The 144,179-nt window shown below is 40.3% G+C and overlaps 2 protein-coding genes across 3 annotated transcripts in view; one reads left to right on the plus strand and one right to left on the minus strand.

Moving 5' to 3' along the window:
- The window catches only part of snx33 (sorting nexin 33), a 23,538-nt gene extending 3,125 nt beyond the window's left edge, over positions 1-20,413 (plus strand). For both annotated transcript variants that reach the window (XM_017714969.2, XM_017714970.2), the window contains one exon: positions 16,941-20,413. In XM_017714969.2, coding sequence (XP_017570458.1) covers positions 16,941-17,194 — 254 coding nt within the window. In that variant the 3' untranslated portion in view covers positions 17,195-20,413. The remainder of the gene's footprint in view (positions 1-16,940) is intronic.
- A 22,359-nt stretch (positions 20,414-42,772) lies between these two features.
- On the minus strand, positions 42,773-109,688 carry cspg4 (chondroitin sulfate proteoglycan 4). Its single transcript, XM_017714971.2, has 10 exons — positions 109,534-109,688; positions 66,387-66,550; positions 61,275-64,811; positions 59,175-59,645; positions 54,750-54,926; positions 51,921-52,119; positions 50,089-50,220; positions 49,510-49,670; positions 48,306-48,489; positions 42,773-48,025 (listed from the first exon to the last, which is right to left on the minus strand). The coding sequence occupies exons 1-10, from the start codon at positions 109,610-109,612 to the stop codon at positions 46,203-46,205; spliced, it is 6,927 nt and encodes a 2,308-aa protein (XP_017570460.2). The 5' UTR covers positions 109,613-109,688; the 3' UTR covers positions 42,773-46,202.
- Positions 109,689-144,179: the final 34,491 nt, after the last annotated feature.

Consider the following 144,179-nt stretch of genomic DNA (forward strand, 5'->3'; position numbering starts at 1 on the left):
TTTAAATTTTGGGAACTTCTTGAAAGTAAAAACCTCAGGAAAGTGAGATGTCAGTGGAAATGGCATTTTGTGGTGAAGAAGCAGTCCCAGAATGATGAAGAATCTCACGGCTTAGGCCTCTAAGCGACGTGTCATGATGGCATCATAGATAGGCTAAAAGATCTTCCCACATTTATGAGGCATGTGAGGATTAGGGTGTTGATTTGGTGTCGTCAAGTCTGATCTTTTGCTGAATGACTACAGTGCACTAATCTTTCATCTTTCTCTCGCTCTCTACAGCTGTTTTCCAAACTCTGTAATATATAGTAAAAAAAAGAACGCTGCGTTTGCCAACTTGGCGAGTTTGTGCTTGCACAGCAAATTTTTTACAAGTAACTGTTCTGTCTTATGAGCAGTTCAACCCAGTAATCACTGAGGGACTGCAGAGCCATGTTCACAGAGAGAGTGCATTGTTATATTATTTTGCCCCTCAGTTGCCCCGATTGTGAAAGCGCTGCCCTCATTCCCATCCGCGGTATTTGAATATTTGTAGCATTGCCAGATTTCAACAGTCAGCATGTGATGTTTTGTACTGAACTGTTTTTTTTTTGTGAGAGTATTACAGCTACTTCAGTTGATTGGTTTAAGAAAGATTTCTCTGAATTAAGATAGATGAGTGACAAGTCTGAACTTTGGATTTTGTATATTTGGCAAGTTTTGCGTTGGAGTTCAGGCTTATTGAGGGAGTAGTTTCCAGGCCTTTCCTCTGATAAGATGTGACACAGAAGCATCACAAGTATAATGTGGTTCCTATAAAGCATTTTTCCATTGTTCCTCAACCTTCCATTAGGTGCATTGGAATCATATCAGTGTCATAGAGCTGAACAATTTGGAGGAAATATCTAATTGTGATTTTAAATTGTGTAAATGTGATATGAATTGTGATTATTTTCTATTAATATAGATCCAGGCATTTTGTTTTTTTTAGCCAAGAAGACCAGAGTATGCACTTTTCTGGCTTAAGGCTTGAATGCTATGCACGAATTTGCAAGTTAATTGTGGGTGTGTTGTCACGTACACAGCACATGGACGTTTGGTTGTTTTCTGATTGGTCTAACACATTTTCAGGTGGACCACAATATTTGTCTGATTAGGTTAAGCTCCCTATTTAAAACGTAGCAGTGTTGTTCATGATATAGAGTAGAATTCAACTTGTGACTCTTGTGATTTCGCACTTTTTCAAAATGCACATTCAATGTAAAACTGCTTTATCATTCTGCAGTAGAGAATCCACAGGTAATTGCACTGTGGAGATGTATGTTGGCATTAGATTGATGTTTATATTTGCCTCATATTTTAAATCTATGCTGTGCTAAAGTCTGCATTCATAACCCTCTACCAATAAATGTTAGATTATTCTGTCATCCTACACAAGGTAGTTCCAAGCCTACTTGTTAAAGGCTGAATATCATGAAAAAACAGTTTGCCTACTCCTGAAGTATAAAGGCTTGATATAGAATTAAAAACATTGCCAAAGTTTCAGAATGCGCTGTTCATGCTTTAGTAGATGCAGCCCACGTGTGAAAGCTGTAAAAACAGACAATTTTGAATTCATTGTTTCTATGATGCCAAAAAACCTACATCAGTTTAGCCCCACCCATTAACATTAAGGGTATAAGCAGTGTTTCAGCCCAGACTTCTTTTTAATGAGGCACAATACAGGGCAGCCAATTGGAACAGGGCTTATTTACATATATCTGTCTTAAAAGTAAGAAAAATTGGAAAACTGTAATAGAAAGATTAATTTTGACTGTTTTTGGTACAGAATGGATGGAGAAAAGAACAGTATGGAAACTTAAATACAATGGACTTCAGTGGGGGGAATATATATATGGTCCCTTTAATGTATCAGCATTGTAGGATTTATGCATATGTTATGAGTTGCTATGAGTTCTTCTTTTGTGTAGAGTTCTAGCCTTGATATAATCTATGTATTGTTACTCCTCTTAAACATTTACAATGCAACAGTTAAAGACTGGAAAAGTGATCAAGGGAATTCTTATCCAAACTCTGCAAAGCCTGGATTCAGATCCATGCCAGCCTAAGAAGAATAGAATACCATGAATCAAGCGAGGCCTGTACCAGCCTATAATAACCCCATTGTAACAGGTATAATACAAAAGCTCATATTTTAGGGCACAAATGCCAAAGAGGTCACAACAGTAATCATACCTTATGTTCATGCCTATGATTAGTTTCCTGGAAGTCCTGCTCCATGCCACGCTGAAAAAGGACAGAACGAATGAATCACGTTTCACTTATCCTTATGAAACGTGTCTTTTTGCATTTACAGTTGTGGAACTGTATGGTATTTGCTGAAATGGCCTCTCTAGATGGTCTGCTGTTAGTAGGTGAACTACTGGAATCCCAGAGTAAAGCCCTGAGGGTGTGGTGTGGGCCACATATGGGATTGATGAAAGAAGGGCAGGGGAAGAATGGGAGGACCACAAAATATAAAACAGAGACATCTGTGACACTGTTTACCAGCCAGACAGCTTTTCTGACAGTGTGTCAGAGTAACTTGCTGTGTGGATATAGGCTTGATTGTGGCTTATTGGTGGGTGTAATGTTTTTTTTTGAGTGGAAGGAATATCCACGCTGCTGAAGCTGTTGATCATCAGTCTTATGGGTTTTTTCAGTGATTTATGAATTTCTCAGGAATTGTGGGGGTTTTCTGGTCGTGATGGGCTTTGATAACAATGTTGCCTCCATAAAGCAAGCTTTCGGCCCCTGCTTCTTAGAAGCGGACACTCTGTCCATGAGATGCATCTATATTTGTGAGTAGCACAATTGCACCTGCTGGTGTTTCGTTTCCATGAAAGCCAGTCTGGGAGACAATAGAGCAGGCCTGCGCAGCATCTCTGGTGTCAATCTCCCGCTGCTGCAGAAATAGATTGAGCAATGGGAAATCTGAGCCGATATTTCCCTTATCCGCATACACCGTGACCATGCAGCGAACGATCAAAGAGAGCTAATCAACAGAGTTAAAATAACAAATGTTCAAAGGGGAAACAAAAACTGCACTTTGAGCACGCTCACTGGAGTTCTACTACTCAAGCAAGTCCATAGTTGTGAAATCTGTTCTGGAGCTCGGGGAGCCTTGACCTGAAGCTGCAGGTCAGTCTGCAGCCACTGTGAACAAAATGTTTCTAGAGCTGTGAGGCGTGTGTGTGTGGAATGTAAATAGCCGAAGAATGACTGACTTACTTTATTAATCATTTTGTTGTGTTGGGGGTCTTTCATGTTTTGGGGTGTAGTTTAAGTTGTTGCATCATCTTAAATAGACTTGCTTATGTGGTTTCTGACATCTTTTGTCCATGTTTATGAATGTATGTCATACAGTATGTCCTACAGTGTCAGAAACCACAAGTTAGAGATCATTGAGGTATGAGAGTGTATGGTGATTTTAATTGGTGCACAATAGGCTTCCATTACTAGTTAGCTACATTAGACTGTGTTATACTTTCATTGATCCTCCCGGGTTGGCTTAAGTAAGGTAAAGACCACTCTGTGAAAGTGAAAACCTCTGAATTCTAGTGGGGATTCACAATGATACTGGAATTGTAATGTTATCGAAAGATATTTACTTTAAAAAATACTAAAATTGTGCTCTGCTTCTTATTAATTTACTGCTGGAGCCTATCTCGGTGCTCATCAGGGAGAAGGCAGGATATACCCTGGACAAGTTACAGTCTATCGCAGGGCAGTCAGACCTATATATTCTCTCACACACACACACACACACACACACACACACCACCTAGGGCCAATTTAACATCTCCAGTTGGCCTCACTGCATGTCTTTGGACTGTGGGAATAAACTAGAGTACCTGGTAGAAACCCAGACCAACACAGGGACAACATGCAAACTGTTTTGCCTGGCTGAGGAATTGAACCCAATGCTTTATTTCTCTGTAATGCAAATCTTGATGAATTTAGTCCCATTTTTTTACATTTTATCAATGTTTAATTATAGGCATTGGCAATTATATGCACAAAAAATATAGGATATCATCGGCCCAAAATTCCTCATTGGTTTACTTGTAAAATCTAGTCAGTGTATCTACTATTTCTAATTGTGATGTATAGTATAATGTTATGTAGCTCATTTTTACCTCTTTTACATTTTAAATAATTTTATCTAGAGAAATTGGCAGACAGTTTTGCTTGTTTCAGGAAAAGAATGTTTTGATGTAATGCTTGAAACAAGCAGATGTATTTGCCAGTAGAATAAAATGGCAAAACAAGTAAAAATCTTACAGTATGACCATCTCAAAATGAGAAATATTAGATATGTCTGACTTAAGATGACTTCACTTGTTAAATTATCTTTTATGCAGTGTAGCCTTGTAGCTCCAGTGCAAAACTAAGGAAGCAAACTTATATTGGCTGTTGGACTACAGGTTGGTTACTCTTAGTTGCTTTACCCCTGCTAAGGCTGATGAATGTATCAAATGCAGTATCTGTCTCTATAAAGCACAGGCTCTGTGATTGTAGTTGATAAAGCTGTAGTTATTCATAAATAGCCCCTGATTAGCCTGGCAGAGGTGGACATCATTTTGACTCTTGCTCCCACGCGTTCACTGCGCTAATGTGATTTATTCGGGCTTCCTGGCACTGAGGAAGAGAATGCCGAGGCTTTGATGTGGACCAGACACACACACACACAGGCAGACAGACTAGCCTCACTGCCAGAGTTTAGGACGGCCCTGTGCAGCTTTCATTTAGGGAAAGGGGAAATGGAGCTTTGTGTCAAGGGAGGGGACTGGACTGAGAGACTGCCAAATGACCTTTCCATCTGCACAACTCTGGTGGGAAAGGCAGCAAGACAGCAGTGAAAAGCGAGACAGTGCTTTGTTTTTATTTTACGCTCACAGAATAAATAGCCTAGCTATGTTCTGATGCATGCTGAGAGCCCTGATAAGTGCGTGTGTCTGTGTCATAGCTCAGGTTAGCGTGTGTGAAACCTGCACACGTTGTTGAGTAAGTTAGGATGGGATCAGTGTACACCCAGCCCAGAGGCATTCTGTCACAACATGCAGTCCTAGCCTCCTAAGGAATTACAGAGCGAGTGTATACAGCACGTAGTGCGTGTGTAATCTCTACACCACACCTACAGTTTGTTTCTGTTCCAGAATTTTGACCCTGTGTTATTGCAGAGGTTCACTGCTGCATAGCAGATGATCAGGATTCAAAAGCATCTCTTTCTTTAATTGAGCCTAGCTAGTTATTTCATTATAGCGAAGCGGTCGAGACTGACCAGTAATGGTACCTCTTTCCCTTTTGTATTCTTTTGTCTTCAGCTTGAAATCAGTAAAAATCAAGTGCAGGCTGTTTCCACTTCTTTCACTCTTGCATTGCAAGGCTAATGGACGCCTCTGCCACAGCAATAAGCACTGTACAAACTGAATGCCTAAATCGTCACACACTTGCCCCAAACTATGTCAAGCCGTTAATTGCATACTCGGGCCATAATAGAGTATAACCATATCTGCTGAAAAGATGCTCACTCATATAATACGATGGTGTTGTTGCACAGTGAGATTTTCCACTTTAAAGACTTTGAAACCCCCCTTGATAATATATCTTGAAGGTAGGAGGGACTTTTAAAAAGAACAATAGCTTCTGGGTGGATTTTGGGGGGTGGGAATTTATTTGTTTGTCTTATTTCATTAGTTGTTAAATTCAGAAGGAACATTTCTTCTAATGCCGCATCTTTCAGCCGTATAAGTGCAGTAACATCCTTCATATCATCAAAGCGGTAGAGATAATAGACAGCAGTGACTCAAGTGACAACTGTGATTAGCGAAAAGCTAAAGTTAGCAAGATAGGTGGCTATCTAGATATCTTACCTCAGTATTTGTTCTTTTATTGGCTGAATTTTCCACCGAATAGAGATAGAATTGCTGTTTTCTTTGTGATTTTGAGGTGAAAGGTACACTAATGCTTTAATGCTAGCTTGGTAGTATTTATTCATTTATAGATGACTGGCTAGGCTAACAGTGTGGTTGTATGATGTAGTTGTTGATGATGTAGTAAAAGAACACTGATGACCAAAGACAAGAAACAATACAAAGATTTTGTCAAACTGATAAGGCTAAGGACTACAAAGATACACTATAGAAAAAGACAAATGCTAGTTTGGGACCAGAAAGCAAGTAATCTCAAATAGACTTGCTTGTGGGTTTTATGACCATGTATGACACACTGTTATCTGTAGACATGGACAGACCTGCATTGCATAGGTAAAATGTCTGTTTGATTCATCACCTAGTTGCCTCTTTAATCTGAAAACCTCTGTGAGGAATCTTGCATAATGCCCACAGGTAACTCCCCCAGTCTGAACTGGCTGTGGAATATACAGATGAAGCATAATTTGTCTAGTCATGCATTAAATAACAGATGTAGGTCTGAGTCTGACCCAAGCCAGGAAGAATTTGTGTTAAGCTTCAGTGTGTGAGTGGTCGACAGGTAGAGAACAGCTGTGCTCTGTAATCATACCTGTTCCTCTGCATGACTGAGAGGTCACCTGGCTGTAATTGTATAGTTGCAGGGCTGTGTTTTATACCTGGGTGCTTGCTGTACTGTTAAAACTTCAGTATTCATTACAGCACAACCTTTATATCAGCCTTGCCAAGGGTATTTTGATGAAGATAAACAAACATGTTCCACCGGCCTCTAAATCTGTTTGCATTCTCGGACTGTGTGCTGCCCTTGTTGAATTTTTCATTTGCACGCCGCTATTTGCTCACAGATAAATCTTAGTGAAAGATTTGACCGTTTTTCCAGCTCACAGCGAAGAGCCTGACATTCCTCGCAGTGTTTCTACAGCGCACTGCAGGCCTGTTAGACACATTAAAAACACTGCTGACAATTTAATGTCTCTGGCTGCTGCTTCACTCTTCTGCACTAATGCACAGCGTGCAGGAAGAGCGGATAGAGCTGCTGCATGTGATTGGATATTATACACACATGCATAAATGAATGAATGAAATAAATCTCTCTTAGTGTGATTTCAGCTTAAGGCCCTTTTTGTCTGTCATGAGACCAGGCCAAACCAAAAGGAATGCACATTTATCTTTTGTCCTCTCACTTTCTCTCTGCTTCTCTTTCTGTCTTTCCCTCTTTCTTTCTCTCTTTCTTTCTGTTTCTCTCTCTGTGTTCCTCTTTTTCTTTTCTTTCTTTTGCTCTCTCCTTATCTTTCTCTTTTACTGTCTCTCTTTTTCTTTATCTCTCGCTCTTTTTTTCTCCATCTCTTTCGCACTCTCCCCCCTTTTTTTCTCTTTCTTTCACATTTCTCTTTCTCATATATATATATATATGTATATTCTCTCTCTTTAACAGCCCCCCCCACCCCTAATAAAGTTAATTTATACTTTTTTAATCCCACAAACGGGGAAATTCCACCTCCGCATTTAACCCATCCATGAAGTGAAACACCACATACGCACTAGTGAATTAAAAAAAAAAAAAAAACGGGGCAGTGAGCACACTTGACCGGAGTGGTTGGCAGCCCTATCCACAGCACTCGGGGAGCAATTGAGGGTTAGGTGTCTTGCTCAAGGACACCTCAGTCATGGACTGTCGGCACTGGGGATCAAACCGGCCACCTTCCAGTCACAGGGCCCTAACCTCCAGCCCACGACTGCCCAAAGCTGCAGTGCTTGCCTGTATTTTAAATGGCTAGCTCTGTTCTGTCTGCACTCTCTGACCTCAGTGCTAATCACAAGTGATGGGTCACTTACTGTGGCAGGCATGTTAATCAATCAAAGCCTAGTGAAGCAGAGAAGGCCCGTCAGGCTACATTTAGGTCAGATCTCTGATCTGTGCTCTTTATGCAGCTTGTCGGGTCTAATTTTTTACCCCACAGTGTCCCTGTCCTAATATTTCACTGAACCATCATGTAGAACCACTTAGGAAAGCCTGACTTTCTTTTATCAGATATCATAAAGTATAACTGCTTAAGGGTGCTGTCGCTATAGCTTATTTACAGCTTTAACAATGTCTGTGGTTTAATGGTCTGTTTGGAGCAGTTGTGCAACCTCTAAAATCTTAACTGATTGTGGGCACTCCCTCAGACTGGTTTCTGACTGAGGCTGCATGCCGCTCTTAGCCAGTTGGTTTTCCTCTGAGGGAGGAAAAAAAGCGTACAGAGCCGAATGCGCTGTCAGAGATCTAATAGCCTTTCCACCAGAACAAATGGGAAACATACATCTCTGTAGGAAACAAACTCAGACACACATTGATGACAGACTCTATGCACTGAACAGTGTTCGCTCTGCCCAACGGCACAAGTCACCACACTTCCATTATGATTTTCTGCCTGTGTTATGATTTACACTCCGAATGAATTTTATATCCGAATGAATTTTATATGCAAGTGTCCTTTCTTTCTTTCTTTCTTTCTTTCTTTCTTTCTTTCTTTCTTTCTTTCTTTCTTTCTTTCTCGCTCTCTCTCTCGCTCTCTCTCTTCTTTCTTTTTAATTTATTTCCTGTACTTTCTCTCTCTTTTTCTTTCTTTCTTTCTTGTAATTTTTCTTTCTTGTTCACTCTCTCTCTCTCTCTCTCTCTCTCTCTCTCTCTCTCTCTCTCTCTCTCTGTATCTCTCTCTCTGTATCTCTCTCTCTCTCTCTCTCTCTCTGTATCTCTCTCTCTCTCTGTATCTCTCTCTATATTTCTTTTTTCTCTCTGTATCTCTCTCTTTCTCTCTCTGTATCTCTCTCTCTTTCTTTCTTTTTGATTTACTTCCTGTACTTTCTCTTTCTTTCTTTCTTTCTTTCTTGTACTTTTTCTTTCTTGTTCGTTCTCTCTCTCTCTCTCTCTCTCTCTCTCTCTCTCTCTCTCTCTCTCTCTCTCTCTCTCTCTCTCTCTCTTTTTTTTTTTCCTCTCTCTCTTCTTTCTTTCCTGTACTTCTCTCTCTTTCTTTCTTTTTGATTTATTTCCTGTACTTTCACTTTCTTTCTTTCTTTCTTGTACTTTTTCTTTCTTGTTCTCTCTCTCTCTCTCTCTCTCTCTCTCTCTCTCTCTCTCTCTCTCCCTCTCCCTCTCCCTCTCCCCCCTTTCTTTCCTGTAGTTCTCTTTTTCTTTCCTATTTCTTTCTTTTATTTCCTGTACCCCTCTCTCTCTCTTCATTCTTTCTTGTACCTTTCTTTCTTTTATTTCCTGTACTTCTCTCTCTTTCTTTCTCTCTTTTTTAAAATAAGAAGAGTATAATTTTCTCTCCCTTTAAGGCCCTGACTTGGGTTTGTTTTTTTTCTGAGCAGCTCAAGAACCAGCATGCTGAGTGATGACTATCAGATGAGCTGTCTAACCGATGTGCTCTCAGATTATTTTAATCTGCGTTATCTTCTGCTGTTGTATTTGTGTCTCTTATTCTGCATCTTCTCTTGAACCATGCAAAACATTTAATGTCAGTTTCCCAGATGGAGATTAAGCCTAGTTCTGGACTACACAGGGTTCTGAATGGACTTTCTCCATTGAAAGGAAAGTGTAGTCCAGGATTAGACTTGATCCCTGTCTGGGAAACTGGCCCTTAGACTTTGGAAACTTGGAATTGTCCATGTCATCTATTTTAAATACAGTTGGATGAGAATTTCAGAAATTTACTTGAGCTCAACTTAGGTCAGCTTTACACAGTGAGACTTTCATAGAGCCCAACATAATTTTATGCAGTTCAAAAATTGCAACTACTCCAGTAGTTATCAGGAGTTGTAGTTAGCATATTTTATCTATCATAGACCTCGTTAATATTAGAGGAATTTCACAATTTCTTCAGTATTTCTGCATAGTTATATAAACAGAGTCTTTTAGAGTGGTTTGAGTTTCTGTTCTGCAGAAACTTACCATTTCAGAATTGCTCACAAGCTTTGTCCGAGAAAGTTCTCACACGAAATGGTTACAGATATGTTGCAAGGTGCCCAAGACATTGTTCTGTGATAGTTTAGCGATAAGCTTTTGGTCTAAAACCATGTATTTTAAATGCGTTCATGGTGGAGAGGTACATGCAGGCTGTTGTAAGACAAAATAGTCCCATAAAAAGCCCTTTTTTCCTAAGTGAACTATCATTTTACCATGATCAGTATTACATGTAAAAAAGAAAAATCAGAACACACGTGTAGAATCACTGGTGATTTTGATGGTAGATAAAATGGCTACATTTGTACTGTAGGCAACCCCTGTTTCCCATCACCACCATCGTAAAGAAATCAGAGTTGATAAGGTGTTCTACAATGCAGCATTTCTCACCAAACCATTCGTAATGGCCTGTTATCTGCTCACAAGGTGAGAGCCATTTACATCTGAAGGTCTCAAATGTGTGTCTTGTGACCACTTATGATGTGATTGCACATATTTACTGCGTCAGTCCCTTGCTGCATTTGTTGTCAGATGAAAAATGATTGCTAGTTCTTGTTCGTGTACATGTACAGGCTGTTACAAATGTTTGGAGTGCATGGATTGCTAACACAACTTGTAAACAAACAGGAGGGGAGACAAAGAAAAGCTGTACAGCTGTTTTTGTTTCTGCTTTGATGACGCAGTTGATTGGGCAATCATTCCTTACGGTCAGGGACACGTAAGGACGCTAACTGTTTATCTGGGACATATTTGTCCCTGGCCTCCTCCGAGGGTGGTTTGAGCGATCGGCTAGCAGTGTATTGGCCCTCATTCTCACCTGTCCAATTATGATAGGATCACCTAAGATGCATGTTAATGGAAGGTATAACTGGGGTCTTACTGTGCATAATATAGATCACGATATAGCAGGCTATATAGGAAGAACAGGCCCAAACAGCAATTTGAATGGCTGTCATGTTAAGATTTGCAGTCTAGCTAATATGTCTGGTTACCAGCAAATAAGCAGTGTTTTTTTTCTGTTTTACTTTATTTCAACATAAAAGAAAGATATGGCTGTGTTCTTTTACACACACTTATAAGGGTTACAGCTAGAGTACCAAGTCAGGGATAGTCGCTGCCCCACTAGCTGTATAAAACTTGATTATAGACTTCTGAACTTTGTTTTGGTTTGTTCATGGAATCAGTTGCAGAAAATAAATGTATGGGTTATTTATGACCTCATGCAAAAGGCTGTTTCACAAGGTTTATATGTTTATCTGCAGTGACAGAGTTCCAAACAAACTTTGAGTTGCATGAGGCTTTACATCGTGCAACTCAAGTAACATTGAATGTGCTAGTAAGCAAGTAAGGTTGCATGAAAGTTTCACGTTGTTATGTCAGGCGTACAGGGGTTAAATTTGGGATTGTAGGCCAGGTGTTAGTCCACAGCCACACTGTTCTTCAAAGAAAAATGAAAGGGGATTCGTAAGCTGTTTGAGATGGCAGAAAGATCTGTGGAATGTTAAACTCAGCCAGCCATAATGAATCCAGCGTGCCCTGAACTGTACAAATTCTCAGAAATCAGAGGAACTGTTCTCTTTGTGTGTAGTAGCTGGTGTGAGCTGGTTGTTTGGTTATCTGCACCACCTTACAAATATGCAGTTTAATTGATCAAACCCAAAGTCTCGCTGGTGATGCAGTTACAGAATTTGTCCCATTTAACTCATTCAAATTTGCCCCCAGAGTAGGACACATGGATGTCCATGTGGCTGTAGTAAAAAGGATCAGTATGTGCTGAATGGGCTTCCTTTGTGCTACAATGTTTTCTATTAGTGTATAAAAGGAACACAATGCTGCCTTTTTTGCTTAAGGCCCTACAATAGTTTGCATTCAGAATATAGTTTGAATTGATAAGCACTTTTTTATTGGTTCAATTGGAGTTTAATGGAGAAGAGTACATTTGAAGGAAAACTCTGGCAAGCAGAATGAAAAATCGAACCATTGCTGCATCTGAAAACAGTCGACTTGAATCCTTCTGTGGTGCCTCAGTAGTGTGTAGAGCAGGTATGTCAAATTGGGGACCTTCCAGGCCAAAATGCTGTGGGGATGAGCATTCGCCACCGTTTACCGTTCTGAATTCAGCTCATAAAGGCCTTGCTAATTAGCTGATGAGTGGAGTCAGGTGTGTTTAATGAGACAGCGTGCTGAAGTCTGCAGTGTTTTGGCCCACAAGGACTGGAGCTTGACACACGCTCTGGAGCAGTTTTCTGGTGTAAAGATTAGGAAAACCACCTTCGATGTATCTTGAATGTATGAGGGACTTTTGAAAGACTACAAGTTTGGGGTGGACTGTTTTGAATGTTCTGGTGAATGCAGAAGCTACCCATGTAGCTAACAACAATGCAAGATAGTTAAATAACTCATTGTGGTCATTTAACCTCATGTATTCATAGGATTTTTACATAGGCTTAATATTCAGTAACTTGGACTACAACACAAATTGGCCAAGTTATTGTTGAATTGAGAATGGAAAAAAAAATTTAAATTGTAAGATTTAAAGGGATAATTGTGTTAACTGTCTTCGGTAGCTGCCACAGATGCATGTAGCAAGGTACCTGACTAATTGGATGCTTAGCCCTAGTTTGGCTGCCATGTCCATTTTGTGCTGAATACAGAAGGAACTGCGTTTTCTTTATGATTTAGTTTGATAACCAGTGTCAGAGTTAAACTAATGTTAGCTTGATTGTATGTATTAGCTTACAAATCAATAGCTAGGCTAGCAGTCTGAATTGCTTGACACCACATGGCTTGCTAATGGATGCAGGATGTATTTGTGTAATCCATGCTGGGTATTGCAGTAGGAAATCACTGATGAATGTAAACGATAAAATATTAGGAAACTGATGAGGCAGAGAAACATAGTGCTGTGCTACAGGACATTGCCTAGCATGATAAATTACATATTAATCTCTATTATGCCAGCATGCACCTTTAAAAGACAGAAATATGTGCTTTTTTGCATTGAGCTGTAAGGGTTAAAGCTGGAGTATTGAATCAGGGATGAACCCTGCCCTGCTAGCAATAGAGAACTCGATTATAGACTTCTGATGTTTGGTTTGTGGGATTGGCTCTCAGCTGTGTTGTGGCTTTTGCCAATTACATTATGGAACAATAGGGTGAAACTGGGAAGTAACATTGTGACCTCTCTGTGTGTGTGTGAGAGAGAGAGATGGAGAGCAGTACACTGCTGTGCTTGGCACGAACAGTTGTTTCACTTGTTCTGCCTTTCTTTAGCACTGCTGTAGTGTCGGTTGAGAACTCAGCTCCGAGGCTTATTCTGCACACAATTATACCACACTGTTCTAGATCAGCCTCAGAAGTACTGGTGCTGTACTAGTCCAAAACCTGTCTGCAGAAGAATGGCAGTTATCAACACCTACCCATGCAGAGAGATCTGATATCTCTCCTGCTTCAGCCAGTCAGTGCACGTCTTTTATCCAGAGAGCTGAATAGAATTTACTCTCTATTATTTCTCTATAGAGGGGTTAAATGTGGATTGCATTAAATGATGATAGAGAATTGACTGACTGACTGAAAAAAGTCTCTTGACTGTGGGACACACACACACGCACGCACGCACAGCATGTATTCTCACACACACACAAACACAGATTTCAGAGTCTAACTTCCTGTTTCAGATTACAGACCAAACACTACACTGGAATTAATCTCTCTCTCTCTCTCTCTCTCTCTCTCTCTCTCTCTCTCTCTCTCTCTCTCTCTCTCTCTCTCTCTCTCTGTCTGTCTGTCTGTCTGTCTGTCTGTCTGTCTGTCTGTCTGTCTGTCTGTCTGTCTGTCTGTCTGTCTGTCTGTCTCTCTCTGTCTCTCTGTCTCTCCCCCCTACTCACACATGGTGAATTAAATAATAATTAGTTCTTGCTCCATGTCCAAGAAGTTAAACTAGTTTGATTCAGACTAAATCAAAGCACAATAGAAAGTCAGGGGGAAAAACAGCAGTCCAAATTTCACAGACACTTCAAATCAGTCTCTGCCATGCTCTGTTTTTACAGAGTACACACTCCAGGCCAGTGGACGTTTCAGTGGCCGTCTACCCTGAGGGTAGTTTTCTTTATCTGCATGGTCTTGCATTTTCTACCAAGAGCTACATATTGCCTAATGCTTATTGAAGTCCTGCAAGTCCAGTTAAACAAGCCTCTGTGTGATCACTCTGTTTCCCTCCAGCTCTCCTGACCTCATAAGACTTACACAGAGCAGGACATTGTGTGACATGCTGCCCCTGCCCTGCATGATTGTGTTTTGTCTTTCATTCTCTGGTGATACGAAGCAACACCTCATGTGGAAAACAGAATGAATTGACTTTGGCCACAGATATACACAGAGAGAACACACAGCGGTGTTGCCCTCTTAAACCCTGTTTGCTTACTTGTCTGATGTCCAGCTGAGCCGTGTGTTAATGATGGCACTAGTGATAGGAACCTGATAATGAATGCTGTGTATTGCCAACCAGCTCATGATATGAAACTCATTGTGATACATGTTACAGTTCACTATATCACCATGAATCACCCTGTCAGTTACTAGCACCCTGCTACATAACATTGCCATTATCATGCCATAAACATATTGTAGCAGATGTCACATACTGTCATGAGTTGTCATGACCAGTGACAAAAGTGTTGTTGCAGATAATTGGCATGATGTATGTCATGGTGTTTGATGTCATGATGACTTACTAGAGTGCACTTGGAATACAAAATGATCATGTAACACAAGCTGTAATGACAATTACTGGTAATGATAACATGACACTGTTATATTACTCAATATAATCTGTTATGACATGTTCATGGCAGTGTTAGGAAGCAGGGTTCATGTCAAGTCAGAGACAACCCTACAAACAACCACCAAGTCAAATGAAAATTGGTGAAAAAGCAGGAGTTTCCAAAACTGGAAAAATTATTAAATGATGCAGTGAAAATGGGACTCAGGTCTCAGACCAGACCTCAGCATCAATGAATGTGTTTGGGATTATTTGGATTGTGTAAAGTAAAAAATGCAAGCAACTTCTAAGACTGAACTTAGACTTAGTGGAAACACATCCCCACACGTTTATGAAAACTGGATGAACGTCTTCCTAAAAGAATGGAAGCTGTAATAAAGACAAATTTTGGACACATTAAACACTGAAGTTATATAGTTTATATATTTACATTGAGTTTATATATTTATTTGAGATATTTAGTTGTCGAGGCGTCTGTGTAATTTTCTGAAATGCAGTTTTAAAAAATGAACTGTGCAGCATGTGCAAAGCATGCTGAGAGGAACAGCTTTTCTTTTCTGTTCAGTATTAGTTCTGCATTAGAGGGGAGGAAGTGGGTGGGTTTCTTGTTGCTACCTGTTGTTCAGTCTAGCTGTTTCACCTTCTTTTTCACTGCAGCCAGGACATGTAGGATCCTGTTAAAATAAAATAAATAAATAAATTTAAAAAATGCCACGCATCCTTTCTCAACAGAAAACCATCCAAATTATGTTCCCCTTAAGTGACCGAATATTTTCACTGAGCTGCAGGACATTGTGTTAGCTCTCCAGCATAACCCCCTATAGCATAGATGCTTTGAAATGCCTCATATTTTACTTTAATTATTATTCACTTATTCATTGAAACAAGCATAGAATTTCTGTTGAAAGTGTGGATTCTAAGCTTTCAATCAATATCACTTTTTTAGTGAGTTTTTAGTAGAGGAGATGTTTTGTTATGACTTACAGTCTTGGTTTGTGGAAAGAAGCTCCATCCTTTATGTTATGCAGATGTTTTCTTTTGTCATTTTCACATTGGCAAACAAAGCTGTTGGAAGTGCAGAATTGGTTCTGCTGATCTAGAATGTAACGTGAATATAAATGTAATTCATTATGTAAATATATTATTTGCAGTTTGCAGGCAGTTGTTTTTGCCATTTAATAGGCATCCAGTGCACTTCAAGTTTCTAAACAATGTCTTTTGACTTTGTACTCAAATATGAATAAAAAATGTTTTCAGCTTTTATTTGAAGCATGTGATTGTTGTGGTTGGAAAACTCTTCAACTCTCCAAGATTACAGTACTCCCTCATTTTTTTAAATGGCATTCAAGTCAGGAGACCTTTCCTTTTTTATTTATTTTTTTTATTTTTAAGAGAAACCAGTCATGAGTTATTTTGGCTGTATGTTTGGGATTCTTGTGTTGGTAAAGCATCCATCTGCTCCCCAGATTTTGTTTCTTGCCCAATGATATTAAGTTCTCCTCTAATATGTCCCAGTACATCAAAATATTCATGTTTCGTTTAATGACGTATATTGACGTATAGTACCATTTGCAGAGGAGCATCCAAAATCATGATGCTTGCACCACCATACTTCATTTCTCTTCACAACCCTTCTTTCTCTATACATGCTAGCTTTATCATTACTGAAAACTCCTATTTTTGTCTTGTCTGACTAGAGTACATTGTTCCAAAAGAGTTTTGAAAGCTTGGCTGCAAATTTTAGGTGTGTAAATCTGTACAGAGGAGTTTTGTTTGGGATGTAGGAACAGAGATGATAGCAGTGTAATTTATTGCTTATTGTGCAACTCTGGCTAACTGTTGTTAAAGCTGTTTTCAAGTTGCTCTGCAACTCTGAGAGAAGTTTTGCATGGTGCATCTGTCCTGTCCTTGAATTCCCATGAACTTTCCAAATGTATATTAGTGAATTGTTTAAGCTCTTTGCCAGGTTTCTGTAGCTTTTTCCATGCAAGTGTTGTTTAATAATGTTGTCATTGAGAAATTTATTAAGCTCCTTCACCTACGCCATGATTATTTATATACATTTTCCATTCGGTTTAATTTTTTAAATATATCCATATTCATGCTCATGAATACCTTCTGTCAGTATATTTGTTTTTACTCACTTTATGTAAATAGAATTAAATATTTATGCGGTTTACGTTGAATATATAACAAAATGGCAATAATAGTGCTAGGCATCGAAGGGTTAACAGATGCATGTCTGACCATACTCTGTCCACCGCAGGTGCGTTTGCGAAGGTAAAGGAATCACAACGTATGAGTGACGAGGGGAAGATGGATCAGGAAGAGGCGGACGGCATTCGGAAGCGCTGCAGGACAGTGGGCTTCGCGTTGCAGGCAGAGATGAACCACTTCCACCACCGCAGGGAGGTGGACTTTAAAGAGATGATGCAGGCCTACCTCCGCCAGCAGATCGCCTTCTACCAGCGTGTGGGCCAGCAGCTGGAGAGGACCCTCCACATGTACGACAACCTCTAGAGTATGAGCCAGCCATTGGAAACAATATTAGCCTGCAGGAACATCATTAACCCGCGTGGAGAGCTTGTCCTGCTTGTACGCAGAGCCGCTTAATCTCTCTATATCTTGAAGGTTTACAAAGATGCCCCACACCTTAGAGACAACACATGAATTCAGTCATTTCAAGTCATTAGGTCGATGGCTTTTACAGAGATGGTTGGACTGAATATGTTGTGGACATGAATATGGTCAGATTTTTAGAGAAAATCAGAGCACTAGCTCATGCACTTAAAAATGTCACTTTCTTGGCTGCCTTTCATAGCCAACACACAGAATTCCAGGGACTCGCACAGCTCACATTGCCTTGATGGAAAAATATCCTTGTAATTGTATCTATCATCTTATATTGTTAGATATTCCATTTAATTTAAGCATATTTGCTAAGTAAAGTAAGTCCTTATGTCATGTCATAATTTGTTCTTTTGACCAGTTGTGACCTCTCTGACTCAGGTTGAGTAGCTTTTCTTGAGCAAGGTCTCGATGCAAGCCATTATCGTCCATTAGTGACGTCTTTATTGATCAAGCTCTGCAGGTGCCAGAGCCACATGAATGAAAACTGTGCTCTCTTTCAGACTAAACAGATCTAGAATTAGCTTAGCCAATGTCTGATGATTGGGACATTTGCAAGTGCTTAAAAACTTTAAATAATACTAGAAGTTTACTTTTATTATCTTTTTTTTCCCCCCAGACAGCAGACTAACATTTGGTTGCCTTGCCTATTTCTGGCTACCATGTCTACCAGTTAAATATGTCTTGGAACATTCCAGTAGCACTAGCATTTCAGTTAACCCAGTATGGGAAATATTCTGAGAGCACAGCACCTCCAAATTTCCGAATAAATATTTAACAGCAATACATTTACAAATGCTGACACTCCAAGAGAGATTTTATGAATGCAGCCTGTATTTGTTGGAAAGTTGAGATTTTTGTTTTTGGAGCATGACAAACACAAAAGGGACTCCCACCCAATTACTTCTTTTTAAGAAGTACCTGAGGGGAATGCCACTTTCAGTGGTATGTTTTTTGGTCAACAGATAAGAATAGATTAGGTTTTTTTTTTTTTTTCCCCCCACTTAGAATTTATTGGAGAGTGGATAGGGTTAGTGTTCTTCTTAGTGCTAGATGGTGTAGTTCTTCTGTTTTTCAGAAATGTGAGTTCATGAATTCATGTTTGACACATTGCAAAAAACGTCAGATTCATGAAAATGGTCAGTGATTCAGGCTAGAGATGAGGGTAGCTTTTGTAGTATTTTTCTATGTACAACTTTTAACATCCATGTCATTTTTATGAGTTTTGACACAATTTACAATTTACTGTCATTTGCACATTTCTGTACTGTTCTGACGATGGTTGAGGATCTCTGAACTTTTTGGTTTGAACAGATCCCCTCACTCAAACACAAGAGCTAACAAGTTAACTTGTGCTCCTGTAAAAAGGAACACTTTTAACAGTGCATCAAGAATGCTACTGCTAAAAGATTGAGGCTATACATTTAGAGTGCTTTCATACCTACCTTGTTTGGTAAAGACCTGTCAAACCTTTTCTTTAGTGCAGTTCTTTTTGACACGTGTGAACATCTGTACTCGGGTTTGCACCAGACAACTGAGCTGTGGTCCACCAAAAATAACGCTTCCAGGCGAAGTCTGGTTTAGTTCCCCTGCGTTTGGGAATGCGTTTTTATGTTTGACAACACCAAAGTAGAGAAGTCCACATCAGAACATGCTTTCCTCTTTTTCTAGCAGCATATTAGCTCTGTACATGTCTATAGAAACCGTTTTATCATCTGACTTTTGAAAGACACTCATATCATTCTTTCAGCACAAGCTGCTGATGACAGAAAACAAGCAATAAAATAATAGTCAAGTAATGCATTTGATTTTGGCTCATGGATTGCAGAACATATGTTTGGCATCAGCAACCTCATTGGTTAACTGGCAAACCAGTCATGAACCAGGTTTAAATGAAGGCACATGTAAAAGTAACAGAGCAACTATTTGCAACTTTAGCTGTTGTTAAACCAACCGAGCCAAATGGGAAAAAAAATACAGTGAGGCAAAAACCCGAATTTTGCTGCAAAATTTAGGAAGATGGGTGTGAAAACAGCTTTTTTAAAATAACCAGTTTCACCAGTACCTATTGTGGTGGCCATGGTGCTGTGTCTACAGTTACTATAAACAGAGCTGGTTTCCGCTTTCATTTCAGGGTCTGAGTCCCTATACATGCTTTTTGTTATGGAGACAGCATGCTGGATGACTGGTAATGACCAAACTCTTAGCTATGAATGTTAACCAATGATTTTCCATTCCAGTGTGTCAGTGATCATAGTCTCTTGTGTGAGAGGTAGCAATCTTCATAGATATGACGGTAATGCAGTTTAAGCATCAAAATGCTCATAGTAGTTAATACATTCTTTCATGCAAAGAATCATCCATTCATGTAATGTTCAGATTTGCATGGAGTTCTAGTTCCAATAAGAAGTTCCAGCATTTTGATCCCAGCTGTTTATTTGATTTGCAGAGGAATGACACGTACAGTAGTTAATGGAAAGCAGTGCGATCTGTTGGGGGATTTCTTTACTGGCAATCCAGGCAGATAAACAAATCCCTCTGGAAACCGAAGGCCATGGAGTGGAGACAGGTCATGAGTCAGCGCTGACTCTGTCCACTTGGCCATTGCATGCACATTTTTTTAATACAGCTGATTTCAGGGTAATGGAAAAGAGACCCCTCTCTTTTCAAGCTCTGCAATTGCTGACAGACCAAAGTGTTACTAGTTGTATCTTGACTCAAATAAACAAAGAACTCTTCTTCCTTTTTGTACAGTTTGAGACAGGGTGTAGTTTGGCTCTTATAATGCTGAAGATGGGACGGGTTGTGGAAAAGACTGATTTAGATGAGAGGCCAGAGAGAAGGATAAAAGCCCATAGGACTGACTGCAATGGACTCCACTGCTTGCTGTTGATTGACCTTGTAGAAAGAAAGACAGGAATGTATCAAAGCCACGTTAAGTAAGGGGGACCACAGGCTTCACACGGGTGAATCGGACTCTGAAAGGACGTGTGAGTTTGTTTAGTAAAATATGTGTGATTACTCTCTGTTAGGGGAAAGCTGGAAAAAAGAGCATTGTTTTCCACTGCAGTCATGCGCTGAATGTCTTAATAAAGAGATAATCCAAAAGTGCATTTGTTCACATTTTTTTTCCACATTTGACTATAAACCATGCTTCAACTACCAAAGCACGCTGTCACTGCACTCTGGAGCAGTGGAAACATATTCTGTGGAGTGACGAATCGTTCTTCTCTCTGATGTCGCGTGCCTGACTGCATTGTGCCAAGTGTAAAGTTTGGTCGAGGAGGGATAATGCTACGGGGCTGTTTTTTAGGGGTTGGCTTAGGCCCCTTGGTTCCAGTGAAGGGAAATCTTAATACCTCAGCAGACCAAGACAATTGTATGCTTTCAACTTTGTAGGAACAGTTTAGGGAGGGTTGTTTACTGTTCTAGTATGACTGAGCCCCAGTCCACAAGCAAGGTCTATAAAGGTATGGCTGGGTCAGTTTGGTGTGGAAGAACTTGACTGGCCCTCACTTAGCCCTGATCTCAACCTCATCCAACACCTTTGGGATGAACTAGAATGGAGACTGTGAGCCAGGCCCTCTCGTAAAACATCAGTGTCTGACCTCACAAATGCTCTTCTGGACGAATGGGCAAAAAATCATACAGACATTCTCCAAAATCTAGAAGCATCCCAGAAGAGTGGAAGCAGTTATAACTGCTAAGGGGGGACCAACTGTAATAAAGCCCGTCTAGGTGTAATGTGTAAGTGTCCCAATACTTTTGTCAATGTAGTGTATGTATGTGTAATACAGTATTTACTGCGTCCTATCTATCACAAATTCCATTATTTTCAAGAGACATGCTTTCAGTTTTTCAAGGAAATCTGTAGTGATCCAAACTTCCAAAGTTGACCAAGTTTAGTCTTAGAAGTTGGCTGCATTTTCTGCTTTTTATAATCCATGTAGTCCCAAACATGAAATTAATTAGATGTCTGGACTCTGAGGTTGTCAGTCCATTGTTCTCAGAATACAAGCAGCTTCTTTGACTTTGATTTCCTTTTTTCAGTAACAGTTTCTAGGCTGTTACACATCCTTTCAGACTCAGTGTTGAGTTCTCAAAGTGGAAGGATGGACAGAAACACGTGAATTTTTTTCAGATCTGAAGCAAGAGTGAAGCTCCTCTTTCTCAAATATGAAAGCTTTTAGTACTGTTAATCTGATGGTCACAGTTTTCTTGGTTGCTAAGAGTTTCTCTGTAACTTCAATATTTTTAACTTCATTTTGCTTTTCACTTTATTACATTCCTCTTTCTTAGGCAATTGGGTACATTATATCAAGTCTTCTCAGAAATGTCCCCTGAAAAATGAATAATGTCTGTTTTGACTTTTGCACAGTACTTTAAGTTCAAAATGCGATCAGATTAAGACCGACAGCACAGCACTTTTGCTTTTGAGTATTTTCTTTATTGACACCAGCCTCTTCTGGAGAACTTCACTTATGAAGACACTGCCCATAGAAAATGACTGGCTGATTCTCACATTTCCTCCTCATCCACATTTCCAGCTGAGGGTGGCTTGAGGTGACTGCTTGTTTAGTGTGCTGAAAGGAGCCCAGCAGCAGTGGAGTACCTGATAGTCGAATATCTGATACGTCTTGTGTGCTGATAGGTTCTGATTGTTCAGGTTGCGTTTTTCAGCATGTCTACTCGAGTGTACAGAAAACCTGTTATAACCAAAAGTGCCTTAAGAAAGGAGCACCGTGCTGAGAAAGAGCGAAAGTTAAAAGCACATTCCTGTTGTATGATCGAGCCTTTTGCTTTTCTATTCTTTCTATCCAATAAATGGCTGGAATAGAAACAAACTGTGGTGACCATTCCCTTTTGTGCTGAGTTATTTACAAGCTTTGGCAGTGATGCTCAGCAGATTTGATTTTATGAACCAACACAAATGCTTGCCAACTGTGACATCATAGAAACAACTTTCTATCCCAGTTCTGTCTTTGGCAAGTTAAGAAACTTACCTGTGAAAGAACCTTTATTCTTAAAGCATATAAAAGTAACAGATGTTTTCAGTGGTCAGTAATGTCTGGTAACTCTGTGCTAAACAGTAGGTTGATGAAGCACAGGCTTAATGACGGTTGGCCAGAGCAACACGTTCACACATGAGGCTGAATGGAAAGCAAAGCATGTGTATGGTACATGAAAGAAGTGGGCAACTATTCACATTTGGGCTCAAACAGGCTGCATATTACTCAAACTGTTTGCAGTGTGTGTGGTAGGAGGTCTTTTTCCCACTACAAGAAAAACAAAGAGACCAGATGGTCATATCCTCTCGCTGCACGACTTGCCTAATCCTACTGTCCCACAATCCTCCACTGCTCACATCACTTTGGCAAATCTGGCTCTATCAGAGATCTCATGTCATCTCATATAAAAATAGGGGTCTCCACTGTCAGCTACATATGACTGATATTGGTCTGCTTAACCAGCTGTCAGCTGTAGCAGATATCACTGGGAATAACAAAGCATAGGACCTCATTGAAGAAAATATGAAACATGCAGGCTATAAATGTTCAGTTGATAACGCATCTGTGCTTGCCAGTAGAAGTGGAAATATTTTAGTGTAATGTAACTTTCTGATAGAGAAACAAATATAAAAACAAGTCAGATGTGCAGATTCAGAATGTAAAATGTATTTCATTAGTAACTGTAATTATGTGATTAAATTATGTCCAAATACAGAAAAATGACAGTAATAACTGTAAACCTTTAACAAGTTATAATTAGGAAATTAAATCATGAATCAATTGCAATTATTGTTAACACTTTACAATATGGTTCCTTAAAAATTCCATCATTTTTTTCAACATTTCTGCATCTTCGAGTAAAATGTAAACAGTCATTCAGAGTATTTTGATATGGAATGCTGCATTCTAGAGAAACCTGTTGAGTCAGAATTGTTTACAGTGGTGGTGATAGGACTGATATGTCTGAAGAGACATTTTATGGCTCTGAGGGGTAAAAGAATCCTTTTTTTCCTTGCAGATTTACATCTGGTTTACCACCATCAGCATGACAAAAGCTCAGGAACTTTAGGTGCACTGGTTGTTTCGGTTAGTGAATAAAAATGGCTATAGTTGTCTGTGACGTCTGGTTCCTATCACCACCACTGAGGTGCTTCGGGAGTATAGGGTACATGGCTCTTTGCTATGAGCCATTCAGGCCCTGTACAAACAAAGCAGGAGTTTGGTTTGCATGGCCTGCAGTAAGTCAGACTCATTCCCAGTGAGAGTTGGACTCTGTCAGGGCTGCCCTTTGTCACCAATTCTATTCATAATTTTTATGGATAGAATTTCTAGGCGCAGTCAGTGGATGTAGGGTGTCCGGTTTGATGACCTCAAGGTCACATCGCTGCTGTTTGCAGATGATGTGGTCCTATTGGGGACATCATGCCGTGAAATTCAGCTTTCGCTGGATCGGTTTGCGGCCGGGATGAGAATCAGTACCTCCAAATCCAAAGCCATGGTTCTCAGGCAGAAAAGAGTGGAGAGCCCTCTCTGGGTCGGGATAAGCTCTTGCCTCAAGTGGAGGAGTTTAAGTATCTCGGGGTCTTGTTCATGAGTGATGGTAAAAGGGAACGGGAGATTGACAGGCAGATTGGTGCTGGGTCAGCAGTGATGTGGGCTCTTTACCTGTCTGTTGAGGTAAAGAAAGAGCTGAGCCATAAGGCAAAGCTCTCGATTTACCGGTCGATCTACGTTAGGTTAGGTTAGGATGCCTCCTGGACGCCTCCCTCGGGAGGTGTCACAGGCAAGTCCACCCGGGAGGAGACCCCGGGGAAGACTCAGGACACGCTGGCCTGGTAGCGCCTCAGAATCTCCCCCGGGGAGCTAGTGGAAGTGGCTGGGGAAAGGGAGGTCTGGGCCTCGTTGCTTAGGATGCTGCCCCCGCGACCCAAACGCCGGAGAAGCGGAAGATGATGGATGGATAACTTACCAGCAAGTAATCAAGTATTACCTGTTAATAACTCCTCACTATAATAAACTATCTATGTTCAGTGAAGTTTAGTAATTTCATGGTACTTACCAAATGCAAATACTAGAATATTTAGTAAAAAAGAAGTGTTACCATATCACTGCTGAAAAACTAGGTACAAGATAGTTTATGAAATCATTTCACTTTAATGAACATAATAGTTCATTATTGATTTTAATATAGTAAGGAGGAAATAATAAAGTTATTGTTACAGTAGTAATACTTGTATAGTAAATACATAAGAATACATTTTAGTGACTGACATTCATCAGAAAAAGACCTTGGAAAAAAGGCAGACAGACGTTAGGAGGAAAATATCTGGTAATATCTGGTAGAAGGAAAATATTGGTAATATTATCAATTATGTAATTATTTATAATTAATTATTAAAATTGTACTCTATATATAAAATGTCTCAAATATACAATCAAAAAAACTAGTTTCAAAGTTCACAAAATGTCTTTTTACACAGCTGATTCATTAATCCAGATAAACACACTGAAGTGGTTGAACTCGGGTTAAACAAAAACTATCAAACACAGACAAGAAGACCAAACTTTGCAGTGTTGTGAAGCATTTCTGTCAGTGTGCAAACTGACCGTTATGGTTCCTTTCCGTTGCCACTTCACTCTGAAAGACTGGTAAATGAGGCAGGAGTTTATGTGGTTTGGAAATAGCAGTTATATCAATAAACGTATGTTTATTTATGTCTACAGGATATTACTCACTGTCTGGGAGAGATAGACAGTCATTAACTCATAGTCATCGATAAAGGCCAAGTTCTCTTGAGAAGAACAGTGACAACTCTAGAAAATAACTCATTTTCAGTCACTTCTCTGGTTCAATTCAGAGAACATCTAAATACAAGAGCCCATACAAAATGTCTTCCAAAGAGGGGAGGAAATAATTTGGCACTACTCAAACTTGCCCTGTGTTTAGATTCCAGAGAAGAAAGCCCCTCCCAGATTTCTCCTTCTGCACTTTCCCTTGGGGGAAATTTGAGGGCTGAAGGAAGTTTCTACCAGGACGCTTTGAAGTCTTTATTTCACAGAAGTGAGGGGTTCTACAAAACTGTAAACTTCTGGCAGTGCCATGTTCTGAGATCCATATCATTTTTCATCACAGTCCTGTGGCCAAAATGTAACCCCATTAACCACAAGATAAGATATACACTGACTTGCCCAGAATACATATCTGTAATTTTATTGGTAAGTTTTATTTAATAGAATTGTCACGCTTGTATTTAAGCGGTACTGTATTAATACTCTTATTTTGGTAAGTTTTGGTTGGAAACAAAAGGGTTAAATTCTTCAACCACCCAATGGAAAATTGTCCAGTCAGGATTTATTCTTTATGCTGTGTTTAGCCAAGTGAGCTCTCTCGTTGGTTAGGCCTCCAGCAGCTGAACTGGAGGCCAAATGTGTTAGATTACACACTAACATAATTAGGAACTGACAGTGGAATCAACCAATTACAATTTGATTTACAGTGTGTGGGATTCATTTCATGAGACAAATATCATTCTAGACCTTCTGGAAGTCCTAGATACATCACTGACTCTGAATTCTGGCAGTACTCAGCATTTTTTACAGTCGGTTGTTAGTAATAGAAAAGAGTGCTGGCAGCTACATACCAGGGCTTTGCCCAAAGAGTCATTATAAAAGATATAAATATATGTTAATGTCTGTTACCAGCTTAAAATAAAACTCAAATAATGGCTTTTACAAGCTTTAAATGTTTGTGATTAATCTAGAAAGGCCATGAAATGTTAATGTGAATTGCCATTAACTCAGAGCTAATACACTACTCCAGTCCCATCAGGTGCTGGCAGAGATTAGCGTTATCGAAGAGGTGATTTTTGTTTTCTTAAGTTTAAAGTTTTAAGTTTTAACATTTATGCCCCAGACAGAAAGCCTAGCACCAATAGTCCCTAATAGTCCAGTTTGCCACTGGAGGAACCAGTTTATTAGGAGCACTACTGTCTATTAGCGTGTTTTACGTCCTTTGACCTCCAGAATAGCATGAATTTGAATGTGCGAGTGATTGTGTTGGGCAGTTGCTGCAAAATAGTTACATTATTATATTGGTAATGTCCATCTGAATGTGGATAAACTGTAGATATAAAGGGATGAACTTAGTTGGCAACAACACTGATATGCTGTGCGGTTCAAATGTGCAGTCAGGGAGCCTAACATGTGCTGAACAAAATATTCCCTGCATCTTCTGGTGACCATCAGAAACACTATGACCTCCTCTTTCAGTTGGTATGTGATTGTGTGGTTCCTAGGTACATCACGATTGTAAAAATATGGTGCTTTGAAATCGGATAAATCTTTTTGAATCACCCTGTGTAAACGGGATAGCTCATAGCACTCTTGGGTTTATAGGTCTCTTCTCAGTAGATAGGAACTTGGTCTTGTATTACAGGAAATAACTGCCTGGGAGCTTTGCCAAGATTGCCCCTCCAAGTGGGCAAAGTTACCTACAAGGCCTGTGGCTCGTTGGATGGTGTGTAGGAGTAGATGAGGTGTTTCATGTGGTGGACCTTCTGCTTTCATGATGTCACACATCTTCTGACATTAAACAGCAATACTAATGACTGAATTGCTGAAAAGTCCAGATGGATCCGATTGGCTGGCTGTTGCAGTGGAATGTGTTTTTGAGCGAGCAGCAGTCGGTGCCCAATGTCTGGGCCACGCCCTTGCTCTCCGCCAACACCTACTCGGCCAAATGTAGTTCCTCTGCAGTGCCTTTTGCCTCTCTGCTTGAGTGAGAAATAATGCTGCTCTAAAGGTTCTAGACCCTGTAGCTCCAATGCAAGCAGCCAAGTCAACCATGTGCCGATTATGGTTGGTTTATGGTGTTTATCAAAGCAGACTTTTGACAAGTTAATCATTCCCCACTTGTTCTCCACTAGTGAGCTCACAATATTTTCCTTTTCAGCGGGGCGTTGTGAGCAATAAGGAACTGTTGGAATGTGTTGGATGTGTCCTTACCAATGCTGAAGTCACTTTCAATCATTGTTTCTGTAGTGTTTAAAGAGGTTTTTTTGGCTGTTCTGTGCTTTGACAATTAGACCACATTTAAGACTGATGAAAGGAAATTATGAAAGCTTTTTTATAGAAAAGCCTTAAAAAGAAAACCTGCACTTTCTAATGCCAAATAAACATAACTATGCTGATTACAGGAAAGACCAAGTTTAAAGAACCTTCACATAATGTAAATGATCAATACCAATTCAGGGGTTCTTCTTAGAGTCTTTAAATTATGTGAAGGTTCCTTATAAGCCAAAAGAGTTCTTCACACTCACACATCTCATCTACAAAGATAGTTCTCTTAAAGGAGAAAGATCTTGAAAGATCTTCAAAGAACCAAAGGTGTTTCTTCTGTACATGGCATCATGCAATGAATCATTTTTGGCATGGTTATTTTTAAGAGTGAAGCCATAATGCATCTGTATTAGTACTGTGTGCTTATATAGTAAACTTATTAAGTTGGAATGTTGAGCCTCTTTCTCTTTCTCCTCCTTTTTTGGAACCATAACCTCATTTGAGCCTCATTCAATTCTTTTTACAAGCTATTTATTCAAGTTACTACATAAGATAGACAACCTTACATTGATACTGGCGCATTTAACATCGATACTAGTAGAACAACCATGACAAACAAATGTCTTTCTAATGACATCATGTGATAGTGAAATTCCCAGCATTGCAAAGGCTCACATTTCCGGTGTCTATTCTTGTCCACTCATTTTGCAAATTTATTCACACATGCCAAGAGCAGAACTTTCAAGCGTCAGCATGCTTATCCATACAGCCATCTGGATTTGAAATATGTGGCCTTTATTCCTCCTCTTGCCTTGGTGATTTTATCTTGTAAACCCTGAAACAAGTATTTCAGGTCAGATGACACAGCACAGCAGCGACAGAAGACAAAGAGCTCTAGAATGCGCCTATGTCCATAGCTGTTTCTCTCTTGGTCAAAGGTGCACGTGTGCTGAGATGTCATCATACACACTGTGAGGATCTGTTGTTCTGTGAAGAAGCAAAGGTGGGATTGTGAAACTCCTGAGAAGGAGCTGTTACATGTAGGCCAGATCCTGGAGAGGGACAGAGAGACAGAGAGAGAGAGAGAGGGGAGCGGGGAGGCTTTGGAAGGGTTAGTAAATCTTTAAGTGGGTCACAGGATAACGTCATGCATAACACATGCGTGCTAAAAGATTTCAGAATGACATTGGCCATGTGATTATCATCATCTTTCATTAGGCAGGCAACAATCACAAGCAACACAACACCTAAAAAATGAAATACTTAAAGTAACCTTGAAAGCAGCTTGAGAGATTTTCCAAATCAAACAGGAAGGATTCTAACACTGGAGATGTTATCATGTCACATGTGTAATATATACTGGAATGCAAGAAAATGAAACATTGCCTGCAACGAATGCCAAAGATTACAGTTACAGAGCCACACCTGCTGCTGCATCATTCTCTGTTGTGCTGTTTAAGTGAAATATGGATTCCCATCATTGTTAGCATAAAGAAAGCCAATTTCATGTTTTAAATTTCAATAAGGATAGTAAATAAAAGCTTGCAAGAGAAGCCAAGCCTCTCCTGAAAATCCAAATAGCCTACATTGTTCTGCTGTCAGTTATGTAAGTGTGGATGTAAAAGAGAGTGGATAACTATGATGGAAAGCTTTTGTACATTGTGTGTAGATGTTAGGATACTCCCCACCAATGCTGCAGCCTTTCGAAGGAGACAGCGGCCTAAAGCTCCTCCCCTGACCCTCCCCCTTTCCCACCCCTCCATCCTAGAGCCAGAGCAAGATCCCAAAAGAGACAACAGCCACTTCCTCAGAACACTGAGTCCACATTCCACACATTCTGTCTGACCTCCATAAACAACATTCCAGCATGGGAAAGGCACTCTATCTCCAGTCCTCTATGATGCCTCTCATCAGTCTGCCTCTCTTTCATCTCTCTCTCTCTTTCTCTCTCTCTCTCTCTCTCTCTCTCTCTCTCTCTCTCTCACTCACACACACACACACACACACATCTATTCCAATCCAGTCTATTCTCTCTCTCCCATCTCTCACTTAGTCTCTATTTCTCTCCTCCAACTCTATCTCTCTCTCTCTCTCTCTTTCTCTTCCAACTCTATCTCACTCTCTGTTTCTCATTTCTTCCTTTCTCTGCCATCTTGTCTCTTATCTTTCTTCCTGCTTTTGCTCTTTTATCTTTTTCTTCTACCACTTTCTCTCTCTCTGTCTCTCTCCCCTTTCTCTCTTTCATTTCTCTCTAATCCCCTCTCTTTATTGCTCTCTTCCATTTCTTTATCTCTCTCTATTTTATCAACTCTCTCTTCACTTTCTGTATCCCATCTCTCCCAGTGCCAGCTTCTCTGTCCCTCTTTCATCTTTCTTTCTTTTCCATTTCTTTCTCTCATCTCTCAGTTTCTCTCTCTCCCAACAACTCTCTCTCTCTCTCTCTCTCTCTCTCTCTCTCTCTCCAACCCCCTCCCCCCCCATTGTACACAGGACAGACTAGCTGCTCCGTTGGGGAGAGAGCACTTGGACAGACCAACAAACAGGACAGGGTGCAGTGATTCATGGGCCAGTCAACTGTAAGGAATGAAAAGAACAAAACCAAAAAAGTTACTACAAACTTGTACATCAGCCTTATTTTAAGGTAGTTGCGTGAGAGCACCTCACACAAACAAGAGTAAAAAAAGTAATGGTCTGAAAGGCAGGAGCACATTAGGGGTGGCTTATCTTGCCTGCTTACAATCACTTCAGGTATTTCAGCTGTTTCATAACCATATGACCCCTGCATTTTCACAACAGGCTGTGCAAGTGGGCTGTGCATGCATTAACACATTGTCATCAACCTCAGGATAGTTTCAGTTTGACAAACCCCACTGGCTGCCAGAAAGTTTTCAAATCAAAATCAAATCAAAAAAGCTGGTTTAGAGCCACTTCCTAACATTAAACACAAGAATATACACATCCACTTTCAGATCAGTACTTTGAGATAATATCTGCTTATCATAAGGATACGTTTGCAGCATGGTGATTAGCACTGCATTTAGAAAGTCGATAACGTTACCACTGATCAGCTTCAGCTGCTCCAAAACACCCATAATAAGATTTAAATGGTGTGTTAGTGTTTGTGAAGGAGCTGAGAGAGCAAGAGAGAGAGAGAGAGAGAGAGAGAGAGAGAGAGAGAGAGAGAGAGAGAGAGAGAGAGAGAAAGATAGAGAGAGAGAACTGCTTGATCTGGTTGTAACTTGGAGTGTACATGCCAACTCCTCCCCCTAGTGTGTTATTTGGTGGATTCTTTCTGTTCGTCTGTGGTTCTAAGTGTTCCAGGATTGAAAGAGAGAGAAAGACTAAAAGTTAACATTGCATTACAGTTAGACTGCTGACTCGCAGCTTCACACACACATGCATGCACAGAGAAAATACTTGTATCTGGTTGTGATAGACCTACATATTGTCACTGTTGAAAGGAGAAATGTATCTCCATTTTACGTATCTCCATTTTTCTACATCGTTTGAAGATGGCAGCTGCCCTTTACATTGTGTGGACAATTCATGATTCATGAACCAACTTACATTAAAATTAAAGAACGTTTTTTTCCTCTCCTGTAAAGTTGCCATTTTACAGATACTTGATACTCTTTGGATGGTGATGATATGGAGCAGAGATTCTAGGAATAGATGCCTCATTACTAATTTTTACCTTACCATCTCAAGTCCAGTCCTGGTATTTTAGCATTAAGCTAACAGCAATTCACATAATGTTTTATGGCCATTTACATGTTTGTATTGAAAAGAACGTCATTCCAAGCCGCTTGGTGGTATGTAACTTGCATACCACTAGCAATATGAAGCCATCTTCTTCTTCTTCTTCTTCTTCTTCTTCTTCTTCTTATTATTATTATTATTATTATTATCCATCCATCCATCCATCCATCCATTATCTTCCGCTTCTCCGGGGTTCGGGTCGCGGGGGCAGCATCCTGAGCAATGAGGCCTAGAACTCCCTTTCCCCAGCCACTTCCACTAGCTCCCTGGGAGGGGTTCCAAGGCGCTCCCAGGCCCGCTGGGCGATATAGTCACGCCAGCGTGTCCTGGGTCTTCCCCGGGGTCTCCTCACCCTATCTCTAAGGGAGAGTCCAGCCACCCTACGGAGGAAACTACGGAGGAAATATTATTATTATTATTATTATTTTTTATTATTTTTTTTTTTTCTGCTAGACTTTTGTCTGCTAACTCATCCAACAGTTTTTGAGATATTGACGGTGTCCTTACTCCAGAATGGTCGGTCTGATTGGGAATAGTGTGCTTATATAGCTTTTTGATCCAAAATTAATTTTTTGTACAATCTTTGTTAAATTCTGAATGTTTTCCCATAGGAATGAATGGAGTGAAAAATTGGGATACCACAGCAACCACCTAGCAATACTTTAGCAACCACCTGTGATACCATAGCAACCACCAAGCTACACTTTAACAACCACCTGGGTTGCCCTAGCAACCACTTAGCAACATGTTAGCAAACAACTAAGACACCATAGCAACGTCCTTGGAAAATGCTATCAACTATCAGGAATGCCATAGCAATCACCTAGCAATATCCCAGCAACCATCATGGATACTACTGCAACCTCCTTGCAAGACTTTAGCAAGCACCTAGAATACCACAGTAACCAGCTAGCAACACCCTAGCAAGCACCTAGAATACCACAGTAACCAGCTAGCAACACCCTTGCAACCATGTAAAATACTATAGTAACTGCCTGGAAACACCCCAGCAACTGTTCTCAAAATACCTATGCTGCACAGTCACTCCGAAGGAAATGCACAATTCTAGTTATTAAATTATTAATCTTTGTGTTTTTTAATTATGTAACTACAACTGATTATTCAATACCTATTATTAAACTAATAAGTAAGTTATTTGTTTTTTTGAAGAACTGAAGTGTACAAGCCCTTTGGGTTTGAGGTAGAGATGGGTGAATTTAATGAAAACATTTATCATAACTGTCATAAATAAAGTCATTATACATCACAATATGTTTTCCTGAACAGATTGTGGATATTAGAAGTTAATGATCGACTGCATGTTTCATTACAAAGAAAGCAAAATTTGCCATGTGCAACTGGATTTAGCGCAGTGCAGTATATGAAACATTGAATAAATGCCATTATATTCATAGCCATAATTGTGGCACTACAGTCTGTGGTGTCTCCCACTTGCTCCATCTTTCATAAGGGGCTTTGGGGGCGTGGTATGCAAAACTGCACGACTAGCGCCTTGCCTCCTTTAAAAGACATTGTTACTGTTGTTTGCGTTGTTGCTTGTTAGTTTAAGATGTGTTTTATTGTGTCATGCCATGAGTTTAGTCTTTACCACAAGGTGTATGGCTAGAAGTGACCTTTCACAGTAATGTGAAAATGTCTTTAAGTATTGTGGTGTTGATTTTGGACAGATTTGTGCCATTTTTGACATATTTTTGCCATATCTGGGTTAAAAAATAAGCCATGTACTCTCTCATATTGCATGAGTAGAATGCACCCATGTGGTTTTGTGCTAAGACTGGCTGCAATTCTGAGGGCAGTGTAAGTGCATTTCCAGACCTGTTCTCCTAAAATAACAGCCTGAGTCTCCACACTCTTATCCCAGAGTTCATCAGGCCCCTGTGTGCATTCGGCTAGGTGGAAAACAGTCAGCATCATCCAGCAAGGGTGAAGACAGGCCCAAGATCAAAAGCTCCCTCTCGGGCTCTCCTCAGGCGCCCGCCCTGACCATTTCCTGCCAGTTTGGTGTTTCACCGCAGTGCTCACCATGCGGGAATAGCCTGTGCTTAGTTTGGAATGCTCGGTCTATATCACCCTGCCCATTGCAAACACACATCATCATGACAATACTGCTCCATCCAATCAGGACAGTGATTTTAAGATGATGTCAGAAAAGTAACATGGGTGAGTTGTTCATATGGATAGAATCAGTGCTGTGACAGAAGAACCTAGTTTTAATGGCAGTCTAATCGTCTCTGGCTGTCTGCAGGAGGAGCAGGGCAGGGTGTATGAAACAGTGCCGAAGGGTACAAATAAATCTCCACTTGTGAGGAATGCTAGAGGCCCATATCAAGGCTTCAGCTTTGCTCTGGCCAAGGAAAACAGAGCACAGCAGTTCATTCACTGCATAATTGAATTGCACAAACCAAGGATGCTCACATAAAGGGTCAAGTGACACAAATACTTTTTTTTGGCTGATCTTAAAATAAAAAAAATCATAGCTGTGATTGGCTTTTTAAAGATAAATTATCTGGATCATAATATTTTTGTCATATCCTGTAAAGATACCATTTTAGATGTACATGGTTTTGTTAGAACAGCAACATAATCCAGTACATGGCCATATGACTGTAAAGGGAGTGGTCAGACTGAAATTTGTGGGTACGTCCAGAACTATGCCATATTCACTACATAGTGTGCTATTTTTGCAGCGCACCATCTTGTATCATTGTAGAAATGCATAGTGTTCAACGGCTAGTGCGTTCTTATAGTCCACTGGAAAAGGTAGTGTGCAAACACTAGAAGTGGTTATGGCATATGGACTTGCTGAATAGTAAATACAAAGTACACCTCCATTAGACATGCCTTCATTAGTATAGTAGAATCCTGTTTCTGTGACTTGGGTCACTGTGCACAATGCAAATAAAAGCAGAATGCAATGATGCACAAATCATGAAAACCACATCTTTAATTGAAAATTGTACATAGTCAACAACTGAAATGCTGAAACTGAGAAATTGTGTTGGATTTTGAAAAAAATCCTCTCCATGGATCACCACCTTATCGTGGTGGAGGGGTTTGCGTGCTTGAATGATCCTAGGAGCTATGTTGTCTGGAGCAAAAGCTCCTGGTAGGGTCTCCCATGGCAAACTGGTCCTAGGTGACAGGTCAGACAAAGTGTGATCCAAAATATTTAAAAACCAGGACCTGTGTACCCTGTCCGGAACAGGGTTACCGGGGCCCCACCCTGGAGCCAGGCCTGGGGGAGGGGCTCACCAGCGAGCGTCTGGTGGCCGGGCATTTACTCATGGTGCCCGGCCGGGCCCAGCCTGAAGGGGTTACCTGAGTCCCCCCTCCCATCGACCCACCACCAATGGGAGGAGCAGTAGCAGGGGTTCGGTGCTTTGTGGATCGGTCAGTGTCCGAAGGCGTGGGCCTTGGCGTTCTGATCCTCGGTTGCTGAAACTGGCTTTTGGAACTTGGAATGTTACCTCACTGGCGGGGAAGGAGCCTGAGTTGGTGCACGAGGTTGAGAGATACCGGCTAGATATAGTCGGGCTCACCTCAACACACAGCTTGGGCTCTGGGTCCAATCTCCTTGAGAGGGGCTGGACTTTATTCTTTTCTGGGGTTGCCCTTGGTGAGAGGTGCCAGGCAGGTGTGGGCTTTCTCATAGCCCCCCGACTAGGCGCTTGTATGTTGTGGTTTTCTCCAGTGGACGAGAGGGTAGCTTCCCTACACCTTCGGGTTGGGGAACGGGTCCTGACAGCTGTCTGTGCTTATGCACCGAACAGCAGTTCAGAGTACCCAGCCTTCTTAGAGTCCTTGGGAAGGACGCTTGAAAGTGCTCCTCCTGGAGACTCTATTGTCCTACTGGGGGACTTCAATGCTCACATGGGCAATGACCTGTGTGACCTGGTGATTGGGAGGAATGGCCTCTCTGATCTGAACCCGAGTTGTGTTCAGTTTTTGGACTTCTGTGCAACCCAGTTTGTCCATCACGAACACCATGTTTGAACACAAGGATGTCCATAAGTGCACATGGCAACAGGACACCCTAGGCCGCAGTTCAATGATTGACTTTGTAGTCGTGTCATTGGACTTGCGGCCATGTGTTTTGGACACTCGGGTAAAGAGAGGAGCTGAGCTGTCAACTGATCACCACCTGATGGTGAGTTGGATCAGATGGTGGGGGAAGATGCCGGTCAGACCGGGCAAACCCAAATGTATAGTGAGGATTTGCTGGGAACGTCTGGCAGAAGAACCTGTCAGATTGATCTTCAACTCACACCTCCGTCAGAACTTTGACCAGATATCGGGGGAGGTGGGGGACATCGACTCAGAATGGGCCATGTTCTGCTCCTCCATTGTTGAAGCGGCTGACTGTAGCTGTGGCCGTAAGGTAGTTGGTGCCTGTCGGGGCGGTAATCCTCAAACCAGGTGGTGGACACCCCAGGTGAGAGATGCAGGCAAGCTGAAGAAGGAGTCCTACCGGGCATGGTTGGCCTGTGGGACACCAGAGGCAGCTGACAGGTATCGACAGGCCAAGCGATCTGCGACTTCAGTCGTCGCCAAGGCAAAACCCGGGTGTGGGAGGAGTTTGGTGAGGCCTTGGAAAGTGACTTTAAGTTGGCAAAGCATCAGGCGACTCAGAAGGGGAAAGCAGTGTGCCACTAGCACTGTATATGTGTGGAGATGGTGTGCTGCTGACTTTGACTGAAGACGTCATTGGGCGGTGGAAGGAATACTTTGAGGACCTTCTCAATCCCACCAACACGTTCTCCAGTGAGGAGGCATGGGAATAGGCTCATCCATTACTGAGGCCGAAGTCATTAAGGTAGTTAAAAAGCTCCTTGGTGGCAAGGCTCCAGGGGTGGATGAGATACGTCCTGTATCCCTCAAGGCTCTGGATGTTGTGGGGCTGTCTTGGCTGACACGCCTTTTCAACACTGCGTGGACATTGGGGGCAGTGCCACTGGATTAGCAGACTGGGGTGGTGGTACCTCTTTTTAAAAAAGGGGACCGGAGGGTGTGTTCCAACTACAGGGGAATCACACTCCTCAGCCTCCCTGGTAAGGTCTATGCAGGGGTACTGGAGAAGAGAGTCCGGCTTATAGTCGAATCTCGGATTCAGGAGGAGCAGTGCGGGTTCCGCCTGGGTCGTGGAACACTGGACCCACTCTTCACCCTCTCTAGGATTCTAGAGGGCTCATGGGAGTTTGCCAAACCAGTCCACATGTGCTTTGTGGATCTGGAGAAGGCATTCGACTGTGTTCCCCAGGGTATTCTGTGGGAGGTGCTTCAGGAGTATGGGGTACATGGCTCTTTGCTACGAGCCATTCAGGCCCTGTACAAACAAAGCAGGAGCTTGATTCGCATGGCCGGTAGTAAGTCAGACTTGTTCCCAGTGAGAGTTGGACTCTGTCAGGGCTGCCCTTTGTCACCGATTCTATTCATAATTTTTATGGATAGAATTTCTAGGCGCAGTCAGGGGACGGAGGGTGTCCTGTTTGATGACCTCAGGGTCACATCACTGCTGCTGATGTGGTCCTATTGGGGACATCAGGCTGTGAACTTCAGCTTTCGCTGGATCGGTTTGCAGCCGAGTGTGAAGCGGCCGGGATGAGAATCAGTACCTCTAAATCCGAGATGGAAAAGGGTGGAGAGCCCTCTCTGGGTTGGGGATAAGCTCTTGCCTCAAGTGGAGGAGTTTAAGTATCTCGGGGTCTTGTTCACGAGTGATGGTACAAGGGAGCGGGAGATTGACAGGCGGATTGGTGCTGGGTCAGCAGTGATGCGGGCTCTTTACCAGTCTGTTGTGGTAAAGAAAGAGCTTAGCCACAAGGCAAAGCTCTCGATTTACTGGTCGATCTACGTTCCCACCCTCACCTATGGTCATGAGCTTTGGGTAATGACAGAAAGAGTGAGATCGCGAATACAAGCGGCCGAAATGAGTTTGGTGTCACGGTGTCTGGGCTCTCCCTTAGAGATAGGGTGAGAAGTTCGATTATCCGGGAGGGACTCGGAGTAGAGCTGCTGCTTCTTTGCGTCGAGAGGAGCCAGTTGAGGGGGTTTGGGCATCTGGTTATGATGCCTCCTGGACGCCTCCCTCGTGAGGTGTCACAGGCAAGTCCACCAGGGAGGAGACCCCGGGGAAGACCCAGGACACGCTGGTGTGACTATATTGCTATATATATACAAGGTCTTCCCTGAAAAACACGTCGTCTGGATTGCAGCATGTGTTTCTCCAAAACCTGTATCGCTCAGCATTATGGTCCATTCAGGCGATGTGCACTAATGCACCAGCATACCATGGCTTTTGAACTATGTGCCGGATGGCTCCTCGCCTCTTTAGCTGTGAGGAAGCGATGGGCCTCGCCGCTTTAGCTGTGAGGAAGCGATGGGCCTCGCCGCTTTAGCTGTGAGGAAGCATCCATGATTTTCAAAAAGAATTTCAAATATTGATTCACAGGACACTTTCCCACTTTGCCTCAGTCCATCTGTTTCTGGATGCTGCTTGCATATGGTTTCTTCACAATCATTGACATGCAGCACAAAAACATTTTGATTTGGTGAGACACTGCGGTACAAGATTGGTAAAGGGGTTTACATCAATGAGCTGTGACATATCAGCACAGCCTACTCAGGCCATCTTGAACAACATTAGCTAGATATGATGGTCACTGATAGCTGCAGCCCATTAATTGACATTTCTTGATATTTATGTTTTAAATTTTTAATAGTACTTAATTTTTAAGTAGACATTGTTACCTGTGTAATTATTTTACTGTATTTGTATAGTGTTAGCTAGTGTACCAACTGAGTAGCTAGCAACCAAACTTGTTTAGACTACACTTCATATCACTGTTTACTTTGGATAAGGCATTGCTTTAGAGGGCCAAACATTGTGTGTTTAAACATTTTTAAAACTTTTGTTTTACACACTGGAACAAAAAGAGGTTACAGAATATACTACCATATATTAAAAGATCTTTTTTTAGTATGACCATTAAAACCTGATTGTTGCATTCTGATGAGAATTAGCTGAGTAGTTACTATCAGAGACCTCTAGATGACTGGAGGTCAACTATCAATCCCATTAGGAAGCCATCAAATGCATGTACAGTGGGGAAAAAAGTATTTAGTCAGTCACCAATTGTGCAAGTTCTCCCATTTAAAAAGATGAGAGGCCTGTAATTGACATAGTTAGACCTCAACTATGAGTGACAAAATGAGGAAAAAAAAAATTCAGAAAATCACATTGTCTGATTTTTAAAGAATTTATTTGCAAATAATGGTGGAAAATAAGTATTTGGTCAATAACAAAAGTTCATCTCAATACTTTGTTATATATTCTTTGTTGGCAATAACAGAGGTCAAACGTTTTCTGTAAGTCTTTACAAGGTTGGCACACACCATTGCTGGTATGTTGGCCTATTCCTCCATGCAGATCTCCTCTAGAGCAGTGATGTTTTGGGGCTGTTGACGGGCAACACAGACTTTCAACTCCCTCCCAAGGTTTTATATGGGGTTGAGATCTGGAGACTGGCTAGGCCACTCCAGGACCTTGAAATGCTTCTTACGAAGCCACTCCTTTGTTGCCCTGGCAGTGTGCTTGGGATCATTGTCATGCTGAAAGACCCAGCCACGTTTCATCTTCAGTGCCCTTGCTGATGGAAGGAGGTTTGCACTCAATCTCACAATACATGGCCCCATTCATTCTTTCATGTAGATGGACCAGTCGCCCTGGTCCCTTTGCAGAGAAACAGCCCCAAAGCATGATGTTGCCACCCCATGCTTCACAGTTGGTATGGTGTTCTTTGGATGCAACTCAGCTTTCACTCTCCTCCAAACATGACGAGTTGTGTTTGTACCAAACAGTTCTACTTTGGTTTCATCTGACCATATGACATTCTCCCAACACTCTCCCGGTACATCCAAATGCTCTCTAGCAAACTTCAGACGTGCCCGGATATGTACTGGCTTAAGCAGGGGGACACGTCTGGCACTGCAAGATCTGAGTCCCTGGCAGCGTAGTGTGTTACTGACAGTAGCCTTTGTAACGTTGGTCCCAGCTTTCTGCAGGTCATTCACTATGTCTCCCCGTGTGGTTCTGGGATTTCTGCTCACCGTTCTTGTAATCATTTTGACCCCACGGACTGAGACCTTGCGTGGAGCCCCTGATCGAGGGAGATTAGCAGTGTTCTTGTAGGTCTTCCATTTTCTGATTATTGCTCCCACAGTAGATTTCTTCACACCAAGCTGCTTGCCTACTGCAGATTCAGTCTTCCCAGCCTCGTGCAGGTCTACAATCTTGTTTCTGGTGTCCTTCGACAGCTCTTTGGTCTTCACCATAGTGGAGTTTGGCGTGTGACTATTGGAGGTTGTGGGCAGGTGTCTTTTATACAGATAACGAGGTCAAACAGGTGGCATTAATACAGGTAATGGGTGGAGGACAAAGAAGCCTCTTAAAGAAGAAGTTACAGGTCTGTGACAGCCAGAAATCTTGCTTGTTTGTAGGTGACCAAATACTTATTTTCCACCATTATTTGCAAATAAATTCTTTAAAAATCAGACAATGTGATTTTCTGAATTTTTTTATCTCATTATGTCTCTCATAGTTGAGGTCTACCTATGATGTCAAATACAGGCCTCTCTCATCTTTGTAAGTGGGAGAACTTGCACAATTGGTGACTGACTAAATACTTTTTTCCCCACTGTATAATCAGTCTCAGAATACCTGTTAAAACGTAAGAGTCCTTTACACTGTGATATCAACCCATCAAGAAAACACAAAAGACCATTACTGACTACTGGTCACCACCAAGAAACCAACAGGGTGATTACCTAGCCTGTTATTCACCTTATTGGCTTATTCATGTATTTCTCAGCTGAAAAAGATAGAAACGATTAAAAGTTTCTGTTGGGTCCTAGTGGGGTCCAGCAGTCACTTATGTTATTCTGTGTTTTGCTGATCGGTTGATGTCACAGTGTAAAAGATTCTAATAGCTTAACAGGTGATCTGGAACTGATTACAGATGCATCTGATGGTTTCCTAATGGGATCTAAAGGTGTCCTAGAGGAAACTAGTGGTTTCTGATAGTGACCCCTAAGGCCATTTACCTTAGCAAGCAACACCATCAGGTTTTAATCCTAGTAGTCTTTTTAGCAGCGTTAATTCATTTTCAGCAATGTTTATTCATGAATTTTTTCAGTGCTCTTCCAGGACCATGTGTGGACAATGCAGAACACACTTACTCCCAGCTGTTTGTCCACACAGCTGGTCACAGAGCAGCTGATGCTGTCACTTCAACACAACACTGTTGGTTGTATCTGATTTCTGAGCGTGATGAATGCTTGTGGAGACTGTGGGGTGTCTGCTGTTTGCTGTGATCAGTGACAGAATGGACCTTTATTTCACTCTGAGTGAACACTGGCCCAGTGTTTGACCCTGATGCACCCTCTGGATCTCAGCATCTCCCCTGCAAAATGTGCTCTGGAGTTAGATTCAACAAACCATAGGCTCGTGTCTGGGCTCTACAGTCCTCACCAGCTGTACTGAAGTACAGGGTCATATGTTCTGCAGGCCAGATTTAACAGCTGCTATTGCTGGCAGCTGTGTACGGAACTGTTCAATACAGTTCTGCTGTATATGTATTTACACTACAATACTATTTAAATGTTGGTGTATGTGTTTGTCTGAACTTGTAAATAGCCACATGACTTTATGCAAAATTATATAGCACAATTATAGATTTATCTAGAACAGTTGCATGTTGCAATTACAGTAACCTATAAAAATCTGTCACACACTGAGGATACGTAACAAGGTCAGCAAGTTGTGTGTCTTTTGCCCAGATGCAATTTCTTGTCTGGGTGCTGTCAGCAGACTTCAAAGCTCTGTTGAACTGGCTCATCTCAGATGCTAAAGCTGTCAGAAGCAGTAAATCCTTTCACAAACACGCTGGGGCTTCTGCTCTGATGAACAGGTAAGACCCAAATGATCCTGAGCTCTGCTGAGGGCATCTCTCTGTTTCTATCCTCCAGTTGGACCAGGATATCATCCCTGTTGGAATAAAACCTTGTATCTTTGCGTTATTGTAATTTCTTTGATGCCCTTTAAATGATGAAATTCCACTCAAACTTGCTCAAAATTAAAAATCACTTGGGAAAAATTGTGCTCTATTAACTTCTATTTAAAGTTAGGAAGTTGTTTGTTCTGTAAAATTAGGAGTTTGGAGATTTTGTCGCAGCACTGATATGTTCCCATACAAAACCTATGGTTCCCAACAAACACAAATATAGGTATTGGCTAACGGCCAAGTTAGGGATGTAGGTAATTGGAATTCTGGGCCTATACAGATAAAAAAAACACATGCATATCTCCCAACAGAGATAATGACCCTGTTTTCTTTTTTTTTTTTCATTCAATCTGTGTTTTTCTGTTGTTCAGTGCATAACACAGTTATACTGTGCGCAAGTTCCAAACTATCCATGCTAACTGTTTCAAACATAAGATCAATAGAAAAGTGCACAGAGATGTGAAGTCTTCTAAATAATAATCCACTGTAAGTAGGAAATCTGCAGTTTCCCTTGTGGAGCATATACAAATCATTTGTGTGGATCTTCTTTCGCATATGTCATGCTAAACTCATACTTTCCCTTTCTTCTCGGGGGCGTGTCTGCGCTGTTGACACTGAATCTGAAGGGTAGGACCTGATTCTGTCATTGGTCAGCTGCTTCCCTCTGTGTGTGAGCTTTACAGCTGCTGACACCTCCCAAATAAACGTGTCTCTTGACCCAGTCAAGATAGTCTTCAAAGCAGAGTCATGTAAAAAAAAAAAAAACAGAAGAGTGAAGATGGAATCTGTGACACATGGTGCAGTTTTCAGTTCACAAGAAGTTAACTCTTAAACTCCTACAGCTACATACTATTGCAGTCAATTGAAATGTTGCAAAATAGGAAATTAATGACAAAAAAACAACACAATCGCTATGAGTTCCCTTCTTCAAATCTAATTAGCTGGAATTTATGCCAACATGAGTTACACATATATGTGACCATTTCCTGGAAGGCCAGCAGCAGAACCTGCATGAAGAATCATAAGTTCAACAGAGAAACTGAGCAAAGGGCTAAAATGTGCAGCGAGAGAAAATGCCGTCTGTAGGAAAGAATGACTGCAGATCCGGGGCTTGTTAAATGCTGACGAATGACTGCTTGTTTCATGGCTGAAAAATTTCACGTGCACTCTTGCACCATCTGCAGTTTCCTAAGTGTGTAGCAGAGCAGGGTCTTCATTCCTTCAGATCCTGGAGACCCACATTTTAATCATGTCCATGATTCATTTTATTATGCCCTATATATTCAATAAATGTAATGTAAACTTTACTACACAAAACAGGTTTTATGGACTGTATATGATCATATACTTCTGAAGTATGGTACAAAAATATATTGTATGTGAAAGTTTGCACACCCCTTCTTGTTTATTTGCTGAAATGGCACATTTTGTATGTTATATTTTCCCCACATATATTTTATGTGTTGAACTAAAAATTGTGGCCTAAAATTAGCAAAAAAGAGACATACTTATGTTTGTTCCCTGTACAGAATGTGGCAACTAAAGATCATATAGGAAATAAACAATGTCATTTGACTGGTGGTGTTCAAACTTTTTCATACAATACTGTGGTAATACTGACCATGAAACACTTTAAGTGAAAACCTCGTTTTCTTATTTATTCATTTATTTAATTCATTTATTGGCCTTCATTGACATTTTTTTCTTTTGCACACAATGGGTTACATTTTCAGAAACATTTTAGAAAGCATATTGGCTGTAACAGTATATAAAGCCTAAAGGGCAAAAATAAATAGGTAGAACTGTTGTTTTTTTGTTTTACTTTTTTCTGGGAATGAAGTACCACACTAAAGTCCAAACACCAAAGAAAACCAATAACAAGTGCAGCCAGTCAGAAAAATGACATTTATGCTCAGAAACACTTTCCAATTCTTAGACAGGTTATACTCTCAAACTAAATATTTACAAACAATATCAGCATAAAAGATGAAAAATAAGGCCTGGATGCTGCATTTGGGAATAGAGATTCATCACCGATTGTTATATTCTCACTATTCTAACACTGTGCTGAATGAAGTACACAAACCTAAAACCTGAGTTATATTCTCTAATTAAATTACCTCTTTTATTCTAAGATCATAGACAGATAATAGTTATCTCTTTTAGGGTTACTGCTCTGGCCCTGTGATAAATACAATATTTGCTTAAAATGAGGTACAGGCACATGTACCGGAGATACGAGTAACTTTATATCCTTCATAGAAAATACAGTACATTTAGACCAAACTGAATTCACTAATTTCTACCTCAAAGAAAGTAATGATAACTATTAATTGATCTACATATAGAGACACAGCACCTTAAAGGCCAGATATTGTTTAAAAAGTCAGCCAATTAAAATACATAATCTTTTAATGAAACTATATCTTTTGTGACAATAATCATGTATGTACACTTAAAATCCTACACTTTAAAAATATGGAAACATAGGAAAGCTCGTGCCTAATGGGCCACATACATAGCAAAGTAACAATTAATGGTCTTTCACTATAAATTGTACCTTATTTCCTAACTTGAAATTGAGAAAGAAGCCCTAAAATGTGACCATAGTGAATATTGCTTTTCATGTAGAAAACATCCATTTAATATCCACATCATAACTAACATTCTTCAGCATTGTCCTATTACTAATAAGATTAGCATAAACAAAAATGGTTTGCAAACATATGGAAATGATAATGGAATGTACAATTTGGACAGTCTGAATTACTGACAGGATGCTGACTGGACAGTCTGTAATTACTACAGTCTGTAGTTACCGAGGTGGTTCAGGCTAAAGCAAGTCCATGGGCAAATGGAGACCCTAACATTTACAGCTGACAAACTCTCTATAATATAAATGTATAGAAGGGATATATACTAAATAATACAACATCAAGAAACTAAAACTCTCCAAGCAAAGGGTAAAAACAGGCAAAGTCACTTTGCAGAATCGTCCTAGTTGGAGGAGAATACTCAGACACAACCTCAGGGGCCAGGAACGTATTGTAATTGGTAATTTTAAAATAATACTAATAAAAGAACACATTTCAAATTTTTTCCACCTTCTTGAAATACACTACAACAGGTTTCTTAGCGATTTCAATGCCATATAGGTTTCAGTGACAAATGACATAATTGCAGTGTGTCTGGAAGTGAGAAGGGAATGCTTAGCTTTCCAAAAGAGCTCCATTTCACTTTTGGAAAACAGAACCGACAGTTCAGAATAATGACCTCAACCTCAACCTCCTATCAGCCAATAGGGATGTAGCTAACACAGCCACTGCTGAGTCACATCCTGTCTGTGGCTTCAGTAAGGTATACTTTACATAGTAGTTCTTCAGTGCCTTATGTCAGTCCAGTGGATGTATGTATAAAATATCAGTTGTGTCAGCCACACTACAAAAGCACTGAGGGAATTATGGTACAGCATGCTGCAGATGGATGGAAAACAAAGAAAAGAAAACAATATAATATTTGTACAAAAATAGTTAAACCTAATATTCATTCAGACAAAGCCTTTTGAATTTTTTTATACCCACTAAAACATATTTTAACATTTTTTTGATTACAGGACCCAATCTGACAGAAACTCAGTTCAGTAAAATAAGAATCAGATAACTGTGTTAAACTCCTCAATCACTTTGTTCAACTAATTGATTAAAGACACAAAATATTATAGGCATTTTAACAAAAAAGTACATCATTCATGCCATAAAACCCCAAAGTTCATTATTATTGTCCAATTTATTATAAACAAAACTACAAATCATTTAAAAACATAAAAATACTTTGTTCAAACATATTAAGTTATGTTCATGTCCAAAAGTTGTATTTAAAGACAGGAAAAAGAATCTCAGTCTAGCGTGGAAAGACTGGCTGTTTTCTCCATCAGTGAATTATTGTGTAGAAATCAAGCTTATCAAAATATTTTTGAGGAGCTTAAAAAGCATAGTCAGATAGATGCATTGCTCTTAAGGACAAAGTCAGCAACACGCAAATAACTCTATATTTAACTTCATTAGCTCATATGCAGTAAATATGTGTAATTTTTTTTTAATTACTGAGCAGGTGAATTACTAAGGAAGCAATCACACTGGGGCCCATGGTGCACCCTAAAATCTTTACTGGGCCCCTCGTATAGCTTCGGACACCAGTTACTCACAGAAAGATCATATTTCTCACCAACAAACCTCACCAGTTAACTTACATCAACACTACTCATACAGAAATGATGTCTGGTTTTCTCCTTCTTATTCATAATGCTGCTCATCCATGACCATTTTAAAATGGATCCTACACAACCTGCAACAGTTCAAACAAGTTCAAATCTTAAATTTATGCAGTGGGTAGAGCCTTTTTGTGGCATGCCTTTCATTGTCATTTTTTATTATCTGAAAAGAATTTTCATATGGTGGCCCTTTTTTTCCTTAAGATCATAGTTACATGACTACAGACAGGACAACTGTTGTCCATTTATTTAAAAAGAAGGTGCATAAAGCAGTCCTCACATATGATGGTAAATATATGGGTGACAACATGCAAACATGTGTAGTTTATTGATATGTTCTGAAGTACAGCTTTCTGCAGAGACAGCTAGTTCAACAATAACATCCTACAAGCTGATCTAAATTTTTGCCTTTTTTGGTCCTACACCAGGACTAGAACATATATAGGCTTGAGAGCTTGCTTAATTGGTTGCTCCTCTGTTATTATAAAATTATCCACTTATAAAATATTCTCCCAGAAACCTCAATTAGTGTGAAAAATGTCTGGACTGATTGTGAAGTGAAATGTAATTATTTGCCAAAACGTTTATGTTTTCCAAAAGCACTTGTATGGCAGGAGGTCTTTAACACTGTTAGGAATGACTCAAGGAAGCTTCCATACACATTTCCAAAGTACCGGTGCACATCTGCCAACATTGATACAGTAGAGTCCTCATTTTAACCTTTCTCATACCCAGTACTGGTTCTTTTTCAGAGCTGGGTTTGTTGTCCGACAATGTTGCAGTAATTCGGGATCCGCCTCTTTGGACTCTAAGGTGGTCATGGAGATGTTGTTTGCTGGATCGGTTTTCCTGAAGGTTTCCTGGCTGACCTCTCCATTCTTCGGCTTTGCTGTAGCTGTCTGAACGTTGTGCTTCCCTGTTTTGTTCCGTCTCACCAGGTAGTAAGCTAGCAGAGCAGCCAGAAGCAGAAGAATCAGGATGACTAAAATGGGGATTAGAATGGCCCATAATATGTTCCGTCTGGAAACTGGGGCTTTGTGGGAGCCAGTGGAGGCAGTGGTTGGGCCCACTATAATTGTCCAGTCACTGTCTCCTGATTTACTCTTGTCAGTGGTAGGTACAGAGGGGGGAACTTTGAGGACTGTGGCACCATAGACTCCTGCAGGGTCATATGGAGCTGTCTTGAAAGAGAGAATGCACTCTGCAGGAGGAACTCCATGTGCTTTGAGGAGGAATCGGGCCTCATCCTCACCCTGACTCTGACTTTGACCTTTGCCTTTTGGAACCCCTGTGGTGTTCTGAACCTCTAGAGCCACACGCCCCTCATCCAGGTCTCTCTGGGTGAAGGATTCCACAGGCTGGCCATCTGCTGATCCTCCTCTCCTCACAAACCTTGCTCCCTTTGGCTGCTGGGTCACACTAAAGGTTGGAGATGTTCTAGTTTTGTTGGCAAGTGGGGTTGCATCTAACAGCTTACGATCCACTAGAACTGTCATGCCTCGAGGAAGCACAGGATCTTTGGCCACATTTGCTAAGGGTCTCACTGTGATGTTGAGAGCAGAGGAAACGTTAGCTGCTCTGCTGCGGGCCACAAAGGCGAAACTGTCACTTGGGGAAGTGGACTTGACGAAGCGGACGCTCACCCTCCCTTCTTTGATCTGTTTCTGAGTAAAGGCAGAGGTAGGCTGCCTGTCCACCATCACTGCTGCATACTTGGGCACATTTGTGATCTTGTAAAGGATATCCTCCTCTCTGGCACCTCCCGTGGACACTTTCAACATGGCCTCTGTGATTGGAGTCTCGTCATCTCCCTGCTTCACTTGGATCTCCTGCACTTTGCTCAGCGTGAGTTTCTTAGCCAGAATGCCGATATGCAATGTGTGTGGTTCTGTTTGATGCTTCCCATCAGAGACAGTGAACTCCATGAAGCCATCTGACAAGCTGCCATCGCTCACAAATGCCACACGGCCCATGTTTACTTCCTCTTGGGTGAATTGCCGGATCCTGTCCCCAGTGTCTTTATAGATGATATGGCCATTAGCAGGGCTCTTTAGGATGGTGAACCTGACCTCATCTGGTGTGCTGTCTTGGTCAATGGTGTTGAGGTACTGCTTTGACAGCACAGTGGTTGAGCCTTGCAGTGCTTCCAGCAGCAGGTCCAGACGTTCTAGCTTTGGAGGGCTTGAGTCTCTTCGTGTGATAGAGATGAAAAAGATCTCCTCCAGCACCACAGCTCCTGGAGCAGCCTGAGGGGTGCGGCCATGGGGGTTCAGCCGTACACGGAAAGAAAAGCTGTCTGAGGATGCACCTGAGTCATCGTGAGAGTATTCCAGCTCCCCTTTGTTGATGTCATCTTGAAGAAAGAAGGGTGTGTCCCGGGGAAGATTGGCCCCTCTAAGAGTAAGCCGGCCTTGCACAGGAAATTTCCGTACCTCAAAAACAATGTCCTGTCCTGCTTGCTTCTCTTTCGGCAAACTGGCAAGCAGGTTAGATGCGTCCAGAATAGAACTGTCGATCACCTTAGATTGCCCCTGCACCACTGACATACCTAAAACACAAGCAGGAAGCAACACATTAGAAACATCTAATCACTGCTCAATTGGTAGGATATCCTTTTTATACTGCATCTGTTTAGCTGAGATTTTTGTGTTAGTGGAGATATCTGCCAAACCTAGATGACAAATCAAAGAGGACTAGGTCAAAGGCAAAAATATATTTTGTGTAATTCTAAAAAATTCCACACATTCCATCAGTATACAGAACAGCAGGTAGTGGGGTGCTTATGAATGCATTTGACAGAAGTATGCTAAAAAGACTCAGCATGATACCTTTGTTCTTCCACAGCTGTGAAGACACATTGCGGTTAGCGGCATAGTACGATACGGTGACAGGAAGTGTGTGGTTGAGTCGTGCTGCAGGCGGTGCTGAGAGCTCAAGCTCAACAGAATCTTTAACCACCCAGAAGGGCTCTGATGGCATCTGATGCTCATAATACACAGCACCGGCATCCAGCTGATAACAAACATATAAACACATACACAAATATATTAACAAATACATAAACAGATCAAATGTTTCCATTATCACACACAGAATGAACGAAGCTATGCAGAGGGATTTCATTTGAAGAATAAAGGCAATATTTTACACGAGTTCAAAGCTAAAAAACACTTCAAATCACTTTCTGCTCTTCTGGTTTTTACATTGCATTTGTTATATATCAGTGAAACAACTTTCTAGACACAGATGAAGACTGTCGTAGATATAATAGAATTATGTTAAATAGAAAATCCACACATAAATTCTTAATTTAAATTAAGACTTAGGGCCAAGCTGTGATTTTTAAAGCACTCAGAACAGCTTTTGTGAGTCAGTCTTCTGAAATAGTGGACAAAACAATAACTTTTTTGTCTTTAATGGTATGGTCAGTTAGGTGTTTCAGGCATTTCAGTGAACATTTTGTTCTGTTTGTTGAGTATAAGGTTAACGTGGAACTTCTATGGGTGGTTTCTAAAGGACAGAGCAGAGTCACAGTAGGAGTTTCTGTTGTGCTGGACTAAAGGACTGTTCTCTGGAATGAGCCTTCACTCTGAGGTCATTCTGTCCTGAACTGAACTCCTGCTGCTAAGCTCCTATGGAGTTTTAGCACAAAGCGGAATCCCAGACCTTTACACACTGAATTACACTCAAGATATTTGACTGACATCAACTTGAGAGACACATCTTTAAATTCTTCAGCTACAGTAAAAGTAAATTTATTCCACTGCTGAGGCAATCTGAAAACCACTCAAAATACTATTAGTTGGGACACTGCTGGCTAAAAATTAAAAATGCTTTCCAAAAATGGCTTGATTATGACAGATGTAGTGCTTAGATATGCCACAGAATGGACATTGCAGGAACTTACATGTGCTGTGCTGCCCTCTGGTGGCCGGAGGGGGCTTAACATCTTAAAACTATTTAAATGTAGTTTTTAGCAGCATACTTATTTCAAATACATTGGAACAGTGATATACATTGAGATGAAATCACCTCAGTTTGTGTGAATTTGGTGATTTCCTCAAACTGTCCACTCTGGTTAGGTTTGATAAGTCGTCCAAGGCGTGGAGGCCTAACGAGGGAGTAGCTGATCTCATCTCCATCCTCACTAGTCACCGCGCGGAGTATATCACGATTGATCACTTGCCTGGAGCCTGAGAGAGGAGCAAATTCATTTATTCCATATTATACTTATGTTATATTAGATTAATGCATATTTCATATTCTTCTTCTTGTGCATTTGTGGATACCCATGTGATACGATTGTAAGAGAAAATCACGCTGCAGTCTGCAGTAAATATCAAGGTCAGCACTCCCCCCACCCTCCACCCCCCCAATGGTCCATATTCTATCATGAGGCATGTGTGCATAGAACATCTTTGCAGATCGAAGAGGAATGAGATGCTTACATGGTTTTCAACTTATGTACCACGTGCTAGAGAATAGCTCATAGGCTGAGAGAGAGAGCAAGAGAGAGTGAGAGAGAGAGAGAGAGAGTTTGGACTCTGCCTGGGGACCGTCATCTTTTTCTGAGTTTAAGTGAGGAGAGTGAGTTAACCATTAGAAGCCCACCTGGGAAGACCAAGAGCTCGCCCTGTGCCTCCACAGAGATCGTCAGCTGTCTGGCAGTCACTGTGAAGTGGTAGAGAGGAGAGGTGTGGTCTCCATCTGTCACTGTGAAGGTGAAACCCCCAGATTTGGATCCTGATGGGAGAAGCAGCTTCCATTAGACAGACATATAAGCTGAAAAATGGTCTGATATTACTACGTTATACTTCAGTTTGCACAAGAAAGAAATCTTTGCTGTCCAATGAGGGCCAGTAAAGCACTGAAGAGAAGTAGTTCTACATGTTGCTAAAGTACTGACTAATCCTAAAATAAAGTGGAAGAATATAAGTCTTATTACACCAGTAATTAGGAGGAAAAAAGTTTGTTCATGTTCAAATAGTTACATTCAGCTACATCCAGTCCAATAACTCCAAAAATAATATACAATATAACTATAAGGGAAATGTTATGTTACAGAGATTTATGTTCAATTTTGTTTAATACATTCTTCTACGCTGAGTAACTTTTTTCATTATGTTCTTACCAAATTTTTCTCCCCAATTTTATTGTAGTCAATTCCCACCAGCTAGTTTGGTCTCCCCATCTCTCAATACTGTAGTGGCTGCAGCAATTAAAGAAGATACACATCTTAAGCACAAGTTGTGCTTTATTAACCGGCTGTAGTTGGCCACTGCTAACTGGAGAATGCTAACAGCCAATTGATCATCTCTGAAATTACTATTGACATACCCCTCAGCCAATCACAGTTGTCTCTAAACATTCCTTTAGAATTCCATTCTTCAGTCAAGTGAAGGAAAAGCTCTGCAGTGAGAATGGTGGTGGCAGTAAATTTGTCCAAATTTTTAGGCTAAAGATGATAAAAAGTGTTACTGCGGAAGATTGAACTCAAAAGACACACACTATGCTGATCGTCTGGAGGGTGGTGCTGTGTTTATTTAATTCCTCAAGCTGCTCTCGCATACACTCGCAGCTCAATGTCAAACTTATGCTGGCTCGAAGGTGAGCTAAATTTCATCTGGCTAATGACATTTGCTAATGATCACATTAATATGATGTCTGAAAATAAGTAATGTTACAGTAATATGTTGATAGCTAATTAATTAGCTTTCCTTAACTTAGGCGTTGAGAGTTAATCAGGCAATTAAACGTGTAAAATGATGAATTTTAATGCACTCAGTCACTCATTCTTAGCATAATTTTGGTAATGTCTGCCGAAAGATCTCGTGTTATATCATCTTTTGATGACGAGACCCTTTCAGCATATGAATTTATTCTGACCTCCAATATTAGCATTAGCACATCTGAAGGGGCATCTTCTGTTGCTAAAACCTTCTCTTTGTTAAACATGAGAATCTGCCCTGTCGACATTGAATAAATGATTTCCCTGGTTCAATTAATGCAAACATGGTTTCATATACATCCTGCCTTCTGCCCGAAGACTGCTGGGATAGGCTCCAGCACTCCCCGTGACCCTGACGGAGAAGCGGCTTAGAAAATGGATGGATGGATGGATGGTTTCATATACAGTATAAAAACATAAGCCTCTAGTTTATTTTGGAATGAAAATTGCTTCTAAATGTTCCAACAGAATGTACTATTGACCTTTTTAGTCAGGTATGAATACTACCACGTAGCCTAGACTGTCTACTAACAAACTGTTTGCTAGCCAATTTGACAAATTTCAACAAACATACACACTATAAGGCTTCTGTCATAAGCTACTGACCTGTTGCATGTGGGCAAGTTTTACTGAGGATAAATTCATTTTTACCCTGTTTTAAATAATCTCATCATAGCTATGTCTCTTTATCATAATGGCTTTTGTAATTCAGTACCTTCATGAATGAAAATGACCTCTCCGTTGTTGATCTGAGCTTGGGTGAAAGCATCAATACTATCATCAGGTGATTCTTTCAGAGCAACCATTCCATTGGTTGGTGCTTCTATTGAATATACCAGCTCTTCGGGAGGGGTGTCCACATCTTCTGTGTTCAACAGTCTATTTGTGATTTCCGATTCTTCACCAACAAGGACCTATTGAGGTGTGGATAGAAGAAACACACAAGATTGGAGAACAAAACAAACTAGTGGAAAAGAATCCCTAAAAAGGTTTGATTGTTTAGCCATGGAGTGTAGCAGCTTGGCATGTTATCTGAAGATAAAGAGCATTGCAAAAGGGGGATGGGTCTCTCAGGCCTTGGCGGGCTCTAATGGACCCATAATGGCTGCAGAGCTGAATGGAACATTAATTGAAAGAGCCAAGCAGATCTCCTGAAAGAGTTTCTTAAATAGCAGGAGTCAGTAGGGAGAACAGAGAGGTGTGCAGTGAAAGAGTCATATCGATTTATTCAGCCTTGCTCCCCTCTGCTGCCTCCATCTACCACTCTCCAGACAGAAGCAGAGAGCGCTAGAAAAAAAAGGCTGGCAGAGAAATTCAGTTCACGAAGCAGTGGCCCAGATAAGCAAGGTCTACAATTCCATTAACTTTTAGGGAAGCTATTTCCACGCAACGCATGTTTGAGAGCAGAGAAGGTACTTATTTAAACACTATAACCAAAGTGCAATATCATATTAAACTACAAAGTATTCACCTTGCTCGCCTCATATCTAGTCAGTGGTAATGTGAGTTATATGTAATTCATAAGGGCAATGTGCCGTGATTGTCAGGATCCCTTTATATCAGTTATGCTCTCTAGTGGTTATTGGGAGACTTGCATTTTGTGACATAACATATCCTGTGTGAAGTCCATATGGTCTGCCACATGGTGGCAGCATTAGTACATTTGTGTATTCGAGTCCAGTCAGTACAATTTCATACCACAATTATCCTCCAAATTGTGTAGGAAATTGATATTTCTTCATAATCAATGTGTAACGCATATAACATTGGTCGGATGCTGTGCGGCAAATTTAATTTCAGCTCGCTGAGGGAGCCGGGCTGTGTTTGAGAGAGACTTAACAAGCCGTTATTATGGCGAGTCGTAATCACTCTCTGATTGAGCTGCTGTGTCCCCCAGAATTTCTCTGTTCCACAGAGTCTACATGCTGCTGAATGTGCATCTGAACTCGTATGCGTATGGTAGTCTGTGGGAGTGTGTGATGGAGACGTGGTGTCCGGACAATGTATGAGTGATCAGCAGAATGTGTAAGTCTGCTGAGTGTGTATTTGGAGGGAAGCTCTCTAATGAATGCCAGCTGGAGTTCCACTGGGCAGAATCTGTGTCACCACCATGTTATTCATCATGTCTGATCATCTGCTGCAGGTCATACAACACTGCAGCTTCCTGCCTTAAATCAACAGAGAGAGAGAGAGAGAGAGAGAGAGAGAGAGAGAGAGAGAGAGAGAGAGAGAGAGAGAGAGAGAGAGAGAGGGAGAGAGAGAGAGAGAGAGAGAGAGAGAGAGAGAGAAAATAATGAAGGGGAAAAGATATAGGGAGCAAAGCAAAGAAGATAAATTCAGAAAATGTAAGGCTTAAGAGGGAAGCAAGAGTAACAAGAGAGAGAGAGAGAGATTGGGAGGGAGACAGAGAGACACAGAAAGACAGAGAGAGCAGAAGAGAAAGAGACATAGTGTAAAAGAATAAAAGGCAACACGAGAAATAGAAAGGGAGAGAGAGAGAGAAAGGTAGAGAGAGAGAGACAGAGGGGTAGAGAGAGAAAGGTAGAGAGAGAGAGAGAGGAGAGAGAGAGAGAGAGAGAGAGAGAAGGATTAAAAAATAATGGGCCTCATTTACCAATTGTTCTTCAGGTGCCTTCTTAAAATCCACTTAAAATATACTCTTCATGAAAATTCTGACATTCACCAATGTTTTCTTATTTGTGATTTGTTCTTAGGTGAAAAAACAGAATCTACACCCAATCCAGAGCACAAAGGTGTGAACAGTTCTGCAGTTTAAGAACAGGTAGGACTTTTCTCAAAAACAAATTTAAGAAAAAAATAGGGAGATATTGGTGAGAGAGAGAGAGAAGGAGAGAAAGAAAGGGGGTGTGGTAGAGGGAGCATAAGCCAAAGAGAAAAGTGTTAAGAAAGAATGAAAGAGAGAAAGAGGACAGCAAGAGCAAAGCAGAGAGCAAAAAAGAGAGACCAAGATGGTGTGCGAAAGACAAAATAGAGAGCAAGAAAGAGAGAGATATAAAAGAACGAATTGGAGAGAGTACAAGAATGAAAGAAATGCAGAAAGAGAGAAGAAGTACAAGCAAAAGAGAAAAAGAGAGTGGTAACAAGAATGAGGGAGAGTAAAAGAAACAGAGAAATTGGAAGGAGAGAGAGAGAGAGAGAGAGAGAGAGAGAGAGAGAGAGAGCATATGCTCTGTACACGTGGAAAAAGACATATCATTATTTCAAATTTTGTGGGATAGTAATGGTGACTCAAATTGGCCGGACTGCTCTCAGATCCCAGAAGCAGAATTCCTACTACAGTCATGGGTTTCCAAAAATATGAGTTACCAAGGCGATGCGAGACCACAGACAACGTCAAAAGAACATGACACACTCGTTTCCAGTTGTGGGAGAAGAGCTGTTTGGTATTTTCCGACCGTGTATCTGTTCCAGGACCTCTGAGGTCTCTGTGAGACACTCTGTAATTCTATAGAGCTCTGGTCGTGGTCGTGAGAGTCCATGATAAGGAGCCTCAGTGAGAAGTGATAGAGCTTTAGAGCTGTACCTCCAGGCCGGTGTTGCGCTGTAGCATGGGCGGCTCGTCATTAACAGGGATGACTGTGATGCTAATGGTGACAGTTTGGCTGCGTCGGTTGATCTCATAGGCAGAGGCAAAGAGAGTAAGGCTGTCCTCTGTGGTCTCCGTGCTGTCGTGAAGGTAGTAGATGAGACCTTGCTGCACCTGAGCATGGGAAGATAAAGCAAATACAGCTGATATAGAGGTGGAAAATATGGCCAAAATATAATATGATGATATGTGAAGACATTTTCATGATTCGTGCAATTTATCATGACATTTTGTTTATCTGAAGTTTAAGACGTTGGACGAGACGCTTCCAAAAGAGTAGAATATTTAAAAATGCTATTAGAAACTATAAATACTTTTCTTTTGTTTTAGCTTCAAAGTTTCACATACTGTTCATTCTGTTCACACATCTCACTACATCTAGTTAAACATTTATTATTATAAATGATGCTTTCTTGGACTCCTGGCATTGCTGCAATTTGAACTTAATCTCGACAATAGAGGAAAACCTAAAAGTGGAATTCCACTGATTTTCTTGCTTAATTCAGTTGTCTTGATGTAAACAAAGTGCACTGATGTGAAATTGTTCATTATAGCAAAACATATGTAGCCATTTTATTTACTATTAAAGGAAATACCAGTGACCTACGTGTGTCTTCTGAGTTTTTATATGCAATGTTATAAAAACATTATGTTATAAAAACACCCAGCAAAATTATGTTGGATCTGAAAAAAATATTTTTTCGTGGTGGACTATTTTGTCAAGCAGTGACTTGCATTTATATCTCCACACAGCATATATTGATATTTTTTTTTAATTATGTAAAAATATATTTTTAAAAACTCTCTTAAGACATGTATCCAGCACCAGGCAGCATATTAACAACCTTTTCGCTTTGCAACTTTCTGTGAATGGAGCTTTTAGAAATACTAAACCCGGTTGCCATCACCACCAGTGGGAGCAATTCTGACTTGCCCAGTTTCTATGTCATTGAGCCTTTGACATCAAACCACTCTGAATGACGTCACAATACAATAGCGTAAGTTTCTGTTGTTTTGTGCAACACTCTTGTGCAGCTGTAAACCCTGGGAAAAAAAAGCTTGCATACATATGTTCATTGCAGTCATTAACTGCTGGGCTGTTGGTGTGCTTTTGCTTTAGGCTGCTGCAGAGCATGAGCAGGCTCCAGTACTCTGCTATGTGCAGATTTTAATGGCCTCCAGATGATCACCACCTCATGGATGGAGCAGCTCAGTCTTTTCACTGATGGCGGGTGTTTATCTGGCAGACTGGTGCTTTCTACAAGAAGCAACCTTTCTTATGTTGAAGTTGTTATGTTAGTGTATTTGATTACTGTGTATTTTCACTTCATTTGACTGTTTCTAGTGCTCGCTTCTAAACTTCAAGAGTTGGTGTCCATTGCAGCCCAGAGTAATGCTGGGAGCCTATACCCTTTTCCACTGAGTAACACAAACTACCACAACTCTTGTGTGCCTGTTCCATCATTCATGCATGCCAAACAACAGCATGAAAAGAACCACCGGTCCCACATGAGTGAGTGGAGAAATTCCCAATGATGTCTGATAATGAGCATGATACATGCCTCTTTCATTTAGGGGCCATTATTCTCTGGTTTCAGTCCTTTCCAAAGCTACTTTGCTGTTTTCTCCCTCAATATGGTACTCATTTAGAGTCCTGCTGAAGTCTTTACGCTGTACTGCATAATAAAAAAGAGGCTCTATAAAGATATACCAGGAATGATGCTATGGGGAATGAAACATTAACCACAGCTTTGTCAGGAGAATGCTCTGTCTAGAAACACTGCAAAATTACTATTTACTCTTTTTACTGTTGCCTGTTGGTGTGGAGTGGTTATGGCAGCTTCATGAAAACCAAAGTGGAGCCGTCATCCTAAGCTTAAAACTGTCGTGACCCTGGAAGTAACCTAAACAAGTACTTGGGTTCTCCTTTTTTTCAGGACAAACCTGACCTGATGACAAGTCAGCTTTTTTTCCTATACCAGTCCAACAGAGCCACCCCACCAATTTAGCAAAGCCAAACCCTTCAATAAACTCCAGTAAGAGCTTTGCCTGATCTGGGTTCAGTTCTTCAGGCTATACTGATCTTTCTTCACAGTGGGGTCTTTGACAGTCTGGTAGTGCTCAGTAAAAAATGTGTGGATGCTTTATTATAGGAATATATGGGCCAGTTTATTTTGGCTTGGGGCAGCAGAGCAGCTCCGTCAGAGTTTCCACCCCTGCTTGAACACAGAATGAGCTGAGGCCAAGCTCTACACTGCTATAGGAAGTGTCTAACTATCTCCACGAGGTTCAGCACTGCTACGCTCACATGAGACATAGTGCTTTTCCATCAGAACCCAGTCATTTTACTCTCACTCTTTCCACTAGCAGACCTTTGGACCGCTGCAGTAGGCAACACATAGCTAGTGGTTCCAGCAAAAGCCTATTCTGAGAGGATTCAAAGAGAGCTGAGATCACGCTGAACAGAAAGAAGAGAGAGAAAGAAGAAGGCAATGAGAGGGAGAGCGAGGAGACATTGATTCCTTCTGTCACTTAAACACAGAGAACATCACTGTTTTGTGGCACAAACAACTGGTTTGATCAAAGTCTGGCTCAATGGCTATTATGCCATGAATGGCTTGTAATTAAGATGCAGAAAATGCTATTTTATGCCTGGCTGTGCTTAAATGATACAGCTAATACTGGGGAGAGAATTTATTTGTCTCAGAGTGCCAGACTGCTTCCACTCCTTGTCCTTTTAATTAAACCAACAAAAACCTCCTCAGTAGCTCCTGGTCCCTTCTTCTGGTGTGATCAGAATTAGGCTTCTTTTTCCTTTCGCATAACATAATGGTGGAGACACAAAAGTAACAAGAAAAAGCAAAGGTGTAATTCACCATTGCCCCTACTTGCCCATACAGTCATCTGAAAATGTCTGCACGTGGCTATTTTGGGACCTATGCTCATAATGTTCTCAGATATAGGTAAATAAATAATAATAATGATAATAATTTTAAGAAATTATTTTTACATTTAAAAACAATTATAATGTAAATCAAATCCTACTTAAAAATCATATATGTGTTTATATATTAAACACAAATAATGGAACCCCACACTTAATAACAAAAACCCCTCTTTTCTTACAGTGTCCTTGAGAGGCTGAAGCTTTAGCATTAACCCCTTGCTGGTGGCCCCAAAGCTTTATGACATAATTCTGCAACCTCAGAAAAGCGCCAGTATGCATTAAAGTCCCTGTAGTTACTGAATAAAAAGCCTCACTATGTAATAAGCCTTAGAATACAGTTGCTTCCTATTTTGTGATGAATACCCTAAATAATAATTGGTAACGGTAAATAAAAGCAACATGCCATTAGGCCAGCTACATTGCAGAGTTTTAGTTTGCACTGAAACTTTTTCTTGGAATTAGATACAGTTCATTAACGAGGTACATTCAAAATCTGTGGTGAACTGCGATATTAGAGCCAGGCCTTCTGTTTGCCCATGCACATAAAAACATGCTCAAAAAAACAAAAAAAAACACAAAAAGACAAAGAGAAAACAAGACCTACCATTACAATGCTCATTTCTGCTCACTCCCTATGGGATTTCTAATAGTATATTCATTCTAGATTAAACACACACATTTGAAGAATATGTTATACCTGCCATATTTGTATTTGATGCTTGTAACAGACATCAGTGTATATTTACCTTGTATGTTTCAGTTTTATTTTCAGTGAAGAATCCTGGCAGAGAACTGCTACTGTTTTCCACTTCTAACAAATGCCTGGAACCTAGTTGGACTGTCATTCTTAGTCATAGTCAGTGAACTTCTGGACTTGCAGAAGGCCTATAGTTTATTTTCATTGACCCCACTCATTGGAAATTAAAACCCATTTGGCTGACTACACTGTCTCTTTCTAATAATGTTGGATAATATAATGTACAGTGCCTTCTGTCCAGCTCCTGAAGGCCTAACAAATGGAAAAGAAATCTTGATTGGACAATTTTTGTTGGCCAGTTCAAGATCTGAACTGAAAACATAAAGCTTAATCAAAATAGTATTATAGAGTTTAAATACAATAAGAATACAAATCAACTACAAATTACAGAAATGTACTTTTTACTTATCAGAAATCATTAGGCCTTCTCTGAGGCCTAGAAGGCCCTGAGAGTTCCCCAGTGTTCCAATAGGTATATAAATAAGCTTAAATACTTTATGTACTTTTAAATAACACTAATAGATTGTAAACTATTAAAGACAATGTCAGTTAATGATAAAAAGCCTTTTCTCTGCTTGATATAGATAAGGTTGAGATTGTGCATATTATGAGAATATTATGCAGACCGTTATTTGAGGAGAAAAATGACTATACTTACATCTTTCCAGGTAAAGGAGACAATTCCTTCTTCATCCTTGTCTAGGTATTTGATCTCTCCATGCTGAGGTGCTTCCTCCACGATGAACTCGATGTTGACAGACCTGTAGAAAGGGTGTGTGACATTTAGCACCTCCTCAGAGAGTGCCACAGCTCCACCTTCCCTCAGTGTGAAGTTGACCACCTCGATGGGAATAAACCTGGGTACAATGTCCACCTGCACCCTCAAGTCCTCCACTGTGGTGAAGCCATTACTAACGTCCATTGTGAACCAGTCTGTACCCTGCAGCGAGGCTGACACGTACAGGATTGTGCCTTTATTTACATCCGCTTGTGTGAAGGAATGGATATAGTCCAGCACGGGGGTAGCTGTGCTGTCTGAGTCACTGGTCATTTTGACCACATGGCCAAGACGTGGAGGTTCTTTAATGCTAAACACCATCTCAGTAGGGACAATATCTGCCTGCTCCACCTGAAAAGATGATAGTAAAGTTAATACATTTTAGGACCATATTTTTGCAGCTTTACTTGAGAGCAAACAATAACCCAAAACAAATGTAAATTATGTGGGTGTCGTGTCTTTCCACACAGATGTACAGTATATGCCATTGTTAAAAACGCAAATTTAGTGTGAAGACATGTTTACACAGTCCAGCTTGTCCCATTTGGGATGACTCACAGTTCTGACATGTAATCATAGATTTCAAGAAAAGCTGGCATTGATATTGAAAATAGGTTGTCTTTTATATTCTCCATGCAACAAACCTGAAATATTTTAGGAAACACTTATTTAGATTTAGATTAAGAGAGCCAAGGAGAACCCCATCTTTAATAAATTTGCAGGAAGCTGGTATTCTTGAAGGCAGCATTGTGTGCTGCATATAATTACTGAGTGTGCACGCAGCATAAGGTCAGCCATATACCAGCTCTAAGTCAAAACAGGCACAGAACTCTGCCTAAACTATTTTCTTTCAACAAACATTTTGCAACAAAAAGCACAGTAGTACTTGGCTAGAGTTTGTCATTTAGTAAGTTTGAGAGCAGTAACACTGTGGCTTTGGAAAGTTACATGGTTATAAAATGAGGCAGTGATAGTCTTTTGATTATATGTTGGCAGAATACTAAGCCAATACTGAAAGAGACAGTATTGTGTATTTTGTTCTGTTAATTTTGGTTGAAGTGTTTTAAACATGGGCTGAATGCTGATCATGGAAACTAATCACCTTTCACAAATATGAAAAAGCAGTAGCTTTTCATCTGTACATTTCAGTTACCCTGATGCCCTAGTTGGCATATGCTGGATGTTGGCATATGCTGATGTCTTCTCCATTTGATCAACCACAATTTATCACCTTAGGAGATTAAAAGCACACACTCTTGCTCTCACTGTCATGTGTCAAACTAATTAACACTGAAAAAGGAGGCCGCATAACATATCAGCCACATATTTATGTCAAAACTTGCTCTGGTGTAACATAAGCTTCTTTCAACACACACCAAAAAATCCCCAAAAAGATCCTGTGAATTTCAGTAACATCAAAAGGTATGTAATTCTGCATATCTCCACTCTACATTTCCAGTAATGAGCATCCATACCCCATTGTGTCACGGGGAATTCCACTGATTTTTAAAACATTTCTGAGTAGTTCAATCATTGAGATGTTAACAAGGTCAATGTAAGTGATTTGATGTAAAAACATTGTAGAAAAATGCACCAACTCAATGGTGGTGATAGGAACAAGGGCTTGTGATGTGTACAATGTATCCAAAATGTAGCAAAATCTACAAGTTTTTCTAGAATGGTGCACATTACATTAAAATACTCTGAATTAATTTGTTTACGTCTTAACCATTTAACTGTGCAGATGATTTGAAAAATGTCCTGTCAAGGACATAGTCAAGTCAGAACACTGAATTACAATGCACACAGGTGGGCTCTCATTCATTCCAGTTTTAAAATAATTGTTAAAGAATTGTATCATTGTTTGTTCTTATTTCTAATTTAATTTTGCTTAGATTTTGTTGACTGTGATCTTTAATCTCATTAACTACAATGGTTAATAAAGGTAAAATAAAATTGAATAAAAAATTCTGCTCTTACCCTCAGATGATCCGAGTCAATAATGGAATGCTCTCTTTCATATGCAATGATCCCCTGATTGGCGGTAACCTGAGGTTCAGACAGATATCCTTGCTTGAAGATTTTGATTCTGAAAATCCCTTCCTCAGACAAGCCTTTTGTATGAACAGTGAAGGTAAATGAGTCTTTGGACTTCAGGCTCTGATCGCTGTGCTCATACGACACTACTCCTTTCGTAAGGTCCTTCTGTGTGAACCGACTGGCCTCGATACCACTGACTATAATCCTCCCATCACTGGGAGGAGAAGTTATGTCATACACAATTTCTGCAGCATTTCTGATGTCAGTGTTGAATTCTGTGCCCAGAAGACTGGAGTCAAGAGTCTTGGTGCTGCCATGGTCTATGACGACCATAGTGTTATTGACAACATGGAGGTATGGCTCACTTGCCTGAACTTGGAGCAGGGCTGTTGTCTTGTGCAATCCATCAGACACTTGAAGCTGGAACCGTTCACGATCAGCACCTTTATGAACAAACAGAACCTTCCCATCTCTCAGGTCTGCCTGTGTGAAACGGTAGAGGGGTTGTGAAGGGTCTGCAGATGAAACAATGCTACCTGAGAGAATTCCCCCTCGAGCATAGACAAGCTGGGTGTCATTAAAGTCTGAGTCATCATCCCTGAACATAATATCATCAGTGGTCAGCAAACGCTGGCCATTTCTCACCACGTTAAATGGTTTATTGATGACCCTTTGAGGTACGTGATCATTTTTGGATTGAACTGCTATGTTAAATATTCCTTTGAGGACCTCCTGTCCTTCTGTGCTGCCTTCAGCTTCTTCAAACACAAGGAATATAAACTGGTCACGGTTGATCTCTGAGCCATCATGTTGGTAGATAAGCCTGTTCAAGAGTAGATCTTCATTACTGAAAACCCGAACAGCGCCCTCAAACCTTGGCACACCAGGAGGGGAGTCTCTGATGAGGCGTCCATGCGTGGGGTCTTGAACAATCCTGTACACAAAATCTGTGGATCTGGGAGTCTGCACCCAGAGATATTCTTTATTCAGGATGTTTTCATTTCCTTCCAATACAACCAGTTTCTCATTGGTCAGGCTAGGTGCATTGGAGTCAGCTTTAATTCTGATTGGGTAGGTGTATACTCTAGAATACTGATCATCTGCAGATACCTTGAATTGAAAATGGTCCTCAGCATCAACAGCCCTACGGATTGTGGGTCTGTAACTGACATGTCCATTCTCAACATCCTGCTGGGTGAAGCTGTTTCCCTCTGACAAATCCCTGCCTTGCAACATCAAGGCACCAAGTGTTGGATGCTTCCAAAGGACATATTTTATTGATGCTGAGTTGATGTTCTTCCCCTTCACCACAGCTTCCAGGTTTTCATGTGTGATGACTTTTGGCCCTTCGGTAATTTCAAGGGGGACAATCTTGTTCATTCTTACCTGATCAGGCATGATTTTAATTATAAATACATTGTCTGGAAGAGTAAACTGTCCAAGGTGAGCATTAAAGTGAATATACTCCGTTTCTGTGTTGTCCAAATCAGATGAGATTGTAGAGATGTACCTCAGTTTATTCTGCTCCAGGTCAGATTGATGAAATAGTGACACTCTCTGTGGTACACCATTATCTGCAATAATTTGCAGTTCGCCTAATTTCAAAGGCTGCGTAACATTGAATATGACATCTCCATTCCTAGGAGTGGCAGAAACAGCTAGGTTCTGTATCCCTATAGATGTGTCACTGCCTTGAGTGAGGAGAAGTCCAGTGTTAGTGACTAGGCTCATCTGTGGGGCTGTAACTGCTAGTTTGAAAGTAGCTGACTGACTAATCTGATGCCCATCTGAAACTTGCAAGGTGAGTCCAGCCACTGAGCCTCCTCTGTGGACGTAATAAATGAGTCCATCCTTAAGCTGTCTGCAGGTGAACTTGCTCAGGCTCCTGCCAGGATATTCTGTATTCTCCAAGTACCCGTTAGGATTCGGGTTAGAGGTGACAGTAACGGTCAACTCATCACATTGATTATCTGAATCAACTATTTTGATCAGGTTAGAGCTTAAGCGAGTGCGTCCATTCTCTGTGACTGAAATATCTCCTCCACTAAGCTGGGGGATGTCATTGACAGGGAGAATTTCCACTGGAAGCATATACTGGTGGGGAGTTTTCAAACACTCTGGAAGACTGGAACCAAATGCAACCACCTCTAGCTGGATTTGATCATTATACTTTTCATTGCCATCATGAAGATATTTAATCTTCTTATTCACAACATCCAGAAGAGTGAACTTCTTAGTGCGCCTAGTGTTAATGTTCATATCTACGAGCCCATACCAAGGATCAGCCTGTAAAGTGAAGATGATCTGAGACTGTCGCATTCCTACAGCATTTAGATTGAATGTTGGGTTGAGGTTGGTTACATCAACAATAGCCTCCCCACCCTCAGGAACCAGCAGAGGGCTGACATCCAAAAGTTTAGAGACATTTCGAAAGATCTCTGGCATGTCAGGAGTTGGGAAACAGTGCCTTTCTTCAGTGACGCCTACATATCTGATACGCAGTGGGGCGGTAGTTGTAGTTGTCTCAAAATCATAATAGCTGGAATAATCATAATCTTCTCCCTCACATTTAACATGAACGTCTTTAGTTATCAAGGCATCCTGCAGGCTTCTGTCTTTTTGGTTCACCTTGATTTCTCCTAGACAACCAATGAAAGACTCAGAAGTTATCTCCTCCTCCATACGAGACAAGTAGTTATCACGGAACACTTCTTTCATTTTCCCCTGGATGCCTCCAAAGTATAGATTTCCTACAAGGTCTAGGTTTTCTGATCCATTCAGAGGGAGTGAGACAGATTCACTGTCCACTGTAATCGCAAAAGTGTTGGGTTCAATCTGCATCTTTATCCTGTGCCATTGATCATCATCCAACTGCACTTCTAGGTTGTTCAGGACCACCATGCCACTGCCGACATCTACCACACCTTTGAGGTGGCCTCCTGTTATGCCCATGGCAATGAAATCAGACTGGTGACCAGGATGGAAGAGAAGCAGTGCATCTTCAATTGTGGTTTTCATCAGCACCTCTATGTTGCGAGAGCCAGTGCTGGCCCTGGTCCAGGTTGGGAAGGACACAAAGGAGTCTGGGCTGATAAAACTAGTGGCCTCCCCGTCTCTTGCTTCAAACTCACTACTACAGGCTTCCTTAGTGTCATAGCAGGCACGAGACTCTGAGGATAAAATATCAAACTGTCGGGACTCAAATGTTATGTTGCTCATACACCCACGGAAGAAAGGAACAGCAGTGCTGAGGTATTCAACATCCAGATCTCGCACACCTCCAAGGAACACGCCCGTATCGATATTGAGGTCCTCCCCATCTTGCATTTCAGTGAAGGTTGTAAAAAGGTTGTCCACAGTCATGCTGAGTTTGTTTCCTTTCAGTGTGAGAGAAACTTGATGATCCAGTAGATTATTCAGCTGCACACCTGTTGAGGAGGTCAACACTTTTTCACCAGATCCCATGTTTATCCTTGCCTATGGAAATAAAAACACCCAATAAGCATTAAGTATGTAAGGCTTTAGTGTTAAATCTACATATTTCACATTTACAGTTGATTTACATTAAGGAAAGTTAAACCTCCTTGCTTCTCATTTTCTTTCCACCAACACTGTTAAGCAATTAATAATGAGATTAAAATGTCAAGATTCTCATTTCCAAATAACAGCCTGGGCAGACGAAGAAAAGATGCTGTTTACTATGTTTTCTGAGTTCAATCTAATGAAAAGAGTAGCTGGAAATGCCTTTTTAATGAGGAATCTCACAGTATGATGAATGATGAAATTGTTTTGAGAAAGGACATATTGCAACATAATTCCTGCATTTTCATTGCAGCAGTATATCTATACAATCTATGCGTGCTGTGAGAACATTTTCCTCAGTGGCTGAAAGATATCAGCTCAGGTCAGTAACTCACTCCAGCTCCAGGGAAGATGTTTTCCATATGTGATGAGCAGAGAAGTGAAGCATAGCCTGATTAAATGTAAAGCAGCTGAAAATACATCTGACTCATCAGAATACCATTCAGGTTGACCACAAACCAAATTACTGCGCATCTGAAAGACGGGATGAATATTTGGTTCTCGTGAAGAATTGAAAGCACAGTCTTTCAATGGCCATGAGAGAAATTTAACAAGGGTTTGAATTTGTTTATACACATGCTGTAAAAAATGGTTTGTAAAAAAATTACTTCATGTGGTAGCAACAGTTTAACTGGTCAACTCAAATAAATAGTTTGAAAGAAAGTATGCAATGGCAACATTTTAGTCAAGATATTTTGCATCAGTTCAAACCTCAGAAACACTTGGTAAGGTTGTCAAAATAAAGGCTATTTTTAATAATTCCATAGTTATACAAATATTTTAGGATATTGAATGTTTAATACAGTACCACTAAGCAAGTAGGCATGAGCAAGTCTAACGCATTCTAGTTTTTGCTAAATAATTTGAAAAGTAAGAAAAAGGAAGAATAATATTTTTCTATACAAGCAGCCTACACATCTGCTACAAATGAGAACACTTTCAATTTAGCTGACAATGCAAAAGTTGCTGATGATAATAGCAAAAAATGAAATATTTTTTATTTACAAGGCAGCTATAGTACATTTTGATGAATTTGTGCATAAAAACCTCCAACAAATTTGGCTGTTTTTATTCAAAAGGGAGATATAGCCTTGTCACTCACCATGTCACTATGGACACCAAGAAGGTAATTAAAAAAATTAAGTGGGAATTCTGTTGCTTATACACACAGTTCAGTAATCAAAAATACCTATGAACAAAAAACTTTTATATATAGTTACCATTTTTAGATACAAAAACAGTCTTCAGGTGAAATATTGAGAAATGCTGATTGATTGCTATCAAAATTTCGTTTACATTGCTATGAGAATCAGAAACTGTGACTAAAAACATATTCTAATTGAACCTGGTTAACTACACAAAATGTTACATTCTAGCCCTCATTAGTTTGTGCAATGCTATCTTGTGTAGTGAGTTTAAAATTTTTGTCTTTTATAAGTCAACACTTAAATGGGCAATTGAGCTCATTACCTGCAACTTGCCATTGTAAAGCTCCAGGGAAAGGTAGTCTTTATTTCCGGCAGCTAGGAGGAGAAGTCCACTCCGTCTGCTCGTCTTAAACTGGAGCGACAGATGAAAACTCAATAGATCCTGCACCGCATCTATCCGACAGTAACTGTCCCCGAAGAATGAATCTGCAAACAGAAAAAAGAGACAAAGCATGACGCACGTGGCACTTCTGACTTTCATATAATTCTGTTAAGGAGTCTGTCAAACAATGAGCTGCTAATACATTAGGAAATTGAAAATACACACAACGGATGTAACTGTTGGACAGACTGACGTGCTGATTTTGTCTTACACAGCTGCTGCAAACAAAAGGAAAATTGGAAGGGTTGTACAAACTGCTTGGAGGATTCTCTCTCTAAGCTATCAGTCAGAGCCCCATGAGAGCGTTTGGCCGCCATCACTGCTGCAGGATTTCCCAGGCTTTGGTTGTGAGATTTCAGACTCTATGCTAATTCAGCCACCTGCCTAGCACAGAACCCCTCTCTTCTCCCTCCACCAATACAGCACACTCAGGAAGTGGATTATTTCCCATCGCTTCCACTCTCAGACTAAACCGGGCAACAGAGCTCTGTCTTACAGACAAGGGTTTCTAGGGCCTGTGCCAAGCCATATAGACAAGACGGACATTTCACAACAGCATTCAAACTGAGCAGGCATGAAGACACTGCAGCATGACTCTGGAAAGCCCCAAAGTGTTCTTTCAACATAGCCCAAAGGGTTAGGCCACAGATGCTTCTAAGAAGCAGATATTATCAGGCTCTTTCATCAAACAAAATAAAAAGCCTCACAGCCTCAAACTTTTCTCTTTTTTCAAACCTTCAAAGACTTAATCACACCAACTAATCAGTGAAATGACCAGTATAACTGTAATATGGGAAAACATCCACTGATAACATATGCAGAAACATTTAATATTTCGCAAGGTGTTGAGGCTGCATCTACTAAACTGACTCTCACAAACCTATTTTCAGATGCAGTGTGAATTGGGCTTTATTTTGAGCTAATCTGCAGCATTATTTAGTCATCTACTTATTTGCATTGTTTCACCTTCAGCCTAAATATACTAACACAAAACACCTAAAAATACTAATAGAAAAAGCAACAAGAGCATATTTTTTTGGCCTTTCTTTCTTTTCTTATTTTTTTCATCTGCTGAACTCCACAATCTGTGAGCAATGTATTGTGCAGTGGAAAAATAAAAAATGACTCAAGAGCACAGCCCTTAAATAGTGCACATAAATAACGTTAAAGGCAGCATAATATGAAGGGAAGCTGGCATTTATCAGCTCGCTCAGACTATTGTGATCAAAGTGAACGCATGCACTTTTTCTTTCTCTGTTTCTCTTTCTCCAATGAACAAAAGCTATAAGATAAAATGTTTAAAGCATTACCCAGTCACTGCAAGCATTTAGCTTGGTTCCTACAGTCAGTCACACAGTTAGTGCCCATGGCTTAGCAAAGAACGTTGGATCCCTCTGAAGAATATTCATGCAGATCACGCGCAGTGTTCACTTTGAAGATCATGCCAGCACACCAGGGCTTTTCCATGGTCTTTTTTAGGCTTTGAAACGCTTATACTAGGTTTCCTACATGCCTAACCTTGTACTAAAGGCCCCTTTTGCAACACATGTGGTAAAACTCTATATGTTTCCATTCATACCTCACTCCATATGCTTGTCTTTTTCATTGGAATCCCCTTAGATTTGGATTTCTCATTTTTTTGGGGAATATCTGTGTAACATGTTGTTCAGCAATTACCAGTATAAAGTACCAGCCTGGTTTGGACACACCAACTTCCAGATGTCTTTTCCTTATAAATCAGAATAACAGTGAAGGCATTATCCTACATTTTGAAGTAGCACAGTTGGAATTATATAAGGACTGAAAGCTGAAATGATCAATCAGCATGTCTATATCCACCATCGACACCTCCTACGACAAACACTGCATCCACAAGGCCACCACCATTGTGGACAACCCCTCCCACCCCTGTCATGGACTATTCACCCTCCTGCCATCTGGCAGAAGGAACTGGAGCATTCACTCCACCACCTCCAGACTCTGCAACAGCTTCTTCCCTGAGGCAGTCAGATTACTGCATGCACTAAAGCCTCCCAACATCCACCTGGACTAATCTAGACCTTTTCCAACATCTGCAATAGACTGATCACACACAATTTTACCGTCACTGCACAATGGCACTTAAAATGTTTTCATTATTGCTATGGGACCTCAGTCTTTCTGTATCGTGTAGAGTTAACACTGTTTGCACAGCAAATGTGTCAGACCTTTGGTAATAAGTAGTCAGTCAAAGCACCTTAAAATTTGACAAATGTTAAACACACAGCAGCTCTATACTTGGCTAAATAAAATGTCCAATAATGCCATTAAGAGTTTATAGGAGAGTGATTTTTTTACCCATTTACCAAAGTGAAGATATAGTGGTTTAAGTGGTGTGGAAGACTGATTAAACCTGTAAATAGTGACTTGTCACTTATCTCCAAAGGAGGTGACTAAGTTATTCAACTAGCACTATGCAGTGTAACAGAGCCAGCGTTCTGACCATGCTAATGTGCAGTACAAAAATAGGTATGTTCTTCACCATGTAAACAGGTGAGAGAGTGCATGAGTGTTTAAACAGGCATAAAGTTTGCCAATATGATTTTGGACATGAAACAGTAGTTGACTACTTTGTGTTTGATATTTTATTGGTCATGTTGGTTACAAAGGGTATATTTATATTTGATCAGTTTGTAATGGTAGTCAAACGGACACATCTCATTGAATACTCTGGTGTATGTGTTTGTGTGTGTGTGTGTGATTGAGTAAAAGAAAGAAAGAAAAGAGCCATAGATTAGTAGGTTAACTAAGAGAATCATAGTCAGCTTCATTATTCTCATGGCGCTACTTGTGGAGGGCCCACAGCTGAGGGAACAGAGGATAAAATATGAGAGTGGCAGAAGCCAAATAATTCCGCCTGCTGTTTCTAAGCTTCCTACAGCGCCAGCAGCAGCCAGAGTGAACTGAGCATGCCCCGAAAGTGGGGGACACAATGGTTACTCTCAGCACAGCCAATGTGTGTCAAGCTGGAGCACATTAAACCTCTGAGATGATTGTGAAATAGGACACATATGTTCAAGGACCTTAGACCTTTTCTAGAGTTCACCATGTACCATACATTCCACCTCCACGGCTACATTTTTTGTATGCTATTGGTGGGGTAAGGAGATATGGAGAAAATAAGACGTCGTGATACGTGATGACACTTTCACAATACACAGTTTAATTGTTTTTGTTTATGGTTTGCAAGCAAAATGAACGAGCAAAACATTCACATTTAAAACTTGCTTTGAAAACTGAATACAGTGATGGTTTTTATTCAGCAGTTGTCAAAGTGAAGTTTCTGAAGTTACGCCAAGTAGATTTTGGACAGCAAAATGGTAGAAATGTGTAAAAAAAACATTTTATAATGTCAGTTGTGCTTTAGATCCTTAAGCGGATGAATCTCAACACTTAAAAAAAAGAGCTTGGTCAAAACTTGGTAAAGGCCATGTGTTCTGAAAGTGAATTATGTACTATTGTTATCATATGTTCATCAGTGTAATTTTTATTTTGCATTTCAGACCTAAATACCAAGCCGGACCTTCTTTCCGAGTGCCATTATTTCAGGCTTCACAGGGTGATGTATAGTAGTGCATGCATATTTTGTATTTGCATCATGCATATTTTAGCATGTATTTTTCCCTCTACAATCGACAATGCCATGTCTTTCAATTTCAACAAAAAAAAAACTTCTATACTGCAGCTTTAAGAAGTAACAGGTGTTAAAAAAAGCTAGTAGCAATAAAGAATAAAGTAAGGTAATGCACAGTGGGCTGACACACATTCAACTACTTGTTACTGTGCATTTTGTGCAGTTGCTGTATGTTGATTGTGTTTACAGAATCTCTGTATAATTGATCTATTCATGTTCTGCCCACAAATATGTTCTATAAAAGTAGTTGTTGCAAAGTTGAGCAAGTTTTACAGTAAGCTGGAAAAAATCTCATTCTCCTGGAAAGAGTAGTGCACAGCTTTCATATTTTGGTCAAAAGTAGTTTTGAATTTAAGTGCATGTTACTCTTTTAAAAAGGTATTTATTTGGTAAGTGTGGGCTGTCATGTAATTATGGTGATGTTAACATGGCATTTCCAAACTGCCTAGTTTGGGTTAGCTACAGCAACACATTCTGGCTTGGTAGCATAGCCTAGTATTTTCAACTGGAAATTCACTGTTACGGGATCTAAATTCTTTAGGTTAAATTATTTTTTGACAACATCATGTAAAGGTTATTTAACCTCAAAGCAGCTGCAATAAAAGAACACTTGTAGACAGAGCACATGGGTCAATTGGTCTCTTTAAGACACATGGGGTTAATTTACCAGGATTATGATATCATCCTATGGTCACATATTGCCCTTGCAGTGAGGTGATGCAAACAGCATTCACAGCTTTTTTAAAGGTCTGGATTGTTGTGTTATGAAAAATTACATAGAGGTAAACAGTATAAGGTTGACAAATCATAACAGAGTCACAAACATTGGCTGTATTGTTTGCCTGGTGGTGGTAGTCAGCCCAGGTTTGGTAAAAGCATGAAGAGGTCTTTAAGCCAGGCTATTTAGCGAGCTTGTGTATATACTGAAGAAAAAAAGGCTTTGGTGTCTAACACAAATAAGAGGACAGAATTTGTGTTTTAAAAAAGCCTGATTTGTTTCTTTTTTTAAATATACAGAGGATTACCCACTCCCACTCATCTTTGTTGTCTTGTGTTTATCCATGTCTTCCCCCAGACACAATATTAGGATCTGCAGTGGGAAATTCTGACTTCAGTGCATGACAATATGTGTCTTTCTCACAGATCAGATGGCAGTCCAATGAATGCTATGAACGTTATTATCTTGCTCACCACATCCAGGGCAACACTGACTAATTGTGTGCAAGTCTTTTTGCTCCAGCAAGGCCAGATGGCGATGATCTGATGACTGGGCCTGCCTGTATTTATGCCATTCATGGGGAAACTGAGTGCACTTCTGTCTTCTCTATGAATGAATCTTCCCCATTTTACGGCCCAGCCCAAACCCGCTCTGCTGCTAACAGTAACCGAACACATATACAGAAGGGGGAACAACCACAGCTTCAGGAAGCAGCCTACCATTTGGAGCTTTTTCTGTTCTCATGATCTGAGAATGAGTCAGAACCCATGAAGAGTGGGGATTGTTTCTGAAACTTGGGTTTTTGAGCCAGACTGAAGCAGTCAACTAACATCTTGAGAAGAGTCCAGACTAAACCCAATAGTGGAGAGTTCTTGAATGCGTTGAAAAGCATTAAAGCTGAATGAGGATCTGTAATAATGTTCCACTGTTTTCTGTTTACATTTTGGAATGTATTGGCAACATTGTTATATGTTTTGTTTTCATGTGGGTACATTATAATGCAGGTCAGGTAAATAAAGCTGCAGTGACTGAAGTGTCCAAAAGACATTTTGATTTGCATATCATCACCGTTAGAAGAAAATGGTGTATCGTCATTTTTGTCAATTCTTCTTTTATATAATTGGTTTACGGCTGGCCCTGCGATGGACTGGCGACCTGTCCAGCGTGTATCCTGCCTTCAGCCCAATGACTGTTCCAGCACTCCTCACGACCCAGAAGAATAAGAGGTTTAGAATGAAATCTTCTTGCATTAAGTTACATTGAAAGGCAAGAATGATTTTTTCCCCTCTCTTGTAAAATTACCATTTTAGATATACTAGGTTTTGTTCTGAGAACATTAATAAGAACATCTGGCCTGTGTCATCAAATACAACAAATCCAACAATTTCAAATCTAATTAAACTAATCTCTCTGCAATGCTCCCAAAAAAGTCTGGTGACACTGTCATCATTTGCTGATGTACAAGATATTGCGTGTAAGTGCCTCAAGTATCCCTCCAGTGGAAATGTGATGATTTGCGTTTCTGCTGAGACATCACAAAATGTATTGGATTATGATATTTTGGTTGAAGAAACTTGGGAAAACATGTTTCTGTCAGAGTCCTCCATAGCAACAGCTGACCACTGACCACTGAGTTTTCTGAGCAAACCGCTCTCTTGTGTAACTGCAGATGCAAAATTATGGACCCATGTCTATAAATAGTGGTTATATTGGTGATTTGTTCCCCTGGTTGTTTAGTGATGCCATGGCAAAGAGAGAGACTGAGGGTAGTACAGAAAGAGATGCTTATAATTATATGACATAAGACACTACCACTTAGCTGGAGCCACTCTATGTACGGACATGACAACATTTACTGTAAGTTCCTAGAACAAGATTAGAAGTATACCTACAGTCTCAGCTATGAAAATTATTTGAGGAAAGTCCCTTTACCATGTAGAACATACAGCAATAGTGAAAAACATCACTGTAAGTCAGTATGTATTGATCTGCAAAGGATTAGGAGTAACTAGTAACTGTTTGGGAACTAATATGAAAATAGTATATAATGTGGATTTAAGAGTGAGGAATTGAAGTGTGGGCCCACAAACGGTTCCTTGAGAGATTTAGGGGTAAACTCTTAAAAGTAAAGATGTTGCTTTTTTAAGTTGTGCTGTTGAATTGTAATTGTGTAATTAAATTTAAATTACTTAGTTATTTATATAATAAACAGCTTTTTTCAGTAAAATAAGACTGCACACACAACACTACTACATTACACCAAATTTAATGATGAAGTATCGCTTCAACTTTTGGACACAAATGGGGAACCAGCTGAAAGTTTAGAATTCTTACTCCTCATAAAATTGACTTGTTTCGAAGTCAACATTAAATTGGTCTGTTAATGTCAGTCAGTCCTATCAGAAATGAAATAGTAACATATTACTTTAATGAACTCTGACATGAAACAGATTTAGACAGTTGCATTCTGATGGGGGTGGAGCTTAATCCAAGGCTGTTCTCACTCGTAAACCATTAACAGACACAGGTAATGAGGACCCTTTTATTAAGAGCAATTAAAAAGTTTTAACAGTGGATAGAGACTGAGCCAAGTTATATGTTGAAGTTATTTAAGGCAGCTGGTTGCTTTAGTGTGCAGTTTCTGCATGAAGAGGACATAGTAAAGCTAAGCATAACTCTGCTCTGGTGTTTTATAGAGCCCTAAGCTCTCTTTTGCTCCCCTCTACGGGGCTCACTTTACTGCCGACCTGGAGCCTCGGCCAGCATCAAATCAAACTGAAAACCAGCTCAGCATCCCTTAACACTGCTATTCTCCAAGATCCTCAGAGGGGCCCAAGCACTGGCAGACGCAGAGCAGAGGAATAAAATGTAAAAATGAGTCTCACTGAAAACCCCATAGCATGCCAGCACTCTGCAGTTGAGGACGGGTGTATACACACACACACACACACACACACACATATACATATACACAAATCTAGGGCAAATCTAGGGAAAATATTCCACAGTCCCAAAAGACCTCTACCTTTGAGAAGAAAATACTCACTAAATACTCATTACGTCTCTCAAAATGTAATGGGATTGCTTTCTTACTACTTGCTGTAAAAAGTCTCATGACTCATCATGTTACTTCTATGCTACACAAATCTGTACTTACTATAACTTTCAAGATATTGTTTAGAAATAAATAACCATCACAGTAAACATTAAAAGTTCACTAATCCCTTCACCTCCCTTACTTTGGATCAGTAAAGATGCTTGAAAAACGATAACAAAAAAATCTTTAAGAATAAATGTAAAACTCACATCATGTTTCTGGCCTGTTTAATTGAGGTTGAGGCTCTTCATCATGGGGATATTTATCCATCACTATTTATAACAATATACATGTATGCAAAGGTTTGAACACCCCTGGTCAAATGGCATGTTTTGTTGATTTGAGTGAAAAGAAGTTGACACATCCTCTACAGAGGACACACACAAATGGCATTTTCTGTACATTTTTGCGCACAATTTCTATTATTTGCAAAGTTTAACACATTCGAAGAAAACTAAAACACAAATTATAAAATATGCTATAACATTTGCACACTGATGAGAGATTGTATACGTCTTTTTCAATATGTTAAGCTCAGCAAACAAACAGTTATTGTGCATTAAAATGTGAAAAATTGTGTCCCTTATTTTCACTTAAAAATCAACAAAGCATCTCAAACTTCACATCGGAGAGTATGTTTCAAATGCATTGTGCATAATTAACATTGGTCTCTAAGAAACATATAATTAATGGGTAACATTCTTATTAAGTCAGTAACTGCAATGTGATTACAATAACTGTAATGTGCTGCACCACTTTGTTACAGGAAAAAAGGATTACATTACTGTCATGTGTTACTTTGTACCATGTTAGCCCCCAACACTGTTTACTCTACACTTACATGCTGAGTGTTTGCTCACTTTGGCAAAACTTTAGGCATCAGGCCTGCTGTATATTATACAAATCTGTGTTTGTGTTATGGGATTTCACATAATTGTAGCTCTCAAATCATTTGAATTTCTCATTATGCTGTTTACAGTGTGTGTACATGTATGCACACACATATGAACACACAGTAAAGCAACGCAAATTGCCTGAATGTTGGACTGATGAGAGAAACATGGATGCGCATTTCAACAGGACCATAATGATCTCTCCATTCTAGAAAGAACTCTCTGTTGTCTGGCTTTGGCTATTATGTAGATGCTGGGTAATTATCCCAAAATGAAAAAGAAAACACCTTTATTCTGTAAATGCACCAAATACTTGGGCTTCATCTTCCACTTAGCGCAGGAATGTATTTGTGCGAGTCTGACGGGGCGCCTCTGCATGGCTGTTTCATCATTAGATTAAACCCCAAGACTCTGGTGTAGAACAGGAAGTGTGTGCGTGGGGGGTTGGAGTGAGAGGAGAGGGTTGCAGGAGGCCTCTATCTGGAGAGAAAATCACCTAAAACCTCTCCAGCTCAGCTTCTTCAACCTATTTTCCTTTCCCCCTGCTCTCCACGTGAAACAGCCCAAACCTCACAGGCCTTAATCGAATGCTCAGATGTCATATAGTTGCGCACATTCGCGCATTTCACATTCACCACTTGGCAGGCCACTGGGTTCCGTGTTTGCAGTAGCTCATATGCAGAGAATGGAGTATGGGGTTGTGGGGGTGGGGGGTATGGGGTTGTGGGGGTGGGGGGGCATGGGGATTGGTGGAAAGTTCTACAGAAGCGAAAGTTGCAATCCTACACTGTTATAGCAGGAATGACCAAGGAGACTTCTAAGACTCTTTGCATAAGCCTCTGTAACTTATTGGTTGTTTACAGCATACTTTTCAAATTTTAATATGACACCCATATTTGTCTGATTCAAATACCAGTTGTTCAGAAATCTGTCAACTCATCACAAAATGAGTAAGCTTGTGTCGAATACAAAGAGTCACTCTCTTTAAATAATGTCATGTAGTCGTTCAGGACTTTGCTATATTTTATAATTCCTTATAAAATTCCTAATATATTCCTTGGAAACCAGCATACACACAGTCACATGCAAAAGTTTGAGCACTACTGGTCAAATGACATGTATTGTTGATTTTCCAAGTGTGAATAATTGAACATGTCCTATAAAGAGAATACACTTGAACATTTTCTGTATGTTTTATTGCTCAAAGTCTTTTATAAATGTGGAAAAAATGAAACACAAAATATAAAATAACATAACTTTTGCACAAACAAAATTTTCTTTTATTGTTTTCCTCCAGTGTGTCATATCCAGTAGCAGTATTTTTGCATTAAAATGTGCAAAAGTGTCAGTTAGACAGTATCAGCTGTTTTTTTTTAATTAAACTTAACATGAGAGCTAATCAAATTATGTTCCAGAGACTTTTTTAACTTAAAATTATATTTTGCAAACACATCAGATATGAGATGGGCTTGTACACACGTGATATCACTCCTTTAGCTTCTGATTGGCAAAACTGGGATTGTTACAACTTAGCCTATGTTACAATCCTCCCTTTTTGCAAGCACTCCCATTTTGCATGCTACACTTTCCTCTCTGTTTATGCTAAACTCTTTCCCTTCTATAAACTTCAGGGCCAGTGAGCCTGAAGAATCAGTTCAGGTTTATTACAACACTCCAAGACTCTATGTCGATGTTATTAGTCGTAAGAGTGGGCTGTATGACTCACCTATCAGCATTGTAAGAAAAACAGCTAGTTGAAGGTTGAAGGGTGGTATTATGGAGAGAGCAGGCAGCCCTGCTTTTTATATGAATCCGACACAAAGGGCCACTCTGTGCGCCACTCAGAACTGCAGAAACATTCAGCTTCCCACATCCTCAAGGTGTGGCCGCTGACATCACCTTCATCGTTAAGAAGCAGACCAGAGTAACAAGTGCTTATTTATCCTGAATTGATCTGAGGCTAATAGGGCAGCCATATCACACTCCAGCACAGTATCACTGTGAGAATCACTGGGTGTAAAGAGGCTGATGGCAGACGTGTGAGCTGTGAGTGAGCTCTGTGAGTGCTGTGAGTGTTCGAGCTTTGCACAAAAGGCAGAAAAAAGAGGGCTTACCTTCATTGTCAGACCCAACAAACTAGTCCTGACAGGGTAGAGTGCTTTTTAGGAAGTCTACATGTTTAAAGGAATGGTTTAGCCAAAAAAAAAAAAAATCAAAGTTAACACAGTTTTCCACTTACCCCAGATGTAGTGGATCAGCCAAGATGTGCTTGCTTGTTTAGTTTAGTGCTGGAGCTACGAGACTAACATTGCTAACCAACACTAGAAGTCAAAAAATACATCCTCAAAACTTCTTTCACACCACATCCAGCCCTTCATTGGAGTCCTGCAGACTGGCTGATGTGGTTTTGGGCACAGCATGACTTGCTGTCAAATATTACAATGAACTAAACTTAACTGCTAACTGTACACAGTGGCCATTTAGCAGTGAAGTTGTGCCAAATTCCAACACCCCTTTGCATGAATGCATGTCATACAGGAAACTTGAATTTTCAAACTGAAGTCATATGTTTTAAAATAGAAACAACAAAAACCTCAAATGTACTCTAGCATCTGTATAACTGAGTGATGTGCCTGTGGAGGTCAGATTCTGAGAGGGGTCGCAATTCAGAACAACACCTCTTGTCTAAAATGACTGTCTGCTGCGTTCAGCTACGCAGTGAAGTTTTGCTCACAGTCATACCTCACAGTGAGTCATACTGGGTCCTAAACCACATCGACATGTCTGTGTGACTTAAAAGAAGACCTGGATGCAGTTTAGGTGGACTAAGAGATGTTTGAGAGAAGTATGTATTTATATATGAAGATGTATTTATGGATTGATTATGATTATTGAGTCATAGTGCTAGCAACACTGCATCGTAGCCCAAGAACTAAAAAAGTCCTTGTAGCCCCAGCACTAAAAAAAGTTGGAAAGCAAGCATGTGTATGCTCCATGTGTGTGTGTATATCTGTATATGTATATATACATATATATTTGTATATATACATTGAGCATATGTAGGACTTGTCTTTCTGACAAGGCATTAAAACAAATGTGTCTGTGTCTGTGAGTTGAGCAGGGAACCAATCCATGTTTATTTTACACTGCTCCCCTGCTTAGATTCTGACCCCAGTAACCTCTGACCCCTGCGACATACCCCTGCAAATTTGTTCTTTTTTAACGACACTGACAGCATCCTGGAGCCGAGAGGACGGCCAAGGCAGGAAATGCTGAATCCTGGATTATTCATTCAAGGTGAGGAATTCTAGAATAGATTCAAACTCAAAGTTCAAGAGCTCTGGAGATTCTTATTGCTTGCAGATGTCCTCTTCTTTTGTGTGCTAGGTTTCTTCTCCACCTCTGAAGAATGGCAGCTGTGTTGAACACAGCAAATGCAGCTTGTCGGTGCACAGCTGCATTACATAATCATTCTGTAAACATCCATGGCTGAGCTTTATGCTGGACAATAGCAAGCTTGTGTTGAGCCATTAGTTCCAGCGATGATTATCAGCCATTGTGTTTTCAGTAGAGTGTGAAAGACTTCAGCGAGTTACAGATTGCGCTCATAAACCAGCTAGTGGAAGTCTGAGGAGATTTAGGCTCTGGCTTGCTGCTGTATGCTCAAACTACCTTCTTTGAGTGCTGGCAGTGGGCTGGTGGCCCCATTTCAGACAGTGTTAAAGTGTGCAGTCGTGTGTTCTTTGTAACTTTAGCTTTAGCAGGAGCCACTGTAGCTTTTGAGCACCATAAGCTTCTGTGTGCTTGATCAGAGAGGGACATTAGTCTCTAATTCTTTGCAGCTGAAAGTACAGAACGCCAGACTGACCCTGTCTAGCTCCTGCAGCCCCCTTTTTCCTTTAACTTTCCATTTTTCGGGGTCTCATAAATGCTTTTCCAGTAGCTCCCCCAGCTTTCCCAGAAGCCCTCAATCAGCGTCCTGCTCCCTCAGAGGCAACTCCACCCTCAGCAGCAGATGCTTGTGCCACTGTTTCCACCAATCTACCGTTTTCAACCACACCCAGTTCTCTCTCTCACTCTGGCTGCCTCTCATTAGGGAAACATTAGGACTCCACCACTGCCTGGCTCTCTCTCTCTCATTCTCTCTTTAAGAACATACTGCTGAAAATAAACGCCCAGCTCAGGAAAGCTGTGGAATTGCTTAAACCCCAGACTGATTGAGCCATTCATTTAAAGAGGCAGCATTGTGGTACTCTGTAGGGGTAAGAGAGAGGGGGTGGCAGTATCAGTTACAGCAGAATATGTATATCTGCAGTTAAGCGCAACCTTGTCCCATGGGAGATTAATTAAGTAGACAAGCTATTCTACTTCTTCCTTCCCATTCATAATATTTAGGACTAGCTGATTAGGCTTTTTCTTTTTTCTTTCCTGTGCTAAGTTTCAGGTGGAGACGAGAAGCGACCATTGAAATAAGCGATCTGTGAAAACATTGCTTATTTGCCCCTAAAATGCACACACTGGCATGCCTTATCAGGCTGTGACATGAGGTGAAATGGAACACTCTGCTAGAGCGTGGCTACATTTTCAGTCTCTGTAGTTTTGGTACCGCTCTGGATCAAACCCACACTCCACTGGCACATTCAGGTTAATGGTTTAAACATGCGCTCGGCTGGGGATCCCCCAGAAATATCCTCCATCCTCCTAACAGCCACTCATTTCCAGCTCTCTTCATTTCTATTTCACTTCTCCTTCTCTTTCTTTCCCAACATTCTTATTCCATTCATTCCAGATTACAGATGGGAGCACAAAGACAAAACCCTAGAACTGGCTCCCTCTTTAACATCGTTAAGGTATTTGAACTTCAGCATTTTTCAGTCAGCGTTTCCCACAGCTGGGCAGGGGTAAATGTATGCAAGACTCAGGCTTTATCCCATCTTTGATCTGTCTCCCATCTTTCTTATCTCTCGGTCACTTGTCTTTTCTGTACTTCCCTGTCTGTCAAAATTGGGAATTACCATCCATGCATTTTATTTTTATTTTTTGCTGAAAATCAGTATTCTTAACTGACTGACTCCCACGCACTGTAGGCAGTGCCGGTCTGGGATACTGAGTATATTAGCCACACTGAATGTTCCCTGTGGCTGTGGTTCTGGAAAAAGACTTCAAAACTGAACATAATAATAAAAGAGGGATCTGCTTAGCTAGCATATGTCTAGTTGCATGAATGGGTCACATCCAAGAATATTGGTTTTCTCTTTTCTTAGCTTGCTTGCATTGGGGAAAACATTAAGAGTCAGCTATGGTTAGCATGCTTAGCAAGAAGCTTGCAGGCTAGCAGGCCAAGAAGTGGCTATCTGTTGTTTGGCTAAGGTAGCCTCGCCTAGTCTTAGTTCATATCAGATGTAATGTTTACATTATATCGTCTCAGCTTTCCATCAACAAAGAATTTTCAGCCCCCCCAGATTCCAGTTTGCAAGAGTGATACTAAAACAGGGCTAATTGTATTTATAAAAAAGTAGGCATAACATATAAAATCCACAAGTGTGATGGTACAGGTACACAGAATTACTGTCCCTATTACATGTGGATTACTTTTCAGACAGGGTCTAGAAAGCTTTTTTTTGGGAGCAATATACTTACTAAGCTGATTTACACAAAAGATTATGTTTGCTTCAGGGGATTTTGGAGACAAAATGTGCTGTACCACAGAATGATAAAGTAGTTTAAGGCTTGAGTCAGCTGTTTGGAAATGACTAACTTTTCCACAAATTGCATGTAAGCACCAGAGAAGAACTGTAATAATCTCCAAGCACAGATAGTCTTAAACAGTATTTAACATTGTGACTCACTCTAGTCACTTTGGTGTCCAGTGGGCAGATTGAGTGAAAGACCCATTTCTGGTGTTCTGCTGATCATGTAGGCTTTGGCTTGTCTTAGACGTTCAGACTAGTGATAATGTGCCTTATCACACGTTCGCAGCACAGACAACACAGCTGCACACCTTAGCAGCCTATGACAGAATATTATAGGCAGCAGTGCGACGAAATCTAACATGAAAATGCCTGGAGCATATCTTGAAAATGTCTTATGTGTCCTCCAAATATTTCCTAGGCCTATTACGCCAGGTATCCATCACAGCGCTAAGACGGCTGTGCTGTAGTGAGGATGAGATTAGCATGATGACAGCTACGAGGGTGTTTGAATGATTAGAAAAGTGAAGTATGCGTGGCCTGCAGATGGCTGCCTCACATATCCACACAAAACATGGATCACTAAACGCAGTTTTGCATACAATGGGGACAAGCCTACAGCTTTATTTAGATTAATATCTTCTCTCTCAGGGGGATTGATCTTGAGGAGGATGGGATTTTTGCACTCTTCACACTTATAGTATTGGCATTCCTGTCAGCCTGTGATGGATTTGAGTTTGGCAGTGTACAAGACTGGGGTAAATCAGGGTGGCAGCATATGAACAAGCTTAGGAGATAGGCTGAACGATACTGAGGAAAAAAGTCACATTTACATTTTGTTTTTGTGGTAAAAACTGATATTTGTAAAAGAATAAAACAGTGAAACATGGCCATCGAGTGGACACTTGACCCACCACTTTTTGAATGAGTTTAAAACACGTACATCTCAAAAAATCTCAATCCTCTATAAACTGCACAGACTGTTGAGCTATATCATGATCAGAAAGTCAAACAGATCCGATTAAATCTCCATTTCAGCTGGGGGGGGGGGCAGAACATTTCCCAAACAATTAAACCTTTACCTTGTGTTCAACATGAGGATGGCTGCCTTTCACTGATTCAGTAAAAATGTTTTACTGCAATACATAAATGAATGCACATGGTTTGTTACTTCACCATGGGAAGTATTTCTCACTGCTACTTTGTTAATTTAATACTTGATTTCTGCTTCTGGGCTGACTCTAGTGAAGCGCACAGGGTTAAAACATGAGCCCTTTCACACTCAAAACCTGAGACATTATCTAGATACTTTTATCTGTAATCTTTGAGCTTTGTATCATTCAGACATGTAGCCTTTATGTGGCATTTTGCAATTTGTTCAGCTTCCTTTATTTTGGAATTATATACAACTTCAATTTCAAAAAAGATGCGACGCTGTTTGATGTAAATAATTATAAATAAAAACAATGCAATGATTTACAAATGTGATAGACCCATATTTTATTCACAATAGAACATAAAACGCATATCAGATGTTGAAATTTTGGAGAGACAGAGTCTAAGAGGTTCACAAATCTAAAAAAAATCTCCATCTAAAAATTGTGGAACAATTTCATAAAAATGTTCCTTAACATATAACTGCAAAGACCTTGGATAGCCTGCTGTATAAACAAGATCCAGAAACGCCACCAACTTCTCTGGGCCCAAGCTCATTTAAGATGGACTGAGCGAAGTGGAAAAGTGTCCTGTGGTCCAATGGATCAAAATTTGAAATTCTTTTTGGAAATAATGGACACTGTGTCCTCTAGGCCAAAGACCTCCCAGGTTGTTATTAGCACAGAGTTCAAAAGGCATGGGTGTCTTTCCCCTTCTGTGAAGGCAACATTAATGCTGGACAAAATATACAGGTTTTGGCAACATACGCTGCCATCCAGACAGAGTCTTTTTCAGGGAAGGCCTTGAATATTTCAGCAAGACAATGCTAAACCACATACTGCATTAATCACAACATGGCTTTGCAGAAGAGTCCTGCCTGCAGTCCAGACCTTTCACTAATAGAAAACATTGGGCGTGTCATGAAAAAAAAATCCGGCAAAGAAGACCCAGGCCTAATGAGCAGCTATGGGAAGACATGGAGGGGATGCTACACAATGGTAGACATGGCTCTGTCCCAACTTTTTTGAGATCTGTTGCTTCCATCATTTTCTAAAAGAGTTAATGTTTCATTAAATGGCAAAATGTCTCACTTTCAACATCTGATATGTGTTCTATGTTCTATTGTGAATAAAGTATGGGTCTATGAGATTTGCAAGGGGGGAATTAAGGGAGTTGTTCAATATTATGCACAGTTTATGCTCAGCTTAAGTAAAGCGCTTCAAACAAAAACTGCTCATTTTGAATTGTAGTAGTTTTTACAGATATAAATATGAGATTGTTATTGGCTGATACTGAAGGTTTCAGTATTGATATCAGTATTATAAAAGACGAGTGGTATCAGATCATCTCCAATATTGTCACATATTGATAAATATTGTGATCACAATGAAAAACCTGATATGAACCGATTAAGGATAGGCCTGCTTTTTTTTTGACCAATGTGCATTTGTGGATCATGTGAATGCCTTGATTCATCCAAACACCAAAGGGACATCTGTGACTGGTCAGAAGGCTTGCAGCACACAATAAAACATTCAGTAATTGATGAATGGAAGTGGTTAGAGGCTCTTTGAGTACTGTACACTTCTACAATACCAGTGTCCCAAAGGCCAATATTGTGAAAATGATTAAAGGACAATATATGGTGCAGGCCTAATTGGGAGGGGATAAAGGGTGGAAATGAGAGGGGCATAGAAATACCATTAGGGACACTTTGTAAAGGAAACAAAGCTAGATATAATCTGCCCATATCGTTAGGTTTATATAGATATTACAACAATTCAGATTGTGAGTCCCTTGTCTCCCCTATATTATCATCATAAGTGATCATGAATGATTTTATCCCTAAGCTGATTGGTAATATTGCTCTGGTTAAGAGCATTAAGGGTGGTTTGTATCTGGGCAATGAGGGCATGGCAATAGCTCAGGGTAAAACTACAGAGACGGTTACATCTCCCACAGGAGCCATTACCCTCCAGGCTCTCCTCTCTCTGCTTCATTCCCAACCCTTCACTGATATTTCTCACACGTTCACACACTCACATGTTCATCTGTGATGTTCCTTGAGCAGAAAATCCCACACAAGTCATGAGACATAAAAACCCTTACTGATAACCTGACAATCATTTTGCATTATGGTGATATAAATCAATTTTATCTGGAACTGAAATCGGATTTGGAGAAAACTACAATTACATGCATGATCTTTATGTTATGGGCCAATACAGTTATGTGTTTTGCTTGTGGTTTGAAGCTTCCAAGTAAGAAGCTTCTACTCCATAACTCTGAAACTTTATGACCATGTTTGTAAAAGATCCTGAAATGTTTGGTTTGCCACGGTATAGATGAGATTTTTGACCTTAAAAATTTCAGCTGACCTTCTGTGAAGACTGTGCTGTGTGACATACGGCTATTTATTGCCAGCGTCAGTGCGATGAGTCAGATTGCTCCTCTCACTGTTTCTCATTAAAGCACTCTAAAATGTGCAGAGCAGGGATACTCCAGCACCAGGGCTTTGAAAAACTGAGGAAAGATTGAGGTTATATTTAGAATTCAAAGAACAATTTGAAGGGTGACCTCAAGGTGAATAATTTTTCCTCCACACTGTGGTGTTATTTTCAAGTGAAACATGAAATTAGTGAGGGTTTCTGAGCTAGCTGTTTTCAGTCAGCTATGGGTGGGGCTGGTGGGAGTGGGAGGAAACATTATTATTCATTAATATTATTTTGCCCTGCCCCCGTGCATGGTGATGTGATAGCAAATCAGAGGAAGTTTTAGAAGTGAGCAAAAGTCACTCCAACCTGATTTAAGATTTCAAGTGAACAAACTTTCTTTCTTGTAATGTGATGATGAGTCAAGGCTGTAACTTAGGTTTAAACACTGGAGGGGGTGAACCGGACCATCTGCAGGGAGTCTGGGGGAATGCAGAAATGAAATAGCAAAAGGTATTACACAGCTTTTGTAAATATGAAAAGGGACAGTAAATATAATGGTGATCAAAACTCTGTTACTCTCTTGTCTCTAGGCTACAGCACACCTTACGCTTGTTATTAACACTTTTTGTACAGTAACATATGTTAAATGCATCAAAAGGTACTTTTACTCATAACTCCATATTACTCAAGTTTAGACATCCCTGATCAAATGACGTTTCGTTGATTTTCGAAGAGAAAATAAGGTAACATGTCATGTACAGAAAACACACCCCTGCACATCTTAATTCACACTTACTGTTTACTATTTTATTGCTGAAGAAAATGGTAAAAAATCTTTAACTATAGTAACTGTGTGATGCTGTAAAGAGATTTTATTCCAAACAACATTCAATCGGTCCATTTATCATCAGATTTTTACACAGCATAAAGGGCAGCTGGCAAATGTAAGTGGTCAAGGTAACATATTAAGAAAAAAAAACTAAACATAAAATGTGGATGTACAAAAGAGATGGCACATTTTATATTAGAACTTTAGTTTTTTTCTAGCGTGTTAAACTCACAAATAATGCACATAAATAAAAATTGTACACTAAGATTAGCAGAAAATGCCTTATTTAAGTTTCCCCATAGAGGAAATGTATTTTCACTTAGCAAAACGTTTGTATACGACCACATAACCTCCATGACAGAGAACATATTGTAAATAGTTCCTAACACAATTTTACAAAAAAGGCTCTATGTCGAACCAAAGGGGTTCTCATATTGTTACAAGTCATAGAAACCTTTTAGGTGCTATATAGAACCATTTCAACTAAGAGTGCAACATTAGTGTTTAATATTTTAAATTAAACTGAACACTAAAAATGTCATCAATATACAAGCACTACATGGTGAATATGGACATGACCTGAATTCACACAGTGAGTTGTGTTCAGCGTAAATCAGCGTAAATCTAAACATTACATAGAAGTAGATGCAGACTTTGTGCTGACTTCAGCCTAAGATCACACTCCTGGAAAAGAGCTTGCACTTTTCCACACTCACTGGCAAGACATTCAGATTAAACATGTTTCACCATATCTGCTGCACATATCTTCTGCTCAGCATCGTTATAACAGCTGCTTTATAACTAAATAACTAAAAATACTTTTAATAATAACATGTATTCCACAGGCATACTAAACATTCCACCATACCATGTCTGACTTTCAAAAGTATTCCAGGAATGCTTATAAAACACGTTTCCTCACAAAGAGGTGAAAACATCTTACTTATTAAACGCGATTTACCAACAAACAACACAAGGAACCAATTTGCAAAACTCTCTTTAACGTTATTAAAATTTGTGCTGCACATTCCGATGCATTCCAACGCATTCAGAAGTCTGCTGGTGGAACAGCGATGCCTTCTGCCTCTAATTTGTGATTTCTAATTTCACGCTTGCTTAATGGGAAGCTTTGAGGTGTGCTTGCTTCAGTGGGGGATGAGATGGAAAAGGACAGGCATTCAGTGAGATCCATTAGCATTCATTAGGAGGAATCAGATCAGCAGCCTCCACCATACTGAGCCTACGTATTAAACAACCTATTTAGCCCTGTGCTTTATCTAAACGCAGCCTAATTCCCAGGAAGAACAGACACATTATGGTGAGATTATGATAGATTATCAATTTTCTTGTGGCTGAACACCAGCTCATGATTTCATGAATTCATACTAATGATGAACATGACTTACTCCATAAAGGACCCAATATCACATCACATAAAAAAGTAATTAGATGTACGATATAAACAAATGCTATTTCAAAATGCTATTCACTCACCAGTCCAAATGGTTGTATGCAAAAGTTTGAACATCTCTGGTCAAATGATGTGTTTTGTTGATTTTCTAAGAGAAAAAGTTAACACATCCTCTACAGGAACAAACTTAAATATGGTAAAATTAAATGCACACTTTGTATTTATTTCCTGACTTAACATATTGGTGGGAAAAATAAATGTGCCATATTTTTGCTTGGGCCACATGTTTTTTTTTCCACAATATTTTCAATTCAGCAAATAAACAGTATCAATGCATTAAAATATACCTAGGTATGTTAACTGTAGAGCTGGGGTATCAAATTCAACCAGTGAAAGGGCCATATTAAAATATCTCAACACATCAGTGGGCCAGAGGATGCCTATGCTTTATTTCCTTTTTATTTATCATTTTGCTATTAACCGAACTGACCTTCGTTTGAAATATGCAAAAACTTCCACAGTAAAATATAGACACTTGCAGTAGACAAGTATTACATGTATTACATGAATACTTGAAATTTCAATATCTTTAAAACCCACCTATCTGCTTGAATTAGCATCTTTTCTTTGCTGCAAGTTCATTAATATTTGGGCTGAGTTTCTGAGCCGCTGAGCTAATGTTAAGTGTTTATATAAGCTGAACTGCAGTTAGTTGTTTGGTGACATGACTGGTGTGGAACTGTGTAGAATTGTGTCGAACTGAGGTGCAACCACTGTCCCATAGATTGTTGTTGGGGTAGAAGAGTCGAAGCACACATTGCACTGCAGTGTGTGTTGTTGACTGTAGTACAGTGCATTGTGAAACAAGCTAATATTAATAGAAATTTTTAATATTTTTGATATAATTGTGTATTGTATCTGGCCCGCGGGCCTTTTGTTTGACAAATGCTTTAGCAGATATGTTAATTTATTGTTAACAACGTCAACAAATTTTGTAATTTGACCAGGGCACCTGAACATTTGCATACAAGTATATACCATATACAACTGTATATTCTGCAAAAAAAAGTGAATACATTGTTTTGTGACAAAAAACCAGCACAGTTATACATTGCATACACAGCCAAAGCAGTTTGCCCCGCCCATTCCCACTGAGATTATAAGGTGTGTTTAAACTTTCAACTGACTACTTTTTGAACAAGGCACAATCTGGGGCAGCCAATCAGAACAGAGATCCTTTACATATACCAGTCTTAAAGGTACAGTACCAAAAACATTTTTTGTACATGAACTCAAAGGGAGGTAAAATATAGGATGTCGACCCTTTAAAGAAAGAGCTTTCTCAGTTTGTTTATGTATGGGAAGCCCTGCTGGTTCTGTAATGAAACCATTAAAGGGTTGTTCAGTCTGGTACAAAAAGGTTGCAGGGTGGTTATGTTGTGTATGTAGTCAGCAAAGAAATTCAAAACGTTAGCTTAAACTTCAAGCTTTTTAGGAGGAAAAATAAGACCAGAGCACACAAATCTACCCTTGTCAGGCTGAAGGATCACATTTTGGACAGGTTAATAGCAAACCACTGTTCTTTTGGCCTTGTATTGGAAAACTTCATGGCACATAAACAAAAAAGTGGTGGAAAGCACACTGTTTAAAGCACAAGAACTTTCAGCTCCTCCACCTACAGTCTAGGGCATTTGGGCATTCTCTCAACTACAGCGGAATTTATCACATAAGCCTTTGCCCTCATCAAACATAGATTAGAGTGGTTAGTAGGAGCAGGTATGAGTATGGACACCAGGGAGGAAAATGAAGCAATGCTGGGGAAATCAATTCTCAAAAAAGCTGCTGGTTGATGTATGAGCAAAGAAGCACAGATGCTACTGGTCTAACAAACTAAGCCGAAAATCAACTCTCGGAGAAAGATGGTGTTGTATAGCAATACATGTATCAAGGAAGAATCGAAAAATCAATAGCTATGCATTTTTTATAACCTTTTTCTGCTCATCAATCATGATAAAAATCTTTGCCAGTTTATAAATCAGTAATAATGTTACATACAGTAGGATGTTTTAAAGATAGCATCCAAAATGACATGTTAATACATAAATACATGTTAGATTTGTAAAACTAAACATAAGGGAGACCCAGTGTTTCCTCCAGATACAAATCAGTGTTCAAATGCCACATCCAAGTATAAAGAGTTGCCATATCTAATTGAGAGAAGCTCATCATTACTCAAGACAACATTTGTTTACACCAGATGTTTCTTCCCAATATCATGACTACAAATAATGGCAATAATTCTCAAATGACAAACTATTATGCAACATGCGTGCAAGGTTAAATGCAGTTCAGTAGATCTGTGAAAGTGGCGTGTAAATGATGTTTCACTAAATTGTGATTTATGTCGAATAAATTTGATTAATTTGGACTATTTACACCTTGCTGTGCAATCCAAAACTCTTGCGATTGGATGCAATCAGCATCCAATTAAAATAATTTGATTACATTAATTAAAACCTTATGCTGAAAAAGTTCCAAGCCCATCTGTGACCACAGGCATGTTCTGCTATGACAAAGATGAATACTGGATGATAATCAGGGTCATTACCTTTTTTTTTTTTTTTTTTTTCCTCAGACTCATTAGCGAGAGTTTGTTTAAGCAGACTGCTCTGAGGCATCTGCACTCATGCGTAACAATAATGCAGTAAATATTTTAATAAATGAAACTCCTACTGTAAGCATAAATGAAAGCTGTGATAGCGCCAGATCTTTTGGGACATAGGAACGTGCAGGACATAACCTTCAACATATTTTTGGTCATCTTTTGGTCATCTCATACTTAGCATCATGAGCCATTAAGCTTGACAGAAATGGGAGGGATGTTTCATAATATTCACCCTGTTTATGTGTTATAAAAGTAGCTTTATGTCATTATTACCATTTATTATTACTGAATGGTGTGTATAAGCAACAGAATATATATCTTTATTATTGTAATCACTCTCTTGGTGTAACAGAGCACAATGAGAGCTATCCAGACTAGGTTAGTGTTTGAAAACCACCGTGTTGGATGAGTCACTAGAAATAAGGTATTCTTGCTATCAATTGGTCAGCTGATGATGACTGATGATAGTCTTTTGTGGCTCTCAGCAGAAAAGCTACCCTCTTTTACATCTTAATTGTGAGGTGCTTGAATCAAAGTGTTCATCATTTAGAATACATATCTATGTCACTTGTATTCCAAAATTATACATTTTTACAACAAAAAAACAAAAACAAAAACAAAAAAAAATATTATTGTGCCCAACCATCCTCTGTGGCATGTAGCACTGGTCAAATTATCGGAAGACCAAAATTTTATGCTTCCTCAGAGGTACTTCACATCCCAGATAACTTGCTTTGTTTTTTGAGACACACATTGAGCTCCAGCTCTTGATCTCAGTTTGGAGAAGCAATGCTTGATCTACACCAAAAGAAAAAAAAAACAGCTATGTACTGAAATGACTTTGTTCAAATGTAAATATCAACAAACTACATTACATCAACACAGTTTTGTCTTTCAGTTTAATTTGTGTTTAATTAACTGTGTTCTAGGACATGTAATACTGCTTTCTTCATTTGAAACTGATTCCCATTTAAATCAAGTAACATTAATGCGTCGTGTTTTTGTGCACTCAAAACTAGTTAGAACTACATGAAAGACTAGACTAAGTTGCATTCTCTAATATCCTTTGAGATGTGTTCACTTACAGATCCTGTGAGGATTTAATATTCTAAAAGCATCCAAACAGAAGGTAAGAACTGAGGTCATAACCGTCACCGCAGAATCTCATTGCTCACACTTCTGCTATGTGAATATGTCATTAAAGTAAGTAGCTTATGAAATAGTTTCCGTGTTTTATGAGCCGTTGCTCTGTTTAATCGGAGCTTGTTTGGATGACGTTAGAGCTTCTTCAGCAAACCTACTAACCACCAAATGCCTGAGAAATTCTCACTCACGCTGATCTGTCATAACAAGGGACAGTTCACTGGCCTGGATCAATCCATATAACTGGATATACTTTGGAGTGCCATTGATCAAAGTTAATGACAAGTAGGATTGTGGGAGCATGTGTGTTTGCGTGTGTGAGAGACCACAGGCTGACGGCACCAGCTCCCATTTGGTCTACTGGTGCGGTCCCTCCTTCAGACCAACAAACCACAGTCACACTCCAGCAAATCCGCTCACATTGCATTTGAATACATGCTTGGTTATGTGTGCGTGCTCACACTCACACACGCACACACACACACAAACACGCACACGCACACACGCGCACACACACACACACACACACACACACACACACACACACACACACACACACACACAGCAAACTGCTACTCCCTTACCACTGCACCAGTGCTAGAGTGAGCAATCAAGAGAATTCATAGTGTATTTTGGGCTAGTTACTGCAGGCTAACTTATATAATCCTATATATAAGAGCACAAGAACTCAGAGAAAAACAGCAAACGTTACAACAAAGTGTTTGTTTATAGTAATTTAAGGGTTAAATCAGCAGGACCATCATCAAGCAGTTCAACCCTCTTAAGCTGACTGTAATCTGTCACTTAATGAGTCGTATAGAGTGACTGGAGATAAGCCTGTTCAAACTTGGTGTGGTGGTATGAAACTGGTGCTGGTGTTCTAAAGTGTTTGACAGATTGCTGTATTTTTTCTTGCTTACCAATGTAGCAGTTTTCATATATGAATCATATAAAGATGTAGAACAGCTGTAAAATGCGCAAAGACAAGAACATTTAAGGAGGATACAATGAAAATGAAAGTATTGGATATAATTAAACATGTGGTTCCATGAGAAATCCTCACAGGAACTTTACTAGCTAGCATTAGCTTGTAGAATTTTAACTGTCCAGAGTGTGAAACACTAAAGATGAAACATTTTTCCAGTTTTTCTAGCCAACCAATAAAGCTGTTAGATAACCTGATTTGAACTCAGTGGTCAAGCGGTTCTCTGCTAAATTAATTATATCTAGCATAAAGTTAACTGTTCAGAAATGAATATATTTTTGGCCTGTTTTTCCACCATTGTAGTCCTGCTCTGGCCCTGCGCAACACTGTCACAACTGAAAAAGCAACATATCCTCTAAAATGTATATATCTATATTGTTGCATTACAGTGAATCCTCTTAAAGCAATGCAAAAAATCAAATTTTACTAAATTTTCCTCTTACCCTAAATGTAGCTGATTATCCAAGACATGGTTGGTGTCTGCTGCTTCTCTGAAAAGCAGGTATGAGACTAACAAGTAATGAAAGCCTAGCATCAAGCAAACTGCATGCTTATGGCTGTGTTCAGACTGCAGGCAAACTGGATGTGTTTCTCAAATCAGATGTTTTGAGATGACTGTTAACACTGTATTTGCAGGTTTCAGTAACTGTGCAGCTACGCTGATGTGAATTTCAAATGCAGATGCAAGAGAGATGGAAGTCCATCATCTTAACCTCCAAACTCCTCTAGTATAAGCATGAACATTTGGCACTTTTTGTGAATCACAGCACTCCCATCACCCTGCATTTGACATCGTCGTTGTTTGTCACGTTGCAAGTGATGCAAAAGACACTTTGAAATCTGATTTGAGCATCCAGACTGAGACGTATCTGTGAAAATCTGACTGGAATTGCACTTCAGACCACCTCCAAATTTGGTTTGGATCTGATTTGCAAAAATCAGGTTTCGTGTGTTTCTTTTGCTGTCCAGACTATTAAAATCAATCGAGATGCAATCTAGATATGCCAAAAATCTGATTTGGGCTCTCAGCCTGAACATAGCCAAACTGCTGTCAGAGTCTTTGAGTTTTGTCCATTTTGTTCATTTTTGTCAACAATAATAGTAGATACAGTACTTATAAGTGTCATATAGTGTCAGAAATCACAAAAGTGAGACTCATACAGTTTGAGGCAAATGACTTAGCATGTTTGTGTGCTGTTAGCCTTTAGCCTACATTAATCCTAAATAAGCACCAAACATATCAGACACCAAACCTTAGCTCATTTCATAAAAGAGTAAAATTCTGAATTAGATTTCTGACAAATCATTTCTTTAAATGAACGATACTGGTGGCACCTTGAAGTGCATTCACGAGGTTCTTTGAGGCAGCCCTGGCAGCAGTGTTGTTTCAGAGCATCGATGTGTGTGCATTTGCGGATTGTTTCTTCCCTCCTGAGTCCTGTGTGCAGCAGGATGTGTGAAGAGCTATAGAAAGCTTACAATCTCACACAGAAACACGCTAAGTAAAGCCATTAGGCACGCATTCACTTAGAAAGGCAGTTCACATGAGGATGTGTGCATGTGTATACGCAGCCTCTGGCCTGCCTCAGAGGTGGTCTGTCTGTCTATCCATTATTCTGTCCCTCCTCAGGGCCATGGAGCAGCTGAGGGCCTAAACACTCCACCAAGGCCACTCCTTTCCCCTGATTAAGTGAATGTTGGAGTCAATTAAGTCATTAAAGTGCTTGCGTTCACAGCAAACACGCTCGCTTAACTGTGCCAGCAGAGCGAGCAGCCTTTGATGAGGGATGTGGAGATGTGAATGCACCGCTCTCCACTAGCCCAGGAAGAAACGTGTGCTGGGTTTGAAACTCCGTTCATCTACCCTTGCCAGGCTTTGAGGTGGTAGCACGAGCCCTTGGAAGAACGTTCCTTTTTTATTTCTTTACGAGGCGCTGGCCGATCCCACCTCCAGACAGGAGGGGCAGCCCAACAGGGTGGAAGAGGAAAAACAGTGCACAGAAAAGTAAACAAAAGTCAAACAAAGGTTATTTTTCACAGGAGTAGCTACTGCAAGAAAGACGCTTTGTCTCTGATAATTGCTAGCGCTCCAAAAAAACGTCATGTTCTGCCTGAAACATGTGGAAAGTGCCGCTGGGGAGCGAGTGTGAAGAAATTTTACGTCTAAAAAACGACCAAAAAAGGAAAGAGTTCTGCCAAACTGAGTAAGACGCACTTGAGTAACAGTTCTTTCCAGAAGCGGGTTCCCCTTTCACTGCCAGATGGTTTGGCTCCTGTTGGAGGGCGTTGGCTGTCTGCAGCTAGCGGTGACTCTCACTGCCCATGACAACAACACAAGCCCATAACACGTTTTATAATGGCTTTATTTATAAATTCTTCTTCTTTAAACAGCTTCTCACATGACCAAACCCTCAGAGCTGATTAGCTGAGGAAGTTATGGTGATACAAAGGAACTAGAGTCTAAAAGAGTCTATTCTGTATGTGATGCACATTGCTGATGTCCAACACACAGTATTTAGAGTCTGTTATACAAAGCTGAATTGCACAAATGGACTTGCTAAGTAGTCTCATTTTACTCTCCAGTGAACGAACACCTCTTTAACAGTTTACTTTCATAAACTCTCTCTTGTATGCAGAGATTTTTTTTTTTCATTAGAATTTGCCTTCTACACATGAAATATGGGCTGTGGGATGGTTTTGAATACCGGTGGAAGTGAAGGGACAGTCCTCTCAACAGCTGTAGACTCTCATTTATGTATTATAAGCACATGTCTGGTTACACTATGCTGTTGTAGACTGCTTTGCCAATGGGCTATTAATCAGCAAAGTACTGTAAATCCCACCAAATATTCCCAAAGTACTGCAAATGGTAAGGCCGATAGCCAAGATTACTCAGTACATGACTATCCAGGACCATAATTCAACTATGTCACAAAACAATTGTCATGTCCCTACGTGTAGAGTATTTAGGACAAACTTAAAAGTCAACAAAATTGTAAATTACAATGAATTACTGTCATATTTTACCTATTAATCAACACAGCTCATACACTGGGAAAAGCACAATGTTAAAAAGTATAAATGTCTTTGTGAAATCTTATGTCTGTATCCAATGAAGGCTCAAACAAACCACAGTGTGTATTTTCCAGCATTGAGCTCTTAGAGGAGACTGAAGACTGTCTGCTACATCATAATTTTAGCCAAAGCTGTCCTTGAAATGCTATCTAAATATCACAAGCACAATATGCATTCACTATTCTAGGGTTGCATGAATGGAAAGTGCCTGTTCAACTGAGTTACAATTATGAAATTCAGCCCAGTTAGGCGCATGCCTGAGTGAGACATTTGTATTCAATATGGAATGATTTCATCGTGTGTGCCTGCCTTTCCACTATTTTGCTGAGGGTTCAAGGCAGTTCTGTCAGAACATTTGCTCATATTTTACAGAAGGAACTCTGTCTAAAACCCAGTTCCTCTCAAAACCACAGAAAGTCTGTGGAATTCTAATCAGCTGACACAGATGTCAGGTAGTGCCTGAATACATTCGATTCCAACTCACAATGCAGAGCGAAAGCACAGAGAAAGCACTACACAAGAGCAGCGCTCAATATCAGCTCCACTAAAAGAACTTCTTGAACCTTTAGAACGAGTTGAGAGCCAGTTAAGTAAAGATGTTTCAGGCACTGGAACCACTGAATAAGATAAATAAGAACTACTTGAAACAGTCACATTGGACTGGAAGTTAAATGACTGTAAGGCCTACAAAGCCCATTATTTAGCCAGGTTCCAAACGAAATTTAGTTTTTCTTCTTGCTTCTTGTTTTGTGAGTTTCTTGTGAAACTGACACAGATGAAGTGACACATTTGACTCAAGAATTTCTCTGGTATGCAGTTTGGAAGTGTGATTACCGAGGGCCATACCGCACCTTTTATTGGAGGATGCAGCTCTCTGCACAAGATGGTTTAGATTCTCCAGATAGATTCCGTGCTTTCTCCAGATGACTCACTGTTGTTCAAAGGCTATGATTTACCAAATAGTTTGTGAGTTACTGTGCCCAGAGTGCTTTGAATTCAAGTCTAAATTTGACTCCTGCTTATCATGTTTTTATGCAAGAGCCTACTATAGCCGCTTGAGGTCGGTGAGCTTTTACTAAAAGACCTTTGATTGAACTAAATATGGGTTGGTGGAGGAGGTGGGCAAAATCCCGATCAAAACCCTTCTTTATTGTACAGCACTGTAGAAATAAAATATGTCCAACCTGTTTACATTTTAGTAGAGGAAATTAATTTACACAAGGCCGTTCACCCTCTATGATGCATTATGAAGATAAACATTATTCTCCGCCTTTTCTGTTTGTGCTGGTTGAGGACAGAGGTGGAGAATGTTTGGAGTTCATATACAGAGCTTCCTTATTTCCTTCATATGCTTTTGCAAGATTTAGTCTTGCCTCACTTTCTGTTTATTATGCAGAGTGAGCAGTCAATAAGTTGTAACCTTCAGAATATTAGGTATAGGTATTTACACTGGCAGGGAAATGAAGCTGATTTAATGCAATGTGGTTGATGAATCCACATTAAGGACCTACACAGCAAAACTGCCAAAACACTGTCAATAATGATAATTTTGATGATTTTTTTTCTTACTGTAGCTGCAGGATTTGGGCAACTCCTGATGGCAGGGTGAAAACAGTGTCAGTGTCACTTGGAGCCCAATATGATTACTGTTTAACTATATCGCGTATTTAACTATACGAACCCACTTATACACAAACATACTACCACCATCATGTCACTGCAGTGCTGAGTATGATCCACCACCCAGGTAATATCTGCTCTGTAGTGGTCCTGACCATTGAGGAACTGTATAAGAAATTACACAGAGAAACAGATGGACTGCAGTCTGTGATTGCAGAACTTTATTTCATGCACCTATATGTTAAGCAGAGCTAATAAAATGCAAAATGAATGTGGATACAAGGAAGTGTACATAATCAAGTGGCCGGTTGGTGTATAGTTCCTCGTACTAGTCTGTAAAGAACTCATCTGCACACGGTGCAGTGTTAATTCATGGGACATAAGCTGAGCCTGCTGAGGTATCTACATGACTGCTAGATATATCTGATATAAATATAAGCCCAGAAGGTGATGGATGAGAGATGTGTTCTGCCTTTTGATGTGTGTGCTCACTCTTAGTTAGCCTGGAAAGCTTAGGTTCACACAGCCCAGTAAGCAAGTCAGCCTACTGAATGGCCACCACAGCACTTTGCTGTAGAACAAGCATTTATTTGAAGAAATTCATGAAAAGTATAAAATCATACATTATCTTGACATAGTCTGAAATCGTGGCATATAATTGTACTTGAAAAACATAAGTATCTTATACAAAATACAATTATTGTACATTCTGGAACTCACACCTTCTCCACCAGCTTAATGTTTAATAAGCTTTTAAAGAGATTTATTGTGAGCTAATTTAACCCCCAGAATTGCTATAGTTACATTAATAATTACATTATTTGTTATATAATCATTGATATTATATTTAATAAGTTCAAAAGACCTCTTTTTTCCATTTGTTTCAATGTCAAAAACAAACAAAAATGTTATTTTTCTTGCTAGCTTAAGTCATATCAGTATGTTGGCTGCAGTTGGTTAAAAACTCTAACAAGGTAGTATCCAGTGGTGGTAACCATAATAACAGATAAAAATGAGCCAATCAAAATTGTTCATTAATCTTCATTTCAACTTCATTTCAATCTTCATCTTCAAGTTCAACAAATTGACAAAAGAAATTGTACTTCTTGCCTTTAAAGAATTCAGTGGAGTAAGTGGGTATATGCATAAGCTTATCATCAGAAAACTGTCTATTGAAACAGCCCAGTAAACAAATGTCAGTGTATGGCATACATGTGTGTGTATACACTGACTACACCACTGCTTGTTAAGTTAAGTGATACTTTTTTAATTCCACAATCAGGGAAATTCCACCTCCGCATTTAACCCATCCATGAAGTGAAACACATACACACTAGTAAATAAACACACAAGGGGGCAGTGAGCATGCTTGCCCGGAGCGGTGAGCAGCCCTATCCACGGCACCCAGGGAGCAGTTGGGGGTTAGGTGTCTTGCTCAAGGACACCTCAGTCATGGACTGTCAGCACTGGGGATGGAACCGGAAACCTTCCGGTCACAGGGCCAGTTCCCTAACTTCCAGCCCACGACTGCCCCAATTGTACTTGTATATTACGTGAGACATTAGACTCTGTAGTTTCAACCAAACTTCTTCTTGTTTCAATAATCTATGAGTGAGGAAATAATTAAAACAAAATACAACAAGAGGGGATCTTGGGGGAAAGCTAACAAGCACTCTGCAGCTATAATTAAGACCAGCTTAAATTAGACCAGCCCTTATAGGTCTAAGCATTTATTGTCCCAGAGGTGTGAGACAGACATGCAGAGAGATTTCAATAGCTCGCTCTCCTCAGTGTTACACTCCAGGTCTGCCTTTTCCTCCAGTTTATTTTAAGCCCTCATGCATTGCCGATGACGACATGGCTCTGGCCACGAACACAAGAGTCACTGTGAGCCCCAGCTCCCACCAAACCCTGCCCAAAGACCCCACTACAGCCCCCACTCCCTCAGCCTTTCACAGCACCCTGTGAGGCACTGCCTTCTCTTTATGGTTCAGCTATATTTATCCAGACTGCTCTTGCATGTATGGGGCTGCCAAAAGCCTCTCCTTTTCCACTGCTCGATTGTGCCTCTGGGGAGCAACTGTGCAAACTTCCCAAAACACTTTAGCCCATGATGCAGATTTAACGTGGGACAAGAGAAAGCGCTAGCGCTGACACGCAGGCATGCTAACAGCTGTGCTTAGCTCCCAGTGGAAAGCACTCTTTTCGTCCTCCACTTTCTCTCCTGCTGCCAAACCAGATCATGCTTTAGTCACGGGAGAGCGGGGATAGATTCCCATTTAGACTGGTCAAAGAAGCATCTCTAATTGGGATAAAGTACTGAATATTTTTTGTGTGAGAAAGGAAAATGAGAAGGGTTTCATGACCTTAGTCAACCTTCTACAGTACAGATGTTAGGCTGTGTGTGTGGGTATCTGTCTTGGCGATATGATTGCAGGAAAAACCTTTTATTTGTTCTTTAGACTTTAACCTTTGAAGGCTAATGCAAGAAAGTGTCTCTGTTACCTCTGTTAATAATGTGATTTTTCAGCACTGTTGTTGATCTGTAAACAACATGATCTAATCCAAACATTAATTTAGTTTCTCACACTCTCGGCCTTCTGAGCAAAAAACTGAAAAAAAAAAAGGAATCTGTCACAAGTCAGTCACATTTTTTCATTACTCTGATTAAACAAAAAATGAATAATCTCTTACTGATCTAAATTGCAGTCTGAATTGCCTCTTTTATATGGTGATAGAAAACATGGCAGCACACAGAAAGAGCTAAATCTACATGCTGACGTGTTTCACTGTAGCCAGTGTGGACACGCAACCACGATAATTCCTCTGGCGACAGAGTTAAATGGGTTTAAGGGCCCGTTGTCAAAGAATGAATAGCTGGAAAGATGTACGGTTGGACAGGATTAAAAATATTCTTCACACTCCCACTACTCATTTACAAATATGTTTTTTTCCATTCTTTGCTTTTAACCCCTTTCCATTCCAGGCTTAGGTACATACTAAGGCTTATTATTCATCAAATACAAGGACTTCAATGCAAACTAATGGAGCCTTTCTTAGGTTATAGAAGTGTGTAATAAAACCCACTGGTGGGATTAAGACATCTTAAGACTGTAGAGCTTAAAGCTGACGACAGATCAATAACTGGTGTTGTAACTGCTCTATTTAAAATATTGTAGCATCCTGCTACTGCTCCTGCGCTGCCATAGAGGCTCATGTGAGTTGGGTGCTTCCCATAAAAGAGACATTTAATATTGGTTATATTGTTGTCTGTTAGTTTAAAGATATGTCATCTGTGTTTTAATGTGTCTGGGGCTGTGGGTGTTTTGTGTTGGGGATTGGTCACCACATGCTACAGTACCGACAGAGTTTATTTCAAAATAAAGCTACCGTCTCAAATAAAACCGATCCGCAGCCACTTTCTAGGCTGTTACCAAGCAACCAGCACAGCCATGTCTCAGGCTGTTCCATGTGATTGCTGGCAGGCTGGAACGCCCTACAACAAATCATGGTGAGGATCAGCGTTGTGGGCGATGGCCCAGTTTCTTTATAAGCAGAAAGGAAAGCGTTCCTCTTTCAGGAAAGCCTTGTGATGTTCTCTTATTCCTTCTGCTGTCTCCTGATGGTGAGTCAGTGCTTGTCCTCCTCTGAGGGATTCCACCACCAGCAGCACACAGTGCAGCTGTATTACTCACCAACACATGAGCTACTCCAGACCTATCATCCTAATCTAATTACAATCACAGTTAGACGGGAGCGGTGTCACAGCACAGCATGAAACTGAATTATCAACAAACCAAGGCCAAACAGCTGACAGTGCTGCACAGTTTAATCTGATTATACAACCTCAGTGTTGTTTACTCATCTATTTTAGATGATAGAACTGCCAGTCTTCCTTTTCAAAGGAATGCACCATCATCTAAGATGCCACTTCTGGGCCCACAGTCTTTGCGCACTTCATCACAATGTTTTGCTGAACGTACACTGAGAATTCCAATTAATATGGTTGAACCTTTGCAAAAAAGGAAGCCTTATCTGTTAAGAAGGCAAGTTTTTCCATGTAAATAGAGGAAACAGAAGTATGTACAGAAAACATGAGCTTGTTCATTGCAAGGAGGAACTCTAAAAAAAAAGAGGAACTTTAAATTAAATTAGTCTATTTGAATGCTGGAGAGCGTCATGTTGAACTTTGAACATGTTGCTTTAGCTGTCTAGTCATGCATTAACATCAGCAACAGTTACAAAACTGGTACACTGCAGTGTAGAGGCATTTATGGGTAAATAAATCTCTTTTTTTCCAAATCTTGTGACATCGAATTATTGAAGATATGGAACAATATTTTTGCTTTATACTTTTGTGAAACTAAGGATTCAAAATGTACCACCTCTGAGCAGTAGCATGGCCAGAGTAAGCCCAGCTTTCAACTTGAGGGTGCCACCTAGAATTTATTAGAATAGAGACATCACTATTGCGAGGATGACAACCACCTGCCAATCAATCAGTAATATTACTCTGCAGCTGTAGGAATGAGTACAGCTTAGCTACCTTTTCACCATCTCCACCTAAAAAGCTAAAGCTGTGTTTACATGTTGGCAGACCAATGGTGGCCTGCAGCCATGTAAAAGTCGCCATGGTTGTAGTGTGCACCTCATCGGCTTCCAAGCTGGCTGACCTAGGCTGGCCCAGGCCCTGCTGTAGCTGCTTCTTAGAGCAAATCACACACATACTATTTAAATCAAGTAGGAGTCAATAATTCTGAGGTTATTATTAACCTCAACACCATATATCTAAAATAGGCACTTAGCATCAATCTCATTTCTCAAATTTCATCTTTTAATTAGCACTGTAACTATATGTTGAGGCCTCTTCTACAGGACTAATACTGCTTCCCCACTTCTGCAGCAGGCAGCTCTTCTCTTTGAGTATCTTTAGCATTGGGTATGAGTTTGTAGTGGACTGTGGTGTGATTGTAACAGGGGTGCCCAGATTTTTTGTCTGGGTGTACAAGCCAAAACTTGTGGTGGGCTGAGGGTGAAACAACATAAAAATAAAGAAGGCAGGACACTTTGGGCAACCCTGATCTTTTACTGTAAGAGTTGTTTTGATCGATGCGTTGAACTCCCAATAATTGGACATTCTTGGAGATTAAACCTAGGCTTGTACTAAACAGCAATGCCACAGGTGTTTCACCATTAAAAATCCTATTTAGTCCAGAGAAACTGGTCATAAGGGTATGTGCACACTATCATCTTCACCTTCCCATTGGTTATTTCCATTCTGCCCCATAAGGAGAGAACAGTTATCAGTGCACAACAAGCTTGCTATTACAATCATCAGGGTGGTTTTAGGTATGAACACAGACCAGCATGGAGGCAGCTGTGTGAAACTGTCCCTGAACAAGAAAATCTGGTGAGAGGGAGAAGCAAATAAAGATGGCAGTGATACTGAACATACATTCTGGAAAGACTGAATTGAGGAAGGAGCCACACTGACACCTGCTCCAGTTCTTGTATGCAGTTTAACAACCAAACCTATTTGCATTTGAGTCACTTGTAGCCTCCCGCTTCCTACAGCATGACTGAATATGGTTGTCATTCTTGCGTTCCCAGCTGTGCTGTTTGTGAACTCGACTGTGCTTAGCTCTAAAATCAGTCCTGACAGGCGTGTTTAGTCTGAGTATAAACGTAGTCTCCGAATGCCACACCCAATGTCTGTCTCTCTCTCACTGTGACCCATCCAGCAGTGTTCCTCAAAGCATGTGAGAAAAGCCTGAAAGAGCTTTCAGTGACACAGCTATAGAACATGAGTGGCTCCACACATCTGCGTCTGCATTATTTCCAGTTTAGTAAAGAATCCTCCCTCCCTCTGCCTCTCTCGTTCTCCCTTTCTGATCTCTGTGCAGCATTCCCTCAGAAGGGAAACTCTCCTCATGACTGTTTCCAATGAGGGCCATTAAAAATGGATGCCCTGGGATAAAAAGTGCAACACAGTAGTTTTTCAGTTTCAAAGTAAATAAACAGAGAGGAAGAAAACTGAAGAGATTCTTTTTTTTCCTTCATCTTTTTTATGAGAGAACAACTTGCGCAACAGCCACACCCATATCCCAAATAGCAACTGACCTACAAGAGATTGCGTGAGATGCAGCCTCATGAAGTATAACTCATTAAGGTTAATATTTGATCTCAGGGTCACTAGGGGTTAGACCAGTACACCCTGACATATAACCCTGTCCAGAAAAGGTCCAAGTTATGCATGGATCTTTGTGGGTGTTGTGACCAAAATAAGGGCTGTGTTTGGATTTGAGTTAAGGTGTGCATCTGTGTGTTTGTGTGTGTGTGTGTGTGTGTATAAGGACCAGGGGCTTATTTAAAATCTCCCACATAAATATAATCTGATCTGTTTTGACAGTGAGCTTGCTCAAAGACTGCTCATGCCATGTCACATCTATATCCAGAAAGTACCCCCGAGTACAGCGTAAAACATCATTCTTTCTCTCTCTCTCTCTCTCTCTCTCTCTCTCTGTCTCTCTCTCTCTCTCTGTCTCTAGGATTGGTGGAATGGTGCACCAATAAACAACAATTCAACAAAAAATCAAATTTGCAGTGTTTCATTTATCCAAGACATGTTGGGTGTCTGGAACTGTGAAGCTAATTAGTTAACAATTGACGGAAGCTTGTACCTCCAAAAGGCTACCTAAAGGTTTAGACATAATGAACACTTTTATTTAGTAAGTTTAAACGTCATGTAACAAGGAAGAATTCAATAAGTGCTTATAAAAATCAGTAGAACGATCTGAGGATGATGTGCGACTTAAACCTGTAGCACCAAAAATACACCAACTTGAGGAGAGGGCTGTGATAATGTGAAACCGTTTAGAGCTGATCTATCAGCTCAGTTTATCACACTGAACAGTTAAATGGATTTCTTGAAGATTGCATTGGAAACCATTTATGCTTCCATCAAATTACGCTACGGCTTGCTGTTCACATGAGCCAAAGCTGCTGAAGCTCCACTCTACTGAGTTCCTCCTCCTGCTTTTCCCCAAATGTGGTCAATAATTTGAGCAAGATTAGTTTTACCAGAGGAGGTCTGATAATGTAATAAATTTGTGATTTGCCTGGCCGATTCCTACAAAATAAAGAATCTGTGTAATTTCCCAGATTACTGCAAATACCCCAGATCAAAACATCATTGCACAGATGTTTATCTCAGCATTATGTGAAAGGCACAACACTTCTGAACAATAGCATGTTGTGCAGCTAACTGGTCTATAGACTATATACAATAGGCCAGTACAGTGGGTTCATTTAACTTATCAAACACTGCCCAATAAGACAGAAAATGCACTGCGTTTTCATACCAAAAATGGTATGGATTTCAGAGGGCTTGTCATGAATTTAATGATTAAGGGTCAAATCAAGCCCCATTTTAGCTGATAGCCTTTTCTTCAGGTGAAAGAAAAGTACAATTAAAGGGGAGCACCATTTTCTAGGAAGCTTCTTATTTGCCAGCTTCAAATTTTCTCATCCTACCTGAAATGGTCCAGCAGTAACTTCGAACAAGAAGCAGACAAATAGGAAGCCAACATCAGCCACATCCATTTTACTGTACTGAGATGTCAATTTGAGCAGGACTATTATTACTGTAGAGCTGACGAGGTATAGGAGGGAATTATTACTTAGCAGACATGAAAAACTATAGACATGGCAGACACGCTGGAACGAAATCACAGAGTGAATCGGTAATCACTCAAATTACAGCACATCCCTGGTGATACTAATCCTGTGCAGTCTAAAGTTGACTTCTTAACTAGCACTGTGCAACTGCATTCCTACTTCATCTCACACTTGCATCAAACTGTGTTGTGTTGTTCAGTCTCAAATAGACTCACTTATGTGGTTACTGACACTGTATGATATTCTGTTATATATAAAATTGTACAAAGCTACAGCCAAAATTCAAGCTTTGAGATTGATTCTGCTACTGTTTTTAAGCTATGCTCTTCACTTTTTTATGCATTTCACTTTTTATGGATACAGGATGTCATACAGTGTCAGAATCATATGATACGTTGGCACAAACTTATATTAATTATGTTACAAATTGTGTGAATTAGATTTTTTTTTTTATGCCAACCTTTTTGTTGCTTTAAGTTTACAATGATGGGGATAGAACTGAAACCTTCACTTTCCTCCTGTCTACATGGAAGCATCAGGTGCTGAAATTTCATTTCAAGCCTTTTTGGCATTCCTGAGACCTGGTATGATACAAACAGTTCATTTTCAAATTCACACACAATTAATACCTGTGTAGAGAAGTGTGAAGCTCTGAATCCAACATACTGCTCTAAAACAGTAAAGTGAAAACAGTCTAATTACTCAGTTATTAATTATTCATTATACAGTAGCTACTATGAATTGTTCGATCACTGGTATGAATTTACTAAGGAAGGTATGTAGAGTTGAAAGTAAGGTGAAGCCTTTTTGAGCTTAAGGGCTTACGTGTAGCACTACTCACATCAGTGCAGTTATTTTATGCAGATTTATTTGAATCAGTATTGGCACAGCTTTAACATTTCCTCTCTTGGATGCACACACCTGTGATGTAACTGGATGCTCTTTATCATTTCAGCACGAATGCTCAAGCAATTGTGTAAGATATGCTTTAACTTTTGCCTAAAAGAAATGAGTCTACAGCCTTTATCAATTCATGAGCAGCACAAGGGAGCATGTGGTGTGTGATTAGCAAAGATAAATGTTTGGCAGTATGTGTGACTGGTCCCAGCCTTCTGTTCAGCAGGATTGTGTGTTTTTATTCAATCTGTGTGTGTGTGTGTGTGTGTGTGTGTGTGTGTGTTCACATTAACTTGCCCCATTCCTACTCAGTCCTTTTGATGAATACTGAGATGAACAGACTAATCTGGCCAATTTCCAAATGCAAATATTTTGTTTATTAATCCAATGTGCAGAGTTCTACCAACACTATTTACCCTGCCAGCTACACACTGAACTCTCTTTCTCTCTCTCTCTCTCTCTCTCTCTCTCTCTCTCTCTCTCTCTCTCACTTTCTCTCTTTCACACACTCCTTGTATAGCCTCAAAAACCCATCTGCTGAAGACCTGTTTGTGTGGAGTGTTTCTACGGTGACGTTAGCAGAGGGAGAACTGAGAGGAGACCGAATCGTTGTTCCGTTGTGCAGAGTTATTCATCGTGGAGAACTGAGCTGTTGCTTGCAGGTTACTTTCTGTGTATACTATACAGTATAGTCACCATGAAAGCATACTACAGGAGATATAAACACATTCAGCTTGCATATGAATTTTCATCACAGTTCAAAAAGACTCATTCTGTCAGACGACAAACAAGCAAAGGAAAAGAGCTTATTTGACCTTCAAACTGAAAATATACACAGATACCACCCAGAAACTACCCATTTATGTAGTCCAAACAGCCATTCAATTCAAAATGAACAAACATAAATTTCCCAAACTGGAGATTAAAAAAAATGTAAGATTATATAAAGAGTAACCAGGACTCCTAAGAACCATACAGGGCAACACATTCATCAGATAAACAGAATTTAAAGCTTTCATCTTTGCAAGCTCCACTCTCACATAACATCTGAAAAAATGCGCTGTATGTAGGTTATTCGGACCATGAGAAACAGAAAATACAACCAACTTTTAAGACTGAGCTTTGAAGGTGTGGAAAAATATCCCTGCAGATTTCTTTGAAAAACTCAACACGGGTCTCCTGAAAAGAATGTAAGCTGTAACAAATGCAAAGAGTGAACACAATAAATTAAAAAATGAAATTACATTTAATTGTTGAGGAAAACTCAGTGTAATTTTGTTAAATACACATTTTCTTCTTTTTTCCTAATGCTGAAAAATGAATAACTTGTCATCAGTGGCTGTTTTGACTGGAAAAGAAACAAATGAAGATTGGCCTTTTACTTTTCCACAGGACTGTATCAACATAGTCCACACACTGTACTTGGTTAAATGGAAATGCCTGGCTTAATTACATCAAGCATATCCAATGATCCATTTTTATTCTATAGCTACATTCATCACATGTTAAACTCAGTGTCCTCAGTAACTGCTGGTAGTAGATTGAAGATTGAGTTGCACTGCTGTACAGACGTCTGGCCTGCAGCTTCTGTGACTCTGCAGACGGACACACCCTTGATGTCTCTGTTTAATCTGGCTACACATATCAAGGCTGAGTTAAAGTGTAGAGTTCACACTCACACACACTGCCTGTGTAGGTGGTGCTTATTTGGTAGTGCAGTAAGGAGATATAAACAGTTGAGAGGAAGTGAGGTCATTGAGAAGCATTTGAGGTGATTTATGAAGCGTTCTATAGCTCAGAGCCGGTCAAAATTCTCACACATGCACACATAGACAATGGAGAGATATCTGAGCTACGCAAACAACAGACTTATTATTATTTACATATTAATCTTGAGATTTATCATTCAGTAACAACTGTCCTTGCTCTGCACACAAATGCGTTCCTTAATAGCAACTGTTGCTAGGTTGGTCAAGCTTTAAAGAGCATTGGAAAATTCCAGTTCATCCTGTTGAAAAACTGTAGCATGCAACTCTGGGCCAGACATACAGGCTACAATGCACCTGAAATGAATTGATCTTATAAGACTGCAGCTTTTGTCTTGCCAATGCTCATAGCCCCGCCCACTAAATGCTTGCCTTTGAGGTGCTATGGTAAAAAATGAAAATTGTGGAAATAATAGAGCCATTGACATGCTTCAGATGTGATTCTGATGGTAAACGTGTCTGCTACAGTTGTTAAAAGAAGTCTCTCAACATGTCTTTTGAGACCCTCACGCTAAGTTATGCCAGGGTTTAAAAGACTGAAAATCGATACAAAATAGGCCCCCACTGGTTTCTCGAACCTTGATCAATGTAATCAGCCACACACAGTATCTCACAAAAGTGAGTACACCCCTCACAATTCTGCAAATATCTTATTATATCTTTTCATGGGACAACACCCTGGAAATGGAATTTGGATATATCTTAAAGTCGCTCTGTTCCAATTGTTTTTGAACACTTTTCTTATGTCACCATCATATAAATATGCTAGACAGTCTAGCTTATCAACCTTAGCAGCCTCCTGGACTACCATGGCAATTACCTAGCAACACTTTAGCAACCATCTGGGATAGCATAGCAACAGCCTAGCAACACCATAGCAACCACTTGGGATAGCATAGCAAAGGCCTAGGAACACCTTAGCAACCACCTGGGATACCAACCACCTAACAACCACTAAGTTACGCCATAAAAACAAGCTTAAATACCACAAAGACCTTGTAGCAAGTACACAAAAACACTCAACAGTGTTTTGCATATGCTTTAACTTTTGAAGCATTATCAGTTGTCTTTGTTACACCTTAGTTCATTTGTAAAAGTTCATTCACTAATTTTCTCTCATTATATCATTTCAAATGATTCTGGTTTTGATTAGCTCTACAAAATAATCCATATAATATTTGACTTGTGCAGATATGAGAACAAGGAATTTGAGTACAGGTCTGCATGTGGTTTAGGAATTAGAACATTATATTAGTCATTTGAGGTAGACTGACAGCACTTACTGACCTCTTGTCGGGAGTTAGCATGGTTTGTATTGTTGTCTTTACCCCTCAGTGAAAGTGAAATCAAAGTTAAGGAATAGGACTCAATCAGACACCTGAATGGGTCTCATTAAGATGACAGTGGAGTCTCCCTCTCCCTCTGCTGTAGACTTTCTCTGAGCGCTTTGATCCGCTGCCACTCTAATGATCCAAAGCCTGACATCAGATCTCAATAAAGGCCTCTTTAATACCCATTTAACTTCCCTTTTAATTAACACGCAGAGCTGAGAGTGGCTGTGAAGATGTGAGGGAGAGGCAGAAACAAAAGCGCTACAGCAGCTGTGGACGGCTGAGAGCGGCTCGTGCCAGAGTGAATTGTGTGTACTGATCTGTGCTCCTCAAAGCCTCTCTTAATTCTGCCTGGACGCTCCCGCTCAGAGCTGCTGGCCACGGCGGAGTTCCCACCCCAATCTACCGGATACCAAAACCCCTACACATACATACACACCATACACACACGCGCTCAAACGGCTGGGCGGAAACATGTTTAATGGAGGGGAGGGACAGAGAGAATGAATAGCACTGTGGAAGCATTGTACACTGGCTACCTCTTTTTTTCTTTGTCCCTCTTTTTTCCTCCTTCTCTCTCTCTCTCTCACTCTCTTTCCTTTCCTTTTTCTCCTTCTTGCTCTCTTTTCCTCCACCCTCACCCTCTTCTCTTTCTTTCTGTCTCTCCCTCCCTTTCACCTTTTTTTCCCTTCTCCCTTTTTCTTCACCCCTTTTCCCGCCCTTTTTCCTTCTCCCTCTCCTTTTTCTTTCCTTTTTCACCCTCCCTCATTCCCCCTCTCTCCTTCTTTCCCTCCTTTCCTTCCTCTCTTTCTATGTTCTGCTCCTTCTCTCTCTCTCTCTCCCTCTGCTTCCCCTCCTCATGATCCCCTCTCTATCTCTGCTTTCCTTCTCTCTTTATTTCTCTCTGCCCCCCTCTCTCTCTGAAGGCTGAATGTAAGGGTGAATGCTGACTGAGTCTTACTTCTGCCACCTCTCTCACATTAACTCCACCTCTAACAGTAAAATCTTACTCACCTACACGTCACACACACCAGTCAAATGCCCACCCAAAAAGCCCACCTAAGACTCATTACAAACCACTCATTGGCAGCTTGTTTTTCAACTTTGCATAATTGCATATTTCATTTCTTCACCATCATCACCACATAACTTACTTACTAGTTTCATAATAGTTACTGAATAATTGTCATGGAGTTTAAAGGGTTAATCTGGAGTAAGAACACTTGACTCAATGCATCTCAATAAGCAGTTTCAGTTTAAGATTAGTTTCATAGTAGCTATTTAACAGAATTTCTACTATAATCTCAGAAAAAAAGGCACTGAACTGTCACTGGGGTGGGATGTCTTCAGTGTATTTAGTTAGGGAGCATAATTGTACCGTATTTCATAACAATCACTGTTTTTAAGTAACAATGCCTCCATGCAGCTTATCTTGACTATGTTTCTACTGTGGTTCTATTTTAAAACATCTCAAATATTGATCTCTGCCCAAGGAAAGTGAACGCAGTGTACTCGTAAAGCATATTGAAGTTGCACGATTGGACCTTAATGACCATTCTTGTATGTTTAAGTGTACCTTAATGAATGAAATATAGCTGTACAATAACTATTTATTTGACACTGTAGCTACTAAATAGTGAGCCATAAGATGAATCACTGAATAATAAGCCTGGAGTTTAAGTGTGTAAGTGATGATGCTGACATTTCATACAGCTTTACCATCACATTCACACACACGCGTGCAGCCTCCTGTCTGTACTCCATTCATACTTCACATGACTCAGCCGCCTCACACAGCCACGCTTTTAAAGGTCAGACTGTACAGATGTGACTTATTCAGCACAAAGCAATGACACTGAGAAAAGTTTGCAAACTTTCTCAGTGCAGTTTCAGCCTGAGCTCAGCGTCATCTATGCAGCTCTAAGTAAAGGTTATTTCTGGACTGTGGGCTAGTTTAGCTCTCTTACCTCCGTGGCTTGTCTGGGGCAAGCAGAGCAGGGGCAGTAGAGCACACACAAGCAGCCGCAGCGCTCTCATGTTGTCCATGCAGTCCCAGTCTCAGTGTCTAGCTCTCCATTCACAGAGCTCACCCGCGTTTACAGATCCGACCGTCTGCTCAGGGTGTTCTCATGGAGGGGGCGGATCAGCCAGGCCCCAAAATGACACCCTGTACCCCCCCAAAACTGTCCAGAGGGTCCACCCACCGCCCCTACTGCACACACCCCTCACACACACAGCCCTGCCCTGCAATGCCCCTGGAGAAGGAGCTGACCAACTTTTTCCTTTTTTTCTCTCTCTTCTGTCTCTCTCTGTCTCTCTCTCTCTCTCTCTCTCTCTCTCTCTCTCTCAGAAGAGTCAAAATGTCCTCATAAAAAAATCTCATCTCCAAAATGGAAACATTCTAGGATAAGTAAAAACATGCTCTTAACTTTAAAATGAACTCTAAACTTTAATTCATTAAATCAAAGGTTTTCTGGAGCACTTTTACTATCCTGAAAAACTCTAAAATGAATGGTTCTTTAGAGAGTAATTTTTGTAAATGGGATACATAAGTTTGGAGAACCTTTTTAAAAACTTTTTCAACTGCCACACTGTTAAAATCATTCACTTTTTTAGTTTTGCATCTAAGTTAGGTAAACAGTATAAAAGTTATAATACTCAGTCCCTCAACTGGCTGGGACTCTTTTCATTACACAGTCCCACCAAGCTTTTTCCCCCCTGGACTCTCAGTGGTTGTGTCATCACTGGAATACAAACTCACAACCTTTTAGGATCAGGAATAATCACTAAAAGTTATGCAACAAAGCTAACAGAATTTAGTTATTTGAGGTTAAACTGAAAATTTTAAGGTGCATCATTATCTTTTTAATAAGTTAGTTGCACCACATAGCAAGCCAAGAAGTTGCCCAGATTTCTGTCCAGAAATGTTGAACACAGGGTAAAAAATGTTTGTTTTAACGTTAAAATGTGGCATCTAGTGACATGTGGTGCAACATTCACCCCAATATCAGAAGGTTGTGAGATTGAACCCCATCAATGCTGTAGTCATGTATTACTAGGTCCACAAAGTTAGTGGGGGTGGGGGTTGACTAATAACAAATTCTTACGAATTGTTTACTGACTGACTAAAGTTTCAGAGACAAGTAAAGTATATACAAGAAAGTTAAGTAATAAGTTACTTTGATTTCAGCTAAGTTTAATTTGTTACAGCAACCATAATGTAAAGCTTCAAGGACAACCACCTTGAATTGGTAAAGAACATTTACATTATAGGGAGGTTCTTTAAATTCCAAGTTCTTAATACCTGCACTTTTCGTTTATTGAAAGGTTTTCAGAAGCACTGCAGGTGTAATGTAAACAGCAGCTGGAATTTTCAAAAAATGGAGAAAAGAACAAGCAAAAAGTTACAATGTTTTGATGGGACAGAAATGAAAGGAATTGTGTTGGGTTGATCCAGGAGGCACATATGGGCTAACGCTTCTAATATTCATTTTTTTATTATTACAGGCCTCGCAATAACTGTGCTGGCAGACAGGTTACATTATTGCTGAACTTCTCATATATAGAACTGCTGAAGAGTGCAGTAAGAAATAGAGGAGCTGCAAATTGTTGGCTATAAATATATATTTGTATCAGAATATTACTCTTTGGCTAAATGGTAAAACAATTAGAGTATCATTACATACACTGGGGAAGTGTGAAAGTATTAACTGGGGTTAGCACATTATATGTCACTGTTTAATCTTTATAGATAGATCTGACAGCAAGTGAAATCTCATGTTTTCTCTGATTTTAGGCACTTTATCGGTTGCTTAAGATAATGTTTCTTCTTTCTCCATCTGTTCCTTGTTCCTTGTCTTGTTATTCTATCTCTCCCTTCCTTTTCTCCCTTGTTTCTCTTTCCTTTTGTCTGGTTTTGCAGATAATTCATACAGAATCTTATAAAAATTAAATGTGGAGAAAAATCATAGACATCGTTAGGAAGACTGTCTAATGAAATGAATAAGCTCCAAGTAGCAGCTCTACTGCAGCATTAAGCTTAACTGTTCAAGATTGTCAAGCTCTAGTTCACACTGATATGAATTTCTAAGTAAACAAACTCTTCCCCATTCACAGCAGCCTTCCCCCCTCCTCCTCTCCCTGCTTTTTTTTTTCTCAAATTACACAGTCTGGACACTCTTAAAATTGAAGGACATCTGCTTCTGAATCCTTACTCTGCTACACTTACACTCCTGCAGCATTAGTTCATTTACTATAGAGGGTGGAATCTCTGACCAGTGATTGTTACATTACAATTCTTTAGAAATCAATGCAATGCATCATGAAATCTCAAATTTCACCATGATTTGATTCTTTGGTATGATTCACAATTATTTAAAAGAATGTTTGTTCTTACATGTTAAGATTAAGACTAAGTGACCCTAATTAGTCCCACAAAAGGGAAAATTTACCTCCACATTTAACCCATCCGTGCAGTGAAACACCATATATACACTAGTGAGCACACTTGCCCAGAGCGGTGGGCAGCCCTATCCACAGTGGCCACGGAGCAGTTGGGGGTTAGGTGTCTTGCTCAAGGGCACTTAATTCACGTACAGTCAGCTCTGGGGATCGGGAGTTAATTCCCTAACCTCGAGCCCACGATTGTTAGTAACTTAACAGAGAATTCTACCACTTTTTAAAAGATTCCATAAAGATGCACCCAAAGTGATTCAGATTTGGTTGGTTTAGATGGTTTAATATGAAATGTTCCCTCCATTCTAGAGTTTTTAAATGGTTCACTGTAGAGAAACATGTCAACACTGATACTGATTTCTTTGCAATGATGATGATGAACCAGGAGCCATGATGTCTACAACACATATACAGCCATTTTATTTACTATCCAAAACCACTCGTGAATCTATAACCCCAATTCCAATGAAGTTGGGACGTTGTGTAAAACATAAATAAAAACAGAATATGATGATTTACAAATCCTTTTCAACCTATATTCAATTGAATACACTACAAACACAAGATATTTAATGTTCAAACGGATAAACTTTGTTGTTTTTTGCAAATATTCACTCATTTTGAATTTGATGCCTGCAACACATTCCAAAGAGGTTGGGACAGGGACAACAAAAGACTGGGAAAGTTGAGGAATGCTCAAAAAACACCTGTTTGGAACATTCCACAGGTGAGCAGGTTAATTGGAAACAGGTGTCATGATTGGGTATAAAGGGAGCATCCCTGAAAGGCTCAGTCATTCACAAGCAAGGATGGGGCGAGGTTCACCACTTTGTGAACAACTGCATGAGCAAATAGTCCAACAGTTTAAGAACAACGTTTCTCAACATGCGATTGCAAGGAATTTAGGGATTTCATCATCTACAGTCCATAATATCATCAAAAGATTCAGAGAATCTGGAGAAATCTCTGCAAGTAAGTGACAAGGCAGAAAACCAACATTGAATGCCCGTGACCATCGATCCCTCAGGTGGCACTGCATTAAAAACCAACATCATTCTGTAACGGATATTCCCACATGAGCTCAGGAACACTTCAGAAAACCACTGTCAGTGAACACAGTTCATCGCTTCATCTACAAGTGCAAGTTAAAACTCTGCCATGCAAAGCAAAAGCCACATATCAACAACACCCAGAAACGCTGCCGGCGTGGGTATGGGTAACTTGCACATCTGTGAAGGCACCATTAATGCTGAAAGGTACATACAGGTTTTGGAGCAACATTTGCTGCCATCCAAGCAATGACTTTTTCAGGGATGTCCTGCTTATTTCAGCAAGACAATGCCAAGCCACATTCTGCACGTGTTACAACAGCGTGGCTTCGTAGTAAAAGAGTGCGGGTACTAGACTGGCCTGCCTGCAGTCCAGACCTGTCTCCCATTGAAAATGTGTGGAGCATTATGAAGCGCAAAATATGACAGTGGAGACCCCGGACTGTTGAGCAACTGAAGTTGTACATCAAGCAAGAATGGGAAAGAATTCCACCTTCAAAGCTTCAATAGTTAGTGTCCTCAGTTCCCAAATGCTTATTGAGTGTTGTTGAAAGGAAAGGTGATGTAACACAGTGGTAAACACACCCCTGTCCCAACTTCTTTGGAACGTGTTGCAGGCATCAAATTCAAAATGAGTGAATATTTACAAAAAATAATAGAAGTTTATCTGTTTGAACATTAAATATCTTGTCTTTGTAGTGTATTCAATTGAATATAGATTGAAAAGGATTTGCAAATCATCGTATTCTGTTTTTATTTATGTTTTCCACAATGTCCCAACTTCTTGGATTGGGGTTGTACAAGTGTCTTAAGTTGTTTTAGATAATGTGTAAAGTAGCAGTAAATCTGAAAAGTTTTCTCTGGAGACTCATTTGCCTTACAAAGTCCTGCATAAAACTAAAAATATTTAGTTTAGGCCAAAACCAAATCTTAAAAATATTGTAAAACAATGTCCCAGACATCAGGCAACATATTAATTAATGTAATTACTTTCTCGTAAGCGAGCTTCTAAATGCTTTAAGCTCTTCAGATGTTTGATTTCTATCACCACCACTGTAAACAACTTAGTTTAAAGAAGTTTCTCTAGAATTAAGTATTTCACACCAAACCACTCTGCACAACTTAACAACTGTAATTAAGCAGACATTTTACATTAATGGTTGTTGAGAGCAGATGTAGTAATATAGGAGAGTGTATTTGTTTTAGAGATGCCTCCTTTCATGTACAAGTTTTCCAAGAGCAGCTGAATGAAGTTTAATATTAAGGACTGAAAGTCTGGTTTTTATGTTACAGTGTTAGAGCTGAGAGAGCCAGCAGCAGCTTCACGCAAGGGAGACATAGTGCTCAGATTTCACCACCAGTGTCCTGAGCTTCTTCCCCCTTCTGCTGCTTCTGTCCTTCCGATCTGCTTTCACACCTACAGCACTGATTAATCGTAACATGCACATGTATGTGTGTGTGTCACAGTATTATTCTTCACCCTTTTTCTGTAACAGCTTCCAAATACTCACAAAGGCTTATTGTCATCCATTCACTTCACCGGCGGCAGCGTGCTTTGTGTGGACAGTGCAGACTGAAATCACCGTGGACTCAGCAAACATTTCTTTTTAAAAAGGAAAAAGATGTCTCCGGTTACACATATTTAATGTCTCCGGTTACACATATTTACTTTGAGAAGCAAAACAAAGGGAAGGAGACTAAAATTGAATTTCCTGACAAGGTGCTCCAGATTTCAGAGGCTGACTTCTTTGCATTGACCCAGAAATAATTGGAGAAAAGCCATTCGTTCAGGAAACAGCATGGAAAAAATGAAACCAACTAGAAACCACATATATGTCCAAAATACTTTCTTACTGTAATCAGAAAAGAACTGTCCAACCAATAGACAAAAGACCATCTGTGTTAATACCAGAGAATGTGTAAGGTGGGGAATTGCCACTCAGTGGTGTCTCAGTGATGTCAGTGGGTTTATCAAACACTAGAGGGCACTGCTGAGTGAGTCCAAAACGAATAAGGTCCTGTGAAGCTTTTGTGCACATGCTCTAATTTTCTGAACACACAACAGCATAAAACATTACAACACTGCTGTTATATTTTTGAATGCTTTTGAACTCTAGCAACTCTTTGACAGTGCTAGATCCTTAAAGACTGATTTGATACACTTTTTTTTAAGGATTCACAAACGTATTTATCTTGTATATAGCCTATGTGACTGGGAAGAGCTTAATGCTAACAGTAAATGAGCTACAGAAAGCACTGTGCAGCTGTAGGCTAATTACCTCTAATGTGCCTCTCTGCTGCACAGTCACACGGGCTTTATCAAGCCTCAGACATTTATAGGTAATGGTAATATTATACTTCATCATGAGAAGAGAGGGGTGTTATTTATAATGTGTCTGTGTCATTTCTTGCTGATCTTTGATATTTTGCCTAAATGACTCATTTTCTGGGGAGTCAGTGGGTGAAGTTAGGTCATTTTTTTGTATTCAAAGCCATGTGTCAAACAATACAGATATCCCTGTGTAATTACATGCTCATTAACATGCTCATTGCAATCATGTGCAATAATATGTACAGTTGGAGATGGATTTGTGATCCCCTCGTGCTTTGAATTACAATGTGAAATGTATGTAACCATGTGGTTGAGCAGCCACACTGTAAAACCTGATGAGTTAAGTCAACTCTAATGGTTTGAGGCAACCGATTGGCTTAAATGGTTTAAGTTAAATAACTCAAATCCTTTGACAATAAATAAATCTCTAAACTGAATATGAATGACATGTGCCTCTTGTTTTATACACTTATGTAAATGGAGTTATTTGAACTAACTTCATTGATTTTGTTGATTTTAAAATGAGTATTTTGGACTTATGTTATAGTTGTACTAACTCAATACAACTAAGAAATTGTAAATTTAATTCACTGCTAGGCTAAACTAGATCATCATTGTAACAAATTCATATTATACAACAAAAGAACAATAATGACATTGTTATCTGTTAATGTCTGTTTTGTTCAACTTCATTTTACTTTTCGCCATTTTGCCAAAAACTGACAACGTGGCCCAAAGTGCAAAAGTAGTTTCTGTGATATTTCACTACCACAGAACTACATTCAACAAGTGGAAACTTGGTAATTCAGGTTTCTCAATGCTGATTTGCATTCAGTACTGACCTCAAAGTCCAGAAAATAAGTATACACCCAAGGGAAGGCAGGCTAGAAAGAATGACAACACAGAAACAGCAGAGGAAACAAGGCAGAAAGACACGCCCAATGTGCAAATGTATGGTATCAAGAGCCAATAGGAACGAAGTGGGTTTTACTCAAGAAGGTTGTATTGACCAAACATTGATCAAGTGAAGCTGCAAAGTCTAAACTATATTGTAATAAGTTGATTCAACTTAAAGATCCTGTTTGCTTGTCTGAAATCATCCAAATAAAGTTATAAGAAACTCAGAAGAAGTCTGAATCATTTAAATGTAAACATTTATGCTGTCTACTGATACAGAACACCCAACAGCTCAGATGTTGAATCAACTGATGTTTTAGCTACAAAATTTTAGAACATGCTTATGCTGAGATGACCATCTATTCCTGACAGACATCAAGTCTATTTCATGTCCCTGGCATCCATCACTTTTAACACTTTTAACAGTTTGTTTCACTTTTAGCTAATTCTGAATACTAAAACCGGGACTAATGGAGTAAACAGTCAGTAATTATAAGGGTGCATACATACACTGCTCAAAAAAATAAAGGGACCACTCAAATAACACATCCTAGATCTGAATGAATGAAATATTCTCATGGAATACTTTGTTCTGTACAAAGTTGAATGTGTTGACAACAAAATCGCACAAAAATCATCAATGGAAGTCAAATTTATTCACCAATGGAGGCCTGGATTTGGAGTCACACACAAAATTAAAGTGGAAAAACACACTACAGGCTGATCCAACTTTGATGTGATGTCCTTAAAACAAGTCAACAAGCCTGTATGACCTCCCTACAATGCCTGGGCATGCTCCTGATGAGGTGGCAGATGGTCTCCTGAGGGATCTCCTCCCAGACCTGAACTAAAGCATCCGCCAACTCCTGGACAGTCTGTGGTGCAACGTGGCGTTGGTGGATGGAGCGAGACATGATGTCCCAGATGTGCTCAATCGGATTCAGGTCTGGGGAATGGGTGGGCCAGTCCATAGCTTCCATAGAATATAATACATTTAAATGAATTTATCTTAACTTAATAAAAAAGATCTTACTTTAAATGACTGAGTTATCATCTCAACAGGTCATTTTTGAGTTAGTTTGAAATCTTCATATTAAGCTACTCCAACCTTCTGTAGTATTTAAGTTGTGTTAACTTAATTCTTTCTTTAAGATGTGCAGCTAGGTTTTACAGTGCTGTTAAAGGGTTAAAACCTACTCCTAACCCTCACTCTGGCCCTAAACATAACATGGTTGAGACTGAACTTGACAGTTTGTTAACAATGTACACATCTGGAGATAATCTAGAGGGGGCACAGTGCTTTCTGTGCTTTTCAAAGTTCCTTGTTTAGGGTAATCATTAGCATAATAAAGATAGAGATTGAAAACCACTGGAACATTCTCTTATGCTCTTCTGACTACAACATTACCATCACTTTGTAGCAGGCTGTATCGCATACAGCTGCATACAGCTGCATACAGCTGCATACTCTTAAGTTTAGGCTCTGCGTGTGTGTGTAAATGTCTATGTAATTGCTTCTGTGACTCTGTTTACATTTTTGTGTACCTCATACAGCTTCTTCTCCACATAAACTTGCCATTTCTAAATGACAAACAACATACCACTGATCATTGCTGAATGCGCCAGAAGCCTTGAGTACTACAAGGAGGTCTGGTAACTGTTAAGTTTCAAGTTGGAATTGACTGTAATGTTATTTGGTTGATTGTAACGGCTCCAACTGTACAGATTTTCTGATAGCTTTAGCACTCAGTCAGCCAGAGGTCCATGTTAATATGTTTTTTATGGATTTTAAAGAGAGTGAATTTGACTCTGGCCTTTTCGAGCCATGGCAGATCCATTCAATTGACACAATAAAAGTGATTTGGTAGATTTGTTTAAGGTTGTCAAGTGAAATGCACTATCGGGTCCATTCTCTGCATGCTATCAAGAAAGGTCAGCTCTGGCCAGGACATCCTACTGTCCTCATTTGATGCCCAATTCTACGACTAAACATCATTGTGTTTTCAATCCACTGCCTGACATGTGCAGAAAAAATACAACTGACGTCTTCCATGAATGAGAGTCATGGGCTGTAATATTCCAGGTGATATTACGTAAGAATACTGATCATACATTCTACCTGGAGAATCACACATGTTCAGCCTGTTGATTATGTTTGACTTGAGTTTGCTATCTTTCCACTTGTGCATGTGTGGGTTATGTGTTAACTGCATTATATTAAGATTAAGATTAAGTTTAAGATTAAGTTATACTTTTTTGATCCCACAACCGGGGAAATTCCACCTCCGCATTTAACCCATCCGTGAAGTGAAACACCACATACACCCTAGTGAAAACACACACACTAGGGGGCAGTGAGCACACTTGCCCGGAGCGGTGGGCAGCCCCATGGCACCCGGGGAGCAATTGGGGGTTAGGTGTCTTGCTCAAGGACACCTCAGTCATGGACTTCAGCCCTGGGGATGGAACCGGCAACCTTCCGGTCACAGGGCCCTAACCTCCAGCCCACGACTGCCCCAAATATAATATATATATATATATATATATATATATATATATATATATATATATATTGTTATGACCTGGTCTAGGTCAGGCAGTAACAATATGAAAGAGTGAGATGTGGCGATGTGAGTGAGTGATGAAACACCAAATGCAACTATTAAGTTCAAGACTGTATTATGTAACTAAGATGAAAACAACAGTAGATTTACACACCGCCAACAACCTCAGGAATGGCCCAGGCCAAAACAAGCAAACAAACCCACACTAACTTTACAACACAAACTACCTTCCCTACATACAAACAAAAAGAAATAAAAGACAGTGTCCTAACCTTCCTCCCTCACTAACCAAACACACAGACAAACTCATTCCCAAACAAAATGGCAACCACTCCCTACAGCCGGTTCACAGACTATTTACAAACATACAAGAGATATACAGTATTTAGGGTCAGGCTAAATCATAGTCAAAACAAGCAGGATCAGTAACAAGCAGAACTGGGAATGGTAACAGAATATACATAAAAGCAAGTGACACAATGATGAAGTCTCCTGGAGTCTCAGCCATCTTGGGCCTCTTTAAGCAGGTGGGGGGAGATGAAACCATGGAATGGATCAGCAGCAGGGTCCGGTAACAGCAAGGGGGAAGTTATGGGATGGAATCTGGAATGAGTGCAGAAAAAACACAAACCACGCGACAACACAAGGCATTACACTCCCCCCCATAAGTGTGAACCCATTCACACAACAAACAAAACCTTAGCATCTAGAAGAAGTGTCAGCAACAATATTGTCAGTCCCCTTTTTGTGAATGATAGTGAGATTAAAACCTTGGAGTATTAGAGACCAGCGCATCAGACGATGATTGGTGTTAGACATGCACTGTAGAAATACTAGGGGGTTATGATCTGTATAAACTATAAGAGGAGTCGAACTACTATCAAGGTAAACCTCAAAGTGTTGCAGTGCAAGGAGGAGCGCAAGGGCTTGCTTCTCGATAGTACTGTAGGCTGATGCTTAACAAATTTCCTTGAAAAGTAGCAAAGGGGATGATTAATTCCAAGGGCATCTTCTTGTAGGAGGACTGCACCAGCCCCGGTACCACTGGCATATACTTCCAATTTAAATGGCTTATCAAAGTCAGGTATGGCTAGAACAGGGGAGCTACTTAACAAAGCTTTCACAGAATCAAACACAGACTGGCATGCAGGGGACCAAACAAAAGGATGGATTTTACAAAGGAAATTGGTGAGTGGCAAAACAAGGTCAGAAAAATTCTTGCAAAAGCAACGATAGTAACCAGCCATTTTATGCTGTGGCATTTTATAAACCAAAAGGCATTACGGTATACTGCAAGATTGTATCTGGGGTAGCAAATGCAGAGATGTCAGAGGCACGAGAGGTTAGAGGAACCTGCCAGTAGCCTTTCAGTAGGTCTAATTTGGTCACAAACTTGGCAGAGCCAACTCGATCAACTACATTCTTCCATTCGTGGTAGAAGAAAAGAATCTGGGACTGTAATGTCATTTACTTTTCTGTAATCAGTGCAAAACCTGTTTGTTGTGTCAGGTTTCGGGACCAGAAGGCAAGGGGAACACCATGGGCTGTTACTGGGAACTGTAAATCCATTTTCCAGTAAGTACTCAGTTTCTTGCTGTAAGAGTGACCGTTTATGTGGGCTAATGCAGTATGGGTGCTGCCTAATGGGTGAATGTCCGTTGACATCAATATCGTGCTGAAGGAAAGAAGTTTGAGATGAAATGTCTGAAAACAGAGAGGGAAATTTATCAAATAGGGATTTTAGGTCAGACTATGCAGCTAATGGTAAATCGGACAGCTTCCCTTTGACACATTGTATTTTGAGGGAGTTAGAATGGCAAGCACAAGGGAGACAGTTTCTGCCCAAGTGGAGGTTATCAGTTTCAGGTGCATATTCACTAACTGAAGCTGCTGCTAGTGAAACAGATAAATGGGAAGGAGGCAGGGGAGAACTAGGGGTATTTACATTTACATCAGTACAACAAGTCACATAGAGCTTTAAACATGTTCACATGGGTCATGCGAAACTTATGGTGATGGTCAGGCGTTGCAAGAACATAATTAGTGCTCAATAGCTTCTTGGTTATTTTATAAGGACCGCAGAAGTGCGTCTGTAAGGCAGAGCCAGTAATAGGTAGGAGAGCAAGGACATGATCACCAACATTAAATGTTTAGTTAGTGGCTTTACGATCATAGCGGTTTTTCATTGCCACCTGAGAGGAATACAGATTCTGTTTTGCTAATTGTCGAGCTAATTGCAGATGCTCACAAAGCTTAGAAACAAAGCCAAGCACTTTATCACCAGAAGCCGAAGGAGGAGACAACCACTGTTCATAAAGTACCCTAAGAGGGCCACGGACTGAGCAACCAAAAATCAATCGTCACGAATAGCAAACAAAAGTAGAGGCACTCCCTCATCCCAGTTTTTGCCAGTCTCAAAGCAGTAGGTTCTCAACATGTTTTTAAATATTTGATGAAAACGCTCAAGTGCGCCTTGTGACTGAGGATGGTACGGATTTGACACATTGTGTTTAATGTTGAGTTCACTGACTACCTGAGAAAACAGCTTAGACATGGATTTCAATCCTTGATCCGACGGTATGCATTTAGGCAGACCAAATGTAGTGCAAAACTTAATCAAAGCCCTGATTACTGATTTTGATTTAAAGGAATGCAAAGGAATGTCTTCAGGAAATCAATTAACAGTCTTTCAAATGGTTTTCCTACTGCAGGTATGGGGCACAGAGGCACAGGGGGGAATAGACTGGTTTGGTTTTCCAACAATCTGACAGGTATTACAGGAATGATAATAACGAACAACATCAGACTTGATGGAAGGCCAAAAGAAGTGCTCCAAAATACGCTGTACTGTTTTTCTGATACCTAGATGACCAGAAAGGGGATGGTCATGGGCCAAGGACAAAACTAGCGCTCTATAAGGAGCAGGAACCACTATCTGGTGCACCTCATCACATTGACCAACTCAACTTACAGGAGACCATGAACTCGTTAACACCCCACTTTCAATAACGTAACCAGTTGGCTTTTCAGACTTGTTTTTCTCTCTGATTAGACTAAAACAATGCTCAAGTGATGGATCAGCTTGCTGAGCAGTAATTAAAGCAGACCTAGTAGCCTGGCAAACTCAACAAAGGTCTGGCTGGGGGTTTTTGTCAAGGATCTAGGCTTTGGGCACCAGTTCGTAAGACCTCAGAATTGTCGCTTTCACTGCATCATAATCCAACCTCTGCTTCAACGAGAGAGAAAAACACAGTTCCTGAGCTTTCCCAACCAACCGTTTAGTTTGAAAAGGTGTGCGGCTATATATATATATACACACACACACACACACACACACACACACACACAAACAAATGTATACTTTATTTTGCTGAAAATATTTGTGGTTAGTAAAATATATTGCATAACACAGATTGAGCTGACTGAACAAGTTCATTTTTATTGTGTACGTCAAACTGAAAACATTTAAGAGTGGTTGTATCATGTTGTATCAAGTGACTTTTTATAAGAAATAGCCAATTGCATGTTCATAACTGATCACTAAACTGTTTATTTAGCAATAAAAATAAGAAATGACTTGTCTCACCCAGACTTGTATGGTCAGGTTTAGCCAAGACCAGGTGCTTCCTCTTGAAGGTGGGTGTGTTCTGAAAATGGGATGCATGTATAAAAGTTTATATTGCGGTGTCATAAGAAGATGTACACTCACTCTCAAAACTACTACTTCTACTACTTTTGGATATGATACGTTTGGAAAAAACTTTTTTGTTCTGAATTGTTTTTTTTTCATAATGTTCTCAAAACTAGGTTCTGTAAAAAATACCAGAATTTCTTTCTCTACTACTTTAATTTTAGTGTTTTGTATCTGCTTCAGCTGTGTCTAAAAAGTGGTACAAATAATAGATGTTACTCAAATCCATACTGCACCTACTTTACAGCTTACCTGTAATGTCATAAAACAGGACCACTGAATGTGCAGGTCAGCAGCAGCCGCAGAGAAAGCCAGCAAAATGGACAAGGTTCTGATAAGACATGGTCATCACCAGGGGTCATGGTGAACAGGTAACAGGTGGTAATAGAGAAAGGGGTGCCCAGTGGCACTTACTGTCTACAAAGGGGGCCTTAGACTAAAGTAAGCAAAGAACCTCCATATGAAGTACAGACTCTATATCAATTAGTTGAGAAAGTTAGGTTAGATGGTTTTCTAGCCAACAAAGCTGGTGCTGCCAAGAAAATACTCATGAGAAATAGATCATACAAGGTTCAAATGTTTATTGAAAGGCCTAAAAGACCGTCTTCATGCTTTCAAGAAAAAAAAAAACTAGGAAAACATGTGGGCGACAGTCTTTCTGGGACCATTTCGATATAAGGATTCTGATCCAAATCAGGCCTCAACCGTTTTATTGAATCATATACAGTGACACATAAAAAGGCATAAACTGATCTCAGATGTTCATTCATGCTCTGAGTAGTTTGATTAATATGCGCCCTGTTTCTTTGAAACTTTATTTGTACAGTGTACAACAGAGATGTTGCTTCATGCAAGTCTGAGTTGAATCTTGAATCTCTGGCAAATGCAAGTCTGAGAGAACTTTTTTAGTCTTATTATTAGCTGCAGGCATTGCATTGTACAAAAAGTAAATCGTACTGAAGTATTTTGTGATAGTAGTGCAGATAGTTACATGCAGTAAGCGCAGTGTTTGTTGTAAAGAGGCAAAGCAGCTTAAAATGGTGGGCTAATCTATAGTTTGTATATCAAGTATAGCTAATCCAGAAACTTTAGTGCGCTTTAAAGGATTGCCTATAAAGGACTAAAACGCCAGCTAGATTAGCTCACAGCTTCAGCTAAATGAACTACTATGCTAGCTAGCATAATTGCTATCCAGACTACATGCTAGCCAGCTTTTTCAAGCTGTTTTGCCTCTTTTCTTGAAGCACCTCATTTACTTCATGTAGAGCTTCATTCTATCTGTCAGACTGAAGGTTTTCTACAACGAAACACTATCATTTGGAGAGATATCACACCTGATGTCTCTAACCTGTAGGCAAATGGCATTGCAGTAATGACTGTGAATGCAGCGAAAAAGACAGTGAAGGTGGCACAAGTAAGGTTTTATTCAATTATTCCTTTTTATCAGGATGAAATTTCACAAATCGTTAGTCTAAGCTGGATCATAGGTCAGTCAGTATTGCAACTTGAGTGTGACTCAAGTCCCCTTCTCTGGTGTACAACACATCACTGTTTCACTTCTTTGGCTACGGATTTACTCAGGATCTCCTACTGTGTTCGGAAGACCCCATGCCTGTGGACAGTGACAGCGGAGGCTGTTGGAGATGACGTATCGAGAATGTGAGATACAGCAGCAGCGTTTGCAGTGAACTGGTGGTGACAGGGGTCACCCAGCTGGTTTAGTCATTAGAGCGCAGACATGACACTATCTGCAATCCCAAACCACACATCTGCAGATGCAGCAAGTCAGCCAGACGTGCATCCAGAGCAGATAGCATATGGGTTATGTTTTGCTGCTGTGTCATAGGAATTAGCCAAGCATTCCCCAGTAATGGCTGGTTTACTAAAGAGCCATTCTTCTTTAATGTAAATGATCTGCAATTCAATATACTCTGACCAATTATGGGTATTTAAATGTTTTAAGGCCTGCTAAAGTGGCGTATATATTACTGGAAGTTTCTAGAGTGATACCAGTCAAAAACAGTGGGAAATTCATCCGGCCATTTAAGTGAAGTGCTTCTTGATGCTGTATTACAGGACAAAGTCAAAACCAAATGTCTATATTTGCTTTATTCCTCACATTTTGAGGTGCTTAATCTGTTTCCACTCTAGAGCCTGAGAAGCCTTGACTAAATGCTAATCCTCTTTATACTGAGCAGTAATGATCCCTCCCTTCTCTCTCTCTCTCTCTCTCTCTCTCTCTCTCTCTCTCTCTCTCTCTCTCTCTCTCTCTCTCTCTCTCTTGCTTTGTGGCAAATGCAGTAATTCTCTAAAGCAGGCCTGCTGGCTGTAGAGTCCAGGGAGAGCGATCAGAATCCCTCTGCAGGTATTACGCACTCCTCCGGTGAGCAGAGGAAGAGTGTGGGAAGGAGAAATTGACATATTGGATTAGTCCTTTCTCTCTGTGTATATGTGTGTGTTTTTGAACCTCCTACTCAAAAGAAATAGTGAACGGTGCCAATGCAGCCCAAAGAACGAGTGCATCCCACCTACAATTTGCCTTTGTGTGGCTCTAGACAGTATGTTATTAAAATAAAAAAGAGGCTGCCACTTCACTGAACTTGCTTCATGGTTATGCTGCACAGCAGCACAAGAAAAGCTGAAAGTCCACATTGTTATTTTATTTTATTTTATTCTTTTTTTTGTATGTTGGTCTAATTCTGCCATCTCAAAGGGATGTCTTAATTGGAGAAAGGGAGTTGTGAGGTGACTCGCTGAAGCTGTCAGGAGAAACAAGCAATCACCACAAAGATCTAAACACAAGCTTCACAGGAGAAGAGGAAAGGCACGTCAGTCATGCTCCGCCTGCAGCTCGACCTGTGAAGGGAAAACAGTGTGAGATTGAGACAGAAAAACATACAAACGCACTGTTCTGGGGCTGTGAGTGTGATGCAAAATCTGAGCATAAAGGGGCAGACCAAGTCAACAATCATCCATCGCTGTCAAAGCCTCATAAATCCACTTTTATTTTAACACCATCTGAAAATACCAATGGCCCTTTGACTCACATTAAAAGATAAGAATGTTTTTTCCCTCCTGTTTGAATGCAACACATCTTTAACTGAGTGTATTTAGAACTATACATACTATTGATATTTGTAATGAATGTCTACATGCCATTCTTGTATATCTGATCTATAATGCAATGATAAATGTTACTGATACTCATTTATATACACTCACCAAGCACTATCAGTAGCATGTCTGTTTTATCAGCTCCACTTACCATATAGTTGCAGTTCGCAGTTCTACAATTACAGACTGTAGTCCATCTGTTTCTCTGCATACTTTGTTGCACCCTTTTACCCTGTTCTTCAAAGGTAAGAAACCCCACAGGACCACCACAGAGCAGGTATTGGATGGTGGATCATTTTTAGCACTGCAGTGACACTGACATGCTGGTGCCATGTTAGTGTGTGTTGTGCTGGTACAAGGTGCTGGAGTCGCCCACTCACTGTCACTAACAGACACTCCTATCTTGTCAAAGACAGTAGCTCGTTTATTGCTGCACAGTTTGTGTTGGTCATCCTTCTAGTCCTTCATCAGTGGTCACAGGACGCTACCCACAGGACGCTGTTGGCTGGATATTTTTGGTTGATGGTTTATTTTCAGTCCAGCAGTGACACTGAGGTATTTAAAAACTCCTGCAGCAACACACACTAACACACCACCACGTCACTGTCACTGCAGTGCTGAGAATGATCCACCACCCAAATAATACCTGCTCTGTGAGGGTCCTTGGGGGTGTCCTGACCCTTGAAAAACAGGGTGAAAGGCGACTGGCAAATTATGCAGAGAAACAGATGGACTGCATTCTGTACCTGTAGAACTAAGTGGAGCTACAAGGAGGTGTTCCTCTAAGTGCTTGGTGGACTAAACATATGTATTGTCTAATTATTTTTGGTATTTCTTTTGACACCATCACTTCCTCGTATATCTGCAGTTGAAAGACTCTGAAGTGATGGGACAAAATGCACTCAAAAAGATGAAATGACTTAAAAATGTTTTGTCAAATTGTTCTACACAACTGTGTTAACAGCTTCCAAGTTATTTGATTGAGTAATGCGCGCTCTTTGAAGTGAGTGATTTAAGAAATTGCTAATTAACTGGACTGCCAAACTAAATATGGTTATATTCAGTTACAAAAGGTATAGAGCTAATTTATGGATTTAGGTTAGTTAGATCTATGCAGTAACTATGTAGTTAGTTACTATATTCCCAAGCCAAGGACCAGAGGTGCGTAATAACTAGTTACAAAATATTAAAAATTAATAGAAATTTTAATAAACAAACTATTGATGGATTTGTACTCTCAAATATTTTTAAGTCATAATACTTTCACTTCTAATCAGGTATTAGTGAGAAAAGGGTCTTCTCTTTACTTAGTTGCAGTATTTCCATTCACATTTAGTTACTAATTCCTTTTTGTGTTACTTTTGGATTTAGGCTACTGGATTTAGGCTACTAAGAAGTAATACTGCAGTTCTCCAAGTTGTTCACTTCTTAACCCTTGCTGGTGTTCAGGTCTGTGGGACCCATTTTTTTATTATTTTCCAAAAGAAAAAAATGATGCGATTTATTATTATTTCAGTGAAGATCATATACAATAACACAGTACCTTCACACTGTAAGCCCCATAAACATTTATATTACACATGTGGTGTTGGGTTAACCTGCGGAGGATAAAAGAGTGGATGTGCTGTGTCCACTCTGTTCTCCTCCTACATGGCCTCCTGTTAGTGTGTGTGTGGACAACATGGACAGGGTGCTGACTGGCTACAGCTGCTAAAGGAGAACCCTACGCTGGCCACATAAAAACAGTAATGCAGTGGGTCCAACAGACCACTGAGTAACATAAACACCACACAAGGGTTAAGTAATTTTTTGGACTGATCATTTTGTTCATCTGCTCAAGCTGTTTATTTGGGAAGGAGCTTTTATTTGAACTTGTGTCACTACTTTACCCAAGTAAAAAAACCTTCACTTAAGCAAAGATCTGGGCTGCTTCCCCAGCTCTGCTAACAGCAACAGAAGAAGTTTGGCCAGGGGGAAAGACAACATGAAGAGGAGGAAACAGTATGCAAGTATACTGTAAAGAACCATGAATACTCAAAGAACCCTTTGCATAATTAATGGTTCTTTGCCTCTTCTTATTGATAAAGAATATGTTGTATATGGTTATTTACAGAAGCTTTTCATGTTGCAAAGAATCATTTAATGGTTTTTTAGGCTACTTTTTGAAAATGCTTTAAAAATGATATCTGTTTCAGAGAAAAACAGTTTTAGCACAACATTGAACTGATAGTAGACTTTCTGTGGAGAAAGCCTGGAGAAAACTTCTGTCCAGTCTGCACTAATAGTTAAGAACAGAGGTGGAAACGTCAAAGTCTGGTGCCGTTTTTCTTACAGTGGTGTCAGTGAGCTTTTGTTCATTGATGGGATCATGAACTCAGAAGTGTACAAAGGCACACCTGCAAAGAAATTTCTCAAACTAAAACAACCTGAAGCTCTTCAGCAATCTTTGAAAGAATACTTTGCCTAAAAAGTCAGGACAGTCTCAGTATGACCTGTTTAAAATAAATGCCACTTGGTTTGTCATTTTGTTTCCTAACACAATCCACGTAATACGTATACAATATATTGAATACAACAGAATAGCACAGATGTCCAAATACTTTTGGTCCACTTGCACTAGGTCACAGCTACCGTAAGTTGGGACACTCTCCCCACATCTGCTAACAACAACGAGGCTAGGTAGCTACCCAAGGAGTAACAAACCATCCAAATAATATCTGATCAGCAGCAATACTTTGGTCAACCTGACTGACCAAACCAACAAATCTTTCCCTGAACAGTGTCAGTGTTGTGGGTTTTAACCTCATGTGGTTCACTTGGCTCTACACAGATAGCACACTGTGTTAGTAAATCCTAGCTTAGCAACAAAGTAGAAAAATCACACCTTTAGGGAACAAGTGCAGAAATATTAGAATTTGGATTGCAGTAAAAACATCAAATCATTTAGTGAGAGGTTTTAATTGGTTCTGACATGGTGTTTGACTATCTGTCTGTGTATGGACTGTTCATACCCATAGGTCAGTGGTCTGCACAGTTTTGGGAGAGTGAGACAATTTTTCTTAGAACAAGTTAAATATATAAGTGGAAGGGAACTGCCCCAGTCTTCCGAACAGTGTACGGGGAAATGTCAACTTAACCCTGTTCTGGAGGCCAAATTCAGAGATACAGGGTTTTGTTAGGCCAGTGACCACATGATCAAGTTCTGTTGGAATATAGATCTCAACCACGTTTATTGAGGCTTCTACATCCAACCAGTGGAGACTTTCAGTTCTAACATGTATAATGCTGTGATTTACACTGCAATGATAATCAGAGAGCTGATCGACCCCCACTATCACTTACAGCAAACTGCACAACAGTCAGCTACTGTAATGACCATGTGTTTTCTCTTGGACAGAAGGTAGGGCAATTAAAAGCCCATTATACTATAAGCATGTATTGTACTGAGAAGGCATTTAGTCTTGATCATTCGTACTGACAATACAGGAAACCATTATACAGCTACTCATGCATGGATTCAACCAATGGAATGTTTTTGCTGTGCTACACATAATGCTGTGATTTTATGAATGTAATTTGAGAGCAAATCGACCTCTACTATCACTTATAGAAAACTGCAGAACAAGGAGTTGTAATGGCCATATATACTCTAAGAAGGACAGTAAGGCAATAAAAGCCTATTAAATGATATACATGCACTGAGAAATAAAGCAGTCATTGGCAGTTAATTCATTCTGACAATACAGGAAGCCATTATACAGCTGCCTCCAGTAAGGTTGATGCCATACCTTTATTTGCTGGTCACAGTTTAAGTACTTTTGGAAAGTGAGAGTTCTTGATGGTGTGAATGGGGAGAGCTAACCTCTTGTGAAATGGCCAGGTCACAGAGGGTCGTTTTGAGAATACTGCCCTCTTGTGGAGGAACTTGTAAGAGGCAGTTTGAGGCCTCTTTTTGCCTATTCTCACAAAAAAATGAAGCCAAGGGCTTGTGATCTGTTAGGATGTCTTTCAGGCATATGTACTCTAGTATTAAGATTTATCTTCTCTAGTGCTGTTGTTTGAGAAGTCTGTGTACATATCAGTCTCAAAGATTTGCCACAGATACGGAAAAAGTAACATTAGTAAACATTAGTAAAAACAAACAAAATGCAAAATATAAATCAAATTATCAGCACTGTTTATGATTGTTTATTCGTTTATGTCTCTGATTCATCCGAGTCCCAGCTGGATCCTGGGAAAAGCTGAGGCAGGATGCGGTGGGAGGAGAGGATAGGAATGTCCTGTTGAGAGAGGACAGTCAGATCAGGGGTCACACACTCTAAATTAAATCAGCACAGAGTGATGCGCTCCATTACCATGTGAATTTAAAAACAAATATACACCCTGCACACGTACACATGCCCTCTTTTCCTCAGGAGCTTATGTGGGTACTTTAATGTAGTGTCATGAACACATTCTATAATGTCTCAGAATGTCTCTGATATGGGGACTGTGAGAAGAACACAGATGAGGAAGAGATCATGCTTTTGCTCCAAGATGATGTTTAAAGTGATCGTTTGTTTTGGCAGAACATTCATTTACACACTTTTCCCCTCACTACAGATATAGTTGATCAACCAAGTGTACTTTCCTTTAGTTTTACATCACAGATATAAGGCTAATGTAGATAAAAAGTAACAAAAATTATACCCTCAAATTTGCATTGTGCACACTGCATGCCTAGACCATCATGTTTACATTACAATTATTCATTTAGCACAGTCTTAAACAGCAAACACTGGAAACACTGGAAGCCAAACTGAGACATAAAAACAAATCATAGGCTGATTTGCATAAAAAAATAGAAGTATAAATCATGACGACAAATGAAGAAAAAGTAAACAGCCATTAAGGAGTGAGGAACATGTGAGTGCAGAAAGATGTGACCCCCAACTGCAGTGAGTTGATAAATGATCTGAAGTAAACTTGCTTATGTGGTTTCCAACACTGTATGACATACTGTTATTTTTGCCTATTCTTGTAAATGACAGTATGCTATACAGTGTTGAAAACAGTAAGTCTATTCGGGCATTTTCCACTGCACAAAGTACTGGAACCTTGGGCACCTAAAAACTGAAGCTGTACTTTTTCTGTAGCCCATTTGTTTACTATTGAGGGTCCCGGTTGAATAGTTTTTGGTGCATGTCTTTGGTGACAATATAGCATATTCTGTACTCATGCAGCAGAAGATAAAGTCACCAAGCACTATTACAAGATTAATAAGTACATCAGAATGTAAACTAGAACAGTAAGTTAATGTGCCATTTGCTTTCTTTAGAATGACCATTTCATAAAAAGATTTGCTACAGTGAAATAAGCTAGTTTGGAAACTAATGCTTAAGTTACTAGCCTTTGTAGCCTCCAGAGTGTTTTGATCATATTTTCACACTTGCAAGAGAATAATATTAGCATTAGTTGATGCTAATCATGCTTCTGTTTAACACATTTTTGTGAGTGCTGGATTGCGGTAACATCCACTATTTCATGTCGGCACTAGTGTTAAGCTAAGCTAACTAAGTAGGACAGCTAATGCATCCATTCACCCTTCAGAAAAAAATGAAGCCTTGCTAGACTATACACAAGAGTCTGTGTAGACATTTTTGTGTGTGCTCATGTGCAGTCCAACCTAGTGTGACCAATAAGTTAATCAATGACAATAAAAAATGGAAAATGAACTAGAACTAGAATCCTATGCTCCATTGGTTGTGGTTTGGGTCTGTTCTTGTTTTTGAATGTGTAGTGAAAAAATGCCTTTAGAGGTTGCTTAACAAAAGGTTTGTGATGATTTCTGCATGCAATGGTAAATGATAGAGTATAAATTTCTGATATGTATTATCTCATCTGATATTATCATCTGATCAACTACAATTGGAGTAAGAGGACAATTCTGTCACTTAGAGTTCTCACTGACCTATCTCGTTAACCAAGACCTATATGCAGAGAGCTGAAGGGCCCTCATCAGTCTTAGAGCATGACTCAGCTTTAGGGGCCACCGTAAAACTGCCATCATCACGGGCACACTTTACCCCTGCACTATTTCACCTGTGACATCTCTGATGGCCAACCCTGGTCACACACACGCACACATATCGTACTGTATGAAGAATGGTGTTTACACTGTGCCCAGGGAAGCAGCTCTACATAATATATTGTCCCAGCGCTCCAGCATTTTGTAGGCTAGGCTTGACTGTCCTGCTTTGACTGATCGCCGTCTTTTAGCACGCAGTGGGCAGAGATTGTCCTGGAGGGTAGCTTTACACAGACACTATTACTGTCTTAAAAACACTAGATAGCCTGCAGTTACTTAGCAGCTGTGGACAAGCGTTAACAGTTCTCCTCTTTATCCCCCTCTTTCTCTGCATTGTCTCCCTCTCTCAGCCACCTTGGCAGTCGGACGTGCAGACAAACACATCTTACTGTAATGACCTTCTCTTTGTCCTGGTGATTTCCCAACTGCCCATGTGCCATGAGATCTGCCTCAGGAGGACTGGAGGCCACTCTGGGCCTGCACTCTGATAGCCTCTGGCCTAGCAAGCGGCCACAGCATTTTGCCAGCTGCTGCTGCTGCTGCCTGCCAAGCTCAGCTCATGCCAGGGCGGTCCTCATGGACACTAGCAAGAGAGTGGAGTGGCAGGTAGTGCACGTGTGGGTGTGCTAGTGTGTACATGTGTGTAAGTACGTGCGTGTGCATGTGCAAGGCTCCAGATGGCCCTCTGCAGTGGCAGCTCATTGCCATGGCGATCAAAGGCCCAGGACACGCTGATGATCTCTCATTACTGGAGTCAGATAGCATTAACGGCCTGATCAAATTAGAGACAGAGAGAGTGAGGGAGTGAGAGAGAGAGATGGATGGATGCTGTCCACTCGTCTCTATCTGCAGGGTGACAGCTCTAGATGGCCGTCTGCTGTACACATGCTGAGAACAAATTTAAATGTCACCCAGAGGCTTTCAAAAAACCTGTATTAGTTCTTCTGAGAAGTTGATTATGGAACTATACGGTCACTTTATTAGAAACACGCACCTTGTACAGTTAAAGACTGTTAGCCATATACAATTACTGTTTGCCATTCTGTAGCCAATGGGTCATCAATTCTAGTCGGCTCTAATACCCCAACCTCAACCTTGTAATTAACCGAGAACCCTGTAAATATTCATTACAATTCAAGTGTGATTGATCAGGAAAATGACCACACTGTGTCGCACTTGGGCCTGGACCTCCAGGAATGCAACTGATGACCTGGGATAGATAACAGAAATTGGGCATGGCAACAAAAGGGCTACAGTAAACAGTCTAACTGTAGAATGTTACTATTTCTAATAAAGTGGCCAGTGAATATGCAGTTCTAATATCAATTTCTCAGAAGATCTAATGAGTCCATCCTTATAGTCACTTTTTGACTTTATAAACACTCTTGGTTGGATAGTTTTGGGTGGAGGACCCAGCAGTGAGACTGATGTGTGCACAAAACTCAGTGACACCATTGGACCTGGTACACTCGTACTAGCTGATATCAGTGCCACTGCTGTGTTCAGAAAGCACCACCATCCAAATAGTTGATTAACAGCAATACTTTGGTCAGAGACTGACCAGTGATGAATGGGGTAGAGGGTTGGCTAATGAATTGTGTTTAAGTATAGATGAGCTACATTCTGTAATTCAGTGGTGAACCTGTGAAATAAAAAATACAAGTCTGTTATTTTTAGTTATGTTTCATGAAATAAAATCATCATGAGATTTGGCCAGAAACAAAAGGGTTAAAAAAAACAGAAAATTCTCAATCAGGATTTTTTTTTCTCAGTGTAGATAAATACAGCTAAGTGACCTCTCCCATTGGTTAGGATTTCAGGAGCTGAACTGAAGGCATAATGCTTCTGATTGACCACTATCATAATTAATTGATTGTGGAATCAACCAATATTTTGATTTCCAACAGACTAACTTTTTCATGAAGAAAAATGTTACTTCAGGCCTCCTGGAGATCCAAGTCATAGCTTGTCCAATACATTTCTGACAGATGTTAGAAATGTTAAACAGTTGCAGCCCCTGTGCTTTATGTGTGTTACAAGCTTCAAATAAAAGATAAAACTAGAAGCTTCCGATGTCTGCATGTTATCTTGAACAACAAAAAAATGTTAATGTGAGTTGGTATTAGCTACGCACTAAAATACACTGCTCAAAAAATAAAGGGAACACTTAAACAACACAATATAACTCCAAGTAAATCAAACTTCTGTGAAATCAAACTGTCCACTTAGGAAGCAACACTGATTGATAATCAATTTCACAGCTGTTGTGCAAATGGAATAGACAACAGATGGAAATTATTGGCAATTAGCAAGACACACTCAATAAAGGAGTGGTTCCTCAGGTGGGGACCACAGACCACTTCTCAGTACCTTTCTGCTTTCTGGCTGATGTTTTGGTCACTTTTGAATGTTGGTGGTGCTTTCACATTCGTGGTAGCATGAGACGGACTCTACAACCCACACAAGTGGCTCAGGTAGTGCAGCTCATCCAGGATGGCACATCAATGCGAGCTGTGGCAAGAAGGTTTGCTGTGTCTGTCAGTGTAGTGTCCAGAGGCTGGAGGCACTACCAGGAGACAGGCCAGTACACCAGGAGATGTGGAGGAGGCCGTAGGAGGGCAACAACCCAGCAGCAGGACCGCTACCTCTGCCTTTGTGCAAAGAGGAACAGGAGGAGCACTGCCAGAGCCCTGCAAAATGACCTCCAGCAGGCCACAAATGTGCATGTGTCTGCACAAACGGTTAGAAACCGACTCCATGAGGATGGTATGAGGGCCCGACATCCACAGATGGGGGTTGTGCTCACAGCCCAACACCGTGCAGGACATGGCATTTGCCAGAGAACACCAGGATTGGCAAATTCGCCACTGGTGCCCTGTGCTCTTCACAGATGAAAGCAGGTTCACACTGAGCACATGTGACAGACGTGACAGAGTCTGGAGACGCCATGGAGAGCGATCTGCTGCCTGCAACATCCTTCACCATGACTGGTTTGGCAGTGGGTCAGTAATGGTGTGGGATGGCATTTCTTTGGTGTGACCTCCATGTGCTCGCCAGAGGTAGCCTGACTGCCATTAGGTACCGAGATGAGATCCTCAGACCCCTTGTGAGACCATATGCTGGTGTGGTTGGCCCTGGGTTCCTCCTAATGCAGGACAATGCTAGATCTAATGTGGCTGGAGTGTGTCAGCAGTTCCTGCAAGATGAAGGCATTGAAGCTATGGACTGGCCCGCCCGTTCCCCAGACCTGAATCCGATTGAGCACATCTGGGACATCATGTCTTGCTCTGTCCACCAACGCCATGTTGCACCACAGACTGTCCAGGAGTTGGCGGATGCTTTAGTTCAGGTCTGGGAGGAGATCCCTCAGGAGACCATCCGCCACCTCATCAGGAGCATGCCCAGGTGTTGTAGGGAGGTCATACAGACATGTGGAGGCCACACACAATACTGGGCCTCATTTTGACTTGTTTTAAGGACATCACATCAAAGTTGGATCAGCCTGTAGTGTGTTTTTCCACTTTAATTTTGTGTGTGACTCCAAATCCAGGCCTCCATTGGTTAATAAATTTGATTTCCATTGACGATTTTTGTGTGATTTTGTTGTCAGCACATTCAACTTTGTACAGAACAAAGTATTCAATGAGAATATTTCATTCATTCAGATCTAGGATGTGTTATTTGAGTGTTCCCTTTATTTTTTTGAGCAGTGTACTATTAAAATACCAAAGGGGCGCTAGAAAAAATTAGCATAATTGTAGAGTTTTGAAATGTATGACCCCAACTGAAAGCCTCACTCTAATAGTAGTCATTCGCTGTTGTTGTAATTGAACACCACTAAGGCAGGCGTGGCTCACAAAGTAGTCAGTGGAAATATGTGCTACTAAAAGAAAGCATATGATTGGTGTTGAACATTGCTTTAAGAACATTTTGCACAAAAAGTCCTGAGAACAAATAATGCAGAAAGAGGATTAGATGTTCTTTCTCATGATGTTTGTTTCAAACCTTGAAGTTTGCAGATACAGCTCCCTCACCCCAGTGCATTGAAGGAAAAACAGCCCACAGCAGCAGTCAGAGAACAACCCTGCACAGTAGAATAAGACATACACTATAACACAAGTCGAGTGAGGTGGCTTGGAGCTTGGGCATCACTAGTATAAATGTCCATTCTAATAAGAACTTTTGAACTTCTGACCTTAATGAACCTCATTTGGAAGCAAGTGGACATATGCTCAGAGTGAAAAAAGAGCGAGACAGAGAAAAGAGTCAATAGATACTCCACTAATCCTGTTCAGCTTGGCGAGCCCTAAAGAGACCAACTTGAAAGATATGGAGAAGTGGGTGTGGAGCAGGAGACAGATGTTAAAGTTCTTCTGAAACACAGGCCAGGGTGCATTCCCAGGCTGCATCCCTCACTTTCTGCCTCAGCCTTCCCCTCCTTCCATTCTCTTTGAATTCCTACAGTTATTACGCTTGTCTCTCACCTCGCAGCTCAGTCCCTGGCTACACCATGTTCTAAGGGAGAGGCAGATTTTGAAGCATTGTTTCCCAGCTTTAGTCCTGCAGTCCATCTACGTGGCACAGTTGGTTTTCCATACCCCTAAATCACATCATTAGCTAATGCTAGCTAATCCCTCTTCAGCTATATCAGGTGAGTTAGTGCAGTGCTTTTCACAATATTTTTGAATCGTAGAATATTCATGCTTATAATAGCACTTGTGATAATTTAGAATGGACTTTTCCACAAAATTTTCCACACCAATTATATAACTGAACAATCATGTGCTCATCATAAGCCAAGCCTCAGAGTGACTATGAAATGTACTCTCTGATATGGAAGTACAGCAATACTTACCCTAGTACTCAACTTATTCCTTTTATGTGTACCACTGCTTTGTAATTATCTAACTATGCTACAAGTAGATAACTCAGTTATCAAGGGGGTGTGAAATGTTTGCCAATATTCCTATACAATTTGGAACTGTAATTAAAGCTGTGGAACATCACAAATTTCATTTACATTACTTTGACAAAATGAGACATCACCCTTTGTTAGATTTTTAGCCCAAATGGCCTTTAAATACAAGTTGTTCAGTCTTGAGCATGAAATAAACATATTATACAGAAAACACATTTTGAACTGTGTAAAATCAAACAGCTAATACATGTAATATCTATGTTGCTAGAATTTACTGTGTTCATTTTTTGCCTTTATTACAGTCTCCATTCTTTTCAAGAGACCTACTTTCAGTTATTCAAAGAAATCTGCAGGGAATTTTTTCAGTCTTGGAAGTTTCAGCTTAGTCTTGTAAGTTGGTTGCATTGGTGGTCAGTCCATTGTTCTGAGAAACACCAGGAGCTTCTTTGCTTGACTAACAAATTTTCTTCCATTTTGTCTACTTTCTTTTCAGTAGCAGCTTCTTGACAGCTACACATTCTTTCAGACTCACAGTGTTCAGTCAGTAGAAGGATGGACAGAAACTCCTGTGGATTTTTCAGAACTGAAGCAACAGTGGAGCTTGATTTTTACCTCTGTCCCAAAGATGAAGGCTTTAAATTGTTAATCTGATGGTTTTGGTGGTCTACCAGGTTTCACACTGTTGAGTCCCATTTTTTCTGTTTATTAATCAATTTATGAACTTTTTCCTCTTGTTATTTATATTTATATATATAAAAGCATAGAAGCAACACTGATTGACAATCAATTTCACAGCTGTTGTGCAAATGGAACAGACAACAGGTGGAATTTATTGGCAATTAGCAAGACATACTAAAGGAGTGGTTCTGCAGGTGGGGACCACAGACCACTTCTCAGTACCTTTCTGCTTTCTGGCTGATGTTTTGGTCACTTTTGAATGTTGGTGGTGCTTTCACATTCGTGGTAGCATGAGACGGACTCTACAACCCACACAAGTGGCTCAGGTAGTGCTGTTCATCCAGGATGGCACATCAATGCGAGCTGTGGCAAGAAGGTTTGCTGTGTCTGTGTCCAGAGCCTGGAGGCACTACCAGGAGACAGGGTAGTACACCAGGAGACGTGGAGGAGGCCGTAGGAGGGCAACAACCCAGCAGCAGGACCGCTACCTCCGCCTTTGTGCAAGGAGGAACAGGAGGAGCACTGCCAGAGCCCTGCAAAATGACCTCCAGCAGGCCACAAATGTGCATGTGTCTGCACAAACGGTTAGAAACCGACTCCATGAGGATTGTATGAGGGCCCGACGTCCACAGATGGGGGTTGTGCTCACAGCCCAACATCGTGCAGGACGCTTGGCATTTGCTAGAGAACACCAGGATTGGCAAATTCGCCACTGGCGCCCTGTGATCTTCACAGATGAAAGCAGGTTCACACTGAGCACGTGTGACCGACGTGACAGAGTCTGGAGACGCCGTGGAGAACGATCTGCTGCCTGCAACAACCTTCAGCATGACAGGTTTGGCAGTGGGTCAGTAATGGTGTGGGATGGCATTTCTTTGGAGGGCCGCACAGCCCTCCATGGGCTTGCCAGAGGTAGCCTGACTGCCATTAGGTACCGAGATGAGATCCTCAGACCCCTTGTGAGACCATATGCTGGTGCGGTTGGCCCTGGGTTCCTCCTAATGCAGGACAATGCTAGACCTCATGTGGCTGGAGTGTGTCAGCAGTTCCTGCAAGATGAAGGCATTGAAGCTATGGACTGGCCCACCAGTTTTGTGTGTGACTTTAATTTTGTGTGTGACTTTAATTTTGTGTGTGACTCCAAATCCAGGCCTCCATTGGTTAATAAATTTGATTTCCATTGATGATTTTTGTGTGATTTTGTATATATATTGATTTTGATTTTGTATATATATATATATATATATATATATATATATATATATATATATATATATATAAACACACACACACACACACACTATATTTCCAAAGGTTTTCGCTTGTCTACCTTAACACGCATATCAATTTGAGTGAGATCCCATTCTTAATCTATAGGTTTTATTATGATGTCAGCCCACGCTTTGCATCTATCAGCTTCAACTCTTCTGGGAAGGTTTTCCACAAGGTTTAGGAGTGTGTTTATGGGAATTTTTGACCATTCTTCCAGAAGCTCATATGTGAGATCAGACAGTGATGATGGACTAGAAGCCCTGGCTCGCAGTCTTCGCTCTAATTCTTTCCAAAGGTGTTCTGTCGAGTTGAGGTCAGGACTCTGTGCAGGCCAGTCAAGTTCTTCCACACCAAACTTGCTCATCCAGGTCTTTATGGACCTTGCTCTGTGCACTGGTGCGCACTCATGTTGGAACAGGAAGTTGGAACAAACTGTTCCCACAAAGTTGGGATCATGATATGCCAAAATGTCCAATGTCCAAAATCTCTTGGTGCTGAAGAATTAAGAGTTCCTTTCACTGGAACTAAGGGGCTGAGCCCATCTCCTGAAAAACAACCTCACACCATAATACCCCCTCCACCAAACTTTACACTTGGCACAATACAGTCAAACAAGTACCATTGTCCTGGCAACCGCCAAACCCAGACTCGTCCATTGGATTGCCAAATGAGAAGCTCTAGAGTCCAGTGGCTTTACACCACTGCAATTGGTATTTTGCATTACGCTTGGTGATGTTAGGTTTGGATGCAGCTGCTTGTCCATGGAAACCCATTCCATGAAGCTCCCTATGCTGCTCTTGAGCTAATCTGAAGGTCACATGAAGTTTGTAGGTCTGTAGAGATTGACTCTGCAGAAAGTTCACTCTATCATTTTATCCACTATGTTATAATACCACTGACAGTTGACTCTGGAATATTTAGTAGCAAGGAAATTTCACGACTGGACTTGTTGCACAGGTGGCATCCTATCATGGTACCACGCTGGAATTCACTGAGCTCCTGAGAGACCTGAGAACTCATTCATTTACAAATGTTTGTAGAAGCAGTCTGCATGCCTACGTGCTTGGTTTTATACAGATGTGGCCAGGTGATTGGAACACCCAAATTCAATGATTTGGATGGGTGAGTGAATACTTTTGGAACTATTGTGTATGTATATATAACCTCCTCAGAAACATCTCTTGAATTGTTATCTCTGGCTTTTGTCCAGGCCTGTACGTGGTTATTGGTTTGCTTATAGCAATGCCATCATAAAAAAAACATCTGATGGCTTCCTAATGCCGCATAAAGGTGTCCTACACTAAACAAGTGGTCTCAAATGGTAATAATTAAGCCAATTCCCATTAGAAAGCAAACACACCAACTTTTAATATGAACGGTAATAGTAGTCTTTTTCAGCAGGGACATTCTTCCATGTGTTTTGGAGCCATCGTGTACCCTATTTCCTGGCTGGGGACAAACTAACAACCCACATCACCAATGCCCACATCACTAGGGGAAAGAAGAAAATTGGTGTATTTCAAGAGAAATGTGAAGAGGTTTGCTGACCAGGGTTGGTGTACACTGATGTAATGCGTTTCAGGGGGAGTTGAGAGTTTTGGAGGATGGTTGCTCCAGAAAAAGGCTTTGAACCACAGTTAGCATTTTCCTGCACCTGAGTCACATAATTAGCTAATCATCAAGTCCTTTTTTAGATAAATCGGAAGCAGGAAACATGAAATTGTGCTGTGCAAGTGAGGCTTCCACACCTGGAGCACTGGTCTAATGTTTTGGGGAGAGCTTTCTTTTTACTGTCTTTGCTTATAAAATATCCATAGATGGAAGAGGATGTCTGCAGCAGACATGGAAAGGAAAGCATGAAGCTTGTGTGATGCCTCAGTAAAAATCTTCTGCTCTCTCCTTCCCAAAGCAGATAATACACCAGCCAGTAGAAAGAGACAGTAACACTCCTAAAGATGAATGTGCCTCAACAGGTTCTTTGGAGTGATGCCATAGGAGAACCAGGTTTAGTTCTCTAAAGGACCTTTCAATGGACTTAAAAACACATTTTTCTGCATTCATCCACTCTTCTCTGTTAGTCATGTAGTTTCTCAGTCTGTTGCTGCATTTATTTGATATGTAAGGAAGTTACACATCATTTGCTCTTGTGTTATTACTTTGATTACCCAGAAAAACAATAAGCACATACTGATCCAATTTGCTCTCTGTATGAGCTTCTATGCTCTGTCAGAAAATCTCTTTTCAACAATAAAAGAAACCTTTTATACAGTGATAATAAACATGGTGGCACACAGAAAGCACAGATTCTACATTTTACTGGATTACTACTAAAAATTCTGGAGAAAGTCGTTGCTTCTCAGCTCCATTCATACCTCAGTACACATAATCTCTATGAACAATTCCAATCTGGTTTCCGCCCCCACCACAGTACTGAAACAGCTTTGTTAAGGATCACCAATGACCTTTTGATGGCAGCTGATTCTGGTTTTCTCACTATTCTCATCCTGCTGGATCTCAGCGCAGCATTTGATACTATTTCTCATGATATCCTTCTGAACAGATTAGCATCCATCGGTATTAGTCAAACTCCGCTTGCATGGTTTAGTTCATATCTTTCTGGCCGCACTCAGTTTCTTCAGTTTAAATCTCATTCCTCTAGTTTGTTTCCTGTTGCTGCTGGTGTGCCCCAGGGTTCCGTACTAGGGCCCCTTTTATTTATTATTTATTTGCTCCCCCTTGGCTACATATTTCGCAAATATAATATCAATTTTCATTGTTATGCTGATGACACCCAGCTCTACATTTCCTCTAAACCTACTTCATCTCTACCACCTTCCTCCATTTCGCACTGTCTGATGGAAATTCAGTCATGGTTTTCCTTTAATTTTCTTAAACTCAATAGTAAGAAAACAGAAGTTTTACTTGTTGGCACTCCTTCCACTTTAACCAAATCTCCGAATTTTCCCATTATTATTGATAATTCTCATGTATATCCTTCCCCTCAGGTAAAGAGTCTGGGTGTCATACTTGATAGTACGCTTTCTTTTTCATCTCATATTAATTCTATCCCCCGTTCTGCCTACTTTCACTTGCGTAACATTAACCGACTTCGTCCCTTTCTTACTTCTCATGCTGCTGCTGTCCTTGTCCATAGCCTTATCACATCCAAGTTAGATTACTGCAACTCTCTTCTGTTTGGTCTCCCGAATAAGACTCTCCACAAACTGAAACTTCTCCAGAACTCTGCTGCCCGGGTCATTACTCGTACTCCACCCAGAAAACACATCACCCCGGTTCTGCAACAGCTCCACTGGTTACCCATTGAAGCTAGAATTAATTTTAAAATTTTAACTCTCACATTCAAATCCATTCATAACCTTGCTCCTCCTTACCTGTCTGAACTGTTACACATCTCTACTCCGTCCCGTTCCCTCAGATCCTCATCCTCCACCCATCTTTTTGTTCCTTCTGCCCGTCTTGTTACTATGGGCAACAGAGCCTTTAGTCGCTGTGCCCCTCAGCTTTGGAATTCCCTCCCCCCAGTTATTAGGAATGCAGAATCTCTTCTCTCTTTTAAATCTCTATTGAAAACATACCTGTTTAAGCAAGCATATTCTCTTTAAACTGGTTTGTTGTTTTACCGTGACTCTTTTAGTGTTGTTTTATTTTGACGTATTCAAATGATTGTTGACTCACATGTATTATTATTGTTGCTTTTTCCTGTTTTGTAAGGTGACCTTGGGTTTTTGAAAGGCGCCATGAAATAAAATGTATTATTATTATTATTACTGTGTCTAACTTGAACACGCATGTACCGTAAGTTTTTTTGGTGGTAGATTTAAACAAGTTAAAGGAACCAAACTGCCAAATTCTCAGAATGGATCACCCGTGAGAAGTTCCATGCCAAGCTTTGTAAAACTACACATTCAAGCAAAGAACCCAGTTAAGTATTTAGTGGCTGGGTTACCAGTCTGGAAGGAGAATGGCGTGATAGATAATCTGTAGTGGAAGGAGATTGCATCCTATCTGGAAGTGCAATTCTGCGATCCCCCTGACAAATCAAATGCACTGTGGAGAGTGGAAAAATGACCATGTCTGCATCTCTATCAATATTTGCTTCGCCACAGCGTAATTACACAGGTAGTGAAGCTCATACGTGCACATAAAGTCACCGAGTCTCCACCACTGTCACTCCAGTTTTTCACAACAGCCAGCAATGTGTTGAAATAGGCTGTGGGTAGAACTCAATGATATTGCACCAAGTAGTCTGTCTCTCTCTCACATGCACATACACATCCATATAAACAGCTTGGAGAGATAGCGCTGGCCTGCTTCGCTATCCTCTAGCTTGAGGATAAGTGGCTAATATTCCCACTGCCAGGGAGCAAGGCCCTTATGAATGGATATTGAAATAGGGGGTCAGAGAGAACACATTTCACTCTTTGATTGAAGGCAAAACAGTTGAATCATGAGCACTGCCTGCTCTGAATACCAAACAGTGTGAGTTTATGAACAGTGGAAATGCATTCTGTGGAGAGCAAGGCTCCGCACTAACACACTCTTTGTTTTTGCCAACTGATGCCAGCGGCACCATGGGGAATGGAGGTGCTGCTAAATGAATTTGCTGCACTCACCAAAACCCATATTTGTTATTCGGTTCCTCAATTGTTCCCACGTGATAATGAAATGTATACTCAAATGACTTGAGAAAAACAAATATTTGTGTTTGCAGTTTAGAACATACACAGAATTGCAGCTCTAATGTACTTCAAGTAAGCTACATTAATTTGGTGCATCCTCCAAGATTCCAAAACCATCATTTTATTTATTTATTTTAAATGCAGAGATGCTGCTTGCTTATTTCTGGTACTGTGGTCTCGTTTTGCACATGCGCAGACCGAGAAATCCAAAAGCATAAGGGTGGAGGCAAGGAGGCGGGATGCAAATGTGAGTTGCTTTATTCAAATTAGAGTTAACTGAGTCCAGAAACCGAGTAGAAGAAGTATGAAAAACAGTCCATAACAAAAACAAAACAAAACCAAAGTACAAGATGAAAGAAAACATCCACAATGCGAGACAGAGACTAAATAAGCAAAGGGGTATAAATACACTGAAGGGAAATGAGAAACATACATGGAGTATGGTGTTAACATGACCATTTGAATAATCAGATAACTGCAAAAATCTGATTATGATCAGATTACTAAGTGCATGTTAAAGCATTAGTACAGTATTAACAACTCAAATACACTTTAAGTAATCTAAATTTACCTGCTGCACTTCCTGACATTCATATTTGTTATTCAGTTTCTTCATTGTTCTTGCCAAATATCAAATGTAAAATCCAAGCAGACCATTTTTCAGGTTTGCTGATGTCACCTGTTTAATAGAACATACAGCTCGGATATGCTTGTGACCAAATATGTCAGAGGAGTGTGTGTGAGTCAGAGAAGATCCATCCACTGCTAAGGGCAAAGACAATTATACATGACTGAGTTTCTATTTGTGCTGTAGACTCTCTTCCCACAGAGAGTGATGTGAGTCGCTCTCATTCGTTTCTCTTGATTGTCACCACC

The sequence above is a fragment of the Pygocentrus nattereri genome, chromosome 11, assembly GCF_015220715.1.
Source record: "Pygocentrus nattereri isolate fPygNat1 chromosome 11, fPygNat1.pri, whole genome shotgun sequence".
Classification (NCBI taxonomy): Eukaryota; Metazoa; Chordata; class Actinopteri; order Characiformes; family Serrasalmidae; genus Pygocentrus; species Pygocentrus nattereri.

Bases quoted from the DNA above. Each gene is read 5' to 3' on its own strand.
- cspg4 (XM_017714971.2), bottom strand. From the start codon at position 109,612: ATGGACAACATGAGAGCGCTGCGGCTGCTTGTGTGTGCTCTACTGCCC. The intron at 50,221-51,920 runs GTACTGAATTAC...TTCTCCCATCAG, and splicing joins GGTCATTTTCATTCATGAAG to GATCCAAATCTGGGGGTTTC. The intron at 48,490-49,509 runs GTGATTTCATCT...GTTTGTTATCAG, and splicing joins CCAAATTCACACAAACTGAG to CTGGATGCCGGTGCTGTGTA.